The following is a 107,923-nucleotide window of genomic DNA, read 5'->3' as shown; positions in this document are numbered from 1 at the left end:
AATAATAGCTGAAATTATTAAAATGAAGTTCTAAATATTTTAAAAGTTCCATTCATGAAACAACTTACTTTCTCATTTACCAAATTAATCTTGGCCATTTTTTAAAAAACTTTATTTATTTTTAGAGAGCGAGCAAGAGAGAGAGAGAAACAGGTGGGGTTGGTGGGGAGGAGCAGAGTGATAGGGAGAGAGAATCCCAAGCAGTTTCCACACTGTCAGCACAAAGCCCAAAGCAGGGCTGGAATTCACAAGCCTTGAGACCATGACCTGAGCCGAAATCAAGAGTTGGATTCTTAATCTCCTGGGCCACCTACATGCCCCTTGGCCATTTTTAAAAACAGAAACTTGCCTTCCAGGGTGAACTCATTTAACAAAGAGAATCGGTTAAAAATTAATCTACAATGAATTTAACCAACTGTATGTACATAATTAAACTATAACTGCCTCATTTTTGTATTGAATCTAATTCAAGTTAGGGCTCATCATTATTCTGGTATAATCAACTGTTCACCTTAATCAATTACAATAATAATGTCGATAAAAATAATGGTAACTACACGAGTCACAATTTTAAAACATCAGTCTCACTATAATTTATCCCCACAGTCCATACCAGGAATCATTTCCTAGATTATATTCTAACTACATTCTGATATTGCATTAGCTGTTAAACCACAAAGCATAAACATAACTATAGTTTTCATTTATTAGAACTTCATTTACAAACCATTTGAATTAGATGCACCTGAATTCTGTTATACAGTGAACAGCGTGTTAAAAAGCAAGATTCCAGTGCGAAATTCCCCAAATTTTATAAAGATAAACCTTCCCCCCTCCCCAGAGGACTTTAAATCATTAGGGAAAGAGTTGTGAATAAGGAACAGGGAAATTAATGATCAAATGAGTTGAATGATCTCCACCTCTAAATTTCCCCTAAATTCTAGAAAAGCAGAGCGCCTACAGAAGGGAATTCATTTCAAAATCTATGAAGTTCTGAGCCCCTCTGTAGTCTGCCTGCTGCCAATTCAGGACCTAAGTTACAAAGTACATTATTCCAAAAATCCATGATGGAATTTATATTTTTAAATTATTTCCCAGAAAACATTTTCATATTAGAAGATACGATTTCAATTATATTACTAAAGAACAAAAATGGTAGGGTTCTTATAAAAAAAGTAAGCAAAATTTTGCTAAAACTGGATTCTTTTGTTCCAACTTTGTAAAACTTTCCCAGAGACTTTGCAGAGCCTTTAAACCTCAAAAACAGTAGCATGTTTTTAGCAGTGTCTAGAAATAAAAATCTAACTTATAGAAAGCAACCAGTTTTTAAAAAGCTAGAAGATACTCTAGCAACTTGCTAGGGTTTGTAACTTACCTCCCAGATAAAATCCCATTTACCTGTACATAATATTCTGATTGTTGTGGTGGTGTCAGGGACAATGGTGGTGGTGATGATGATGGTGACAACGATGATAGTGATAATTAAAATGACCTCTTAGAGTAGCTTTTAAGGTGATCAATGTTTCACAGGCTTATGTGCTACATTCAGTGTTGATTGGTTTGTTTTTATGGGCTGTGTGAAATGTACAGAACAAATATGATGAAACTTGTCTGACTAGTACTAATGACTACCATTTTTCTATGGTTTCAAGAGAGGAGTCATCCAGGGAATCACAAACTTCCTTGACTTGACTATTTAGAAAAAAATAACAGCCTAGTCTTAGATTGGTCACCTAGAAGGTACAGCCAAGAAACAGGTTTGTGGTAAAGAGGGATAATCCTAAATCTGTGTTTGACCGATCCATTATACTGGCTTCTTCTTCCACAGTTTGACATCGGCTATAACGAGGCAGAAGTTTCTGTCAAATGATTTTTCACAAGGTATCCATTTTAATATAACTAGTATTGCCATCATTCTGATGTAAATGAATTGTATTCATTATGGTTTACATTTAAATTTCCCTAATTGCCAGTGAGAATGATTCTCATTCTCATTCTGGGCTTCCTTTTCTGAGAATTCTATTCATATATCTAGCTTACTTTTCTATTGGGTTATTTACCTTGTTTTGTTTTTTTATGGATATGTGTGAGTTCTCTCTGTATACCGGATATTGCAATTCTGCATGTAAGGAGCTTGGAGGTTGCCATTCCATCCTAATAATAAGTATAAAGCTTAACAGACTTTGAAATCAGCAACTCATTTTGGATCCATAATAGAGAGGAGGACACAGAGCAAACAACTGCCCCAAATATTGGAAAGATAGAGAATACAGTGAGTCTTGACTTAACGGAGTCAAGACTCAAGAGCAGGAAACATCATGGGAACCAGGGCTGAGATAGGAAAACCTGAACTGTAACTGACAGCTGGAGTTGTTGGAGATTTGGTATGGATAACTCTGAGAGTTAAAAACGACAGAGGGGTCCAGTTACAGAGGGACCCCCACAGTATTGTGAAATTTACTTCCAGAAATTCAAACAGATTCCCACAATATATCAAAGAAAAAAATCCCTTTGGGCTTCTGGCAGGGAGAGGGAAAACAAATATTCTTAAAAGGCCTGACAGTGGGGACAACTAGTTAATCAAAACCTAACCTGTTGGGGTATTAGCAGAACCTAACTGACCTGGGAAAGGGAAATACCCAACCTCAGACCATTCTGCCTTCCTGGGAACACGGGGAAAAAAAAACTGAGAAAACACTTGTGAAGTTCATAGGGCAGAAGCATAGGCACACTAAAAGATTACACTTAATCTTCAGTCTATAGAACACTTTTCTTCTCCCTACACCTTACCACCACATCACTAAAGTTCTGTTTATAGTAGCTCATTTACCTGGTATATCATGTCCAGTTATCAGGGAAAATTTACAGGACATACCAAAAGGAAAAAACAAAACAAAACAAAACAGAAAAACCCTCAATATGAAGAGACAGAATAAGCATCAGAACCAGACATGGCAGGGATGTTGGAATTATTATACCAGGAATTTAAAACAACTATGATTAATAGTTATGGTTAAAGCTGATAGCTTTAATGGATAAAGTAGAGGGCATGCAAGAAAAGATGGGAAATGTAAGCAGAGATGGAAATACTACAAAAAAAAAAAAAAAGAAATGTTAGAGATAAAACAAAACCAAACACTAAAATAGAAATGCATAATGCCTTTGAAGGGACATAACAATCCTTAATGTATATGCCTAACTATAGTGTCAAACTACGTGAAGCAAAAAGCAATAGAACTCCAAGGAGAGATAGATGAATCCATCACCATAGTCTGACACATATACAGAAACACATCTATATCAGAAATGGACATATCCAGCAGCCAGAAAATCAGGAACAGCACAGTTGATCTTAACACCATCAATCAACTGGATATAATTGACACCTATAGACTACTTCATCCAACGATAGAATACATATTCTTCTCAAGAGCACATGGAATATTCATCAAGGGAGACCACATTCTGAACCACAAAACACACCCTGACAAATTCAAAAGAATAGAAATCATACAATGTCAGCTCTTAGACCATAATGGAATTAAACTAGAAATAGTAATAATAGAAAGGTTAACTGGAAATCCCATAATGAGGAGGTTAAATAACATACTTCTAAATAACATTGGTCAAAGAGAACTCTCAAAAGAAATTTTGAAATATTTTGGAACTAAATGAAAACAAAACCACAACATGTCAAAACTCATGTGAAGCAGTGCTTAGAAAAAATGTATAGCATTAAACTCATATACAGTTGGCCCTTGAACAAAAAGGGGCTTAGGGATGCTGATCCCATACCACCCCATGCAGTCAAAAATCTGCATATAACTTGACTCCCCCAAAACTTAACTACTAATAGCCTACTGTTGACTGGAAGCCTTACCAATAACATAAACAGTTAACACATATTTTGTATTTGTATTACATATCTTATTCTTACAATAAAGTAAGCTAGAGAAAAGAAAATATATTTAGAAAATTTTAAGTAAGAGAAAATACACTTACAGTACCGTAAAAAATCTGTAAGTGAACCTGTGCAGTTCTAACCTGTGTTGTTCAAGGATCAACTGTATTTGATTTACTTCGTCCTATTGTAAATGGTATTATTCTGTAAATTTCGTGTTATACTTGTTGCTGGCATATAGAAATACAATTGATTTTTGTATATTGAACTTCTTTCCAGAAAACTGACATTTATTTTTTCTAATTTGAACTTTCTTTTGAATATTTACCATACACCTGTATCATCAAGTCATCTGCAAATAAGAATAGAATTACTACTTCTTTTCATTGCTTATATTTTTTATTTTGTTTTGGTTCATTGGTTGACTCATTGTTTTATCCTTATGTCATAGAACTCTAGTACATTGTTGAAAAAAATGATAATAGCAGGCATCCTTCCTTTGTTCTCAGCTTCAGGGAGAGGCTTTCAGTGTTTCTGCCGGAGACCAGCTCCAGCAACCAGGGGTTCCCGAAGGAAGAACAGTGTCGGTGAAAATAAAACAAAACTAAAATTAAAAAAAAAACTAAAAATAAAAAACTAAAATAAAAATGGACACAGACAACAGCAGTGTGTTGAACTGGCTGATTTATTGTAGCAAACGTGGCATTATATTTGCTAGTGATTTCCTTGTAGCATACGTCATCTACGTTTTTCTAACATTACCTAATTTTAAAAACGTTCCTATGTGTAATCAACCTTTAAGAAATAACATGGCGATTTTCCCGTAGTGTTCCCACATACCCTTTGATTATTGATTAATTTCTTACATTATCCCATTATGCATCTGCGTTTATCTATAATTATCTATAGTCTATGAAGCATTTGCTTTGCTGTTCGCATGAAACACCTCAAGTGGAACAGTTACAGGGACATGACCTCCTAACCACTTGAAGCCAGAAGAACAATGTGTTTGCCTCAGTCCGAGGTGCCAGAAAGGGGCTGAAAAGGCCTTCGAAACCCATGCCTCATACATTCTCAGAGACACAATGCACCTAGGAACCAATGAACCATTCTGTACCTTAACCAACTAGGTTCAGTCATCATCTGGAATGCCTCCGGGGGGCCAGGTGGGGCTATGGGTTGAAGTCACCTGTGCCCAGAGATACACTCCTTAGTTGCCAGAGTGAGGCTTTCAAATCCTTATGTCTCTCCTTTACAGGCCCTCTTTGCTGGCAAATGCATGAGGCTATCCTTCCTGTAAGTAGAGGAGTCTCCATAGGGGATGGCAAGGGCTAAACGTAAGGCCGCACAATTTCTTGCGGAACCTTACTTTCTTCCCTAATGGTTCTTTTCCCAGAGGGCCTGTCGAGGACAATTCCCCAACAGACAATACCCCAGGTTGTTTTAAGGCCGAATTACCTAAAAGCGGGAGTGCAAGAAGCTTCCGTGTCTGTGGGCCGCCTTGCAGTCACCAGTCTGTCCACAGCCCGGGCTTTGCCACTCAGGCTGGGATAGCTCGGCTTCCAGCATCTCCCCCTTTTTATTTTTTTAATTTAATGGCATGAAGTTCCATTGCCAGCCCCTGGATACTACCCCTCAACAGTCTGACGATGACTGGAAGCAGAAGAAGAAGAATTATCAATCCTCCAATCAAAGCCACTTTAATCATAGTGGTAAAAAAGCTTTTATGAGAGACATAAGAGGATAAATTTTGAAAAAATGTGTTTGATATTTGTGAGGCAGAAAACTCAGCCTCAGCTTGACTAATCTCACGAATATCTTTATGTAAAGAATTTAAATCAAAATTTAAATCTGAGTGATTCCAGATACCTAGGATATGATTTTTAACTCTCTCCCAAGAATACAAAGATTCGTTAACTTTTAGGGGCATTACACAAATCCAATGAAAATCAATATGACATCTCAAGGCAAGGCGAACCTTAAAAGAGGTCTGTTCCTGACCAATCATGGGAATAGCTTCTTCTAAAGCATTAACCTTAGAGGTTAGTTTTCTATCTATAATTTCTTGTGTAGGTAAAGCCATGGATACATTTTTTGTTAATTGATCAGTAAAAGTTGCTGTGTGAATTTCTTGAGATAAGGCTATAGCAGAAAGCGAAAGGGAAGTTGCTAAATGCTATAAATGCTATAAATGCTGTAATTCCAAGAATAAGAGGAGCAACAAAGCGACAACCACGAACAAGAAGTGCATTTACATCCTGCAAAGCTTGCAAACCATAACTATCAAACCATGTAGTATTTAGAGTGACAGGAACCATTAAATATGGGGGTCGCTGAACAATCATCAGTGTTTTTACATTTGTTAAAGGGGAAACACAATTTGTAAGATTACAGCAGATACAAGATACATGATATTTGTCAGCATACTCAGAGATATTTAAGGAATTATAATCTCCGGAAATTAAAAATGCATATGGAGACTGTAAGCAAGCCTGTACCTGATATCTGCTCTGATTTTCTGGCCTGCGCAGTGTTAACCAGTTTTGTGGCAGCAATCACACGCCATATTTCAGATTGAAAATATCCTGCCTTTTTTTGTAGAAATAGTCAAGATGCTTGGTACCCATCCATTAATATGCCATCTATTAATTGGCATGCGGCGAGGGATATATTCATTTTCCAAGAGTATCTAACATTAGTTGATTCCAAGAAAAGCCTATAATCTACAGAAGAATCTGCACAACTTCTATCAATTACAGTTAAATATGTTCCAGGAATAACAATATGAATCTCCTTTTTATAAGCACAATATCTCCATTTGGGAAAGCCTATTTTAGGGTTAACAAAGGCCCATTCCTCATTAGTGTCATCCTTCTCTGGAGGAGATGCTGCACAAACAGGGAGGGCTTTCGGATAATCTTTAGGAGTAAACATTTTAGGAGAAGAGTCTCCAGGTAAAAGCAAAATTAGAGACCATAGGAGTCTTTTGTCTGCAACTGCATAATTAGGAGAATCTGTCAACAACCCCTTATAAGATGTTGGAGCACAACCATTAATGGAGGGAGCCTCGTCCTTTATAGTATTGGGGATAACAAAGCAGATAGGAACAGAACTTGAAACTCCATAAAAGGAGAAGTTTTTAGGATTAACAGCCTGTCCCAATTGAATAGGAGACTGAGTTCCTCCCATCAAAGAAGGAATGTTAGTATAAAGTGGAATAATCTCATTCTCCCAAGTTACCCATTGAAAGGAAGGAGGGTTAGGTAAATAAGCCCAATAAGAAGTACCCGGTTTGTCACATTTTGCCTGACAAGCTAAAATGGCAAGTATAGCAACAAAAAGAGTAAAAGCAGAAGGTTGAAGTCCTTGGTTGAGAACCAGTCTCTCAGCTTCATTCGTCAGTTTCTTTATTTGGCCCCATGCTGGTGGACTGCTGTCTTGAGTCGCTTGGGTCAGTCTGTGCCGTGGCATCGGGGTTGGTCTCAGCGGTTGCCAATCGTCTTGAAGGTGAAGTTCTCTCATGCGATATGTCAGTGGTCCTCCTCGGCTCTCCTCCGATAGACATCTCTTGCGTTGAGTCAATGTGTGGAAAGATGGAGGAGGTGGTGGCGGGTTGAACATGTCTAATGAGTCTGTCCGGAATCCACAAAGGAGAATCTGAATCCTGTGGGAAAACACAAGCATATCCTCTCCCACAAGTTAGTAAAACATCAGGCCCTTTCCACGTTCCTGTAAGAAGATCCTTCCATTTTACCAATGGTTTAGGAGCATCAAGATCAGGGTTCCAGTGACACTGTGGCAGAAATGCCCGCAGTATCCACATTAAAATTATTAATAACAAACATGGCATGGCTCAAAATATGAGGGGAGCTATACTTAAGCTCTCCTTCTTGCAGTTTGGTAGTTTGATGTTTTAAAGTCTGATGGGCTCTTTCTACAATAGCTTGTCCCTGAGGATTATAAGGAATTCCTGTAGTATGTTTAATGTTGAAGGTGTTGGAGAATTGCTTAAAAGCTTTTGAAGTATAGGTAGGTGCATTATCAGTTTTTAAATGAAGTGGCATACCTAAATAAGAAAAACAATAGAACAGGTGCTGAATGACATCTTTGTGGGCTTCTCCAATTCTGGCTGAGGCTAGAGTTAATGGGAGTAAGTATCTGTAGTAACATGTACATAGGAAAGTTTCCCAAAGCTGGAAATGTGAGTTACATCCATCTGCCATGAATCATTAGGTCGTAGGCCTCAGGGATTAACTCCCACAGATTGTGCACTGACATGCATAGGACAAGTAGGACAATCTCTTACTATCTGTCTAGCAGCTTCTCTGGTAATCTGAAATTGATATCGTAAGGCAGCAGCATTTTGATGATGAATTTTATGAGCTCTCTGAGCATCCTCTATTGCTGTCCCTAGAATAAACTTTGTGTACTTATCAGCCAATACATTTCCCTCATGTAAGGGCCCTGTCAAATTACTGTGAGCCCTGATGTGACCTATGTAAAAAGGATCTCTTCTTTCATGAATCAAATTTTGTAATTCCAATAAGTATCTAGAAATAGTAGTTTTATTAATAGCTATTGTAGCAGTTTCTATATGGGGAAAGAGCTTAACCACATATTGAGAATCTGTATAAAGATTAAAACTTTGTTCAGTTAGTGTGGAAAAAACAAACAGGATTGCCATTATTTCTACCTTTTGACCTGAAGTTTCCTGAGTCTCTTGTATGTGTGGGTGATAGTCAATAATAGCCACAGCTTTTCCATTGGATGAACCATCAGTAAATACCAGAGATGCATTAGGAATAGGAGATGATTTACATTTCTCTAGAAATATAACAGGAGGAAGGAATATAGGATTTTTTGGCAAATGAAACAGTATTTCGCCTCTAAAATCACTCAGAGCTATTTGCCAATTTCATTGGATTCTATTAAATCTTGTAATTGGTTTTTGTTATAAGGAATAATATTATGAACATCCCTACCAAAGATCTCCATGCTTCTTCTTCTGTCCTTAGTTATTAAGCTGGCAGTCAAATCAATGTATGCTGTTAATATTTTCTTTCCAGTAGCTGGCATATGTAACCATTCAAGTGACCCCTCCTGCCATAGGCAGCCTGTTGGAGTATATATTGTGGCCAGAATTATTAGAGACCAAGGTAAATTATAGTTGATTCACCTTAAAATCTACTTATTAATGGCTTATTCTACCATATTTAAGGCTTCAGAGGCCTCAGGAGTTAAAGTTCTTTTAAAGGATTAGAGTCTCCCTGTAATAAATCAAATAATGGTTTTAAATCGGCAGTGGGAATCTTAAAAAATGGCCTAATCCAATTAATATCTCCTAATTGTTTTTGGAAATCATTTAAAGTTTGTAAATTGTCCTTTCTAAGTTGCAAAAATTGAGGTGAAACTGTATGTGTGTTTAATATCCGTCCCAAGTATGTATGGATTTTTCTGGTGCCACCTTTAACCCATGAGACGACAGGGTGGAGGTGGTTTTAATGAACACTTCTTGTAAAAGTGTCTGGTCCAGATGAGCGATTAATATGTCATCCATATAATGGACCAAATAAAGGTCAGGATAAAGGTCTCTTATTTCTGTTAAAGCTTGATCAACGTATTTTTGACATAAGGTAGGACTGTTTTTCATACCCTGTGGCAACACCCTCCATTGATATCTTTGATAAGGCTGCTTAAGATTATCTGATGGCAGACTGAAAGCAAAGTGCTTGCTTAAAGGAATGGTGGACTTAAAGGACTTAAGGACTTAAAGGAATGGTGAAGAAAACAATCCTGCAGATCAATAACAATTATGTTATGAGTGGAGGGTACTGCCACAGGAGAAGGGTTGCCTGGTTGAAGAGAACCCATATCCTCCATAGTAGCATTTACTGCCCTTAAGTCTTGTAATAATCTCCATTTTCCTGATTTTTTTTTTAATGACAAAAATAGGTGTGTTCCATGGACTATTGGAGGGTTCTATATGCCCTGCTTCTAACTGTTGCTGTATTAACTCTTTTGCTGCCTGTAACTTTTCTAAGGGTAGAGACCGTTGTTCCACCCAAACTGGATTGTCATTTATCCAATTAATGGGATCAGCAGCTCTTTCAGCAATGGCCTCCGTTAAAAATTTTGATATCCAAGTCCCTGTCTTTTAACATTAGATATTGTCTGTATAGGTTCTTTAATGTCCTGATTGTGTTTTCCCAGTCCTTTATCTGGATCAAAATGCATCTGTAGCATCTGTGCAGGCACCTTGTCATCTGGACTATAGCAGCATCCCCATGTGGGATAATAGGTCCCGTCCCCATAGCATTATAGGGATAGTGGGAATTACATAAGGACAAAAAACTCCAGATTGACCCTCCTCGTTAGCCCATGGCAAAATTTGTGTGCTTTTAGCAATAGAAGGAGCTCTTCCTATACCTATAAGTCCTACAGGAGCAGCTTTAGTGGGCCACTCAGAAGGCCAATCATTTCCTGCAATACAAGACACATCTGCGCCTGTATCGAGCAAACCTGTAATTTTTTCCCCTTGAATTAATAATTCCTTAAGAGGTCGCAAAGCTGTGACCTCTTGGATCCAAAAAACCAAATCACTAGACCCAAATCACTTTGGACCTTATCTTGTTGAGAGGCTACTTTTCCTGTCTCATGGTAAGGCAATAATAATAATTGTGCTATTCTTTGTCCTTTCTCTATTTGAACAGTTCTTGTTGGAGGAGAAACGAGTACCTGGAGTTCTCCAGTGTAATCTGAATCAATCACTCCTGGAATAATTGACAGCCCTTGTAAGGCCATAGAGCTTTGACCCCAAATGATTCCCACTATGCCTTTGGGCAAAGGTCCTTTTACTCCGGTGAGTATGGGGTAACAGCCACATCTGGTGTTAATATTGTTGAGGTAGAGGAACGTAGGTCCAGTCCTGCGCTCCCTGGAGTGACTTTGAAGAGTTCTAAGACGGGACAAAAGGAATGAACGGGTTCAGGGAAGATACCCCACTTATTGTCTGGGCCTGGGGCAGGCCCCTCTGCCCGTTTCCCGAATTCCCTTGATTAAAATCTAACTCTTTGTTAGGGTTCAGAGGAGTGCCATCCTTATGAAACATGGACCTACAATATTTGGCCCAGTGAAATCCCTTCTGGCAGCAAAGGCAAAGTGCCTGAGGAAGGCGAGTATTTACATTTTGTCCGGACACTTGAGAAACAAATCTATTCTGGGGACATTGCCGACTAAAATGCCCTGGTTGCTTACATGTAAAGCAATTTACATTAATACCCTTTAAAGGTTGTTTACCATTTTTATTAGACAATCCTTGCATGAATTGAGAATAAGTTTCTCCTTTCAGGGCTGAAGCAATAGCTACTCCCTGTATAAAAGCAGGACTGACATCTGCACATTGTTTGACATAATTGGTTAAAGAGCCAGTTTTTCGTATAGACCGCAGCAAAGACTGACAAGTATTGGAATTTTCAAATGCAAGCTGCTTTACCAAAATGTTGGCTGCTTCCTCATCTGTTATAACTCTTTTTACTGCCACCATTAGGTGAGAGACAAAATCCTCAAAAGGCTCCTCTGCCCTTTGTTTAACATTCCCTAATGCTGTTGCTTTTTCAGTGGTGACTGGCAAGGCCTTCCAAGCATTGACTGCACAGGAATTTACTTATGCAAGAACATCCTTGTCTAAACATACATCTGACACCAGGCAGTATTATACTCTCCTCTTCCTAGCAACATGTCTAAAGTCATAGGGCATCCTTGGACTTCCTTTTTATAGAAACCTGCCTCTTAGCCAATTCCTCATATTCTGCCCTCCATAACAAGTAATTACCTCCAGACAAACAGGCCTTGGCCACTTGCATCCAATCATAAGGTGCCATCCATCGGTTAGACAGTGTATCCAAAAGAGTTAATGTATAAGGAGCAAGAGGACCATAGTCCTGACATGCAGCCTTTAATTCCTTGAGTATTTTATATGGCAGAGGTTCCCAGAGATCTCCTCATCAAATTCGCCTCCATACATGACAGGAAAACATTGAGCAAATTCAATATCCCCTGCCTGTTCTGCCTGTCTTAGCGCAGCCAAAAAGCCTGAAGTTCTATGGACCTTCTGTTGTGCCAAGGTCATTGGAAGAGGGGGACGAGGTGGCAAACGTCTAAACAATTTATCACAATGTAAAGGACTAGGGGGAGCCTGAAAAGGTGTAGGAGGCTCTTTATTATTTAGTGGAGCTGCACAAACCCCTATAGGGCTTCCCTCATCATGATATTTGGCTGCAGCATCCTCCAAATCTTGTTCCTCCTCAGGTGTAAGCTTATCGTCATCAGGCAGGGCCGAAGCCAGCATTGCCTGAGACTTAGCAGGAGAAAGCAAAGGAGTACCTTCCCCTAAAGAAAAATTCTCCCATTGGGGGAGTTTTTCAACCTCTTGCCGAGGTTCTAAAACATCTTTAATTAAATTCCAAAGAGCAAAGGCATCTACAGTTACCTTTTCTGGTCCATGGAGAGTATAATACTCCCTAAGCTGATCTCCTACTCTATTCCATGTCTGTAAGTTTACTGTATCTTCTTCAGGAAACCGTGGACAGCATTCCTGAATAAAATGTAAAAATTTAGCCAACTGGCTATTAGTAACTTTAATTTTTCTTTTTCCAAGCATATGCGGTAATACTTCAATAGTCTTCTTTCTTTAGACTTAATATGGCCCATAACTTCTCAAATTTTTGTTCTGACTATCCACCCTTCACTTACCTGTCTACGTCTGCAGGGGTCTGCAGCACCCCAGGTGGAGTCCTAGCCCTCCCGAGTGCTCCTATCTGATTACCTTTGGGTCCTGTTTGGGGGCCATTTGCTGGAGATGAGCTCCAGCAACCAGGGGTTCCCGAAGGAAGAACAGCGTCAGTGAAAATAAAACAAAACTAAAATTAAAAAAACTAAAATAAAAAACGAAGAAGAACAGCGTCAGTGAAAATAAAACAAAACTAAAATTAAAAAAACTAAAAATAAAAAACTAAAATAAAAACCTAAAACTAAAATAAAAATGGACACAGACAACAGCAGTGTGTTGAACTGGCTGATTTATTGTAGCAAACGTGGCATTATATTTGCTAGTGATTTCCTTGTAGCATACGTCATCTACGTTTTTCTAACATTACCTAATTAAAAAATTTTTTTTTCAACGTTTATTTATTTTTGCGACAGAGAGAGACAGAGCATGAACGGGGGGGGGGGCAGAGAGAGAGGCAGACACAGAATCGGAAACAGGCTCCAGGCTCTGAGCCATCAGCCCAGAGCCCGACGTGGGGCTCGAACTCACGGACCACGAGATCGTGACCTGGCTGAAGTCGGACGCTTAACCGACTGCGCCACCCAGGCGCCCCAAACATTACCTAATTTTAAAAAACGTTCCTATGTGTAATCAACCTTTAAGAAATAACGTGGCGATTTTCCCGTAGTGTTCCCACATACCCTTTGATTATTGATTAATTTCTTACATTATCCCATTATGCATCTGCATTTATCTATAATTATCTATAGTCTATGAAGCATTTGCTTTGCTGTTCGCATGAAACACCTCAAGTGGAACAGTTACAGGGACATGACCTCCTAACCACTTGAAGCCAGAAGAACAATGTGTTTGCCTCGGTCTGAGGTGCCCGAAAGGGGCTGAAGAAGCCCTAGAAACCCATGCCTCATACATTCTCAGAGAGACAATGCACCTAGGAACCAATGAACCATTCTGTACCTTAACCGACTAGGTTCAGTCATCATCTGGAATGCCTCCGGGGGGCCAGGTGGGGCTATGGGTTGAAGTCACCTGTGCCCAGAGATACACTCCTTAGTTGCCAGAGTGAGGCTTTCAAATCCTTATGTCTCTCCTTTACAGGCCCTCTTTGCTAGCAAATGCATGAGGCTATCCTTCCTGTAAGTAGAGGAGTCTCCATAGGGGATGGCAAGGGCTAAACATAAGGCTACACAATTTCTTGCGGAACCTTATTTTCTTTCCTAATGCTTCTTTTCCCAGGGGGCCATTCCCCAACAGACAATACCCCAGGTAGTTTTAAGGCCAAATTACTAAAAGCGGGAGTGCAAGAAGCTTCCGTGTCTGTGGGCCGCCTTGCAGTCACCAGTCTGTCCACAGCCCGGGCCCTGCCACTCAGGCTGGGATAGCTCAGCTTCCAGCATGTTTCACCATTCAGTAGGATGTTTGCTCTCACTATATCAGATTAAGGAAGTTATCTTCTGTTTTTAGTTTGAGATGTTTTATATTAAATGAATTTCAAATTTGATCAAATGTGTTTTTTTGCATAATTGAGATAATGATACTTCTTTTCTACCTGTGTTTGATCAATGTTGTAAGTCACATTGACTGATATTTACATGTTAAACCGACTTCGTATTTCTGGAATAACTTCAACTTGATTGCAATTTTTTTTTTTTTAATTTTTTTTTTTTCAACGTTTTTATTTTATTTTTGGGACAGAGAGAGACAGAGCATGAACGGGGGAGGGGCAGAGAGAGAGGGAGACACAGAATCGGAAACAGGCTCCAGGCTCTGGGCCATCAGCTCAGAGCCTGACGGGGCTCAAACTCCCGGACCGCGAGATCGTGACCTGGCTGAAGTCGGACGCTTAACCGACTGCGCCACCCAGGCGCCCCAACTTGATTGCAATTTATTATACATTTTGGGTATCACTGGGTTTCATACACTATTTTGTTCAGGATTTTTGCATTCATGCTTCTGAGAGAGAATGGCACAATTTTCCTATCTTTTAATGTCATTGTTAAGTTTGTAATCAAAGTTATGTTGGCCTTATAAAACAAGTTGGGAAATATCTATTTTATTGCAAATAAATTTAAAAATTTATATGAAGTAAACAAATTCCTACAAAAGAAACTTAGGGTGTCAAAACTGACATAATCACCACTATAAGAATTGTTACCTGCCCTTTGAAGTATATCACATTTTGGACTTTGCATAATCTTGAAATAAACTTTCCGTTTTACCAACTCACTGAGATTCAGTAATTTATCTCTTGAAACAGCTAATAGAAATATCATCTATAACAAATATAAATGCTGTATATATTTACTGTCAATTTATATTTTTAAAACAAAACTTAAACATTTGAAAGTATTTATATTAGATATAACTCTTTTCACATGCATCTCTTCTTGCTTTTGATTTGCTTCTAGTATTAGAAATAGAAACTGTGGTTCTCCACCACTGGACAGTGTTGCTGCTGAAACAAGACAAATCTTTCTTCCATTTTGAACAAAGCCTAAACTTTCAGTACTCATGCCATTTTTCTCCTCTTAGCCCCATAATCACAGAAGTCCTGTCAGTTATAAAGAAAAAGTACATACGTTATAGTTGTGGTCTTATTGAATCATCATTCTTTAAATGGATGATTTACAGAGGCGCCTGGGTGGCTCAGTCGGTTAAGTGGCCGACTTCGGCTCAGGTCATGATCTCGCGGTCCGTGAGTTTGAGCCCCGAGTCGGGCTCTGTGCTGACAGCTCAGAGCCTGGAGCCTGTTTCAGATTCTGTGTCTCCCTCTCTCTGACCCTCCCCCGTTCATGCTCTGTCTCTCTGTCTCAAAAATAAATAAACGTTAAAAAAATTTTTTTAAATGAGTGATTTACAGAATGTACCTTTGTTCCAAGGACACTCCCACAGACATCATGTTCTAGCTTCAATGCAGCCATGAAGTCTCAATGTCAACTTGGATAAGAATTATTCAAATGCTTTTCAGCCACTGGAATTATCCACCCCATGACAGCACTTCCTCTTCCTGGGTTTATATTTTCCCCCAAAGTTTTATCCTGGTATTTGCATCTATATATTTATTTTCAAAATCCTTCAAAACTATCTTAAAACTTATTACAAAACCTTCCAGAAAAACTTTGGCCCATATTAATTTCATTTTTTCTGATAAAATTTCATGTACTTCATAGCAACTAATTATTACTTACTATTCTATTTGTTCCATGTTTATTTCCCCAAGTAGATGACAAAATCCTGAAGTATAGGGTTTATGACTTATACTAATTTTCTATACATTCCAGATTCTTAATAAACACTTATGAGTTGTCTAATTCTTACAACGTGGAACAGGAAGCAAGCACCTCTTCTCTTTTCTTTCTATTGCTTGTTTATTCCTACATAGTATTTGGTTCTTCTTACCACTATTTTCTTCTGTATTTGCAGTAATATTTTGGGTTAGCTTAGATAGCGAACTAACAGAGACCTTTTTAATTACAGCTAAATTGAAGCTCAGTAAAGCCCCTATGACCCAGCTGTAGGAAATTGTTTATATTTATCAAACTCATAAGACATATTTATCTGACCAAGATGTCATTTAGTTAACTTAGAATGGGAGCTACCCTATTCCCTGTGTATAAAATCCGTAACTAGGAAATTAGCTTCATATTCTCAAGGAAACTGTACAACCTAGACAATAGGCCTGTTACTTAATAAGCAATGTATACGCATCAAAACCAAATATTCTGATGCTTGACTGCCTACTTCCTGTAAGTCCTCTAGAGTTAAACGTAATTTCATGCTCATTGGTAATTCTAATTGCTAAAAATACAACTTGATATATAATCTGTTCCTCCAGAGGAAAATTAAAGGGGGATTGACATGCCTTGCCAGCATGAAGTGAAGCCCAACATTAGTAAAAAGATTATGAGACCAAATTGCTGTTCAATGAGTTTCAGTCTTCTTGTAAGATGAATTACTAATAGTACTTACAAGAGAAACTGTGGCAGTGTTATAACTAGTGTCTGTGGAATTTTGATATATCATAAAATGAGAGAAATACAAGAACAGAGATAATACAATTTATTTTTTACATGAGTAAAGTTTGATATTTAAAATCATGAGTCTGACACCAATTTTAGGTCAAAAAATCCAGAATAAATTATTAAAAGTATGGCTTGGGCAAATCTAAAAAATTGGAAACAATTGTTACTTGAAGCCTGTGTGTTGTCAGATTCACCTTATATCCCCTTTAGATTAGAAGATTAGGGCAGTGTGGTGATCAAGATGGACGAGTAGCATGGAAACCCTCAGCTTGTCTTGTGCCTGAAACGCAGCTAGATGAGCACCAAACCATTTTTGCATATCTTGGAAATTGATCCGAGGATTAACACAACAATCTGCATAACTTGAGCCACAGAACTCAGAAGATACATGGTGCAGAGAAGTGAACAGGTGGAGAGGAAAGCCAGGAGGGTAAGGAAATGTTTCTGCAGAGAAAGGACAGAGGGGGAGAGTTGCAGGAAAAACACTCGCCTGAAAGTAGCTGGAGAGGAAAGAGAAAGAGTGAAAGCACTTGCAGGGGACTGAACAAGAAATCTCTCCCCCAATCACTGATGGGAAGAAAGGAGAGGGTTTCAATACCATCAGGATTCTATAAACAGTGGAGCACAGAGTCTGAAGTTCCAGAGCCAGTGCCTGGCAGTGCTCTGATGAGAAAGTAGGGTGAATCCCAGGGAGCAGGCAACAGGGGTCTGAGTGGTTCCGCTTGCCACCATGGGGAGAAGTGGTTCCCCCTGCTTGGAGTTCATCTGGTTAGAGGCCATATGGCCTCCCCACAGGTAAAGGTCCCAGTGGACCCCAGAGAACAGCCATGTTTGCTGATATTGGGACAGAAACATCGGAGTGTGGTTGAAATCTGGCACCAGCTGTGTGTTGTGATTTGCCATAATCTCTGAACCTCTGCCACTATACAACTTTACCAACATTTTCTGGGGCAAGCTAGCACCCTGCCTTTGCTCAGCAAGACCCTCCCCTAGAGAGTCAGCACAGGTCCAGGCCACAGGAGTCTCTGAAGTATGGGGTTTTGAAACACAACTCCATCATAGATAGAACTCTGGAGGGAGGTGCCACCTGCCAGGCTCACAGCTTGGACACAGACAGGGTATAGGCAGGGAGTGGATGGAGGCGTGAGACCAAAGGAGGGGAAGGGTAGTGGGGGAGTGATTGAGGGTCATGAGAGCACAAAGTTCCATACCAGAGATTGGAGAGCTGGGTGAAACCAACCCCACCTCTCCTGCGCACCCACATGCATGCACAAGCACATGCTCACCACACCGATCCCCCCAGTAAGCTAAGCAGGGCAACTTAATGTAGAACAGAGCGTTACACCCAGCCCCACCCAACTGTGCCCTCCAAGCACATCCCCTAAAGAACAGCACAAGTCCCTCCACCTGCTTAGTGTATGGACTATAGAGTGCTTCATAGTTTAGTTCTAGGGGAAACTGGATGTAACTTCATTTGGGTTTCATTCTGTTTTCTGGTTCATTTCTAGTTTTTTTGTTTTGTTTTGTTTTGTTTTTGTTTTGTTTTGGTTCCAATTTTGTTAAATTGGTTTCTTTTCTTTTTTTTTCCTTTTTTTTGTCTTGGATACAGAAAGAGAAAATTTTGATTTTTCTTTTCTTGTTTTTAATTTGTAATTTAAATTTAAAAATTTGTTCACTTTTTAATTTTTTAAGTTTTTATTCTATTTCAGTTTCTTTATTTCGTTATTTCATTTATTCTATTTTATTATATAAAATCTTTCTTAATTTTTAATTCTTCTCCAAACACATCTTCATGTTCTAACTGGAACCTGACAACTCCAGCATAAAGATTTCTTTGTCACCATTTAAGGTGGTGGCTATTCTTTCTCTCCTACCCCTTTTACCATGTCCATATAGGTAGAAAGGATATTTCCTTGTTCCTCATTGCCAATTCCAACAGTGTCCCTCCCTGCTCCCCAAAATCAAATTGTATGCTACAATTGCATGGGATATATTTTGGATTCCTATGGAAGGTATGGTAGGCTGAATAGTGGCCACCAATAGATATCAGGTCCTAATCCATGGAACCTAGAAATGTTCCTTATCAAGAAAAAGTGTATTTGTAGATGTAAGTTAAGGACCCTGACATGGGGAGATCATCCTTGATAAGTTAAGGGGACTGTGAATCTAACTGCAAGTGTTCTTATAAGAGAGAGGCAGAGGGAAATTGGACACACAGAAGAGGAGAAAGGCATGTGAAGATGGAGACAGAGATGTGACCACAAACCAAGGTGTGTGGTAGCCACAAGAAACTAGAAAAAAAAGGGAGTGGATTCTGCCCTAGAGCCTCTGAAGGAAGGCTAGTGTGGCTTTTAGCATTAAGAGTGAGGGACAAAGGCCTGAAATAAAACTGAGATATAGTCAGGGACCAGATCCTGTTAGGCTGATAGGCCATGTTAAGGATTTGTTCATTCTGAAAACAAGGTACTGTTATTGGCTATTTTAAAGTGGGAATGATCCAATCAATTTTGTGTTTTAGAGAGATCACCTTGCCTAGAGAAGGGCTGTTGTGTGGAAGCCAGTAAGAGAGGATGTAGAGAACTGTGTTACAAGTATTTATAGAAGTCCAGGTTGGTCACTTGGTCATGAGGGCACAGCCCTCATGAATGGTATTAATGCCTTTTATAAAAGAGACATTGAAGACCTCCCTTGTCCCTTCTACCATGTGATGACATAATGAGAAGATCGCAGTCATTGAACCAGCAAGAAAGTTCCCACCAGGTACCAAATCTGCTGGCACCTTGATCTTGGGCTCCCTAGCCCCCAGAGCTGTGAGAAATAAATATCTATTGTTACAGACTATCCAGTCTATGATATTTTGGTATAGCAGCCCAAAGGGTCTGCAACAATTGGCCAATGAGTGAGGAGGAAGTTGTTTTAAAAGCCCTAGTATCTTTGCTTCAATCTAGGACATGTCAGAGAAGCCAGGACATGTCTAAAGGGATATGTCAGCTTCAGAACTCTGTGTGGCATTGATTGAAACCTTGTTGCAACTTCTCCCTCTTCCCAGTACTGTATCTCACTGTCTTAGAGACACTATTTCAGTGAGCAGTGTCCAATAAACACATATACATAAATCTCTGTCAGAGAGTCTGTTTTCTGGGAACTTATGAGACAGAATCTCTAGCTTTTAAAAGAATTTAACTTATTTATATTTTATATAATTACGTGTTTAAGGTTGTTTCTGCCAATTTTATGGTTTTGCTATGCTTAATTTGCTTTAATTATTTCTGCTTTATAATGGATTGAGCATATTTATCTTTTATCATTTCTTAGGTAGTTTAGAAATTACACCTTATTTCAGGGCACCTGAGTGGCTTAGTTCGTTAAGTGTCTGACTTCAGGTTATGATCTCACCATTCGTGAGTTTAAGCCCCTCGTCGAGCTCTGTGCTGACAGCTCAGAGCTTGGAGTCTGCTTTGGATTCTGTGTCTTCCTCTCTCTGCTCCTCCCCCACTCATGCTCACTCTCTCTGTCTCTCTCTCTCTCTCTCTTAAAAATAAATAAACATTAAAAATTTTTTTTCAATTACATCTTATTTTCAATTTATGTAATGATAGCCTTCTAGGTTTCTAGCAAAAATTTAAACATATTTTTGTATCATTCTCTAGACTGAGTAGTATCTATCAGGAAGAATTTTGGCACCCTTTGTCAACTAAAATAATATGAGATTTTAATTTCAGAATTGTTTTTTGTTTGCATGTTATACAAGAAAATTATTGCAAGTTAACCAAGTCTTCCTGGTACCTTTTAATAATCTCTCTTTCTTGATCCAAGGTAGTTTTTGTAGTGTTCATTAAAAACAACAAAAATCTATTATTTTTTTTACCACTTGAATGCCAAATTTTGAGCTCTACTCACACCAAGGTAATTTACAAGGTAAATGTAAATAAAAATAAAATGATAAAATAATAAAAAAAGAATGTAGAAAACTTTATACATTCTTCAATGTAAAAGACTTGCTAAGCAAAACACAAAGCCTAAAAATGATAAAGGAAGGGGTGCCTGGGTGGCTTCATTGGTTAAGCATCTAACTCTTGATTTTGGCTGAGGTCATCATCTCATGGTTCATAAGATAGAGCCCCCAAGTTTGTGAGATCAAGACCCACGTTGTCAGTGTAGAACCTGCTTGGAATTCTCTCTCTCCTCTCTCTGTCCCTCCCCCACTCACTCATGCTCTCTCTCACTTTCTCTCTCTGTCTCTCTCTCAAAATAAATAAATAAACATTTAAAAAAAGTGTCAAACTGAGTTTGACAACCTAGAAAATGCAATATGGTAAATTTAAAAAGTTAAAAGAGAAGTGACAGACTGGGAAAAAAAGACTTACTGCATATGTAAAAGAAAAAGGATACTTCTATAATATATAAAGAGACCCAGAACATCAGTATGAAGCCAGGCAAATAACCCAGTAGAAAAAAACAAAAACAAACAGTAAGCACTATAAACAGACAATTCACAGAAGCACATTGAACAGTAAATCTTTGGGGAATTATTTTGCCTTAATTGAGTTGAAAAAGCTTAACAATTAATGAAGTGCAAATTAGAACAATTAGGAGATTTTTTTATTTATCAGATGGGGTATTGAAAATGTCAGGTTGAAGAGGATGCAAGGAAAGTAGTATTATCATGCATTTTTAGGTTGTTAAAATTTATCTACTAGATCATTTACAGTATATATCAAAACCCAGCAGTAAAATTTCTAGGTATCAATCCTACATAATATGTTCAAATATCCATAAAAAAATGTATTACAAGTATCGTGGCAGAGACTAATAGCTACCCAGGAAATTGGTTTTGTTTTTTCTAGCTGCGTGCTTTCCAGCCACTGTTGTACTTAGGTATGAATGTGTGACCGATCCACTCTCCAGTGGTATGGGAGTGGAACTGTTGTGTACTCCACTTGTGTAGGGCTTTTAGGAAAAGCAAGTGTGACTCCTCCATGATCACTTTCTTGCTCTGCAGACTAAATACAAAGAATGAAGTGTCCCTAATGGATGGTAGAGCTCCATGGTGGAAGCATCCTGGGTCCCTGAAACACTGGAGAAGACCAGTAGATTATCTGGACCACCTGCCTTGGATAATCATGTGAGCAAGAAATAAAATTCTATTATGCTTGAGCTATTATGCATTTTTGCTCTGCATGTTATAACAGTTTTGTGTTACCTGACAAATACAAGTATGTTCCCTGCAGTGTTCTCTTAATTAGAGGAAACGAGAAAGAGCTAAAGTGCCCATCAATATAGAAGTGGTTAAATAAATTACAGTAATCTAAACTAATGTTTCAGCAGATAAAAGAATGAAATTGCTGAAAGCTGAAATTTTCATGTTGGATATCTAACCTTATTGATCATTGATTAACAAATTATTTTTAAAGTGCCGTTTTTAATAAGAATGAAAAAGAGATAAAGCAATTGTCAAGAAAATACATAATGAAACATTTTTTTTTTATATATGAAATTTATTGACAAATTGGTTTCCATTCAACACCCAGTGCTCATCCCAAAAGGTGCCCTCCTCAATACCCATCACCCCCCCCCCCCCCCCCCCCCCCCCCCCACCAACCCTCAGTTTGTTCTCAGTTTTTCACAGTCTCTTATGCTTTGGCTCTCTCCCACTCTAACGTCCTTTTTTTTTTTTTTTTCCTTCCCCTCCCCCATGGGTTCCTGTTAAGTTTCTCAGGATCCACATAAGAGTGAAACCATATGGTATCTGTCTTTCTCTGTATGGCTTATTTCACTTAGCATCACACTCTCCAGTTCCATCCACGTTGCTACAAAAGGCCATATTTCATTTTTTCTCATTGCCACGTAGTATTCCATTGTGTATATAAACCACAATTTCTTTATCCATTCATCAGTTGATGGACATTTAGGCTCTTTCCATAATTTGGCTATTGTTGAGAGTGCTGCTATGAACATTGGGGTACAAGTGCCCCTATGCATCAGTACTCCTGTATCCCTTGGGTAAATTCCTAGCAGTGCTATTGCTGGGTCATAGGGTAGGTCTATTTTTAATTTTCTGAGGAACCTCCACACTGCTTTCCAGAGCGGCTGCACCAATTTGCATTCCCACCAACAGTGCAAGAGGGTTCCCGTTTCTCCACATCCTCTCCAGCATCTATAGTCTCCTGATTTGCTCATTTTGGCCACTCTGACTGGCGTGAGGTGATACCTGAGTGTGGTTTTGATTTGTATTTCCCTGATAAGGAGCGACGCTGAACATCTTTTCATGTGCCTGTTGGCCATCTGGATGTCTTCTTTAGAGAAGTGTCTATTCATGTTTTCTGCCCATTTCTTCACTGGGTTATTTGTTTTTCGGGTGTGGAGTTTGGTGAGCTCTTTATAGATTTTAGATACTAGCCCTTTGTCCGATATGTCATTTGCAAATATCTTTTCCCATTCCGTTGGTTGCCTTTTAGTTTTGTTGGTTGTTTCCTTTGCTGTGCAGAAGCTTTTTATCTTCATAAGGTCCCAGTAATTCACTTTTGCTTTTAATTCCCTTGCCTTTGGAGATGTGTCGAGTAAGAGATTGCTACGGCTGAGGTCAGAGAGGTCTTTTCCTGCTTTCTCCTCTAAGGTTCTGATGGTTTCCTGTCTCACATTTAGGTCCTTTATCCATTTTGAGTTTATTTTTGTAAATGGTGTGAGAAAGTGGTCTAGTTTCAACCTTCTGCATGTTGCTGTCCAGTTCTCCCAGCACCATTTGTTAAAGAGGCTGTCTTTTTTCCATTGGATGTTCTTTCCTGCTTTGTCAAAGATGAGTTGGCCATACGTTTGTGGGTCTAGTTCTGGGGTTTCTATTCTATTCCATTGGTCTGTGTGTCTGTTTTTGTGCCAATACCATGCTGTCTTGATGATGACAGCTTTGTAGTAGAGGCTAAAGTCTGGGATTGTGATGCCTCCTGCTTTGGTCTTCTTCTTCAAAATTCCTTTGGCTATTCGGGGCCTTTTGTGGTTCCATATGAATTTTAGGATTGCTTGTTCTAGTTTCGAGAAGAATGCTGGTGCAATTTTGATTGGGATTGCATTGAATGTGTAGATAGCTTTGGGTAGTATTGACATTTGGACAATATTTATTTTTCCAATCCATGAGCAGGGAATGTCTTTCCATTTCTTTAAATCTTCTTCAATTACCTTCATAAGCTTTCTATAGTTTTCAGCATACAGATCCTTTACATCTTTGGTTAGATTTATTCCTAGGTATTTTATGCTTCTTGGTGCAATTGTGAATGGGATCAGTTTCTTTATTTGTCTTTCTGTTGCTTCATTGTTAGTGTATAAGAATGCAACTGATTTCTGTACATTGATTTTGTATCCTGCAACTTTGCTGAATTCATGTATCAGTTCTAGCAGACTTTTGGTGGAGTCTATCGGATTTTCCATGTATAATATCATGTCATCTGCAAAAAGCGAAAGCTTGACTTCATCTTTGCCAATTTTGAGGCCTTTGATTTCCTTTTGTTGTCTGATTGCTGATGCTAGCACTTCCAGCACTATGTTAAACAACAGCGGTGAGAGTGGGCATCCCTGTCGTGTTCCTGATCAGGGAAAAAGCTCTCAGTTTTTCCCCATTGAGGATGATGTTAGCTGTGGGCTTTTCATAAATGGCTTTTATGATCTTTAAGTATGTTCCTTCTATCCCGACTTTCTCAAGGGTTTTTATTAAGAAAGGGTGCTGGATTTTGTCAAAGGCCTTTTCTGCATCGATTGACAGGATCATATGGTTCTTCTCTTTTTTTTTGTTAATGTGATGTATCACGTTGATTGATTTGCGAATGTTGAACCAGCCCTGCATCCCAGGAATGAATCCCACTTGATCATGGTGAATAATTCTTTTTATATGCTGTTGAATTCGATTTGCTAGTATCTTATTGAGAATTTTTGCATCCATATTCATCAGGGATATTGGCCTGTAGTTCTCTTTTTTTGACTGGGTCTCTGTCTGGTTTAGGAATCAAAGTAATACTGGCTTCATAGAATGAGTCTGGAAGTTTTCCTTCCCTTTCTATTTCTTGGAATAGCTTGAGAAGGATAGGTATTATCTCTGCTTTAAACGTCTGGTAGAACTCCCCTGGGAAGCCATCTGGTCCTGGACTCTTATTTGTTGGGAGATTTTTGATAACCGATTCAATTTCTTCGCTGGTTATGGGTCTGTTCAAGCTTTCTCTTTCCTCCTGATTGAGTTTTGGAAGAGTGTGGGTGTTCAGGAATTTGTCCATTTCTTCCAGGTTGTCCAATTTGTTGGCATATAATTTTTCATAGTATTCCCTGATAATTGTTTGTATCTCTGAGGGATTGGTTGTAATCATTCCATTTTCATTCATGATTTTATCTATTTGGGTCATCTCCCTTTTCTCTTTGAGAAGCCTGGCTAGAGGTTTGTCAATTTTGTTTATTTTTTCAAAAAACCAACTCTTGGTTTCGTTGATCTGCTCTACAGTTTTTTTAGATTCTATATTGTTTATTTCTGCTCTGATCTTTATTATTTCTCTTCTTCTGCTGGGTTTAGGCTGCCTTTGCTGTTCTGCTTCTATTTCCTTTAGGTGTGCTGTTAGATTTTGTATTTGGGATTTTTCTTGTTTCTTGAGATAGGCCTGGATTGCAATGTATTTTCCTCTCAGGACTGCCTTCGCTGCGTCCCAAAGCGTTTGGATTGTTGTATTTTCATTTTCGTTTGTTTCCATATATTTTTTGATTTCTTCTCTAATTGCCTGGTTGACCCACTCATTCGTTAGTAGGGTGTTCTTTAACCTCCATGCTTTTGGAGGTTTTCCAGACTTTTTCCTGTGGTTGATTTCAAGCTTCATAGCATTGTGGTCTGAAAGTATGCATGGTATAATTTCAATTCTTGTAAACTTATGAAGGGCTGTTTTGTGACCCAGTATATGATCTATCTTGGAGAATGTTCCATGTGCACTCGAGAAGAAAGTATATTCTGTTGCTTTGGGATGCAGAGTTCTAAATATATCTGTCAAGTCCATCTGATGCAATGTCTCATTCAGGGCCCTTGTTTCTTTATTGACCGTGTGTCTAGATGATCTATCCATTTCTGTAAGTGGGGTGTTAAAGTCCCCAGCAATTACCACATTCTTATCAATAAGGTTGCTTCTGTTTATGAGTAATTGTTTTATATATTTGGGGGCTCCGGTATTCGGCACATAGACATTTATAATTGTTAGCTCTTCCTGATGGATAGACCCTGTAACTATTATATAATGTCCTTCTTCATCTCTTGTTACAGCCTTTAATTTAAAGTCTAGTTTGTCTGATATAAGTATGGCTACTCCAGCTTTCTTTTGGCTTCCAGTAGCATGATAAATAGTTCTCCATCCCCTCACTCTGAATCTAAAGGTGTCCTCAGGTCTAAAATGAGTCTCTTGTAGACAGCAAATAGATGGGTCTTGTTTTTTTATCCATTCTGATACCCTATGTCTTTTGGTTGGCGCATTTAATCCATTTATATTCAGTGTTATTATAGAAAGATACGGGTTTAGAGTCATTGTGATGTCTGTATGTTTTATGCTTGTAGTGATGTCTCTGGTACTTTGTCTCACAGGGTCCCCCTTAGGATCTCTTGTAGGGCTGGTTTAGTGGTGACAAATTCCTTCAGTTTTTGTTTGTTTGGGAAGACCTTTATCTCTCCTTCTATTCTAAATGACAGACTTGCTGGATAAAGGATTCTCGGCTGCATATTTTTGCTGTCTAGCACCCTGAAAATCTCGTGCCAATTCTTTCTGGCCTGCCAAGTTTCAAAAGAGAGATCAGTCACGAGTCTTATAGGTCTCCCTTTATATGTGAGGGCACGTTTACCCCTTGCTGCTTTCAGAATTTTCTCTTTATCCTTGTATTTTGCCAGTTTCACAATGATATGTCGTGCAGAAGATCGATTCAAGTTACGTCTGAAGGGAGTTCTCTGTGCCTCTTGGATTTCAATGCCTTTTTCCTTCCCCAGTTCAGGGAAGTTCTCAGCTATTATTTCTTCAAGTACCCCTTCAGCACCTTTCCCTCTCTCTTCCTCCTCTGGGATACCAATTATGCGTATATTATTTCTTTTTAGTGTATCACTTAGTTCTCTAATTTTCCCCTCATACTCCTGGATTTTTTTATCTCTCTTTTTCTCAGCTTCCTCTTTTTCCATAACTTTATCTTCTAGTTCACCTATTCTCTCCTCTGCCTCTTCCATCCGAGCCGTGGTGGTTTGCATTTTGTTTTGCATTTCCTTTAAAGCGTTTTTCAGCTCCTCGTGACTGTTCCTTAGTCCCTTGATCTCTGTAGCAAGAGATTCTCTGCTGTCCTGTATGCTGTTTTCCAGCCCAGCGATTAATTTTATGACTATGATTCTAAATTCACTTTCTGTTATATTATTTAAATCCTTTTTGATCAGCTCATTAGCTGTTGTTATTTCCTGGAGATTCTTCTGAGGGGAATTCTTCCGCTTGGTCATTTTGGATAGTCCCTGGTGTGGTGAGGGCCTGCAGGGCACTTCCCCTGTGCTGTGGTGTATAACTGGAGTTGGTGGGCGGGGCTGCAGTCCGACCTGATGTCTGCCCCCAGCCCACCGCTGGGGCCACAGTCAGACTGGTGTGTGCCTTCTCTTCCCCTCTCCTAGGGGCGGGATTCACTGTGGGGTGGCGTGGCCCGTCTGGGCTACTTGCACACTGCCAGGCTTGTGATGCTGGGGATCTGGCGTATTAGCTGGTGTGGGAAGGCAAGGTGCACGGCGGCAGGGGGGGCAGGCTTAGCTCGCTTCTCCTTAGGTGATCCACTTCAGGAAGGGCCCTGTGGCAGCCGGAGGGAGTCAGATCCGCTGCCGGAGGTTTGGCTCCGCAGAAGCACAGAGTTGGGTGTTTGCGCGGAGCGAGCAATTTCCCTGGCCGGAACCAGTTCCCTTTGGGATTTTGGCTGGGGGATGGGCGGGGGAGATGGCGCTGGCGAGCGCCTTTGTTCCCCGCCAAACTGAGCTCTGTCATCCGGGGGCTCCGCAGCTCACCCTCCCTTTGTCCTCCAGCCTTCCCGCTTTCCGAGCAGAGCTGTTAACTTATGACCTCCCAGACGCTAAGTCGCACTTGCTGTCGGAACACAGTCCGTCAGGCCCCTCCGCTTTTGCAAGCCGGACTCGGGGGCTCTGCTTGGCTGGCGAGCCGCCCCTCCGCCCCGGCTCCCTCCCGCCAGTCCGTGGAGCGTACACCGCCTCGCCGCCCTTCCTACCCTCTTCCGTGGGCCTCTCGTCTGCACTTGGGTCCGGTGACTCCGTTCTGCTAATCCTCTGGCGGTTTTCTGGGTTATTTAGGCAGGTGTAGGTGGAATCTAAGTGATCAGCAGGACGCGCGGTGAGCCCAGCGTCCTCCTACGCCGCCATCTTCCCAGAATTGAAACATTATTTTTAAGAGTTATTTTAATTCTTACTTACCACCATCTCTTGGCCATTACAAAGCAAACATCACACAGATAACCTATTGATCCTCACTGAAGGTCCGTTATACCTATTGTAAGCCAATCTTCTGCATTAGATCTTTAAAAAACTAGCCACACGGGACACCTGGGTGGCTCCGTTGGTTAAGCATTCGACTTCAGCTCAGGTCATGATCTCGCAGTTCATGAATTGGAGCCCTGCACCTGGCTCTGCGCTGAGAGTGTGGAGCCTGCTTGGGATTCTCTCTCTCTCCCTCTCTCTTTGCCCCTCTCCCACTTGTGCTTTCTCTTTCTCAAAATAAATAAATAAACTTAAAATAATAAAAATAAATAAAAATAAAAAACTGCCACACAATTTTCATCTACTCAAGAAAAACCATCCCTTCATTCGGGAAAGATGATAACAACAAAGGCCTAAAAGACACTGTGCCAATTATTTTATTTTTTTTAAATTATAGCAATTACTAGTCTATTTCTTAACCTAAGTTACATAAGAAAACTAGATAAGCCTTTTGCCAGCTTTATGATCCAGGAATGTCTTTCTCAAAGACCTGAGAAGCTTATCTTTGAGATGTAAATACCATAAGAGATGACACCCCCATCTGCCAGTTTCTCTGGGAAGGTAGGAGCCTAACTTGGGTGGTACCTTGCTCCTATTTGCAAAACAAGCTCCTGTCACAATGGTATGCAAAGTTTCACTTTTCTCCGGATAAAGCCAATTAGCTAACACAGATGGTCACCCCAATTACAAGGTAAAGTTAGGATGAACCATGTTTGACAAACTGAATTCCAGAATCTGCTTCTTATTGTCAAGCCCTAGTATCCTTCTCTCCATTTTCTACCAGTGCTGTCTTCTCTGCCCAATTTTTAGGCAGCAGTTTTACCCTCCTCCATACTCCCTTCAGATACGAGTTTCACAATACATTTTTATAGATAGATGCTGCTGGAAACACCACATCTCAGCAAATAATATATTTCCTATTTAAATTCTGGAAGTTTTGGGTACATTATTCCCATGTTTAGTATGGTTTAGAAACCTAAGAAATAGAAATTAAATCAGAAAAATAAGTAAATACCTAAAATACTAGGAGAAGAGGGAACTGCATTTATGGATGTTATGTGGTCTTTTAGCATCTACTATAAAATAGCTTCTGTGTTTCTTCTCAAATGGCTTCTTTTTGCAGGAAGAAACCTGAACATCAGTAATATCTATTCATTTACACTTCCAGAAGTGCTAGAACTAGCGAGAGAAATATTCTAGTGCTGATAAAGGCATCATTGCCGTGCTAGCTTTCTGCTACAAGTTGTTTCTTTGAAGATGTTGAGTGAATTTCTTGAATGTCACAAAATGTAATTATTAAAGTCTATATGCTTACATAAAAAGCTATTAATTACAATAATAGTTCTATTATTAATATAATGCCTATTGTATTAGGATATATGACTGGCACTGCAAAGTTTCTAAGTGGCCGGTAGGTACACAGGAGGACAATGCAGCAGAGGCGGTGGTAATGTAGAATTTGTGCACCAAAGGAGGTTAGATGTATGTTTGCATAGTAGATTATGTAAGACTGGGGAAAAAAATGAGAAGGTACAAACATTTTGGTGCTGTGCTAACTGGAGTCAATACAGTTTTTTGTGTGTGAGCTATTTGCTTCCCCACCTCTAGAGGCTGGGTTGCTGCAGGACTGATTTTACTGCCTTGAAGACCTTTTACAACGTTTGTGGCTATTGGGGTTCTACCCTGTATCTTGTTCCCATTCTCTCTTGCATGATGTAGCTACCAGATAGGGTGACAATTTATATCAAGAAAAAAAAAAAAAAAGACAGGTAACCTATGTGTTCCTCCAGGTAATGCATGCATGTTTTAATAGTAAAATATAAGAACTAATATTAGTGAGTCATTCTTTTAAAAAAAAATCAGTTTGAAAGACAATTGAGGAAGATTTTTCAAAACCTCTTCAGTATACCACATTGATTTCTGCCAAATTTGCTTTTAATCCTATGTTCATCAAAGAGTGATCCATTAGCAAATGTTTGTTTAAAATACAGATTCTAGGCTCTCCCAACCCAACTGTATATGCATGTAGGGATGGAACCCAAGATAAATTGTTGACAAATATCCCTGGTAAGTTTATAGACACCAAAGTCTGAGAAACATTGCTCTAAGAATATTCATATTAGTTATAACAAAAAGAAACCCTAGGAGCTAAAGAAGTTACTGTATTTCCTTTAAAATTTTAACGAGTTTTAATCCCGAAAGGATGAGACCAGTAGTTTTAGGCATGTACTGAAAGTATTAAAAGAAATTATTAGTATACCCTTCAGCACTCAACTGCCAGTTTTTTTTAATAACTCAAATAAGACCTTAGGTTACTAATAATACTGTAGTAATGTTAATTTCCTGTTCTTGATAATTGTACTATGGTTAATGTTTGCATGAGACATGGTGGGGCGAGTAATATAAGGGAACATTGTTTACTATTTTTGCAACTTTCTAGAAGTCAAAAATTAATTTGAAATAAAATGTTTTTTTAAGCCACTAAATCTTTTGAATAATCCTTAATAAATGTCACTGCAGAAATAATAAAATAAGCCCAGTATTTTGAACTACTATGGCTGTATTGTCAACCTTAAAAATAAAATGGCTGGTTATTTTAACAGCAAAATGAGTTCATCAGGAAATAGTAGAGGAACTGCATTTGGGGACAAGCAAACTATGGTACACATTGGGCAAGTCTAAAGAGAAAAAAGGAAGGCTTTGCTAGGTTCTACCATATCTAGTTCAGTGTGTAATTAACTATGATAATAGTTCTCTTCCTAGAGCAAGTCCTCCTTCTAAATTTTTAGGCAGTTGAGGGGGGAAGTAAAGAGCTCTTCCTGAATCTAATGGGTTTTAACTGCTTTTTAATTCAAAATAATCATCATGACAATGTGGCCCGTCTTGTGGCCACCTGCCACATGTTTCTTTTTACTTTTTTAAGTGTGTCCACTAGAAAATTAAAATACATGTGTAGCTTACATTATATTTCTGTTAGAAAGCACTGATCTAGAGATGGCAATCACTTTTATTATTTTGGCTTATTTTTGGCTTATTTGATTTTTATCTTTTTAGATCCACGACTATGATATAAATTAATAGCCCAGACCTTAAGACCAATGCCTTTATAACAAAACTATTATATTTATGTATATGAATATTTACATACATAAATACATGGGAGCAGTGAGAGCAGCAAGTCAATGGTTAATCTGATCAACAGTAACTTTAGGGCACAGAATAGTTAGGCCTTACACAGGAGGACAGCCATAGTTTTTAGTCTTGAGAACTAAAATGGGAGGGAAGGCATATGACAGTTATGTAGGTGAACTATTTCTGACTTAGAAAAGGCAAATTCTTTTGTCATTGAATTTCCAATTTCTCCTAACCTCTCCCTTTTACCATAAATCTCTTGGGCACTCTTTATTTCTTCTTGGTCTCACCTCAATTCCAAATGCAAATATGGCAAATAGTTCTGCATAGACTTCAGACATCACTTCACCTCAAGCATTGTAAGACTTCTTTAGAAACTTCTTTAGAAACTTCAGCATGGGAGCAATGGGAGTCAGATCAACCCTGACATTTGCACAACCTGGAAGCGCAAACAGGTAATTCACCATGGGGCAGCTCTCAATCAGTGAGGGGAAATGTTCCTTCTTTATTTTCTCAGATGGATAATTCTGAGAAGCATTCCATACAGCCCTTCAGAAATCCCTGTGGGATGGAGAACCATTCCCCCAGCGGTTCCAACTCAATCACATAGCCAAGTCTTGGTTTTCCCCTTGCTATTTCCTCCCAACACCTCCACCCCGCCGTTCGTAGGATCACTTCCAGGAGACTATCTGCATGGAAGCCATTGTTTCAGCTTCTGCTTTCAGGAGAACTAAAGCTAAGATCATAGAGTCAATCAGAGCAACAGGTTGGAGCCTTAACTTCAAAAGACCCCTTCCAAGTCCATGCTCATGGTAGGGAGCCTCTAAAATGGCCCCCCCCATAGTGTCAACCTCCTGGAATCACCCTTCTATGACACACAAGGGTCACAACCACCCTTGTGCAATCTCCTCCCCTGAGGATGGACAGGATTTACTGACTCACTTCTACCAAATTAAATGCTGCAGGATGTTGCTTCCAAGATTAGATTAGGTCACTTCCAAGGATACAAAAAGACTGTGGCTTCTGTCTTGGGCACTGTACTGTGTTGAGTATTGTCCCCCAACTGGAACTTCAGAATGTGACCTTATTTGGAAAAATAATCTTTGCAGATGTAATTAAAATGAGATTATACTGGATTATACTCAGTGTGTGTGTGTGCATGCGTGTGCATTTGTGTATTTGTGTGTGTGTGTGTGTGTGTGTGTGTGTGTGTAGTGTCAGGTAGAAATGATTGCTATAAAGATATGTAAGGTATGGTAAAAAGGCAAATGAGAGACAGAAGCAATTATACAAGATACAATGGTCAAAGTAGGCTTCTCTGAGGATCAACATCTGAGCAGAGACTTGAATGAAAAGAGAATGGGGAAAATCACATGACTATTTAGGGAAATAGCTTCCCAGGTAGAAAAGCAGCAAAAATGAAAGTGTGGAGGCAGAAGAATTCATGAAATGCTTTAGAGAGTGTGCACAGTGGGGGAGAGTCAAAGAGAGAGGGAGACACAGGCCTTGGAATTTTGGAGATTCAGAGAATGGAAAAAGTAGCAAATGATATTCTTTTCAAAGGGGAACGGAAGATAAATTTACAAATAATTGACAAGTGAGCTTGAGTTTAGGCAAAATTCTAGAGAATATTATACTAGAAATTCTAGATGTGGGATGTGAAAGAAAGAGAGAAGTCAAGAGTTTTAGGGCCTGAACAACTGGAAGAATGGCATTGACTGAGGTGGGGAAGACAGTGGGTACAACATGTTTGGAGACAAGACACATTGTGTTTGAAATGATTATTAGAGGGACACATGGATGACTCAGTCAGTTAGGCACCCAACTTCAGCTCAGATCATGATCTCACAGCTCGTGAGTTTGAGCCCCACGTCAGGATCTGTGCTGACAGCTTGGAGCTGGAGCCTGCTTCAGAGTCTGTGTCTCCTCTCTCTCTGCCCCTTCCCTACTCATTCTCTGTCTCTCAAAAATAAATAAACATTAAAAAGAATTTTTTTAAAGAAATGGTTACTATACATCTTAATGGAGATACCAGTAATGGAGATACCAATAGACCATTGGACATAGGAGTTTGGATTTGAGAAGAGAGGTCTGAGCCAGAGATAAAAATCTGGAAATGTCATCATATAGATGGTATTTAAAACATGAGACTGAATGAGATCACCAAGGAAGAATAATAAGGTCTTAGCCCTGGTGTAAGCTAACATTAGGAGCGCAAGGACAAGGGTGGCAACCAGAAAATGAGACTACCTGTGAGTACAAAGTCTGAGAGTAGCAGGAAATCAGGAATATGTAGTGACCTGAAAGAAAAGAAGAGGATCTAACAAGGAGGAGGCAGGGATTAACTGTGCCAAATGCGATTGATGAGACATGTAAGATGAGAACTCACCATTAGATTTAGCAACATGGAGACTATTAGTGCCCTTGTGAAGAGCAGTTTTAGAGAAATTACGAAGCCAAAATTTGATTGAAATGTGCTTAAGGAATAACAGAAGCAGAGGTTATAGGAGGTAGTAACAGGTAGTAAATATAGAGTGATTTTTTCAAAAGCTTTCCTGCAAAGTCTTGGAGCTGCAACGGGTAGAAAAAGTTGAGTTGAGATCATTTGGGGTGTGTGTGTGTGTGTGTGTGTGTGTGTGTGTGTTTTAAGATTGAGAAAATAACAAAAGAAAATTTGATGTAGGAGAGGGAGGGAGGAGTTGCTGGAGCGAATTACCTACGTAAGTGAGAGAAGATGGGATCTAGTGTATAGGTGGGGGGATTGGCTTTCAATCAGAGCACCTGGGGCAACAGGCAGGAAAGCCAAGTGTGCAGAAGCAGCCGCTGACACGCGAATAGAGGTGGTGGAGGGTTTCTTCAGAATGCTTCGATTTTCAGTGAAGGAGGTGAGAAGCAAGATCATCAGTGGAGAATGGGATGCAGAAGGAGGTGATAGGGGAGTTGAGGAGAGGAAGAGGTATGAAACAGAAATCTGGGAGAACGGGAAGGTGAACAGTGAAGTATCATATGATGTTGGGGAAGCACTGAGAGTGCACTGGAGATTTGTGACCATGCATTTGAAGTCAGACCTGTCAGAGTGTTTTTGTATTTTTCTCCAAACATGTTCAATGGCACACTATAGGAAAAGAGTAGGTGGAGATCTGGATTTTATCAGGGTTGTGGTAAAAAGCAAATGTCATAGGGTGGTGAAGCAAGAATGAAAAGCAGGAGTCAAAGGTATGTGCAGGGCAGTGATTATAGTGATTGACACTGTTATTTATTTAAACTGGCTACAGCTGTGCCAAAGAAGTATTGATTAATGGATCAGTGTCGAGTAAGGCACATCTAATTACATGTCACAGGCCTCTCTGTCTTCCACCCCACCTTGAGAGTTGTACAATAAAAACATTACTAGAACAAAAAACTCATAGAGTCAGGGTTATAAAAATTAATACCAACACAGATATAAGATATATCCTTGTACTTGAATCCACTCCACAAATACAGTATAGAAATTGATACAGATTCATCAGAAAACCATCAAAGACATTATGTATCAGGAAATAAACAGGCACAAGGATAAGATTATCACATAATCCATGTCTTTTAGTCTGTATTTGTATACCATGTGGGAGAGTACAGAGAGCAAGATTATATATCAAGCAATATGAGATACTTGGAGGTACTATGGTAAAGTCCAGAATTATAAAAATTATGGCATAATGCATTCATGAAGGCAACACTGTTAATTTTTTTCTCCCCAAAGTAATTCCTTTTTTAAAATTTCTCATGTATTCCTATTTGCTTTCTTTTATTACTGTCTTCAATCTTTATTTCATAAATCTTATTGAGTATGTGCCATAAATATTATACTTTCCTATGAACTATAAAGGTTATAAAAATGAAACGGCCATGGTCCCCACCTGAGAGAGCTTATGGTCTAGTTGTTGTATCAGATCTATTCAACACATCTCTAAAAAAACATAGGGAGGGGTGCCTGGATGGCTCAGTCATTTGAGCATCCAACTCTTGATTTCAGCTCAGGTCATGATCTCAGGGTCATGAGATCAAGCCCTGTGTCAGGCTCTGTGATGCCAGCACAGAGCCTGCTTGGGATTCTCTCTCTCTCTCTCTCTCTCTCTCTGCCCCTCCCCTGCTTATTCTCTCTCTCTGAAAATAAATAAACTTTAAAAACAGTTTTATAAAACATGGGGAGACAGTGTAGGTACAGAGAGGTTTAAAAAATGTAAGAAACCAGATGAAAGAATATAACAGTTTCTTTAAAAACTAAGCATGTGCTTACCATATGACGATTAATGCCCTCTAGGGTATTAGTCCCATAAGAATGAATGTTCACACAAAACCTACACACCGACACACAAATGTTATAGTTGCTTTATTCATGATAGTCAAAAATTGTACACACTTCAAATGCCCTTCAGTGAGTGAATGGTTAAACAAATTGTGGTACATCCATACCATAGAATGCTACTCAGTAATAAAAGAATGAACTATTGACACACATAACTTGGATTGATGCCAATGGAAGTATGCTGAGTGAAAAAGCTAACCTCTAAAGGTTTCATAGAGTATGATTCCATTACCATTCTTGAATTGACAAAATCATAAACATATAGGAAAGATTAATGGTTACCAGGAGTTAAAGACTGAGGACAGGGATAGGCAAGGAGCCAGGTGGCTATGGGTAGTTTGAGGGATCCTTGAGATCAAACTATGCTGTACCTCATCTGTGGTGGGATTACATAAATCTACACATGATAAAATTACAGAATTAAACACATACATACCCACATAACTGCATGCTTTTAAAACTGGTGAAATCTGAATAAGGTTGATGGATTGATGGATTGTCTCAATGTTGACTTCTTGGCTGTGATATTATATTATAGCTAAGCAAGATGTTTACCATTGTGGGAAACTAGGTAAATGATACACATGATCTCTCTGTTTTATATTTTACAACTATATGTGAATCTATGATTATCTGGGAAAATCTTAAAGTGTTTTTTTTAGATGGTAAGGAATTTCAGAAAAGAGGATGTTATATTCACTTGAGGGAGTCAAGAAAGACTTCCAGGAGGAGTCCTAACTAAACAAGAAATTGGCCTACTCTATTATTCTAATTATCTAATTATCTAATGATCAAGTACCAATTGTTTAAAACAAGATTGCCGTTTAATTAAAGTAATAATTATAATAGCTACCATTTCTTGAGCACCCACTATGTGCCAGAACTCTGCTAAGCACTTTCAAATGTTATCTCATTGTAGTCTCTACAATCGATCATTTGAGGTAATATTATTATCCCTGTCTTATAAGGGAGTATATTGAGGTTTAGCGTGTTTAATCACCTGGCTTAAATCACAGTTAATGTAAAATCTGGATTACTTCTTAAAGTCAATGTGTAAACAATAATAAAGCTATGTTTTCTGCATAATATAAAAATAAAGCAACACATTGAAAGACTATGACATACAAAGCACTTTACTAGGTACTGTGGGAAGAGAGATAAAAGATATAAAAGGAACTGCATACTGCTTATACAATTAATAAATGTTATTCCAGTCATAACTTAACTTTCTCCAATGACATAGTTAAAATAGACATGTTCAAAAATGCTGAAACCCTCCACATGTTATCTTTTTTCAAAAGAAGTTATTTTAAAATATGACCTATCGTATTATCTATTTCTCTGTGCACATAAAGTTTGAACTACTGCTCATATTTTCACTGTGACCCAACCTCTGTTTCTCAAATCTTTTGTAAAAGATAGTATCAAAGGTATTTCTCTGAGGACTATGATGCCATTGTGAAATTAAACTCCTAAAATTTCTCCTTAATTTAAATCTCTTCAAGTTGGCTTGCAGAAGAAATTCCTCACATCACATGTTATAAATTTTTAGTTTGGAAACTCGCCTCCAGAAATCTGGAAAATATTGACCATGATGTCAATTTATGTGTACTTATTTTTAAATGCCTTCAAAGAGAGGAATTGTATTCTTTTGCTTTTATAAAAAAAAAATCCCTAACACAGAATTTCTACTACAGTTTTTACACTTGAAGATCCAGACATCTTTTTCTATCTTCCCACAGCTTACAGGTGCCATCTAGAGGCCCAACTACAGAAGATACTGAAACAGGGGGTCAATTTTGAATAGAACACTGAGAGTAATTTAGTTTGAAATGTACTTAAATCTTTGTTTAAAATTCATCACTTGCCTCAATTTTATTTTTTTTCAGAATATTAAATGAAACAAAAATAATTTGTGCAAAATATCAAACACGTCCATTCACGTCAGTTTTCATCTTACTTTAGCCAAGTGCCTAAATTTTACCAGTTCATATGCCAATATTATTCAGGTCAATAAAAGTCAAATTTTTCCTACTGATTGTGGTTTTCAAAGTGGTTATGGCCCAATACAGAATTTGGTGAATAGCTATATATGAGCAGGTAAGGGTAATGAAACTTTAGTGAAATCTCACCATTAACATGGCATGAGTTCTAACTTCATGATGGCCTAGATCACTTGCATGTTATGTCTCTCACAGCTTAGTAAATTACCAAAAATAAAATTATGAAAATGGCTGATATTTGGCTTTCCGTCTTCAGTTTTGTATGTAAGCAGTTAGCAATTCTGTGCCATACTAGACACAGCAGGGAGGATATCTTCTGATCCAAGCCCAGGGAAGTGCTCAGGCCACGGGCTGGTAAAGCAGGTAGCAGGCAAAGATGTGTAATCATCTCCAAATGGAGGTCTCACTTCCATTTGCATGACTACAACTATACATTAACACCTGGACCTTATTCCCTTCCAGGCTTGTAGCTGGAAAAGCTTTAATCACAAGCACACAAGCCCTTGGTGATAGTTCCTTTTCGTTAAATACTAATTCTCTCTTCATTCTCGTCTAGTCAACCACAAAAAAATCTTAATACGTAAGGTAGACTGGTCGTTCTTAAATGAATTTTTCATAACCTCAGATTTTTAAAGCATTTGCAATACATTGAGTAGTGATATTTTCCCATCTTCCCCTTCTTCATGGGACTATCAATAATATCAAGTAAATGGATGATGTTTTCATTATAATATATTGATACTTTCAGTAGTGCAAGACTAAATAAATATTATTTGCTTTAACTTAGAACAAGTACATTATATAGAATCTGTATAATTATTGTAGGTCACAGGAAAACAGAATTGTCCCCACACTTATCACTGTAGATGTTAGCTAGAAATGAAAATAAAACTATATCTTGGTTTCTCTGTACTTCCTTAATTCCCATTCTTTCTCCATCATTAAGTGTTTTGTATTCTGCTTTCTGTTTGCTTGACCTGTCATAATGAATATTATCATTTTCCTCATTCCTTAAAGGAAAAAGAAATTCCTAATACGTTTTTGTACATAAAAATATAGTTCTTTCCTTTTTACATTTCCTTTGACCCTTTGTTCTGCACCTTGAAAGCAGAGATCTGAGATGAGAGAAGTTGGAAAAATGAAAGAAGGAATTGCTTCCAATTATGTATATATATATATATATATGCATAATATGCATAAGAAATTTACATCAACAAGCCAAAATTTTGATGAAAAAGCTTCTAGAAAACAAATGAACGCAAATTGGGACAGAATCTATCTGACAGAAGCAGGACGTTCAGTGGAGTGGAGTGGAGCAGAGGTAGGAAGGAAATATGTGCATCAAGCAAACAGGTTAGTTAGATGGGTCATATCCAAGTGACCTGCAAGACTTCTGCAATTCTGTATCTTTGAGAATGGCCTATACACAAAAATGTGTTCCATTCTACTAGATTTTTCTCTCTTAGATACCAGTTTTGGAATGGATCCAGTCTCGGAAAGCAGTCACTCTAGTATAAACACCAGGCTTGTTAGGTTGTCCACATTCATCTCCCCAGCTCACTATTCCAGCAAGATACCAGATATCTCTAGCATCTGGACTAACCAGGGGTCCTCCAGAGTCACCCTACAGGAGAAGAGAGAGATTGGTAACTAATAATTCAGTTCATTATGGCAGTTTTTGTTATTTTTCTAATTTGAATTTAATGAAAGGGAAGTTTTCAAATATCAGTGTGCTCAGATGCAGAAGTGATACCCTGTGTCAGTAATTCACATAAGGGAGGAGATCCACTACCTGAAACATTAGCTTAGATTCAGAGGTGGGTACACTGAGATTCAAGGAGACATCTCTTTGGAGAAGAGTACCCTTATCTGGTACATCTGAGACTATAATTCCTCATATTCTTTATCAGTGTGACATAGCTCCCAAAAGAAGGGTGGAGAGTCTATTACTGATAAAAAGGACAGACACTAGAGTCAGACACCTGGGTTTAAATCTCAAGTCTGGCTCTTCCAGCCGGCTAAGACCTTTAATTTATATATTTGTAATGCTCCTAATAATACCTACCTCTGATGATAATTTGAAGATTAGATAAAACAGTAAATATAAAGTGCTTAGCATAGAGCCTGGCATAAAATAGAACTTAGTAAATACATATTTAAAACCACAAATTCCGATTGTTTATGCCTTGTAAACTCCCGAGGGCTGTTTCTTTATATAGCTCAGAAAAACAAGGTACAGGCTGATCTTGCCTCAAAATCATGGGGTCTTTAGTACTGACCACCCATTAGATGTTCAGCACTCTATGGAGCTCTGAATTAACATATTATCTAATTCACTCATGTTAATTCTGGCAACAAACATGGAGCAAGATTTCATTTTCTCCATATTAACAATGAGGAAATCAAAACTTGGAGAAATTAGTAATTTGCCTGATGGCACATGTATTCAGTGGCAGAATTGAATTTGAATCCAGAGTGCTCTAACTCAGACATTTGGCTTTTCCCCTCTGCATTATACTAACTTCTTTGTGCATTTTCTTTTGTTCATGTAAACATGTTAACTAATGCTAATAGTAACTGAATTTCGAATAACGTGTTTGTAATTTTAAATCAATTCACCAATAAGTGTTGATGTATAGCCTCGTAGGTGGTAGGAGATACAAAAAGAGTGTAAGTACAGGTAGCATCCAAATAAATCATTTTGATAATTAAAACCCAAGCCTATATGAAGGCAGAGCAGATTAGGATGCAGAAATAGACATTACAGAGACAACAAATTTAAATCTGCTTAAGAGACGGGAAAAAATGAGTCTGAGAATAAAGCAATTAATGGAAAAATCAGAATAGCTAACAGATTACAAGATGCATCAGGTGATGTCCACCAGCAATTATCAAAAACGGAAAGATAGTCTGTCCTACTGAAACTAATTAGTTCACACTTATCAGGGAATTATGTCATTATAAGATGGAAGTTGTGATGGTTTATATGTGTTTTGTCTTAGGCATGGATGCCCAGAACAATGGGAGTAAAATTATGCCATCTAGAAAAAGAGAAAAAGCGCTCAACTGAGCTGTTTGCACAGGTAGAAGTCTTTGGGGCTCTATTTTTAAAAAATATTTAAAGGTGTCTGTGCCCTATCCGGAAGCGATGGACAAATTCCTAGAAACATATAAACTACCAAAACTGAAACAGGAAGAAATAGAAAATTTGAGCAGACCATAACCAGTAAGGAAATCGAATTAGTAATCAAAAATCTGCGAAAAAATAAGAGTCCAGGGCCAGATGGCTTTCCAGGGGAATTCTACCAAATATTTAAGGAAGAGTTAACACCTATTCTCTTGAAGCTGTTCCAAAAAATAGAAATGGAAGGAAAACTTCCAAACTCTTTCTATGAAGCCAGCATTACCTTGATTCCAAAACCAGACAAAGGCCCTACTAAAAAGGAGAACCATAGACCAATTATTCTGATGAACATGGATGCAAAAACCCTCAAAAAGATATTAGCCAACCAGATCCAACAATACATTTAAAAAATTATTCACCACGACCAAGTGGAATTTATACCTGGGATGCAGGGCCAGTTCAATACCTGCAAAAAATCAATGTGATTCATCACATCAATAAAAGAAAGGACAAGAACCACATGATGCTCTCAATAGATGCAGAGAAAGCATTTAACAAATACAGCATCCTTTCTTGATAGAAACCTCAAGAAAGAAGGGATAGAAGGATCATACCTCGAGATCATAAAAGCCATATATGAAAGACCTAACGCTAATATCATTATCCAATGGGGAAAAACTGAGAGCTTTCCCCCTAAGGTCAGGAACCAGACAGGGATGTCCACTCTCGCCACTTGTTATTCAAGATACTACTGAAGTCTTAGCCTCAGCAATAAGACACACAAAGAAATAAAAGGCATCCAAATCGGCCAGGAGGAGGTCAACCTTTCACTCTTTGCAGATGACATGATACTCTATATGGAAAACCCAAAAAATTCCACCAAAAAAACTGCTGGAAACCAATCAATGAATTCAGCAAAATCACAGGATATAAAATCAATGCACAGAAATCGATTGTTTCCTATATACCAACAATGAAGCAACAGAAAGAGAATCAAGGATCGATCCCATTTACAATTGCACCAAAAACTGCAAATACCTAGGAATAAATCTAACCAAAGAGGTGAAAAATCTATACACTGAAATCTATAGAAGCTGATGAAAGAAATTGAAGAAGACATAAAAAAATGGAAAAATATTCTATGCTCCTGGATAGGAACAAATACTATTTAAATGTTGATACAACCCAAAGCAATCTACATATTCAATGCAATACTATCAAAATAACTCAAGCATTCAGAGCTAGAACAAACAATCCTAAAATTGTGTGGAACTAGAAAAGACCCTGAATAGCCAAAGCAATCCTGAAAAGAAAACCAAAGCAGGAGGCATCACAATCCCAGACTTCAAGCTGTATTACAAAGCTGTAATCATCAAGAGAGTATGGTACTGGCACAAAAACAGACACTCAGATCAATGGAACAGAATAGAGAACCCAGAAATGGAACCACAATGTATGGCCACTAATATTTGACAAAGAAGGAAAGAATATCCAGTGGAATAAAGACAGTCTCCTCCAGCAAGTGGTGCTGGGAAAACTGGACAGCAACATGCAGAAGAATGAACCTGGACCACTTTCTTACACTATACACAAAAATAAACTCAAAATGGATGAAAGACCTCAATGTACGACAGGAAGCCATCAAAATCCTTGAGGAGAAAGCAGGCAAAAACCTTTTGACCTTGGCCGCAGCAACTTCTTCCTCAACACATCTCCGGAGGCAAGGGAAACGAAAGCAAAAATGAACTACTGGGACCTCATCAAAATAAAAACCTTCTGCACAGCGAAGGAAACAATCAACAAAACTAAAGGTAACTGGACAGAATGGGAGATTGATATTTGCAAAAGACATATCAGATAAAGGCATAGATCCAAATCTATAAAGAACTTCTTCAACTCACACCCAAAAAATAAATAATCCAGTGAAGAAATGGGCAAAAGACATGAATAGACACTTCTCCAAAGAAGACATCCAGATGGCCAACAGACACATGAAAAATGCTCAACATCACTCATCATCAGGGAAATACAAATCAAACCACATGGAGATATACCACCTTACAACTGTCAGAATGGCTAACATCAACAACTCAGGCAACAACAGATGTTTTGCGGGGATACAGAGAAAGAGGATCTCTTTGGCACTGCTGGTGGGAATGCAAACTGGTGCAGCCACTCTGGTTCCTTAAAAAACTAAAAATAAAATAAATAAAATAAAATAAAAACTAAAAATAGAACTACTCTATGACCCAGCAATTGCACTACTAGGTATTTATCCAAGGGATACAGGAATGCTGTTTGAAGGGGCACATGCACACCAATGTTTATAGCAGCACTATCAACAATAGCCAAAGTATAGAAAGAGCCCAAATATCCATCAATGAATGAATTGATAAAGAAGATATGGTATATATATATACAGTGGAGTATTACTCAGCAATAAAAAAAAATGAAATCTTGCCATTTGCAACTATTTGGATGGAACTAGAGGGTATTATGCTAAGCGAAATTAGTCAGTCAAAGACAAATATCATATGACTTCAGTCATATGAGGAATTTAAGATACAAAACAGATGAACATAGGGGAAGGAAAGCAAAACTAATATAAAAACAGGGAGGAGGACAAAACATAAGAGATTCTTAAATATAGAGAACAAACAGAGGGTTGCTGGAGGGAATTGGGAGGGGGGTGCTAAATGGGTAAGGGGCATTAAGGAATCTACTCCTGAAATCATTGTTGCACTATATGCTAACTAACTTGGATGTAAATTTATAAAATACATAAATAAATAAATAAATAAATAAACAAACAATATCAAAGGGATACATGTTCCCCTAATAGCAGCATTATCTATAACAGCCAAGTTATGGAACAACCCAAATGTCCTTGATTGATGAATGGATAAAGAAGATGAATGGATAAAGAAGATGCAGTGTATATATATATATATATATATATATATATATATACACATATATATGTATACACATATATATACATATTATATACATATAATATACATATGTTATATATATAATGTATATATAATGGAATATTACTCGGTCATAAAAGAATGAAATCTTGCCGTTTATAATGACTTGGATGGAGCTAGAGAGTATTATGCTAAGTAAAATAAATTGGAGAAAGATAAATACCATATGATTTCACTCAGATGTGGAGTTTAAGAAACAAAGCAAACAAAACAAAACACTCACACTCTGTCTGTCTCCCTCTCTCAAAATAAACATTAAAAATTTAAAACAAAACAAAACAAATGAGCAGAGGGAAAAAAAGAGACAGGAAGCAAACCAAGAAGCAGACCTCTTAACTATAGAGAACAAACTGATGGTTACCAGAAGGGAGGTGGGGGGGGGTGGTTAAATAGGTGATGGTGACTAAGGAGTTCACTTGTAGTGATGAGCACCAGGTGTGATATGGAACTGTTGAATCACTATATTCTACACTGGAAACTAAAATTGCACTGTATGCTAACCAACTGGAATTTAAATGAAAACGATAAAAAAGAAAGTGATAGAGAAGTAAGTGTTACTATAAAGGAGATCTTTGTGGTGATGGAATATCTCTAGCTGGAGTGATGGTTACATAATATACAACACATGTAAAAAATATGCCATAGAACTAGAAGCACACATTGCACCAATGTCAATTTCCTAGATTCTATATTGTATTATAGGATGTGAGATGCAATGTTTGGGGAAAACGAGGTGAAGAATACATGAGACCCCTCTGTAAACCTTCTGCAAATTATAATGATTTCAAAATAAAGATGAACAAAAAATTACACAGCATACTACTGGTCAAACCACGTACCTGGCATGCATCTCTTTTTCCTTTCAAGGAGCCAGGCATAACATTCTAGGAGTTATGGCACCATTGTAAGATTGGGTTCGTTACAGGTTTAGTGTCTATGAGATCCACCTGTACTTGCCGAAGATGATTTTGACCACTACCTAAAGGACAAAAAAATTCTTTATATTTGTAGATATACATATATTCTATAAACCTTGAGAAAATCTTTCATAATTGTTGGATAAGATGGCAATTTAGGATATGTATTTTTTCAGGTACAGTAATATTGGGGAAAGAATGATTTCCTTACTACTTTAAATGAAAAGTTAGATACTTATGAGAGAGCATCATGTTGTTTAAGTGACTTCTGTTCCATTGTGAAACTTAGAATGTAATTTCAGTAGGGAGAATGGTGGCTATACGATTCTCTCATCTTCACAATTGAGTATATAATGATTCCTAATCTCCTATGCAGTTAAATCCCTAGTAAAAACTTCAGACATATTTACTATTTCAGACACCTCACCAAGCACCATGACTACAGTAGTAGTGAGGCACTTGATAGTAACCTAAAGCAATGAAGGAATCTTTGTGTCTTATAAAAGACCTAATTTACAAACAGGGCCTGACTTACCCAGGTTCACAGGACCAATGCACCAGCATATTTTGGCATAATAACATTCCATTCTTTAAAAGGCTTAGAATACCAAACTGGGTTACTATGGTTTGATTTCAGATGCTCACCATCATTTTCCAGTGCTCCAAATCCTGTCACAAACATCTCATCCCCTGGTTGGAACTCATGAGATGCATCAGGAAGACAAATCCTATGTACTGCATTTGTGTAGGGGACCGGGCTAGAAAGCTCTGCAACTGAAATATCATAGTCATGTGATGGATACTTGTATTTTTCATGGACAAATATCCTTCGAAGGCCTTGCTTCATCTTTGGAGTCTTTATTGTTACTCCAAAGGAAGCAGTCCATCTGGTTGGGTCCTTATACCTGAGGAAAAAATATGAACAGCAAATTCCACTTTATTATGCTACCAATGTAAGGACTTATATTACACATTTTAGGCTGCTGGTGTCAACATAAGTTTTCTTGTTAAAATTACAGTTTCTGGGGCTCCTGGGTGTCTCAGTCGGTTAAGCGTCTGACTTCGGCTCAGGTCATGATCTCATGGCTCATGGGTTCACCCCCCACGTCAGGCTCTGTGCTGACAGCTCAGAGCCTGGAGCCTGCTTTGGATTCTGTGTCTCCCTCTCTCTCTCTCTGCCCTTCCCCTGCTTGCTCTCTCTCTCTCTCTCTCTCTCTCTCAAAATTAAGTAAAACCTTTAAAAAAATAAAATAAATTACAGTTTCTATGTATAAAAATAAACTCTTTCCAATCTGAGAATCTGGCTCAGGAGTAAGGTGAGGTGGAAATGCCACAGTGGTGTGGTTTTTAGGAAATACATGCCACTCTGCACTGAATCGCTTACTCCAGATCCTAGAGCCTTTTGACATTTCTAGGAATCAGTGACTCCAGGAGACATACAGAAAGCATATTTTTGTACAGATGCAGGAACAAATGTATTCTATGTACCATGCTCCTACTCACAAACATACACATTTCTCTGAAACTGAAAAGGCTACACATAAATTAACAAAACATTACTATCCTATATACATAGGCATTTTGCATTAGGTTAAAAGGTCTTCATTCCTTGGAATACTTCAGTTGTATAATTTGTTACTACCAAATGTCTTCATATTAATTATTTCTTGCCATGTAGAATTCTCCTTTGAGGTCAAATCTGCAATCCACCCAGCCCCCATTCCTGATAGATACACAGCAGAGAGCTAAGGCTCTTTGACATCAGGCTCAAGTCCAAAGATGACTTTAAAATTTCTTTAAAACACCGGCTTGCTTTGACAAATTATTATTTCTTTATCAGTGGATAATTTATCTACATGTATTTTGATGCCATTTCCAATTCCCGACCATTAAACCTCTCACTAAGGTTTTAGGAGTCTTCCACTCTTTGTGATGTGTATGTTACCTCCATATTAAACTCATCTCTTTCACCGGGGTGCCTGGGTGGCTCAGGCGGTTGAGCGCCCGACTTCGGCTCCGGTCATGATCTCACGGTTCGTGAGTTTTGAGCCCGCTACACCCCTCCCCTGCCCCAATCAGGCTCTGTGCTGGCGGCTGGAAGCCTGGAGCCTGTTTCAGATTCTGTGTCTCCCTCTCTCCCTGCCCCTCCCTCACTCGCACTCGGTCTCTATCTCTCTCAAAAATAAACATTACAGGAAAAAAAAAATCTAAACTCATCTCTTTCAAACTTCGCAAGGTATTTCCTTCCTGCCAAGCCCGAGTGCATGAGTGCACTTTGCTTACCCCCAGTCATTCACAAGTTTCAAGACTTACGTTCTAAAGCAGTGAGCGGCAACTCACAAGCCACGTGCTATTAATTAAAGTTGCTCCACAGCGATGCATCCCATCCCACTGCAGGCTAGCTTGCCACGGCCATTCTCCCTCCTCTACAGGTGTCCCACCAACGATCCTGAGACTCTGTCTTGAAGTTTTATTCCTTCGTGTCCCACAGCCTGCCAAAGAGAGACAATGCCTTACTTAGCAGTTGCTTCTAAGTATCAAATTGCGTTACTATCTCAATTTTTTTTCATACTTTGTGCTCCAATAGTACCAAACATTTTCTCTTGTCCTTACTTTTCCTTAAACTATAGTGGTTCATTAATTTAACATCTATTCATCTTGTAGATTAAGTCATTCATTACCTCCTCTAGGATGCCTTCTCTAACAATTCCTCTGCCCCCAAACTGGATTAGTTATGGCTTTTTTCATACTTATATCATCATCATCATTTTCTCTCTCTCTCTCTGTGTATATACATATATATGTATATATGTCTGTTTATATATACATGTATATATGCTAGTATAGTTACCAGTACTAATTATATATAATTATATATCATATATACACTAATTATATATATTATTTACATATAAGCATTGTTTATAACAGGGTTTATTATATATGCTATTATATATAGATACACTAATAATATATACACCAATTTTATACATATACATATATAATATTATATATGTGTATATATATATTGTTTATAACAGGGTTTCTCAGCCTTGGCTGTATTGACATTTTTGAGATGCATAATTCTTCACTGTATCCTGTATATGATCCTGTATATGATCGAATGTTCAGAAGAATCCTTGGCCTATACATATTAGATGCCAGTAGCATCCCCCCCACAACCATGATAACCAAAGTCACACAGTGGGTCATGATCCCATGGGGGTCAAAATTTCTCTTGCTTGAGACCCATTGCTTCAGAATTATGTGTTCATGCATTAATCTCATACATCTAGTCTCACTAGAGTAAAAGCTGCTTTACGCAGGTATTATATCTCATCCATTTTATATTTCTATTGCTTAATACATCACTAGCACAATAAATATCGGTGGCAAGAATACATGCCATTTACGTAACAGGATTATTCTTTGGTCTCCATGTTTAATCAAGCTCTGAATTAACTGTATTCTAAGCTGGTGAGTAGCACATTTTCCTTCCATCATTTAGAAAAATATATTATGTACTAACTCCATAATTATCCAAATGTATCCTCTAAATCATGGTGGAGTAATCTGCTGTAGGTGAAGGGAAATACTAGGCCTAGAGTCAGTACTTTAAAATATAGGTAGGAGTGCCTGGGTGGCTCAGTCAGTTAAGCGTCCAACTCTGGATTTCAGCTCAGGTCACGATCTCACAATTTGACAGTTCAACCCCACGCTGGCTCTGCGCTGACAGCATGGAGCCTGCTTGGGATTCTCTCTCTCTATCTCTCTCTTCTCCTCCTCTCTCTCTCTCTCTCCCTCCCTCCCTCTTTGCCCCTTCCTCTGCTCATACTCCTCTCTCTCCCTCAAAATAAATAAACTTAAAAAAATAATAAATAAAATATGGGTAAGATACTATCTGAGCCTTCAGTAATTTTATCAATATATACCCAACCCCATAGTTGCCTGATATTTCCATAGTATGGGATTAAACAATCATCATGAAGGGGCACCTGGGTGTCTCAGTCAGTTGGGCATCCGATTTTCGGCTCAGGTCATGATCTCAAAGTCCGTGGGTTCAAGCCCCACATTGGGCTCTGTGCTGACAGCTCAGATCCTGGAGCCTGCTTCAGATTCTGTCTCCCCCTCTCTCTGCCCCTCCCATGCTCATTGCTCTGTCTCTCTCTGTCTCTCAATAATAAATAAATGTTAAATTTTTTTAAAAAAAATCATCAAGATTTTGTTTAGAGTAACATGAGCTTCTGCCGTATAGCTGAAAAAATGCCAACATGCCGTTACTTTTATATAATCTTTAGAAAATGTTTGTAAGAGTATTATTATAGATATCTGCCAGCCAGAACACTGAGTCTTTTTTCCCCTTTCTTTAACAAGTGTTACAACTCATTTCCACTATACCTGTGCCACAGACACCCATATATCCACTCCAAAGTCTCTCCAATTTTTTTTTCATTATTTAGTATAAAATGTGCTTCAACAATAAGATAAAGCACCATTGAGCTGTGCACAGATCAATCAAAACTTTATTCGGACCCTATACATATCACACAAAGTAAGCCTAAATGATCCAGTGTTAAATTCAAGTAAGGCAATTTTAATAAATATGTTACACTTACAACTGTTCAGAAAGTTGTCTGTTTCTGTCTTGTTGATTTCTGAAATACACAGAAATGGTAATAGAACAGGGCCAGCATATCAGGATTTCATAATGCCTCTTGAGTACTTTAAATAGGAAAGGCTGGTTAAGTCCGTTATAAGACAGAAACCTCGAGATTGTAAAAAAAAAAAAAAAAAAAAAAAAGCAACACAGTTCGTTATATATGTAGAGCAGGCTGTTCATTACCCTGGAGGAAAAGGGAGATCTGAACAAGCGTTTTTAAACTTTAGTCTGAATGAAACTCACAGAGAGAGCGTCTTTATACTGTCAGTTCCTGTTCCTCTTCCCAGGAATTCTGATTCAGTAGTTTTATGATGAAAACCCAGGAATCTGAGTTTCATACCAGAAATAAGATGCAGTATTTCCCCCTTTTGTGGAAATACTTTTCTAAACCATGGTATTAATTCCCTAAATGCAATGATATTTTTATTGGACCATTATTTCAGATTTTTTCCCCACTAAACTCACAGGCATAGTCCCATTTGTATAACATTTTTGAATGGCAGGTCCATAAATCCATCCTCACTCTCACTTAAAAAGAATGTATCTCTCTAATTTTTCTTTCTGCTGAAATTTGCAAAAACAATTTGCCCTCTTTTCAACTTTAGCGCATGGCTCCTTAGCTTATTTATTTCTCAACATCAGGTTCTAACCCCTATGCAAGCATTAAGCCAACCAACAGATACATAAAACTCCACACAGTTAAATGTCCTGATTCAGTAGATTTCCAATGATCCAAAACTCTTCTCTTTGAACATGGCAGAATCAGTGTTCTAAATACAAAAATGTTAATGTTAATTTTTCTTTTAGTCTTTAATAGTATTTATATGCCAGAGATCTATATTCTAGAAAGCTTCTTTCTGACTTTCTCCATTCTGGCTATTTTGGGGGGAAATGGCTCAAATAAAGAAGTGACTATTCTCTGTAGATATTAAATATCATCACCTCTTATCTCCTTGTTTCAAATAACTGTTCTTCTCTAGCTCAGACTTTTCCTAGAGAAAGTTCTGGCTTTGATCTTGATACTACTTTAAGGGCCATCTTAATGGATGTGTATCTACATTGGGCTCTGCACTGAGCATGACTGTGCACTTGGTTTAATGCTCACTGTCTTGAAATTCTCAATATTTTTTATTTTATAATTTGTGCTTTAAAGTGAAGTCTGGGGGCCCAACAGGCACATGAAAAGAATGTTCAGCGGTCGCTCCTTATCAGGGAAATTACAAATTAAAACCACACCTCAGGTATCACCTCACGCCAGTCAGAGTGGCCAAAATGAACAAATCAGGAGACTATAGATGCTGGAGAGGATGTGGAGAGAACGGGAACCCTCTTGCACTGTTGGTGGGAATGCAAATTGGTGCAGCCGCTCTGGAAAGCAGTGTGAGATTCCTCAGAAAATTAAAAATAGACCTACCCTATGACCCAGCAATAGCACTGCTAGGAATTTATCCAAGGGATAACAGGAGTACTGATGCATAGGGGCACTTGTACCCCAATGTTCATAGCAGCACTCTCAACAATAGCCAAATTATGGAAAGAGCCTAAATGTCTATCAACTGATGAATGGGATAAAGAAAATTGTGGTTTATATACACAATGGAATACTACGTGGCAATGAGAAAAAATGAATATGGCTTTTGTAGCAACGTGGATGGAACTGGAGAGTGTGATGCTAAGTGAAATAAGCCATACAGAGAAAGACAGATACCATATGGTTTCACTCTTATGTGGATCCTGAGAAACTTAACAGGAACCCATTGGGGAGGGGAAGGAAAAAAAAAAAAAAAAAAGGACGTTAGAGTAGGAGAGAGCCAAAGCATAAGAGACTGTTAAAACTGAGAACAAACTGAGGGTTGATGGGGGGTGGGAGGGAGGGGAGGGTGGGTGATGGGTATTGAGTAGGGCACCTTTGGGATGAGCACTGGGTGTTGAATGGAAACCAATTTGTCAATAAATTCATATATAAATAAATAAATAAATAAATAAATAATAAATAAATAAATAAAGTGAAGTCTGGGGGAGCCTGGGTGGCTTAGGCAGTTAAGTCTCCACTCTTGGTTTTGGCCCAGGTTATGAAGTCACCCTTTGTGAGATAGAGCCCCGCACTGGGCTCTGCACTGACAGCACACAGCCTGCTTGGGATTCTCTCTCTCTCCCTCCCTCTGCCCCTCCCCATCTCTCAAAATAATGAATAAACTTAAAAATAAAATAAATAAAGTGAAGTCTGAAGAGCAATTGGGGTATGACATGCACAGAGGAGATAACACACAATATATGTGTCCATGGGCTCCTGGCGCCCATTTGCATATGTCATTTGTGATACCCAATGAACTCAGAATTCCAGTGGATCCACAACATTCAGCAAACTCAAAGCGAGTACAAATAAAGTGTGTGATGCTTACCATTAAGGAAACAGGACGCAGTGACAGTCCAGGAGATCATGTTTTCTGTTTGAAGCAGGACTTGCTCAGAACACAGAAGAAAGCAATAGCATTCTACTAGACACAAACCACCCAAGGGCCCTATTATATCCTTTCTTGCTCCCATTACTTTTTTATATTAGCCAACAGCTTCTGCTGAAAATAATGACATACAATGACTTTTCAGGTCCTTTCTTACTTAAGCTGAAGGTAGAGAACATTGGTAAAATGTGCACATATCAACAAGGGAAAAAAAAAAACTGTGAAGCTTGTCTTGTATAGTTTTTTCTATCGATCTGATTACAGCCAAATTCATGCATGTGTGAAATACTGTTGTATAATTTTCATAATTCCACATACTTAAATGCTTTTACATTTGCATTTGAAATGATATGTTACAAACATGAAGAGGAACGATACATCTCATGCTAGTAATTTAAAATTTTAATTTTTTCACATAGAATGGCAAATAATTATTAGCAATTATTAGCAAATAATTAGCAAATAAAAAATACCATGAACGAGTCAAGAGAGACTGTAGAAGAAAGAAATCTTATATATTAATACTCGTAGTGGTAAGTTTTTGTTGCTTTTTGAAAAGAGTCCAGCATTTGGCACTAGGCCCCATAAATTATGTAGCTGTCCTAACTACCCAAGTCTTTCTTCCTAAGCAAACAGGGTAGGTGACCATTAGGCCATGCTGCTAGTTAGGTCTATCAGCTTTTATGTTAGCACATTATGTTCATACTTTCTACTTGTTTCCCTCTTCTCTATTTTCTAGTGCTGCCATGTTCAATACTGTGTCCACTAGCCACATGTGCCTAGTAGCTCTTGAAATGTGGCTAGTCTAAACCGAAATATGCTATAAATAACAAAATATGCACTAGATTTCAAAGCCTTAGTACAAAAAAAAATATAAAATATCTCATGAAATAATTTTTTCTATTGACTACTTGTTGAAATAATAATACTTTGATATAGTGGGTTAAATATCAAACTATTTTAAATGAAGTTCACATGTTTACTATTGCTTTTTTAATGTGGATACTAGAAAATTTAAGATCATAGGGTTGGCCCACGTGGTATTTCTATGACTAGCATTGTTCTATAGCACACAACTCTTAACCAAACATTTATTTCCACTGAGGATCTACTATATTTTCTTCCTTTCTGGTAATGAGGACATACTCCTGCTTATTTCATTCCCCTATCCTCCACACAAAAAGCTCAGACTTTTTAAATTAGTTTGTAAAATATATAAAAAATAATATAAATAATTATAATTTTTCATTGGTAAATGGTCTAAGGAAAGAAGCTATAACAAGGTATATCAATGCAACTTGAAGGCAAATGTGTGAATGGCATGAACCTTTCCAACATCATATTCTCCGAACATAAAATGGAAGCAACAAGAAGAAGAATGCACAAAGCCACTTTTCCATGTATAATGGATGCTAGAGCTGAGATGTAAGTCCAATACAGAGAAAGAACACAGACCCGGGGTTAATGAGAGATGTGCATAGGAGACATAAGTTTAAGGGTAGTATTAAAATTAAAAATACTTTATTAGGACCAATTAGTCCCAAATAAAGTTCTATTGATGGCAAGACTCCATAATAAAGGATATCCAAAACAATTTTTAAAAGTCAGTGCCTAAGAGGGCACTTGTTGGGATGAGCACTGGGTGTTATATTTAAGTGATTAATCACTAAATTCTATTCCTGAAATCATATGTTACCTAACTTGGATTTTAAATAAATAAATAATAAATAAAAATAAATAAATAAATAAAATAAAATCAGTGCCTAAGACCAAAACTAACATGGAGCTGTTCTATGTAAGAAAATTAAGCTAAATAACAGAAAGAAACTTACTTTTAATTTCAACTGATTCAGGATCTAATTTAGGGGGTCCTACAGCATCATGCAGCTTTTCAGTTAGAACACGTTGAATAATTTTATTGATGGCTTCAGGATCCTCAGTAGAGCGAAATCTAAAAATCAGCAACATATGAGCCAACACTCCATGTTCCTCTGGACTGTGGATCAAAAAGAAAAACAGAAAAAAATGGTTTTAAAGATAAAGTTCAAAATTAGATTTGTGGTAATATCACAATCTATTTTTTCTTTATCATCCATTTGAAACACACACAAAACAAATCCATAATGTAATTTAAAAGATCCAATTTGTTTCATTCTATATTCCTATTGTTTTCCACATATAAAACTTCCAACTTATCCTCCCTGATAGTAAGATAGTATGCTCATGGTGTCCCTTAACACCAAAATATCTAGTTATTAATATAAAAAGATACCCTCTTGTCAACCATTTAATACTATTAAATATACCATATGATCAATGTGAAATCAACTCTGTGTTTGGCCTCCAGGTTTAATTCCCAGTGGCTTAAATCCAGTGAAATCTCCTAAGCAACTTCATGCTTTCCTAAACAACTTCTAATCCTAGGGATATTAGAAAGCTTGACCAAATTGTTGTTACTTCATGTGATTATATTTTCAAAATAGAGCATTAATTAGCCTTAGTGTTGTTTGGATGAATTACTTCCTGGAATCATCCTTGACTTCTCTTTCTCATTTTCTGTCAGCTACTCTACCTCCTTTTTTTCATATAATCAGTTCTCAAAGAATTTTACTCCCCACTATACAGTGTATTGACTTCTCATATAAACTGTAAATGGGAATGTAAATTAGAACCTTATTTTTAGAGGTCAGTTTTGTTTATCAATTATACATTTGATGATCCATTTATCTGATACAGCACTCTCTTCAAATAAACTTTTGTGTGTGCAAAGAGATTTATACAAATGTTTATCATAACCTTGTTTTTTTCAACGTTTTTTTTTTTTTTATTTATTTTTGGGACAGAGAGAGACAGAGCATGAACGGGGGGGAGGGGCAGAGAGAGAGGGAGACACAGAATCGGAAACAGGCTCCAGGCTCCGAGCCATCAGCCCAGAGCCCGACGCGGGGCTGGAACTCACGGACCGCGAGATCGTGACCTGGCTGAAGTCGGACGCTTTAACCGACTGCGCCACCCAGGCGCCCCATAACCTTGTTTTTAAATCAGAAAAAAATATGTAACAACCCAAGTGTCCATCACAAGGGCATTGGCTAAATCAACCCTGACACATACTTGTAGTGAAATACCACACAACCAATTGTTAAGAAACTATGTTACTTCTGCAAATGGAATTATTAGAGAGGGAGTTTTTGCCTTCTATTTTATGTGATATTGTGTTATTTGAATTTTATATATTTATATTGTTTTTGTAATCTGAAAAAACAAATAGGACTTTAATGAGTATATTGTTATGTATCTCACCCCTTTCACTGACTAAGCAACACCGTACAACAATTATTCTTTATTCCTTCTCTTAAACTATTCCTATACTGGTTGACTAATAGAAACAAAAACAAACAAAACTGTCTCTCTACCCCAGCTATTCAATTTATCTCTCACCTTATCACAACAAACCTTCTTGAAAGGGTAAATTACACTGTGCCTCATATTTACTTCCTTGCAATCTACTTCCTCCCTTTCCATCCCACTGAGTCTTTTCTGTACACTAAATGACTTCCTCATTGGCATATCCAGTTAATTATTTCTGGTCATATTACTTGGTCTCTCAGGAGTATTTGCCAATGCTGACCATTCCATGCTTGAAACTTTTTGTCTTTTGTATCAGTGGTGCCTTTCTCATGATATCTCTTTTTCTTTCTCCTTCCCTATTTCCTTGGCTCCTATTTTTTCCCCATCTCCTTAAGTATTATTTTCTTCAGGCTTTCTTCATCATCATTTTTTTCCTTGCATTACCCTTTTTCTGAAAAATTCTGGTTACATCCACACTCTCTAGTACTTTGATTGAGAATGGGCAAAGGCATATCTTCAACTCAGCTCCCTTTTCCTCCCCCGAGTGAGACTCGTATTTCAGGCTCATGTCCCTAGTATCTCAGCTTAAAATCTGTAAGATTAACTTCATCTTTTGTACAAACTTGCATTTCTTCCCACTGATTGCAGAAAAAATACTAATGAGTAAGAAGGTTACTAAGATGAAGAGGTAAACAAATTGGAAAGTGATTTGGAAGGTAGAACTGGAAGAACATGGTTATTCATAAAATGTGAGGGGCCCAGGAAATGGAGGAGTGTAGGATGATGTCCAGGTTTCCCATTAGTGTCAGTGGGTTTCACTTGAGTTAGAGAATTTTCTGTGGAACCTACATGTGGAGATGTGCATGGGCAGGCAGATAGCTCTAGAAATCAGAAAAACAGTTTAGATTGGAAATAGAAATTTGGATTTCGATAGTATGAAGTCATGTGGGTGCATGAAGTCCCCTTGAGAGAGTGAAAATTTAAGGATTGGAGAAGTAGATACAGATCCAAGAAAGAATAGTATTTCAAATCCCAGGGAATACAGACTTCTCAGAAGAAAGTGGTCAAAGTAACACCTCATTTAGAGATGTTTAGACATTTAGAGATGTCAGCTAAATGATAGACTGAGAGGTAACTTGCAGTTTTTGTCATTGAAATGATACTGGAAACAGCTCTCATTCTGTTTTTTAAAAATACAAATAATTTTTATTAAGACAATATATTATTTAAGATACTTATATAGTATTTTGCTTAAAATGTTGTGCTCTGAACTTCTATTTATTGATGGTAGATGATCAGATCTGGAATTTTCTTAAATAAATATTTGGAGCAGAAAGAGACAGAGATGAAAAAAGTAAACAAAATTCATAAAGAGGAGAATGAAGAGGGTAAGACAAACCTCATCTACTATGCTATTTTATAGAGGGAAAAATTGGTTATTAAACTAAGGTATATGGCTTAGGTCCCTATTTTTGTAATTAGATTCCCAAAGAACAATTCAATAATATAGCCACCAATAATACTCGTCCCTTACCTCACCTTGCAAATGCTTTCTTATGGATTTAGAGAATGAGTAAAGCAAATTATAATCCGTGCCTTAGAACAGTTGTCAAATGAATATTGGTTTAATTGAATTATATAATATCATTAATATTTCCAATAGTATTTATTACTAGCCAAGTTAACAGCTTTAGTTTTAAATTATATTCAGAAGTCAGCATTTTAGATTTACATACCTGAACCTGATAATGTGAGGCTTGACAAACTCTCCCCTCAATGGAGATTTATGAAATGCATTTTTTACCTGTTCCAAAGATATTCAACATACATCAGCAAGAATAATTTTCTACAAGTCAATTTAAAGCTCTATGGAAAATTTAAAAACAAAACAAAGCAAAACAAGAAACATTAATCAACATTTCACAATTCACTCAACTTGAAGAATCTCAAAGAATCTTTTCTGGTATTCTACTCAGTAATTTCAACTGAACTCTGCCTTAGGAGTTATCTGGGAACCACAGTAGCTGGCCAAGAATGACATCTGCTGTGTACACTCAGAAAGAGACTAAAAAGGAATAAACACACTGTTTTATGAAAAGAAAGAGTAAATATTCATACCCTGAGATACAGACTTCTACCGTAGGTAAACAAAGGAAATTGAATAGTTCCGCCAACTGATGGTTGGATCATAGATGTGGGTGTATGACAGTGTCATGTGGTTCTTAAACCTTGTGAAGAAGTTACCAAATATCCTGGCATTATCTGCACCCACTTCAGTACTCAAAATGCTCTTAGAAAGGCCCATGTGAACTAGGATACTTAGCCTAATATGTTCTGTAAGGTTTACTTTAATAAGATACCAGAATGTATCTTGTGGAGATATTTGTTACTATAATTAAGAATTCTATCCAACTTGGAGCTCCTGGGTGGCTCAGTCGGTTAAGCGTCTGACTTCATCTCAGGTCATGATCACATGGTCCGTGAGTTTGAGCCCCGCGTGGGGCTATGTGCTGACTGCTCGGAGTCTGGAGCTTGCTTCCAATTCTATGTCTCCCTCTCCCTCTCTGCCCCTCTCCAGCTCGTGCTCTGTCTCTGTCTCTGTCTCTCTCTCTCTCGGTCTCAAACATAAATAAAAACATTTAAAAAAAATTTTTTTTAAAGAATTCTAGCCAAATTAAAATTTTAAATTAGAAGTCAAGGTAAACATGTCAAGTATTTCTTGGTTTCAAGTGTGTGAATATTAACCAAACACAGTTACTACAAGCTAGTGATTGACTGACAGGAACAATGAGCCTTTTTATTCTTTCATATCTTTTGCTGACTCCTCTTTGTGCCCAAGAGCAGTTACTTCAATTATAAGACAGATCAGCATAGTACAAGTGAGTCCTCTAATGACAACATTCACTTGGATATTTTTATTTAAGGGCTTATATTTAATCAAATAATTTAAAAATTGTTATTAATTTTAAGAGTGTTCAAGAGTCCTATCTATATTCCTTCATACGTAAATCATTTTGGATCTTATAAAATTTCTTTTAGTGAATGTCAAAAAACAAGGCAAATAGTTGCATCTTTTTTGACCTTTTTAGTTCCATTTTCTTTTCTTTATTTTATATATATACATATATATGTGTATATATATATATATATATAGTCTTAGAAGAGAGTATATTCATATACAGTCTATATATATGTGTATATGTATATATATAATATAGTTTTAGAAGAGAGTATATTCAGATATTTTCCTGATTTGTTGTTTATAAGTACAAATTCAACCAGGATTTGACCCCCTCCTTACAAATGTATTTAAATCCTCAGGCTTCTAGTCTATTAGGCAGTTTCTATGCACATAACTGCCATTATGTTCTCACTCAGGATATTGGATATGGAAGACAATTTTAAAATTATCTAGTCTAATACCTTAATTTTCACATAAGAAAATTTGTCCAGAATGAAAATTGGTAACAGGTGGTTCTAAAACTAAGTGTCCCAACTTCTAGTTTAGGGTATTTTCCATCACATCATATGCCACAAATTACCTCATACACTGTCAGGAAAAGTCCAAATTATTCTCTAAGTAATCTGATAATGATTCGAATCATCACACAGACTGTTGCTCTCTTGGCCTAAACTGATAATTTTTCCACTTTTTAAAATATTTGATTCATCTCTGAGGATGAATGTTGATGTCTTAAAGGTAGAGATGAGTATCCATGTATTTCCTATAGACTCATATACCAAAAACCAGCCCAAGGTCAGATATTTTTGAATACCAAAATACCATTCAAGTATGTGTCTGAATAGTTTCAGTCTCATGGTCTTTTGCTCAAGGTGTCTTCTATAGGATACAACAGTCATATTTTGGGTCACCCTCACATTCCCAAAATTCCTGGACTCCACTCATCAAGATTGTAGCACTAGCTATTGAAGAGCAAGTAGGAGGGACATGAAGGAAGTCTACAGTTCACTTGCCTCAGCCCTGCAAGGTGTGCTCTCCAAGTCATGTACTGTCAGTTTGTTTTATATCTTTCAGGCAGGGCTGCTTCCCATTTTTCAAAGATACACAAGATCAGTTGAATGGATGTTTTGGAAGCTAGGTACCAAAACTTATGATATAAAGTGATTGCAAATGCCTAGAAATGGAGAAAAAAGTGCTTACCATTGATTCAATTTTCTGGCTCATTTCAGTGAAATTTTTAGAAGCCTCTTTTCCAAAGTCATCATATAGTTTGTTACTTGTAAATGACAATGTGCTATAGTAATTGTAGGTCTTCCTTTGGTCTATGAGGAGAGAGGGAAAAAAACCCATAATACTTTTAATTAGATGTGTGTAAAACATCATTATTTCCCTGTTTAGACCAGAAAGAGTGTCCTACCCCAGGTCGTCATCTCCATTATCTTGCCCTGAGCTTCCTGGTTATCTCAGAATAAAAAACAACACTCATCATCATAAGATTTAGAGTGTAAAAGCCATAAGAAATGCTTGGTGTTCCTGCGGGCTGATTAGTCATTTGTTACCCATTCCTGAATTAGCCACGAGAGGCAGCAAGTTACACCATCAGAACGTACAAACAAGAATGGACTCAGCAGTCAGCGAAAGATAAACATCATATGATTTCACTCATATGTGGAATTTAAGAAATGAAACAGATAAACAGAGGGGAAGGGAAGGAAAAATAAGATAAAAACAGAGAGGGAGGCAAACCATTTGAGACTTTTAAATACAGAGAAAAAACTGAGGGTTGCTACAGGGGTGTTGAGTGGGGAATGGGCGAAATGGGTGATGGGCATTAAGGAGGGACCTTGTGGGAATGAGAATTGGGTGTTATATATAAGTGATGAATCACTAAATTCTACTCCTGAAACCATCATTACACTATAAGTTAACTTACTTGGATTTAAATTTTTTTAAGAAGTGTCAAAATAAAATGGACTCAGAAGTTTCCAAAGAGTAAACTTATTTTTTTTTTGTTTTTTTTTGTTGTTGTTTTTTTGTTTTTGTTTTTTTTTGAGACAGAGAGACAGAGCATGAACGGGGCAGGGGCAGAGAGAGAGGGAGACACAGAATCGGAAGCAGGCTCCAGGCTCTGAGCCATCAGCCCAGAGGCCTACGCGGGGCTCGAACTCACGGACCACGAGATCGTGACCTGAGCTGAAGTCAGACGCTTAACCGACTGAGCCACCCGGGCGCCCCTAGTAAACTTACTATTATATTCCAGAAGTAGATTTCTTCCAATTCAGGAAACTACATATCAATTCTGGCCACAGGGACCATAGTGTAAGAAAATGTTTTGGGGCTAAAGAAGGAGATAAGGGTAGAGATGAAAATGCTTGGAGTTCAGGTAGAGAGCTAGAGCTGCCATCTGACATAACCTTCCAGGGACACTTAATTTCACCTGACTCCCTTCTCACTCCACTTATTTTCTCCCACCAGCCATAAGGAGTGTCCTGTTTCCTTAGCCATTGTCTACACTTTCTTCATCCGGTTTAAGCAGCCCTCATTTTGGGCCTGCTGAAAATTAACGCAGTATTCATCTACCCTTCTATACCTGAAGCAAGCATGGGACCTTAAGAAGATTCATTATTTCAACAAATATTAATTCTTCTATGAAAGACTCTGTGTTGAGTATTAGGAATATAATGGTGATCAAGACAGTTGTGTGTGGTTATTGTAGGAGAATGGAGTGTGCCTTACGCAATCTCAATTTCTTTCCTCTTCTCTCTTGCTTCTCATTCTTTTCCTCTTCACTTGAACCCCAGAGGAAAGGGAAACTAACATTAGTTTACTATAATCTCCATGGGAAGGCAGTATGTCCACATTTAACAGGTAAAGACTACAGTCTCTGAAATGTAAGGAAATTGCCCAACTCTAACATGACATAGCCAGAAAAGACAGAACTGGATTTCAAGTCAAGCTCTAATTCTCATAACACAAACTTTCTTTACATACCACTTTTTGGGTGGGAAAAACCAAACCCACTCACTGAAGCTGTATAAGAAGTCTCTCATACATAAGAGTTTTGGGAAAAAACTACTGGTAAATTTCAAAAGAATATCCGAGCCATCCAGAGGATTTGGTTGGGTTGGCAAGGCTAGGGAATGGCTAAGGAATGGTCAGTGATGCAAAAGATGTTGGATGGCAGCCTGAAATGTTAGGACCTCCTGGAAATGAGCCACCAAAGTGAGGTGCTAGGGAGGTTTTGCCTTGTTCCCTCTTTCCTTACCTCCCTTTCACTGAACGGTCTTGCCCTGAAAGGCCAGAATGACCTGAAATCCAGGAAGTTCCCCGGAAATACACATAATCCCAAAGAAGCTTTTTAATTTATTGAAATACTGAACATTGGGTCTAAATTGGGCATAATAATCCTCATTTCTAATAAGCTCCCATGTAATACTACTGGTGGGGTACCTATCCCCTCACTGAAAAGTAGAGATAACTGACTTATACATATTATTCTTATTCTGTTTTAAATTATTTGATTGACTTTTTGAAACTGCCATTTGTATAAGCCAAATATGCTCAAATATGACAACTTCATATGTTTCACCCAAATGAACAACTTATCTGTAGTCAATATTTTACTTTGTTGGAGAGACTCAAATAGGTCACCAAGAGTCAAAATATATTCCCAGTTGCCAAAATTATATGGCATGTGTAGTTGTTGGGAAATATTATTGAGGAATATTAACAGAAAAGTAAGAAAAATAAGGATGAACACTAGTTTGCTGATAATTTTCTAACAAGTTCCTGAATCTGTAACCTATAAGGATATTGCTCATAAGAGAGTCACCTCCTGTCAGACAATTTACAAAAGGGCAAAAAGGCAGACCTAAAGGCCCCTGGATAGAAGCCGCCCACACAATTCTATGCTGTCCTGGACTTTTTGCCAAAATGATGTTTTTTTCAAGGTGAATTACTTCCATCCTAACCTGTCTGTTTCCGTAACTATTTGGTTTAGTTGGTTATCTAGGTGTGCCAACTCCTCAATGCTCATGTGCTATATCCACTCTGTTCTTTGTTTATATCTCCAAACAGAGGGCGGGTCATACATGTAAGACAGTAACACATATCACAACAATCACTATTTATTCAGATGTGCTGTGTGGGCAGTGGAAGTTGAGTGTTCCATATTACCATACTGATCATCCAGACAATAGGATCCAGGAACAAGTTACTGGAAAAACCTTGCCAGGTTTTCATTTTATGCATGTGAGTAAGATTTGTAAGCCTTATAATGCATGGCTTAGAAAAAGCAAAGGAGAAATAGTAAGAAACATTTTCTCTCACTTCAGTAATGAAACCTCTAGCATTACTAGGAATTCCTTGTGAAGTCAGACAAACCAAAGTATGCCCCCATGAAGATATCATACATATGATTTACTAATCTTTTTTTAAGTTTATTTATTTTGAGAGAGACAGAGACAGCATGAGCAGGAGAGGGGCAGAGAGAGAAAGGGAGAGAGAGAATCCCAAGCAGGCTCTGCATTGTCAGCACAGCCCAATCCGGGACTCAAACTCACGAGCCGTAAGATCATGACCTGAGCTGAAACCAAGAGTCAGACACTTGACAGACTGAGCCACCTAGATACCCCTCACTAATCTTTATCATACAGTGCTAGGCATCTGTAGAGAGAAATAATGATGTTTATAATATAATGAGACTCAATATATTCATAACAGAACTATAGAATTAAGTTATTTTAGCCATTCTTTTTTTTTTTAATTAAAAACATGCTCCAGGGGCGCCTGGGTGGCGCAGTCGGTTAAGCATCCGACTTCAGCCAGGTCACGATCTCGCGGTCTGTGAGTTCGAGCCCCGCGTCGGGCTCTGGGCTGATGGCTCAGAGCCTGGAGCCTGTTTCCGATTCTGTGTCTCCCTCTCTCTCTGCCCCTCCCCTGTTGATGCTCTGTCTCTCTCTGTCCCAAAAATAAATAAACGTTTGGGGCGCCTGGGTGGCTCAGTCGGTTGAGCGTCCGACTTCAGCTCAGGTCACGATCTCGCGGTCCGTGAGTTCGAGCCCCGCGTTGGGCTCTGGGCTGATGGCTCGGAGCCTGGAGCCGGCTTCCGATTCTGTGTCTCCCTCTCTCTCTGCCCCTCCCCCGTTCATGCTCTGTCTCTCTCTGTCTCAAAAATAAAAATAAAACGTAAAAAAAAAAAAAAATTTTTTTTTTAAAAAAATAAATAAATAAATAAACGTTGAAAAAAAAATTAAAAAAAAAAAAAAACATGCTCCAGAGAAATCATCAAAATATAGATACTCCAAATTTAAAGATTTGTGTGTGGGCAAATTCTACCAAAACAAGTATTTACTTTAAATATTTTTACTTTAAACTACCCAGAAATGGTCCACCTTGCTTTAGAAATTGAGATTGGATTTGAGATTAGAATTGAGATTATGTCTGCTAGTGGAAGTAGATAACCAATTTACTGATCATACTGTCTCTTTATAGGAAAGCAACTTGTGCAAATTTGCAATTAAATTTGAATCAAGTGATTAGCTTCTTTGGTTACAGTGTCTTGACATCAAAGAATTAGTCACTAAGGGAGATATTAAGCCAATAGGTCATAGTGGAGTCAAGTAATTACAACCCCAAGCAAAGTAGAGGGAAACTTCAGAAGGGTTGTTATAGAAGAATAGTCCTAAAGCACCCTGGGGACCTTTCTAATAACATAGCACACTCATGGTTCATCTAGACGTGAGACACCTGACTACCAGAGTGAACCTCTTTATAATTAACCTTCTCAGCATATCCTATCCTCTTTAATCACATGTAATATATTCCGAGATTAGATTTAAAATAACAGAAATGGGCACTTATTCAACAATATATCATTATGAGCATTTTTCTATCTTACTCGTAAAGAATAGAGCCTACTTCTCTCTGATCCTTGATTATGTAATTAATTTATTGGGCTCTCAGGATTTCAATAAGTTGGAATAATTTTAAATCAAGGTGATTGTCCTATGTCTTCAAACAACTCAACACAGTGGACTCTAACTCTCCTATGGTCTTCCTATTTAATATTTGATTATCGCTTATTAACGAATATTAAAACTAGCATGCTATTCCCAGCAGGAAGCATTGCTACATCAAAGATAGATGAAAGAATCCTTCTTGGCTTGTGAGGATTAAGTAAGAGACAGGTAGGTAAAGAATTCTTTGTACCAGCTATGCAAATAAGTTGTGGGCATGAATGAATAGGCCTGAGGCAAATCAAAACTGGAATGCACAAGAGGAAATATTTGGGGGTAAATCACATGATGCCAGGGCAGCCCATACTTACTGTATCTCACATAATGAACAGTAAGTCCAATGCACACTGCCAGGACAATCAGGGATATAAAGGTGATGAGGCCAATAGCCCAGGGCTCCAAACAAGTTCTCTTTCTGGCCCTCACCACAGCTCGCCTGAGAAAGAAAGCAAATAAATGGGTTATATCACAGTATGTGCCACATGTATTCCTTAGTTAAAGCAGACATTTCTGGGGAATTCAGGACACTCAGGTGGTAGAGTACTGTTCTGGTTTAGCGCACACCCTGGTCCCAGGCTGCTGAAGCTAATCCCGGCCTCTGGTTGCCTGACCTTAGGCAAGTAATTTGACATCTCTGTGCCTGTTTCCTCATCCATAACGTGAAGATGATAATGACAGTACGTATCTCATTGGATTTTTAAATTTTTTTTAAACTTTTATTTATTTTTGAGACAGAGAGAGACAGAGCATGAATGGGGGAGGGGCAGAGAGAGAGGGAGACACAGAATCGGAAGCAGGCTCCAGGCTCTGTGCCATCAGCCCAGATCCCGACGCGGGGCTCGAACTCACAGGCCGCGAGATCGTGACCTGAGCTGAAGTCGGACGCTTAACCGACTGAGCCACCCAGACGCCCCTCATTGGATTTTTGTAAGGATTATATGAATTACTATATGTAAAGTGCCTACCACAGTGCCTGGCATGTAGAAAGTGCTGTGTAAGTGTTAGTTATGATTTACAGAGCTGGCTAGGTTCAAAATACTGAGTTAGGCACTGTAGAGGTTATAAAAATGTTTAAAGCCTATTTCTACCACTCTAGAATCTTAAATAGTCCATGAAACGCATTACAGCTTGATCTATACTATTCCAGATAGAATTTCTAATTCTATTCTCCTTCAGTTTTTCTAATTTGTCTCCAAACAAACTTTGAGGATACACATAAAAGATACCCAGAACTCTCTTCCAAAGAACCTGTTTGACTCCAAATTTCAGTAACACTGCAGGAAATCCCTTCTGTGTAAGATTCCCTCAAGCTCTCCCATTTGTTCTTTCTTCAAAAGCATGTTACTGAAAAATGTTTGTCAACCAGGTTTTTGTTTAATTATCACAGTTGCTGTTCCCTTGTGCTATAATAGTTGCTAAGCAAACTCAAAAGTTGGAGAAAATAAAATAATAAGTCAGAGTTGCTGTTATTTTAAATAAGGATTCTGTTATTTTATCAACGTTTATTTATTTTTGAGACAGAGAGAGACAGAGCATGAACGGGGGAGGGGCAGAGAGAGAGGGAGACACAGAATCGGAAACAGGCTCCAGGCTCTGAGCCATCAGCCCAGAGCCCGACGCGGGGCTTGAACTCACGGACCGCGAGATCGTGACCTGGCTGAAGTCGGACGCTTAACCGACTGCGCCACCCAGGCGCCCCAAGGATTCTGTTATTTTAAATGTCTTGAGATACTGGTAGAATCATTGGCACGTATGCTTGTCTCCAGAGCACTGTCTGGTACATGAGGACTGGTGAGAAAGTGTGGTGCTATCCTGGAGGAACACAGGAAGTTCAACCAAAATAAGGAGGACTCTGAGTCACCTCTTTCCTTAGTAGCTATGCAACTTGGAAAAATCATTTAAACTCTGAACTAAGTTGCCCATTCATTGATAAGGGACAGGATAGCCATTCTGTCTAAAGCACATGATTGATTGCAGAATCCTGCATGAGGTCATGAATGTGAAAACTTCTTGCAAACTGGAAAGCATTTTGCAATAAATAATTTTTGCTTACAGGAATCAAGGGGACTCTGTTTCCAGTTATGTAGGACGAGGAAGTGATATCATTTTGGTCCCTATCATACCTCATCATACCCTGGCTCTGTCTCGATGTTTTATTCTGTGGGAACACTGTCGCAGAAGTCAATACTATCATCATTGAGATATGATTCTGAAAACACAGAGATATAGGGAAAGACTCCAGAGACTCTGTTTGGTCTCCTCCCTTGTTCCTGTGATTTTCCTATGGGATTATAGCCAAGGAAACTTCACCTTCCTCTCCCCCGTCTCTTCAATCTTCAGTCCTCCCTTGAGTGATATTCCAAACACCTGATCCTAGAATGGCAATTACTGCAATATAAAAGACTGCTCCACGAGGAGGTTATTATTTTTTATGTGCAAATGTGCCTAAGAACCTAAAAACTGATCCCTGCTCCTTCATCTCTGAATGCTTGCTATTCACCTGTTGCAGAAGAAAGGAGATGGATATAGCAGACGTAAGCAAAACTTTGGGGGGAATGTGGGGAGGGAAGGGCTTCTCAACTAATATCAAAACATGCCAGATGAAGAATATGAATTTGTAATTGTTGGAAATGTGCTGTAATTATCAAAAATATATTATCACTATGTAGAGTTGTGAAATATGGCAGAAATTCTAATTGTTCTATGATAACTTTTAATCAAGACAGCAAAGTAAAACAATGCAGCTGTTAAATTGATGGGGTAAATCTAGAAGTATTAACATTCAAATAGTCAATGATATATTTTAATGAAAAAATGTTGCAGAAATATATGCATTCTGTGTTCCAGTTTTTAAATAATGAAACTACATGTGTGCATAGCAAAATGTAGAGAAAGAGACACAAAATTACTAATAGCAAGAAGTGGAATAGCAGAAATATGAGAGACTTTCATTTTATTTACTTTTTGTGTTATGATGCATTCATTTTTTAAAAACCACAAACATAATAGCTTTTGAATTAAACAAAAGAGAGAGAGAGATTTTTAAAAAGGTAAGAAAAAATTAACAAGGAAGATTATACCTGTCTTTTTATGGATTTCCCATCACTATTGTGCCCAAGGTACTGTCCTAACCCCCACGATTCACAACAATTTTGGTGATGCTCTGTCTTTGGTAATTTGAAGGGACAACAGGGACAGCATGGGACAAAGAGAAAAGGGAATCTACCAAAAACACTTTGAATAAACAATTAAGAGAGTCTGATTCTGAGTCCTGCCACCAATTTATTTATTGTATAATCTTGTACCAATAGATTCTCTTATTCTCTCTCTTATTTTCTTCAGGTCAAAACCAGAGATAATAATTTCAGACCCCACCTAACATGATGAGCTATATAGAGATTAAAATGGTAAAAAATTTTTTATTACTCTGGGTTCACAAGTAGAAAACAGTCAGCAAGGACTGTTATTAGTATCGTTATTTTCATTATTAATAATAATGGTAATGACCACATTGCTGAGATGTTAGTCATCTGAAACATTATCTCTTCTCTTCCCAGTCTATATGGCATTGTTTTTCAAACTGATTCACCCTGTTTCTTAATTACTTTTTTTGTTGCTCTCTCAGAAAGAGATCCAATACTGAATTATTCCTAATTACATGTGGTTGAAGTATGCTCAAAAAAAATAGGTAAAATGGAGGAATAAAGTGCCTATCAATAGACACTTAATGTAATTAACCCCTCTTGTACAGAAATCCTGTCCAACGATTGTTGTGGCCTGTTGAAACTTTTCTGAACCTTTTCATGTAAAATCACACCTTCAGACAGACTAGATAAATTCTAATAGTTTCAGTGGCATCAAATTTCCTTTTTTCTGTGATTTTTCTTTTCGGTTTGAGGATATGTGTGATTAGATAATGAATATAGCAAGTGAATACAGCAAATAAAATATGGGTACATTTTTAGAAGCCTAAAATGGCCAAAAGATAAGTAATATGTCCAGAGTTGTATTATCATTATCATTTCCTAATGTGTCAATTTAGAATGGTACTAAAAAAGAAAAGCAGAGATAACAACAAAAAGGCAAGGGCAAAAAAAAAAAAAAAAAAAAAAGACACTAAGGCAAATAAACCTCATGGCAAGCACTGGAGTAAGTCAGGGCTCACAGTGCTTCAAAGGAAAGTTTATCAGCACAAGCCCGCACATCACACCACCATCATAGACTGATTAACAGTGGATCTCAAACTCTTTGCTTATTCTCTGTAACGGTAACCAGCACTGATATTCCTAGTCTGCGTGTTTCACCAGACCAGTCCAGCTGAGATGTTTTGAATGAACATGTGCACAGTATCTGTAAAGCTGATGGTTCCAAAGCATTATTATCAACTACTTCAACTACAGGTCAGCAAACTCTTCTGTCAAAGTTCAGATAGAAACTATTTTAGGCTTCCTGGGCCACACATTTTCTGTTGCAACTACTCAGCTCTGCCCTTGTAGGCCCAAAACAGCCATGGACAATATACATAAACAAATGAGCATGGCTGTGTTCCGATAAAACTTTATTTCTGTACACTGAAATTTGAATTTCATATAATTTTCATTTGTCATGGCTTTTGATTTGTTTTCAACCACGAAAGTATAAAAATTATTCTTAGCTCAAGCACTGTACAAAAACAGGTGGTGGGCCAGATTTGGCTCTTGGGCCATAGTTTACTGATGGTTGACTTAAGCAATAACCTACAAGTCAATGCAAATTGTGTTGGGAAGCTATAATAATCTTTTCATTTTCCAGTCTCATCTGCATGGCAAATTTAATGTAGTCTGTCTGCAATCCCATTGTCACTGACCTTATTCTGGAATTCTCATTAAAATTTTTCCTGTAGCTTAACAAGTTTTCTTTTCTGTCCTCCCAATCTCTGGATCACTCTCCATTTCAGTAAGCTATCTTTCTAGAAGTGATATAGCCAGTTGAGACTACTAGAAACCCAAACTGACATTCCCCCTTTTCCCCATGAGCTTTCAGGCTCTTCGCCTTTGTTTCTGCTGCCTCCTAGGTGGAGTAACAGAGTTTAAGCTCTGCTTGCATCAAAAGCTCATGTGTATTTAAGAGCCAGTTCAAAAAGTCCCCTTAGTTAGGTCTATCCCCTGCCCTGCCCCCCCCAAGCATCAGAGCATCACGTTGAAGTATGTATTCTGAACTCCTTGAGGATAGGGACTGAGCCTTACTTATATCTACATTCTCTGACTTAGATATATTCACAGAGGGAAATGAATTAAAATGACTAAACCAAATTAAACTGAATGTTTGTCAACACCATAGTGTAGGTTTTAATTTCTCTCAAAGCACTTCTAGTCTGCCTTAGCCTTGGAAAAGAACTTGGCATATTACACACAGGAAAGACAGGTCAGAAGTTGTGAAGAATAATTCATTAAGTAAACCTGATTTCCATAAAACACTTTAATGATCAAGCTTTGGGTTAATATTTCTATTTCACCTGAAAACTATGATTTTCCAACTGTGATTTGATCTATCCACTGTAAAGTGTGATCATAGTACAGAAAGTGATAAATGCAAAGGAGGGACATTAATTTCAGGAAACATGTTATCTGGGGCTATTAAGGTCTGTATATTACAATATCAAAAGAAAAGCATGAAGAAAGATACCACATAAAGTAACAACCTGGTACCTTATGACATTGCTAATCCCCTAAGTCAGCACTTAGGATTTCAAATATCAAGTAATAACTATTTTATTCAATTTTTATTACATTTTGGCACTTGTTTATTTCTTTAGCTTATTGAGTTGTGCCTGCTTGTTCTATCTACACAAATACCTCAGGTGCTTTCTCCTCTGTGGAAAACTCATACCAGTAGGCATTGGAGAGATCTTTAATCTTTCTTATACTTTGTAGAATGAGACTCTAAAAATATACAGGGTGGAATTAACATTTGTATATGTGTGCATGGATCATATATTTTCATTGCTGTTTTTTTTTAAAGAAATACAAATTACTTCTTATAAAATTGCAAATAACATATTTCTGTACTGTCAACTGTTACACAAATTTATAAAGTGTCTAATAACATCAGTCAGGCCTTTGGACTGAATTATGTGTGCATTCTCAAGAATGATAACTATGAAAATTCACATAGAGAAGTTACAATTACAACAAGGTGGTAGTCTAATTACCAAAAACCTTTTCCATTTTCTCCTTACAGCTAAGATAAATGGTAGAAGCTCATTGTTTTTATTATAAATGTTTTTATTTATATTCCATCTTGTTCTAGATTGGCTTAAGGTAACTTAAAAGGACATTAGTATAGATATAGATATATAGATATAGATATAATATAGTATATATGGTATTAAATTAAATTTAGAGATGCGAAGGGCACCTGGGTGGCTCAGTCAGTTAAGTGTCTGACTTTGGCTCAGGTCATGATCTCACAGTTTGTGAGGTTGAGCCCCACGTAAGGCTCTCTAATGTCAGTGTAGAGCCTGCTTAGATCTTCTGTCCCCCTCTCTCTCTGCCCTTTCTCCTCCACTCTCTCAAATATAGCATTTTTTAAAAGTTTTAAATTAGAGGGGCACCTGGGTGGCGCAGTCGATTAAGCGTCCGACTTCAGCCAGGTCACGATCTCGCGGTCCGTGAGTTCGAGCCCCGCGTCGGGCTCTGGGCTGATGGCTCAGAGCCTGGAGCCTGTTTCCGATTCTGTGTCTCCCTCTCTCTCTCTGCCCCTCCCCCGTCATGCTCTGTCTCTCTCTGTCCCAAAAAATAAGTTTAAATTTAAATTTAGAGAGAATTTAAATTCTCTGCAAGGAGAAAACAAAACATGAGTGAAAACATAAAATGGGAGTAATACTAAAACTATGTAATTCCTATTTAGACATTTCCTTAAGTCCGGCCACAAAATTTGTAGCTTACCAGCAACCAACTCAAAAACAAAAGTAAACAAACAGAGCAAACAAGCCAACCATGTTCAGATACATTCTTCATGGCAACCATAAAATAAATCTGATCAATTATTCAGTAGCAACGCCACATTTTTCTCACAAAAAAAAAAAAAAAACATATATAATGTAATAGTTCTATTCTCCACAATATTCCTAGCATTGAAACAAAAATTAGTTTTGTAACACTCTTAGCGTTTCCTTCATTATTGGCAGGTGACACCAATTACTACCTACTAAAAGCAATATGATGGGGTAGGGAGGGGAGCAGTATAAAATCATTCATACCAAGCTCTACAACAATTTTTAACATATCTGACAGCACTTCCTTGATTATTACTGAAATGACTCCGTAATGGGATTTCACATTGTAAAATATCTAAATATTATTGAAATTGTAGGCACAAAAACATAGTATTACTTAGTACAGTAATAAATACAGTACTTAGTACAGTAGGAAGTTTTAAATAGATATTGTGAATAAACATTGTTGATGGAAAAAACCCTACACTCATTAACTGTTAACTTAGCCAAAACCCATAGCTTAACCATTCCTATATTTAACCAACCATAAACTCAAGTAATAATATCTTTTCTGGCACCTAATTTAAATGGAAGTTGTGAAAATCACACATGTGATCATTAGACTTTGTTAAATACACATATTATATTAGTGGCAAGTATTAGTGGCAACTCAACAGGAAGGAATGTCTCTGATCTCCATTGTGTGATCATCAAGGTATTTATTAAGTTCCCAGACAGATATGGTGCAGCACAGGAAACTACAAACTAAAATTCAGGTTGACACTTAGCTTGACCTCTAGAAATATATAATCATAGGTAGATGTGGTGAAACAGAACTTAAAGATATTATTAAGAAATTAGGTATGGGTTTATAGACTTATAAATTGAGCTATCTTAATCTTTAATTCCGCAGATATATTTGCTTTCTTTTCCTCAAACTCTTTCCACTTCAAGATATTAAATTGGCACGATCTGAGTAAGGAACTTGAAAAGCCAGTTTCCCACAGAAATGTCGACAAGGGATGCCACTGCAACTAGTCGTGGGAATTGTACGCACTTAAAAGTGTAAAGAAAATAGGAATTCACAGGAAGTGGTGAGTATGTGGGCGGCAGGTCTTATTAGAAGAAAAATAGTTGAGAAACCTCAGTTTGGGGCTGCTCTGAGGCTAATATATAAACTTTCAGAAACTGTTTGTAACGTTAGATATCTTCCTACCAAATCTTTCTCATAACTTGCTTAGATGCCTCCTATGAGAGTTGGCATGATATAGTAGAAAATAGCTCTGAACTATAAAACCAGTGACCTGCATCTTAGTCCTGAGGGTTCTACTTAAGGATTAAGTCCTTTCTGGGGCGCTTGGGTGCTCAGTCAGGATAGCCTCCGACTTTAGCTCAGGTGGTGATCTTGTGATTCGTGAGTTCAAGCCCCGTATGGGGCTCTGTGCTGACAACTCAGAACCTAGAGCCTGCTTCAGATTCTGTGTCTCCCCGCTCTCTCTGCCCCTCCCCGCTAGTGTTCCGTCTCTCAAAAAAATACGTTAAAAAAATTTTAAGGATGAAGTCCTTCATCTGAGCCTGAAGTTTCTCAGCTGAAAAACCTGAGAGCATATGCAACATCACACAAATTCCAGCATCCCTTAATCTCCAACTTGCACCATTGTTGCACGTGCTCTCATTTTCTTCATTTGTTAAAAAAAACAATGGGGACTTTAACTGATCTAAATGCTCTTTAATTTCCAGCAAAGTTAGTGTTCCATGTCTCACATGACTTAAAAATGCTTAATATTTTTGTAATAAAAATTCAGCATTTATCAAACAAGTAGCTTTAACATAATTTTCTCTGGTTGCCACATGCCAGATAACTGGAACAAAGTAAGGGATTACAAGTAAGGGACTGCAAGTGATCCAAGTTTTGTAAGAGGAAGTCATAAAATGTCTTTACTGCTTGCCTCCTAAGCCAGTTTAAAAATCCCTAGACCCATGACATTTCATTTTACATAAAACAGTAAAGGCCCTTAAAATTGGAACATATCCATTGAAACACATGCTAAGACTCTATGGTGTCTTCCAGGTTGCTGTTTTCCTGCAAACACTGTTAGCCACAATCGAAGAATCCCTCCAGTAGTCTAGAAACTCCTGTTATAATATCTGAATTCATTTGTCAATGAAGGACAATTGGAAAATTACTGATTCTGTTAATATTTATATTATTCTTCCAGATGTGAGATTTCTTGATTAATGAATCCCCTGCCCCAGTTGTTGACCTGTAATATATGAAAGTGTTGGGTCTTAACTCTTGAATGGAACACAGAATTTATAAAATTGATCATTATATAATTACATTAATAATACCCTAACATATTGGCATTTAATGATAATAATGAAATATGCTCAGATCCTGTTAGAATAAGGTAGAACTTGCTGTGCAAATCAATACCATAAAATTATAAAGGCAGTGTTTTTTTATCCAAAAGAATAAAATATTTTCAGTTACCAACACCCACGGCTTTAATTCATATCTATATGCTGATGGCTACCAAATCCATAACTGCAGCTCAGATCACTTTGCTAACTTCAGACCCATATGTCTACTGCCTGCTGTCATCACATAGAGGATACACTTACCATCGTTCAAACTTAACATGTCTGTAGTAGATACTTGTAAATGTATATCCCAAATATTTTCTTCTTATTAATAGAATTTTTGATATTTGGTTAAGCACGTGGCCATCTGGAAAATAGAATAGTGTCCCTTGTCCATAGGAGTCACCGTGTGAGTAAGTTCTGACTAATGAGTCTCTATTCCAGTGGGTGGAATCCTGATGTGCATTTCATAGCTAGAATGCATATGTGCTAGTTGGAGCTCAGGCAATCATATTGGACCGTGATTTAGAGGATGTATATTCATTGCTAGTGGGACAGCACAACAGCAGGAGCCTAAATTCCTGATTACTTTGTTAATCTCCTCCCAGGTTTACCTGTTTGCCTCCAGACTTGTTTATATTAATTCCCTTTTATATAAACCTCTGTTACCCTAAATTTCTTGTCACTCCTACATAGAGAAATCCAATGCTATTAAAATATGCAAAACAGATTAATTGCAATCAAGGTAAATTGCCACTTTTATGTAATTATCTTTGTGAAAAGAGAACATCAAGAAATATATTACTAACTTTTTAATAGTTTCTGTATATGGAAAATATGATAAAATACTTTTAGTTAATATTCTCTAGCAGCTGATTTTAAGATACTCTTGATTATGCTCTATGACTTTAAACAAAGGACTTCCATTTCCGTGTCTGGGCTTTGGCATCAAACTCATTGGCATCCATGAGTTTGGATTTAGTCCTGGCTCTGCCTCTCACTAGCTAAGTGGCTCTGAAATTACTCACTCTCTCTAAGTCTACATGTCCCCACCTATAAATGGGGCTAATGATAGGACCTAAGTATAGGGTTCTTCTGAGGGTTAAACAAAATAACACCTATAGAGCAATTGCCATCAGACCAGGCACATAATAAAGGTTCAACAACTGTTGGCTCTTGTCATTATTTCCACCATAATAATGAGAAATTAATTTGTTTTCAAAGTGGGCTGAAAAATCCCTCAAGTTGCCTCATGCATGCCTAAGGGGATAAGAAAACAAAGCGAGTAAGGCTCCCAAGCCTTAGTGCCACTTCACCCACAGCAACTCTGCTCCATGTATCAGGAGTTTTCTTAGGCCTCATGTGTAAAAAGAAATTCAACTGATGAATTAAACTCCAGCTCTACCAATCACTTACTCAGAGATTTGGAAGTCTCGGTCTTCCTAATCTTTGGTTTCCCTACCTGTAAATTCACGGTACTATTAAAATTATCTACCTTACAGGGTAGTTGATAAGTACCAAATAAGAAAATATATGGTGGAATCATCTATATGTATTTTTTCCTGCTATATGTACCCTCTCTGAATTTTGCTAAATGCAACCTGACAAGCTTTTAAAGTGAACAACTAATTTTTAAAAGGTCATATATTTCTGTACATATCCAAATGGAAATAATAATAATAACAGTAGTATTTCCTAGATAATGTAGACACCTGTGTTAATTTAACTCTTCTACTTGACAATATTGGATTCAGTTTACAGGTGAACAGGAAAAACAGATCCTCTCTCTACTATTGACTGACTCACCCATTCCTGTAACCACATGCAAATTACCTAATCTTTGAACATTGAATCCCCTACTTTATAGAACACAGATAGCAATGCTGCCTGTCTACCAGGAGGAAAACTAAGAAGACTACCCATTGAATAATAACACTGTTGCTTATAATTATAGCTTTTGACACAATGGGACAGTTAAATCATCCTTGCTGTAGAACCATTGTGGTAGATACAGGAGACGGGAGGATGGTACAACATTGTGGTTAATAGCATAGGTTTAGAGTGAGATAGACCTAGGTTAACTCCCAGTTCTGCCATGTGTTACCTCTGAGCAAATAATGTTACCAACTGAGCCTCAATTTCTTCACCTATAAAATGGGTATAATAATATAATCATAGGTTGTTATAAAGATTAAATACTCATGATATTTTAAAACGGTAGTTGGCACATAGGATATGTAAAACAAATGATGGCAATTATTATTTTGTTCTTCGCTGACTCACAGGTTGACTTGAAACAAAGTGCTAAATTCTTCTGTATCTCCTTTTGCAGCTTCAAAAAAGAGACATCACCTGACATCTTCAGACAAAAGATTGCAGGAGAGAATTTAGTGATGATGTATGGTACTTCTGATTTCCCTAGCTTAGTTCTATTATTTCAGAGCTACTATTCTAAAAGTCTCACAAATTGCCCAACCACACAGGCCATGTAAGTAAGTGGGAGAAGTTCGGGCTTGCAGATTCTGGCATAACTTGATATCTCTGCAACCCATTTTTTTTTTCTCAACCTCTTAATACTTTCCTATTCTCTAATCCACTCATTTCAAATGTATTAAATTATGCTTGCAGTTGTGAGGGCATTCTTCCTAATTCTCACCCACCGTCTTTGATGAGAATATGCCCAAAGGAGTGTGCTTTATGAAGTTCTTCATGCAGTTCCTCTAAATCCTAATGCTGACAAAGCCATGGAAAGCAGCCAGAGCACCCATTTCACCACCTTCTGTCTTAGAAGACCTGCTCCACAGCTACCCAACTCACCCCATTCTCGATTACTAAAGCCATCAGGCATACTTATAAAGCTCAATGCTGATACTGAAGCACACGATGTTGCTTTTTTTCTTGAATGTTTCTATTTATTCCCTCTTTGTATTGAAACAATGGCATATTTTTGGAGGAAAGCTGACAACAATGAAAAAAATAACAAAGGTCCATTGAGACAGTTATAGTTACAACAGACAGGTGACTTCTTTCCATGATATGCCGCTCGAATTGAACTTGATTTTCATGCAATAGCAAATGTTGTAATCCTTTTTAGAAAACATGATGATGTGATTGAGGTATTATACTCTCAGTCACTGCTCACCTTTGAAACAGTGTGGAAAAGTTAGGTCACATTTTCATCTTGTTTAGTACAAAGATAGTTTTAAGAAAATTAAATAAGGGCAGTCCATGCATTCTTTAAAATGTTTCTAAAAATGTACCAATGAAAGTAAAATACATGCCACCACCTTTCCTCCTTCAGCATTTGTGTACATTATTTCATATCAATCTGTATACGATCTGTTTCTTTGCCTAGGACATTGTATAGCTATATATGCCTACACATACATGCACATTTTCTCCAGATCTGTATATGTGTGTGTGTGCATGTTTTCCCTTTCTCTATTAGAATGCAAACTTTCCAAAGACTTCTTTTAGCTCCCCGCACATGATAGACAATGTGTTATGGCAGTAACAGCATAGACTTTAGAGCCAAGAAGGCCAAGATCAGATTCTTATCTGTTTCAATATTGACTAACCCTGGACAATCTGAGCCACACTTATTTCAACTCTTAAAGGAGCAATCACAATAAGTTGGGGAGAGGGGGAAGTTGTGTGGTTTTTTTGTTGTTGTTGTTTGTTTTTCTTTCGAGAGAGAGACAGAGAGAGAGACAGAGAGAGACAGAGAGAGAGACAGAGACAGAGTGCAAGTGGGGAGGGATAGAGACAGAGGAGACACAGAATCCGAAGCAGGCTCCAGGCTCTGAGCTGTCAGCACATAGCCCCATGCAGGGTTCAAATCCACGAACTGGGAGATCATGATCTGAGCCAAAGTCAGACGCTCAACAAACTGAGCCACCCAGGTGCCACTCAATAAGTGTTTCTCAAGGTATTTCCAGAATTAAATAAGATAGTATTTTAGAAAATGTACAATACATAATAGGTGCTCAACAGATAGTTTTCTTTCTTCAGGATCCCATAGCAACTCTGGGCCTAAACCTCAATTTGGTGACCTTTCAGTATCACTATCTCTGAATTGATTTGGGTTAGAGGGTGGGGAAGGGGGATATGCTTGATTGGTTTTACGTTAAGGTTTCCCTCTAAACAAACATATTTTTGATCCATATTAAGACCCTCCCTGTTGGACACAAACTACCCAAATCATGTTTGTATCCACCCTTCAGTTCCCCTTACCTTCTGAAATTATCCTCTCTTCCTTAATCATCATCACTACATTGCATAAATGAGTACTCTTCTCCCTTGGAGGGAAAAGTGACTAGGGAGAGATTACCTCCCATTATGATATAATTATACCAATTTAAATAAAACAAAAGGCTACAGCTCTCTTAAAAGCTGACCTATTTCATTTGTGCTTTAATTCCATTCCACCTTACAAGTTCCTTTCTTTTTTATAGCTTTACACTATAATCAGTACTTCTCAAACTTTAGAGTGAATAAGAGTTACCTGGTGTAACTTTTAAAAAATGTGATTCCCATGCCTCAACCAGAGATTGATGAGAATTTCTAGGATGAGAATTGGGCTTTTCTATTTTTAATAAGCCCCCATTGAATCTAATGGAAAGGGTCCATGGGCCACACACAAACTGAGAGGTAGTTCTCACCCTACTGAGTAGAAACTAAAGTTGTCCATTTTTTTAATTTGAATATTACTCATTTCGCCTTTGTGCATCTAAATTTGTGTAGATACTGTCTATAAATTCAGTCTGTTTATCTTTCATTCTTATCAGTGGTTGCGGATAACTACAGTTAGCATATATCCCATCAAAAATAAATATATTTAATAAATATATTCTTCTCTTCCCAATCTCTTCCCTATGAACTTATTCCTAGTAAATTTTTCTTTAACCTTCTGCTCTGTGTGTGTGTGTTTATAAAATCCATGGGTTATTCTCTTCGTGCTCAAAGGATAGTATAAAATAAGAATTTGGGGGAAACGGTAGCGTTTGAAAAATAATATTTACCTGGTCCAAATTTCTTTTTACTTTTAAATTCTAAAATAGTGGTTCTCATTTAGAACAGGTGCAGTGAAGGAGGGGGCTCTCAGAAATTTGGCTAATGAGGAAGGAATGTGACATTTGATAAAACCCTCCAGTGTTTCTTATATGTTTGCCCAGCTATGAACCAATGTCCTTAGAAAGAACGTATTTCAATTACACCTCTTTTTCAAAGCCTTCCTGTTGGTGCAAATGTGCATAGTAAATTTAGTCCCTTTCCACTCTAGCCCATTCTCTTAACATCTCCTAGGCTGACAAACATAGATATGCTCCCCTTTTTTTACAGTTTTAGATCAGGGAGGAGTTTTTTGTTTGTTTATTTTGTTTTTCCCTGAGAGATATCTTCCCTCTGCTCTGAAGTAGGACCAAAAAATAGGTACATCTTTTCCTTCAAATTAGAGACTCTACTCAGAAAAATGCATTCCAATACCCCCATGTTATAGCTCCTCTACACAATTTCTAGACTCACTTATATCTAGCATAGACAAAGTCTGAAATCTATTTAGTACCTTAAGTTTGATAGAGATTATATGTTTAAATAAAAGCACTCTTTTTTACAGTAATATTCTTAAAGATAATGTAGTAAAAAGTGTAGGACAGAAGAATCATCATGGATTATAGGGAAGTACTTGCAAAAGGTAGGGAGCCTTGAAGTCTGACTAAATTTATGTCTGTAGCTCTTAGTTGCTTCATCAATGTGTATAGAAGAGTATTAAACTTTTCATAAGTATGTGGAGCTTTCTATCAATGACAGAGACTGAGTGTTTGCCCCTATTAAGATTCTACTGGAAGTTTTTCCGAACTGTTTCCTTCTCAAAGTAGAATCAAAAAAAAAAAAAAAAAAAAAAAAAAAAAATGACATGCCAATATATCACTTAGAGAAAATAAAATCTTAATCTGAAGATAAAATTATTTTTCAGAGTCCAAACTAGTACATAGAAACTTTGTTACTGTTTAGTTTCTAACTTTGAATGAAAACAACTTCAAAATAATTATGATTTATCTGTTAGAGAAGTGATTGTGGCCAGGTATATCACTGGATTTATTTTTTAAATCCAAGTCTAATAATTTGATCAGACTGTCTCCTTAAATTATTTTTTTTCCTTTCAAAACATCTATAATTTTGAAATTTAAATTATTTACTTCTAGAAATGAATGTAATTTTGAACTGCATGATTTCAGATTTATTTTTTCTCACGTATACCTTTGAAAATAAGAATACTTTCTCAATAACACAAAGCCCAAGCTAAGAACACATTCTATTCTTGAAACTAACTAACCAGTTAACTAAAAGACAGCTGTCAAACTCCATCTACATTTATCATTTATTGAATCCATCTGAAAATATATACAAAAATATTTGGGGATGAAGCCTTACATCCCAGGGAACACTAATGCAGAAAGAAGAGAAATGTATTTCTTGACATAATTTTATGTTAAAATCAAAAATATTTTCTTAAACAAATAATAAATTAGAGATCTACACATTCTGTGGTGTGGTTTATGCCATTTTGAACTACAAGTTAATTTAAGACAAAGAAAAAAGGAACTCACCGATACATCGCTGACCAGCAGGGAAGAGCCCTGTGGAGACCGAGGTCTGCAATCAAGTGTGTGCATCCAGGCTATATCAGCAATTTCATGGGCTGGATTGAGGTGAAGAAAGAAGTCACTAATGATGTAAATAGAACCAGTCTGACGGGTCTTGGCAAGTGTAGTGGGGACTGTTTGTATGGGGAGCAGGACTAAGTCAATTTTATAGGGAGCATGAGAACATAAATAATTTATAAGCACTTTCTAAGAGTGGAAACTTAAAAGTTATTGCCTTAAGATCACAATAGCTTAAAAGTGTTAACGTGCACCAGGAGTTTTGTAAAGTTCAGAAGTTTAAATCTGGAAGAAATTTTAAATCATATTGCTCAGCCTCCTCATGTTTTCAGTGAAGAATCATTTAATTAAGTTAAATGATTTGGTCAAAATCACATTGTTTATGACCCACCAACCCAGGAGTAACAGCTATATTTTTTAATTTATCTAACATGCTTTCCACTCTACCATGCATATAATGAAAATTCTCCTTTGATATTGACTGTAAGTCATCTGTTGAAAATATAGTAGAGATTAAAAAAGTATTAATAATTTAAAATTATGTGGCATCATTCTTCTAGAAAAACCAAGTAGTTTGTAGATATTCACCCCCAATTGAGATAGTATATGTCTTTCATTATACTGGAGAAAGGCATATCAGCCAACACAGTCATGACTGTCTTACTTCTACAAAGGAAGTGATGTATGTAAAAAATGTGTTTTCATACATGTATATACAAATATCTGTGTATTTGTGTCAGGTATAATCTTTAAATTGCCTTCCCTAATCCCCATAAATGACATTAGGTGTATCTCATCTGTACTTTCATGGTATCATAGCACTTACTGTATTGAGCTAGAATTTTTTGTTTTCTTGTATCTCAACTCCACTAGGCTGAATTCTTAACAGACAGTAACCCCGTTCTTAACATGTATGGGATCTCAAAAATATGCATGGAAAGAGGACAGAAAGGAAAGAGGAAGAGGGTATGTGTGACCAGTCCTAAAAATCACCATACAGAAGGCAGATTGGTACTGTTTAATATTACCAAACATCCATTTAGCCACTGGCTTATCTAAACAGATGCAGAAATTGGGATCCATAGTAAGGCTACCAAGAACTGGAGTCATTCTCTAGCAATAACCCAAGAAACCTCTATGTTGGGGCAAACTGTTCTAGGGACTAGAAAGACCATCATATCTACCCTTTTTATTCAGCCCAGTAGATCACTTAACACTGAAGAATAGCATGTATATTTACTTGAAGTTATAGTATCAGGTTTTTGTCTACTCACTTGAAAGTACAATTTAGCCAAAAATAAAGAGGCAACAATAATGAAGTAAAAACTTCCAGGTTATGAGGTTAAGTTGTCCTATTACACAGCCTTTAAAAAGTGAAATCCTCATTAATAAAATGTTAATACTGGCTTAATAATGCTATATTCTATTTTATTTCATATTTTGTGAAAATATTGACTATACTCTTGCTTTCAAAAGAAAAAAGTTTCCTCTCTAGTATAACTTTGGGCCAAGACCAGGTCAGACTCATTTTAACAGAATCTCATGACTTTTTTCTTTACTAAAATCCAGATTCCAACTCAAATTCTTTATAAAGTCCAATGGTCGTGTAAACTTAGGGTTATGTACATCTAAAGATGTAGATGCAAAAAATAAGAGGGCTTCATGATTTTTTAAAAACCCATGGATAAATCCTAGAATTATAGAAAACCAGAGATTAAGGATATGTGAATAGAGGATGAGTGGTTATCAACCAAAAGATAATTCTAAGTATGCCCTTCCTGTATTAATGACTTTCATTCAGTCTACTCAGAGAGCATTTGTATATGTCATCAAATTTCATGATACTGCTTATACTTCAGTAGACATTTGAAGAATGACAGAGAAAGATGGAGGAATAAAACATTAGACTAAATTATCTACCAAATAGAGCTTTTCGTGTATTTAGGCATTTCCTTAACAGTTATTCTTAGAGGTAGGGTACAAAAGCAAAGTCAATCATTTGTAAGTTAATTGATATCTAAGAGGGTGGAAAAAGGATTTTAGAGCAAAAGTTTGTCTTTTATTCAAATATTTATTTTCTCCATTGCTGTTTTCCTAAAATCATAAATTTTATTTTATTTTGTGATCCTTTGGCCCTAAACTGTGGCATAAAGAAGATGTATTCAATGAGTTACCCTCCTTTTCATGACTGAGATCAGAGCAGTCTGTCTTCCCTGTGTCCTTCTGTGCCAGGTGGAGGCAGAGTCAAGATGAAATATATTTGTCGACTTGAGTCTCTTGGAAACCCACAATAGATATGTTACATTGCATAACTAGTAAAATAATAACTTGAACCACAGGTATTTTTACCAGCCAACAAACTTTTCCGTAGTCCTTCCTATACTTAGCAATGTCATAGCAATGAGGCATCTAATAGCCATAAGCATGAGTATGCTGAAGAAGTATAGTGCCAGCGTGGCTAGTCATGGATGATTTTTATCACTGTTTAAATATCCCCTAGCTTGAGTCAAGTTCTTTAATGCTGATAATATATGGATGTTTATGCATAATAATATAATTAATTTATGGAAGCCCTCAAAATTATACCTAGGTTACATCTCTGTAATGCTAAAGCAATCCTTTTATTGGTCAACTTATTGGGTTAGCATTACAGATTGACTAATGTTAAACCCGTGAATGAGCTAGTTATCAGAATACACACAGCTATTGTCAGTTGTGTTTCCATTTCCTCCTATCATGTATTGTTTTGAAGCTACTCATGCACCTTAATTTGTTCAAGCTGAGAAAACAAAGACCATCAATATAATTAACCTTTGGACTCTATCGCAGTAAGGAGATCATGTAAAAATGCTGCTGGATCACCGACTCTCCTTTTTTCTGTCTTACTTTCTTAACCAAAATGTGATTTGTTTTTCATTAACCTATCTGTACCTGTCTGTGAAACCCTTCCTTTTTTGCCTCTAAGACTTTCCTATCGAGTGTCACTATGTGATGGTTGTTTCTCAGCCTGTCTCATCCACTACTTTTTCAACAGAGAAAACTCCATCAGCTAGCCCAGGGTTGGCTTTTAACCCAGTATCGCACTTCGTGGGGTTCCTGGCATTAAAGCAGCCACACACAAATGGCCAGAGATGGAATCGTTTGCCAAAGAAATTTCTGGTCCTTCCCTTTGCATTACCTGTATCAGGGAAGAATCCTTATCTCTAGCTTGGTTTCTGCATGTTTTTTGAGGTGTTTGAGGAAGGGGAAGGACAAGAAACCTGTCATGTAGTTAGGTAGGCAAGAAATCTTGTTAATCTAGATTATTTTATTATCAGTCTTTTGTTTGAGAGGTGCTTACCCAGAGGATTTTTTTAAAGTTTAGTTTCACAAAAACTTTTTCTCCCTTAAATTATTTTTGGGATAATATTTAAAGTGAGACATGTTTTTTATTCCTGTAAAATACATAGAGAATATAACATTCCAGTGTACACAAAGAAGGCAAATTCTTTCAAATAAAAAGTATTATAAAATGAAAAAATAAATTCCTCCATGAGATGTTCTGCATCTGGTACAACTATCTTCATGATGCTAGGAATAATTTTTCTGGGTATTGATGTGAGGTTTTACTAAGCTTTACAATGCCTAATGATGCTTATAGTAAAAATAAGACATGAGTTTTTATAATTAATACACAATAACAAGCAAAAACAATCTTTTCATTGTTTAATTTGTTAGAATATACAATACAGATTAGTTAGTGTTGTTACACTAGTGAATGAATGAAGATTTTTGGACCCATTTTCTTTTAAAACAATTTTTTGCAATTAGTCTTTGAAAAACATTTTTAAGGTTAATTGATTTCATGTTAGGAGATCAGCTTTCAGTCTTCTAAACAAACCCTTTCTGGGATATGAAGCAAACCCTTCCTGGGATATGAATCTCTACAAGTAGACATTCCCCCAAACATACAATAAATTGATAAAATAGGGATAAAATTCAAGAAAAAAGTACAAACGCACGTATGTCTATATATCGTTTGACATACTTGCTCTGATAGAGATGAAAATGGCTCTGAACATCCTGGCAACAGGGAAAACAAAGGAAACTTAGAAAGTTTTACAATTCTCATCTTTGGAAGAAAAAAAGCACATCCAGAGAGATTTTTTTCTGCCACTAAGTTGATGAAGACATTCCCCAGAGAGGGGCTATACTGAGCAATGCATTGAATAATACCAGCAATATTTTTACCCAAAAACAGAAGAGAATTTTTTATAGCTGTTTTTAATAATAAATTCAAAGAAGACTGAGAACATAACTTTGAAGTTAAGGTTGGTGACAGATTTGTATAGGAAATATATTTATGAGGGTATACTCATAAATGAGGGTATACTTCCACTGGTCTAGCTTGACCCAAGGGTAAAACTCAAAGTCCCTAGATTAGAGGTACCCATGTTCCTTAGACGAATTTCTGAAATATAATTTCTCTTGGAAGACTTTTGGTCTTTTTTTTTTTTTTTAGTTTATTTATTCACTTTGAGAGAAAGAAAGAGCATGTGAGTAGGGGAGGGGGAGAGAGAGAAGCAGAGGGAGAATCCCAAACAGGCTCCAAGCTGTCAGTGCAGAGCCTGTCTCAGGGCTCCATCTTACTGTCGCTGATTGAGGGAAGTTCACATTTACTTTGTTAAACCAAAAAGACAGTTGACAGAATCAATGCTTTATCAAAACTGAGGAGCTGGATGAAAATTTACATTTCAATGTTTTAAAAATTCCACAAGATTATGATTTTAGATTAGTGCATTTGCCTCCTTAGTAGATCCTGCGTGCTTTGTATTATTATGTTTTATTGCTTGGTTACGTCTCAACAGGAGCATAAATGCTAAATCGTTTTATTTTTATTCTAGTGAAAGCTTCCAACCATGATGGATTGAATCTCCTTTTCATAACTCTTCATAAAATCTTGGCATATGTGATCATTTTCTACTAATTTCAGTTGCTAGAATTTTTGTCTAGTATAAAATTTCAACTGTGAATCTAATATAAATAAGTTTGCCTTCTTTTTCCCCTCAACATAAGCTTAAACTGTGACGCTGGCTGCTTGGAGTAGAGAAGTTGGAAGATCTGGCTCCTCTCTCCTCATTACTTAGTTCCTCTAGTTTTGGGGTCAGAGGGGGAGATAGAGGTAAGAAATCTTACATAATCAGGCCTGTTGGTGGGGGACAGTGTCCCAGGTCTTTCTCTGGTTCAGTCCAGTTTGTCTATGGCTATTAGATTCTACAATTGAGAGCTCTGTACTGGTGATGTGCTTGTTTTTCTTTGGATGATGTTCAGCTTTTCTCTAGCTCTCTCAGCTATTGAGGAATCCCTCAGAGAGAATCGGTCATGTCCATTCTGGGCTCTGACACCAGTTCTACCCCTAATTCCTTCTCTAGCTAGAGTTTCCCTTCACTTAGAAGCTATCCTGCCCTTTTCCTTTCCTTCATGCTGCTCTGCATATAGCTATGGCAACCATTGATAACCACCTTTTGAACCTTCAAAAACCACAGAATAACAGCCTTAGGTAGAGGAGGCTATTTATTCCCTGTCAGGAACAAATTCTGGACCACAGTCCTTTCCTACCCTGTTAGTGTGAGCTACTCCAGTGAACTCTTATTCAAATCTGAAGACTAGAAGTGAGCAGCTATGTTTGGTTCACAAGTGGCTCCCCAACTTCAGTGGCAAGTTCTTAAATTCTCCAAGAAGACTCTCACCACACAACTCTGCCATAGAAGCTCCAGGAAGACTTGTGTGTTCAATAGCTTATCATCCATCCAGCTGAGGAAAGAGAAGCCAATCTCCCCACTTGCACACATGTGGACACACATGTGATCTTTACATGTGATTCTCTCAATGTGCTTTTATCATTGAGCTTCAGGAAGAGAAAGAGGAATAACCTTTTCCTATGAATACTGTGGTGTCCAAGAGTTTGTTGACTTTCACCACTCTTTTCCCTAGTTTCCTCTTTATACATGTTGAGAGTTGAGTGCTGGGTACTGTTAGGAAAACAAGTTATTTCATCCCACAGTGTGTCTACTCTTGGTGAGGGATGGGGTCTGGCCCCAATTTTTGGTATCTCTTTGCAGTTTCTCATAGGAAGGGTGGGACTTAGTTCTTCTTTTCAGTTATGAACAAGAGAAAAACTCCTTCTATTCAATATCCTAAAGTCTTTCTTACAAACTTATCTAATGGTAGGGACACCTGGGTGGCTTAGTTGCTTAAAATGTCCAGTTCAGCTCAGGTCATGATCTCATGGTTCATGGGTTCAAGCCCTATGTTGGGCTCTGTGTTGACAGCTCAGAGTCTGGAGCCTGCTTCAGATTCTGTGTCTCCCTCTTTCTCAGCTCCTCCCCCACTCATGCTCTGTCTCTCTGTCTCTCAAAAATAAATAAACATAAAAAATTAAAAAAGACATATCTTATTGCGGTCCCTAATTTCCATAATATTTTATATTTCTTGGAGTACTTTTTAAATCAGTTCCATCATTTCTACTGATCCATTGAAGGTATCTACTATTAATCCAAAATTATTTGGCTACTCCCACCTTATCTCCAAATGCTACATGTCACTCCTTCTGTTTGCTCTTGACCCCGGAATTTAGTTCTGCCTCATTGTCTTTACACTGGCTGTTCTCACTTCCTAGAATTCTCATTGATTTTCCCAGAACTTACACTATCACTTCACTCTTGTCTATGCTCAAATATTATGTCCTCCAGGGAGTCCTGACAATTCTATTTAAAACAGTCTGTGCCACTAATATCTCCCATCTGTCTCCATCCTGTTAGCCTGCCATCTTTTTCTTCAAAATATTTATTAATAGTTAAAATCATTTACAGTTTCTTCCATTAGGATGAAAACCCTTAAGACTAAGATCTTTATATTGTTTTCCTTGGCTCTATCCTATGACCTAGACAGCACCTGAAACATGGCATTCAAAAATACTCATTGATTGAATTATTTACTGAGCATTTCTTTGTACCCAATCTCTTTGTGTCCCAACAGGAGACTACTGGTATAATTAGGTAGCAGGGTTTTATCTTCAAGTAAAAAATAATAACAGGTAACATTTATGAAATGTTTACCTGTGTCATATCCTCTTCAAGACACTTCATGTATATTTCAATCTTCACAACAAGCCTGTAAAGCAGGCATCATTTTTATGTCCATCTTGCAGAGAAGGGAACTATGGTACAAAGATTTATGTAATTTTTAAAAATCTTTATTGTGGTAAGAACAGTTAATGTGAAACTTACTCTTTGAACAAAATTTTGAATATACATTATTGTTGACTATAGGTACAATATCGCAGAGCAGATCTCTAGGTTATTCAACTTGTGTGTAACTGAAACTTTATGCCCATTGATTAGTAACTCCCTGTTTCTCCCCTCAGTCCCTGGAAGCCACCATTCTCTTTGAATCTATGGATTTGGCTATTTTAGATACCTCATATAATTGGAATCATGTAATATTTATCCTTCTGTGACTGCTTATTTCACTTAGCATAATGTTCTCAGGGTCCATCCGTGTTGTCACATATTTCAGACTTCCCTCCTTTTTTAAGGCTAAATCGCATTTCAATATGTTGATATACTATAGTTTCTCTTTTTTAAGCTAAATTTAAAACACATTCATCAGGAAACATATTACACCATAACCTTTAAAAATATGAATACTTATTTCATCTCAGCAAAAGGGGTGGTATTAGTATAACCTCTTTAATTTTTTTAAAGTTTTTAATGTGTAAAAAAATTTTGAGTATGGTTGACATATAACATTACATTAGTTTCCAAGGTACAACCTGGTGATTCAGAAACTCTGTATATTATTCTATGCTCACCACAAATGTAGCTACCATCTGTCACCATGCAACACTATTACAACATCATTGACTATATTCTCAATGTGTACCTTTTATTCCTATGACTTATTCATTCCATAACTGGAAGCCTGCATCTCCTACTGCCCTTCATTGATTTTTCCCATCCTCCCAACCCCTTTTCCTCTGGCAACCATGAGTTTGTTCTCTGTATTTATAGGTCTGATTCTGCTTTTTATTTGCTTATTCATTTGTTTTGTTTTTTAGATTCTCCATGTGAGTGGAATCATATGGTATTTGTCTTTCTCACTCTGACTTCTTTCACTCAGCATAATGCCCTCTAGGTCCATCCACATTGTCATAAATGGCAAGATCTCATTCTTTTTTTATGGCTGCATAGTATTCATGTGTGAGTGTGTGTACCAATCTTTCTTATCCATTTATCTATAGATAAACACTTACATTGCTCCCATATCTTAACTATTGTAAATAATGCCACAATAAACATAGCATGCACATATATTTTCTAACTGGTGTTTCATTTTCTTTTGGTAAATACCCAATAGTAGAATTATTAGATGATATACTATTTCTATTTTTAATTTTTGAAGGCATCTTTATACTATTTTCCACAGTGGCTGCACCAATTTACATTCGTACCAACAATGCACAAGAGTTCCTTTTTCTCTACATATTTGCAAACACTTGTTATTTCTTATGTTTTTCATTCTAGCCATTTTGACAGGTATAAGGTGATGTCTCATTTGGTTTTGATTTGTATTTCTCTAATGACCAGTGATGTTGAGCATCTTTCCATGTGTCTGTTGGCCATCTGTATGTCTTCTTTGGAGAACTATCTGTTCAGGTCCTCACCCATTTTTTACTTAAATTATTATTATTATTATTATTATTATTATTGGTGTTGAGATGTGTAAGTTCTTTATATATTTTGGATACAAACCCTTTCTCAGATATATCATTTGCAAATATCTTCTCCCATTCAGTAGATTGCCTTTTTGTTTTGTTGATGGTTTCCTTTACTGTGCAAAATCTTCTTATATAGATGTAATCTCAATAGTTGAATTTTGCTTTTGTTTCCCTTCCTTGGGAGACATATCTAGAGAACAGTTGCTACTGCCAATGTCAGAGAAATTACTGCCTGTGTTCTCTTCTAGGATTTTTATGGTTTTAGATTTCACATTTAGGTCTTTAACCCAATTAGAGTCTATTTTTGTGTGTAGTGTAGGAAATTGGTCTAGTTTCATTCTTTTGCATGTAGCTGTCTAGTTTTCCCAATGCCATTTGTTGAAGAGACTGTCTTTTCCTCATTGTATATTTTTATGTCTTTGTCAGAGATTAATTGACCATATATATGTGGTTTTATTTATGAGCTCTCTATTCTGTTTCATTGACCTGTGTGTCTGTTTCTGTGCCACTACCATCTTTTTTTTTTTTTTTTTTGATTAGTATAGCTTTGCAGTGTATTTTGAAATCTGGAATTTAAACCTCCGGCTTTGTTCCTCTTTCTCAAAAATGTTTTGGCTATTTGGGGTATTTTGTAGTTCTATAGAAATTTTAGTATTATTTGTTCTAGTTCTGTGAAAAATGCTGTTTTTATATACCACATTTTCTTTGCCCAGTCATCTGTTCGTGGACATTTAATTCGTTTCTATGTCTTAGCTATTGTGAATAATGCTGTAATGAAATAGGAGTACTAATATCACTTCAAACTCCTAATTTTAATTCTTGGGGATAAATACCCAGAAATGTGATTGCTGGATCATGTGGTAGTTCTATTTTTAATTTTTTGAGGAAACTCCATACTATTTTCCATAGTAGCTACACCATTTTGCATTCCCACCAACAGCGTGCAAGAGTTTCCTTTTTTCACATTCTCACCAATATTTTTTGTTGGTTTGTTTGTTTTGTTTTGTTTTGTTTTTAATGATAACCATCCTGACAGGCTTGAGGTGATATCTCATTCTGGTTTTGATTTGCATTTCCCTGATATTGGTATAGAATTTTTTTTTTTTTTGGTGGGGGGGGGAAGCATTTGTATATCTTCTTTGGAGAAATGTCTATTTAAATTCTTAGCCCATTTAAAAAATCAGGTTATTAGTGTTTTTGCTAGAGTTGTAGGAGTTCTTTATATATTTTGAAGATTAACCCTATATCAGATAAGTGGTTTGCAAATATTTTCTCCTATTTCATAAGCTGCCTTTTGACTCTAGTGATGATTTCTTTTGCTGGGCAGAAGTTTTTAGTTTGGGTATCCCCACTTGTTTATTGTTTATTTGGTTGTTTTTTTGTTTTGGTTTTGATTTTGTTTTTTATATTTTTATTTATTCATTTTGAGAGAGAAAAGGAAAGAGACATGGACAGAATCCTAAGCAGCCTCCGTGCTGCGAGTGCAAAACCTGATGAGGGACTTGATCTCACTAATGGTGAGATCATGACCTGAGCCTAAATCAAGAGTGGGACGCTTAACCGACTGAGCCTCCAGGTGCCCCTTTTTCATTTTTGTTTTGCCAGGACTTAAATAACTCAACCTAGGTGACACACTGGTAAGTGTCCAAGCTGGGATTTGAGCCCAATCAGTCTAGTTCTAGGTTATAGGCTGGGTTGTTAGCTACCATACTTTAATAGTGCATTTTTAACTTCTAGATTGGTGGTTTTCCAGCATTAAAGTATTTTTGATAAGTAATTAAACTCAAGACCTGAAAGACTGCCCCTTTTGAATCTATAAGGCTAACCAGAAAAAGAATATATGTAAATTATCTAAATTATCTGTGGGAAGGCAATCACTACCCAACATCCAGTCAAAGATACAATGTCTTAGTTGGTTTCTTTTTTAAACTTACCTACTTGTATTTTTATGTAATGCCTCATTCTAAAAAAAGAGATAGGACTGAATATTTAACAATATTAATTATTTGGTGGATGATAATATAAAAGACTTTTTTTAATTTTTATTTTTGAGAAAGAGAGATAGAATGCAAGTGGGGGAGGTGCAGAGAGGGAGACACAAAATTCAAAGCAGGCACCAGGCCCTGAGCTGTCAGCACAAACCCATGAGCCGTGAGATCATGACCTGAGCCAAAGTCAGACACCCAACCACTGAGCCACTCAGGAGCCCCTGACATTTCTAATACCAGAAGTGTACAGGTTAAAGGAGGTTAAGTGGTGCTAAATTAATCAAAATTGGACTGCAGAACCTAGCGATGCCTGAATAAGTTCTAGCAAGTTGTGTTTGGCACAATGCCTCTGGGAGTTACAAAATTATCTTGTTCATAATGAATGGAAAGGCTAACTGTTATTGCAGTCTCTTTTAAGGAAATAATTTTGTTTTTATTCATCTTTTATTCTTCAAAGCATCTAGCATAATGCCTAGAACAGCAGACTCACCCAAAAGTATTTACAGAATGACCAGAAATATTATCATAAAATATGTTGTTCTACTTGTTTAAAACCTGACCTAAGATGAACAACTCTTTTGATTTCCTTTTAATGTCACAAACAAGGCTATTTTGATCTCTGGAAGCCACAACTTCCTGTTACCAACCCAAATCCTAATATACTACAGTAATATGTTTTTCTACCTATTAGTGACTCTTAGTTTGTTTGGGCCTAATAAAGTTAAAACAAAACACACAAATGATAATGAGACCCTGCCCTATGTGTAGAATTTCTGAAAGTATGGGATGTAAATTATTAAAACTGGAACCCCCAAACAGGCTGTCAGAATGGATGTGCCATTTTTTTCATGGTCTGAAAATATTTCAAGGAGAGTATCCAGTGTCAAGAGTCAACTTATAGTATTTTTGTGTCTGATATATACCTGAAATGGAAAAGAAAGGAGGGCTAAAGTTGGAAAATAAAAGTCTAAACATCAAACAGTCTTTTGCCTAAGTAATTTGAGGTGCAGGGCTATACATCCATAGAGGGCCTGGAAAGGGTAGGCACAGGCCTTTCTTCATCTGTTTTCTCCTTCAGTTTTATTACCCAGCCCTGATCCACTGTGTGTGGATGAGGCCTATCCCTCTCTCTCCACCTTAAAGGAGCTCACCATTGATTGGGAATGATTGTTGTTGAATTACTCAGTAGGAAATGAGTCTCACATCATATTCACCCAATCAAGACAATTTCAGAACAAATGCCAATGTCACCACCAATACCTCATTCTTGTATTGAGAAACAAGAAAGAGAAAATAAACCTAAAATTTCTGGATCCTGAGATAGTATAGACTTTTAATGATAAAGTGATCAAAATAATCAGTAGACTATGAAAATAAAATAAAATTTGAATATATTTAATCCATATATTTGTTAAAATATCTATTGTATCTAAGTGCTATACTGAGTTCTGAGGTTAGAGGTGGAATGACCAATTGCTTTCCACTGACAGGAAGACATAGCAGGAGAGGTAAATGAAGATGCTCCATGTGTGGTATGGAAACAAGGGCTAAGGGAAGGGAGACAATGGAGCAATTGATTCTGTTTGGCAGAGATTTTACAGAAAGCCAAAAACTCACAAATAATGAAGATTTCACCAGGATAACAAAGAAAGTTCATGAGCAAAAGTACTGAGACTTGGATAAAATACACACTACAGTTATAACTGTATAACTGAACTACAGTTCACCCAAAAAAAGGCTCAATCTGAAAGAAATACAATTTTTTTTTCCTAATCCACACCCCTAAGTGATCAAACTCTTTGTGCCAGTCCCTTCTTGTTGGTTCAGCGTAATCAGTAACCCTGGAAATAAGTTCCCATATTGAATTCTTTTTTTACAATCCCTTTACTTCTCAGAAAACATTTTGCATGGTTGTATAAGACTAAGTTTTCTTTCAAATATAGAAAATTACCACCTAGCCACTCCCTTCCTTGTCTTTCCTGTCATTATACTACATTGCATTCTTGGAAGACATTCCTGAGCCACTTAAGGGACCCTGCTCTGTGCTTCATAGGACGCAGTACTTCACATAATGTTGTACTTCTTAGCCCACTTTGTAACTGTCTGTACATCCGTGTCCCCATGACAGTGTAGGCTCCTTAAAGACAGGATTGTGTTTAACCACAGTATTCCCAAGGCCTGCCCAAGTGCTGGACCCATAGGTGGCACTCAACAAAAATCTATTAAATGAATGAGTGTTGCATTGTTTGGGGTTTATGGCCCCAACATCCTCTTGTGGGGTACTGGATCAGGCCTGGCCAGGACAGGAGTCAATAGGGCTGGCAACTGAGGATTACTTCCCAGGAAAGGACACACTAACTGAGGAGGTCTGTGGTAGAAAAACCAAGAGGACTAAATTCAAGCCAAAGTCCTTAAAAAGATGGAGTTTCACAGTCAAGAAAACAAAAATCTAATGGCAGAATCAGAGTCTTAAATGAAAAGAAATCCTAGGCTGTGCCTCTCAAACTGAGGACCTTGTGTTCACAGGAGTATTTGTCAGGGTGCCTTGGAGGACAGGAAGCCATAAGACCAACATGGACCAACTTCCTACTATGTCAGATTTATTCAATGGTGAGTAAATTAAAACATTCTATTTCTGTTAAATATATAGAGAGTGAAATGCCAATATTCATGGATTTTACAAATAAAAATGAGATTTCAAAATAGCTCTAGCTTTCAGTGAGACACTTCATTTGTATGCCCAGGTTCCTAAAGGCATATGCTTTTCCCCCTCATATTGGGGATCCAGAAGTACAAATTTCTGAGAAGCATAGGTAGGGTAAGATGCTAAACAAAACCAAACTTTCAGATACATTGGGCCCAATTCAAGAGGGATCTTGAGCAATTTACAAGAACAGTATTGGGCTATCCGTAGCTTGGTTTTTCTGATTTGCATAAAGGTGAATTGTATGAATTAGAGAAAATGTTAAATAGGTGACTAGATCCTAACTTTTTTAAACTAAAATCAAGTGTTTCTTACAAACAATTACAAGCAATCCATAAAACAAGATTTGCCACAAATTGATCATTGTTGAAACTAGGTAATAGATACTCTGAGGCTTCATTATACTATTTCCTTTATTCTTTTATTTATTTGAAAGTTCTCATACTAAAAATGTAAAGAGACTAAGGTGCTTAGTTATAAATTAATGTGCCAATAAGCAAAAGGAAGAAAATGTACAAAAAGACAATTCCATCACCCAGATACCACCATTTTGTAGTATTATTTTTCTAGACTATCTATACATAGAGATAGATAATTTTTTTAAATCTATAAGAAATATAATTTTATTGTTCAGACACTACCATATTTTAGCATTAATTTTCTAGCTACTCATAGATAGAAATTATATGAATATTTTAAAAATTGTGTTTGACTCTCCAAAGTCATTCTACCTTACTCTCCATTGAATAGCAGCACTCTGGTTTCGGAAATCGACGTTACTTAGTGTGTGAGACTGATCTAAAGAGAATCACAGTCCCTTTACCAGCAAATGATGTAATTCTAGCCAATGATATATGAGGAAACGGTTGCTAGAGACTTCTAGAAAAGTACCTCTTCCAGTATTTACAGCAAATGAAAGCCATTCTTTACTTCTCTATCTGAATATGAATGAGGAAGCAAGCAATTCTTTTTTTTTTTTTATCAGACTAACTAGATTTTATTTATTTATTTATTTTTAATGTTTACAGAAGCTTTAATCATAAGTTTTCAAAACTTGTCGGTAACCAAGATGTCTTTCTTTTTTTTTTTTATTTTATTTTTTTTTATATATATATGAAATTTATTGACAAATTGGTTTCCATACAACACCCAGTGCTCATCCCAAAAGGTGCCCTCCTCAATACCCATCACCCACCCTCCCCTCCCTCCCACCCCCCATCAACCCTCAGTTTGTTCTCAGTTTTTAACAGTCTCTTATGCTTTGGCTCTCTCCCACTCTAACCTCTTTTTTTTTTTTTCCTTCCCCTCCCCCATGGGTTCCTGTTAAGTTTCTCAGGATCCACATAAGAGTGAAACCATATGGTATCTGTCTTTCTCTGTATGGCTTATTTCACTTAGCATTACACTCTCCAGTTCCATCCACGTTGCTACAAAAGGCCAGATTTCATTTTTTCTCATTGCCACATAGTATTCCATTGTGTATATATACCACAATTTCTTTATCCATTCATCAGTTGATGGACATTTAGGCTCTTTCCATAATTCGGCTATTGTTGAGAGTGCTGCTATGAACATTGGGGTACAAGTGCCCCTATGCATCAGTACTCCTGTATCCCTTGGATAAATTCCTAGCAGTGCTATTGCTGGGTCATAGGGTAGGTCTATTTTTAATTTTCTGAGGAACCTCCACACTGCTTTCCAGAGCGGCTGCACCAATTTGCATTCCCACCAACAGTGCAAGAGGGTTCCCGTTTCTCCACATCCTCGCCAGCATCTATAGTCTCCTGATTTGTTCATTTTGGCCACTCTGACTGGCGTGAGGTGATACCTGAGTGTGGTTTTGATTTGTATTTCCCTGATAAGGAGCGACGCTGAACATCTTTTCATGTGCCTGTTGGCCATCTGGATGTCTTCTTTAGAGAAGTGTCTATTCATGTTTTCTGCCCATTTCTTCACTGGGTTATTTGTTTTTCGGGTGTGGAGTTTGGTGAGCTCTTTATAGATTTTAGATACTAGCCCTTTGTCCGATATGTCATTTGCAAATATCTTTTCCCATTCCGTTGGTTGCCTTTTCGTTTTGTTGGTTGTTTCCTTTGCTGTGCAGAAGCTTTTTATCTTCATAAGGTCCCAGTAATTCACTTTTGCTTTTAATTCCCTTGCCTTTGGGGATGTGTCGAGTAAGAAATTGCTACGGCTGAGGTCAGAGAGGTCTTTTCCTGCTTTCTCCTCTAAGGTTCTGATGGTTTCCTGTCTCACATTTAAGTCCTTTATCCATTTTGAGTTTATTTTTGTAAATGGTGTGAGAAAGTGGTCTAGTTTCAACCTTCTGCATGTTGCTGTCCAGTTCTCCCAGCACCATTTGTTAAAGAGGCTGTCTTTTTTCCATTGGATGTTCTTTCCGGCTTTGTCAAAGATGAGTTGGCCATACGTTTGTGGGTCTAGTTCTGGGGTTTCTATTCTATTCCATTGGTCTGTGTGTCTGTTTTTGTGCCAATACCATGCTGTCTTGATGATTACAGCTTTGTAGTAGAGGCTAAAGTCTGGGATTGTGATGCCTCCTGCTTTGGTCTTCTTCTTCAAAATTCCTTTGGCTATTCAGGGCCTTTTGTGGTTCCATATGAATTTTAGGATTGCTTGTTCTAATTTCGAGAAGAATGCTGGTGCAATTTTGATTGGGATTGCATTGAATGTGTAGATAGCTTTGGGTAGTATTGACATTTTGACAATATTTATTTCTCCAATCCATGAGCAGGGAATGTCTTTCCATTTCTTTAAATCTTCTTCAATTACCTTCATAAGCTTTCTATAGTTTTCAGCATACAGATCCTTTACATCTTTGGTTAGATTTATTCCTAGGTATTTTATGCTTCTTGGTGCAATTGTGAATGGGATCAGTTTCTTTATTTGTCTTTCTGTGGCTTCATTGTTAGTGTATAAGAATGCAACTGATTTCTGTACATTGATTTTGTATCCTGCAACTTTGCTGAATTCATGTATCAGTTCTAGCAGACTTTTGGTGGAGCCTGTCGGATTTTCCATGTATAATATCATGTCATCTGCAAAAAGCGAAAGCTTGACTTCATCTTTGCCAATTTGGATGCCTTTGATTTCCTTTTGTTGTCTGATTGCTGATGCTAGAACTTCCAGCACTATGTTAAACAACAGCGGTGAGAGTGGACATCCCTGTCGTGTTCCTGATCTCAGGGAAAAAGCTCTCAGTTTTTCCCCGTTGAGGATGATGTTAGCTGTGGGCTTTTCATAAATGGCTTTTATGATCTTTAAGTATGTTCCTTCTATCCCGACTTTCTCAAGGGTTTTTATTAAGAAAGGGTGCTGGATTTTGTCAAAGGCCTTTTCTGCATCGATTGACAGGATCATATGGTTCTTCTCTTTTTTTTTGTTAATGTGATGTATCACGTTGATTGATTTGCGAATGTTGAACCAGCCCTGCATCCCAGGAATGAATCCCACTTGATCATGGTGAATAATTCTTTTTATATGCTGTTGAATTCGATTTGCTAGTATCTTATTGAGAATTTTTGCATCCATATTCATCAGGGATATTGGCCTGTAGTTCTCTTTTTTTACTGGGTCTCTGTCTGGTTTAGGAATCAAAGTAATACTGGCTTCATAGAATGAGTCTGGAAGTTTTCCTTCCCTTTCTATTTCTTGGAATAGCTTGAGAAGGATAGGTATTATCTCTGCTTTAAAAGTCTGGTAGAACTCCCCTGGGAAGCCATCTGGTCCTGGACTCTTATTTGTTGGGAGATTGTTGATAACCGATTCAATTTCTTCGCTGGTTATGGGTCTGTTCAAGCTTTCTCTTTCCTCCTGATTGAGTTTTGGAAGAGTGTGGGTGTTCAGGAATTTGTCCATTTCTTCCAGGTTGTCCAATTTGTTGGCATATAATTTTTCATAGTATTCCCTGATAATTGTTTGTATCTCTGAGGGATTGGTTGTAATCATTCCATTTTCATTCATGATTTTATCTATTTGGGTCATCTCCCTTTTCTTTTTGAGAAGCCTGGCTAGAGGTTTGTCAATTTTGTTTATTTTTTCAAAAAACCAACTCTTGGTTTCGTTGATCTGCTCTACAGTTTTTTTAGATTCTATATTGTTTATTTCTGCTCTGATCTTTATTATTTCTCTTCTTCTGCTGGGTTTAGGCTGCCTTTGCTGTTCTGCTTCTATTTCCTTTAGGTGTGCTGTTAGATTTTGTATTTGGGATTTTTCTTGTTTCTTGAGATAGGCCTGGATTGCAATGTATTTTCCTCTCAGGACTGCCTTCGCTGCGTCCCAAAGCGTTTGGATTGTTGTATTTTCATTTTCGTTTGTTTCCATATATTTTTTGATTTCTTCTCTAATTGCCTGGTTGACCCACTCATTCGTTAGTAGGGTGTTCTTTAACCTCCATGCTTTTGGAGGTTTTCCAGACTTTTTCCTGTGGTTGATTTCAAGCTTCATAGCATTGTGGTCTGAAAGTATGCATGGTATAATTTCAATTCTTGTAAACTTATGAAGGGCTGTTTTGTGACCCAGTATATGATCTATCTTGGAGAATGTTCCATGTGCACTCGAGAAGAAAGTATATTCTGTTGCTTTGGGATGCAGAGTTCTAAATATATCTGTCAAGTCCATCTGATGCAATGTCTCATTCAGGGCCCTTGTTTCTTTATTGACCGTGTGTCTAGATGATCTATCCATTTCTGTAAGTGGGGTGTTAAAGTCCCCAGCAATTACCACATTCTTATCAATAAGGTTGCTTCTGTTTATGAGTAATTGTTTTATATATTTGGGGGCTCCGGTATTCGGCGCATAGACATTTATAATTGTTAGCTCTTCCTGATGGATAGACCCTGTAACTTTTATATAATGTCCTTCTTCATCTCTTGTTACAGCCTTTAATTTAAAGTCTAGTTTGTCTGATATAAGTATGGCTACTCCAGCTTTCTTTTGGCTTCCAGTAGCATGATAAATAGTTCTCCATCCCCTCACTCTGAATCTAAAGGTGTCCTCAGGTCTAAAATGAGTCTCTTGTAGACAGCAAATAGATGGGTCTTGTTTTTTTATCCATTCTGATACCCTATGTCTTTTGGTTGGCGCATTTAATCCATTTACATTCAGTGTTATTATAGAAAGATATGGGTTTAGAGTCATTGTGATGTCTGTATGTTTTATGCTTGTAGTGATGTCTCTGGTACTTTGTCTCACAGGGTCCCCCTTAGGATCTCTTGTAGGGCTGGTTTAGTGGTGACAAATTCCTTCAGTTTTTGTTTGTTTGGGAAGACCTTTATCTCTCCTTCTATTCTAAATGACAGACTTGCTGGATAAAGGATTCTCGGCTGCATATTTTTTCTGTCTAGCACCCTGAAAATCTCGTGCCAATTCTTTCTGGCCTGCCAAGTTTCAAAAGAGAGATCAGTCACGAGTCTTATAGGTCTCCCTTTATATGTGAGGGCACGTTTACCCCTTGCTGCTTTCAGAATTTTCTCTTTGTCCTTGTATTTTGCCAGTTTCACTATGATATGTCGTGCAGAAGATCGATTCAAGTTACGTCTGAAGGGAGTTCTCCGTGCCTCTTGGATTTCAATGCCTTTTTCCTTCCCCAGTTCAGGGAAGTTCTCAGCTATTATTTCTTCAAGTACCCCTTCAGCACCTTTCCCTCTCTCTTCCTCCTCTGGGATACCAATTATGCGTATATTATTTCTTTTTAGTGGATCACTTAGTTCTCTAATTTTCCCCTCATACTCCTGGATTTTTTTATCTCTCTTTTTCTCAGCTTCCTCTTTTTCCATAACTTTATCTTCTAGTTCACCTATTCTCTCCTCTGCCTCTTCCATCCGAGCCGTGGTGGTTTGCATTTTGTTTTGCATTTCCTTTAAAGCGTTTTTCAGCTCCTCGTGACTGTTCCTTAGTCCTTTGATCTCTGTAGCAAGAGATTCTCTGCTGTCCTGTATACTGTTTTCCAGCCCAGCGATTAATTTTATGACTATTATTCTAAATTCACTTTCTGTTATATTATTTAAATCCTTTTTGATCAGCTCATTAGCTGTTGGAAGCAAGCAATTCTTAACTGCACCTGGAATCTATCTCATATTTGGAGAATCAGTTGTAGGATGATGCATAATTTGGATGACAGTGCAAAGTAAAACCACCTGGTTCCTTGATAACATTATTGGGTCACTGAATCCACCAACCCTGAAATGTGTCCTACATCTGTGCTTGATGAATTGAATGAATAAATCTAATAATTTTAGCTATAAAAACAAATATATCATTTTGAAATCATTTTGAATTGGATGCTCTGTTACTTGCTGCTGGAACTATCCTGACAGCATGCAGTTTAGTCTTTTTTCTGCTTAAGGATGAATCATGAACATCTGTCTGTATCGGTAAATTCAATTCCTCAGCATCATTTTGAGTGCCTATGTAGTACTCCATTGTGTGTACTCCATTGTGTACCTGTTCCTTGCCAACATCTCCAAAGTGTATTATGCAATCTTCTTGTACTGCTAAATGCATGAGGTTCCCTAGCAGTGACTCCATTAAAGACATGGTCTCAATATCAGTATCCTTTTTGAAGGCAAACTGCCCATCTGCTGAATGGCCACTATAATAAAATAGCAGCTGTATGTTCAAAATTATTTTATCTAAGTTCAAGATTTGACACCAAGATAGCAGTTCTTTCTTGTGAATCCATGGAAAGTTTCATTTGGCATTGTCTTCGTTTCCACCTGTCATGAGCAGGCTATGAAGGCACACACACGAGTAGTGTCTTTCCACAACATCAGCTTTATTCAATCACAAAGCAAAGTCAATCACAATTATAAAGCAGGTTCAGGATTCCAAACTCAATGACCTTTTACCATGTGATTAAACTTGGTTTAATCACACAGAAAAGAACATAAGACAAACCATGCAACAAACAAGACAACAGAAGGGTGTAGGAAGTTAACAAACCAAACTAGAAGTCAGTCTATGGGTGCACAGTTGAAATAAAGACCAGGTCTGAGTCCGGATCAGCTCTCGGAATTTCCTGCTTATTATGTTCAAGCGGTGAAGGATCTCAGTTCTGTTTGGAGATCAATCCAGCAGAGTCTTCAGGCACAGTTGCTTTTTTTAAATGGTCAGACATAGAGGGGTCATGTCTGAACAGTCTGACAGTTTGCTGCAAAAATCTTTCCCTTTTAAAAAGGAGTTAAATCGGTCTTGGGCCCCCTACCAACCTCCTTTGCTTCTGCTTGTTACCAGTTCTGGGTGTCAGCTGATGCTGATCCCAGTGATATATCATAGCTGCAGTACCTTTGCTTGCATCATCACTTGACACAGTCCCTGCTTGACACAGGCTCCTGCTTGACATGAGAGACTCCATTTTGCTCTCTGCACCACGTTTCATTAAGGAAAACGTTCCTATAACCTGATACTACAGCAATTCTGCCACCTCACGCGGGATGCCATGCAAAGTTCCTCCTCGCTGAGCTCCAGGCAAAGGTAGAGTTCAGTGGCAAGATATTTGTTAGGACTGTTTTCCCAGCATATTCATGCATCATTCAGAAGTGTCAGAAAATAGTGCTCCCCAAAGAAACTCCGGCTGTTGTAGGGAAAGGTAGGTTTTGAGAAGGTCCCATTTAAGAGTTTTTAAATTTGATATGTCATGTTAACCAGCTATCCTTTGACTGGATGCAATCTTCTCAAAAAGGGCATTGTATTACCAGATTAGGATTAGGATAATCTAAAAAGAATAGATAATAATTTATTTGAGCTATAACATTCTTATCTGTTATCAAGGACCCCTAATATGGGTATAGAAAGTGTGAAAAGGGGCAATAATTTGTGTGTGAATAGTCAACTAGTCATATCAAATACTGTATCATGATTAAAAGAACATCGTTAAGCCATAACTATTGCAAATATCAGTACTCTACTAAATTTGCACTTGTGCCACTTCCCTGGTTATTTGCCTTTAATTTGAGGTGGTTTGTCAAAATCTCAAATACTCCCACTATTTTGGATTTCACGAACAGACAGGCTAATTTATGTCCTATTCATCTCCTTTGTTCTAATAAAATAATGCTGCTGAATTGGCAAGGGTCCTAATTCAGATTATTTTATGAATAGAAAATTAAATTTATTGGCATAAAATAGAACAACAGTGAATATTCACTACAATCTACTCTTTAATTGCTTAGCACATATCCAAAGACATACCTATCGCTCCAAAAATATCTTCACCAAGTACAACCCATGTGCCACCCAAAACACCCACCTCATTCCCAATGGGAATTTGTACTAAGTCCTGCCTATTCGAACTTCACAAGGTCCTGTGGTAACTGTTCTTCAAGTTCCAGCTTTCTGTACAATCTCCTTCAGTACAGTTGAGTCAGACTCATGTCAGCCATGGGTTAGATGATGAGTTTTCCTATTCTTCAATCAGGGTCCCAAGAAGAAATAGATAGCACAATTAAATAGGTTAACTTCAAGGAGGAGTATTTACAAAGGAACTATTTACTAAGGAATGGATGTGTGAATTACAAGGTAAGATGTAGGAACCTGGAGTTTTTTAGCAGTTGAGCTATGACCCCTATACCAGAAGTTACCAAAGGAGAGAGTCATGTAGAGTGATTTGGCTTGAGATGATCAGTGGCCTTCAGTGAGGGACACAGAAGGCAAACTTGCAGAGAGGAAGCCAGGAGATAAGTATCTTGACCCTATCTTCTCCCCTCCCTGTGATTCTCCTTATACCAGTTAGGCTCACTCATTGAGCTAAGGTCAATTTTTCAAACCAGAGTGCTGCTATTCAATGGAGAATAAGGAGGAATGTATTTGGAGAGTCAAACACAATTTTTAAAATATCTATCTAATCTCTATGAGTAGACTGGAAAATTAATCCTACAATATAATAGTGTCTGGGCAATGGAATTATATTTCTTATGGATTTTATAGTGCATACTCTTAACAAGAGATCACATTCTTCCATTTCTTCTCTCTAAATGAGATATTTTATTATAGTTACTCTGCCTTTGGTGTGCCTTTAATTGCCCCTCTGAATGTGCTGTTTTCCCTCTACCCTTCTTCTACCTTTCTTTACCCTACTCTTTGTCCTGGGAGGCTGACCCATATAGACACCATTAATGGATTCTTATGTCCTCTGGCCTCCAGTTGGTCTAAGCCAATGGGGAGGCACAGCAGTAGATCTGTGATGCAAAAGTTGGTTTGGGAGTATGCTGAGGACAAAAGTAGGTCTGACAAATATGTCAATATTTTAGAAACTCTGTATCAGGTATGAGGATAAGGAGCAAGTGAGAAATTAGTTAAAGGAATGAAGAAAGGACTGATGATGCAACAGGGCAGTATTCCTGAGAACCATGGGGGATCAGGTTCCAAGTAATAGACAAGCGTGCTTGAACTTGGGTTTGTATGTAAGAAAAAGATAGAAATCCCATTGAACAGGACTTTCTATAAATGCTCATGGAAGCATAATGACAGTGAGTGTTCTCTTTTATAAACCAGTCTGAGAACTGAGGACCTTTCCTTGGGCTATTTATCAAAATATTCAAAACATAGGGATGCCTGCATGGCTCAGTTGATTAAGCATCCAACTTTGGCTCAGGTCACGACCTCATGGTTCACGAGTTCAAGCCCCGCATCGAACTCTCTGCTATCAGCACAGTGCCAACTTTGGATACTCTGTCTCACGCTCTCTCTGTACCACCCCCACTCTCTCTCTCTTTCTTTCTCAAAAATAACAAACATTTTTTAAAAAACGAAAAAATATTCAAAACAAAAAAATGTAAATCCCTAAGAATTTTTTCTGAGAACTCCCTATGTATATTCTCCATATTCCATATTGTTTGTCAGTTCATGATATCAAACCTGAAAAAAAAAGTTAATTTTTCTTCCCAGTAGGAGACATTTTCTTTAAGGCATGATATACTTAAATATTTAAGATAGTCACATGATAAGTTTTTATTTTTCATTACTTTGAGAGGTTAAAAGATCTGAGTTATAGCAGGATATGTAGTTGGGTTTAAAATAATAACTATGAGGATAGGCACCATACAAATACTATTTATTTTTAAAAAATAAGCCTCTTCCGGTCAAACACATATTCAGTTAATAAAAACTCAAAATACATGTATATGCAGAGTTTATTTTTCTTTAATGTTTATTAATTTTTGAGAGAGACAGAGACAAAGACAGAGACAGAGTGAGAGCAGGTTAGGGGCAGAGAGAGAGGGAGACACAGAATCCAAAGCAGGCTCCAGGCTCTGAGCTGTCAGCACAGAGCCCAATGTGGGGCTTGAACTCACAAACTGCGAGATCATGACCTGAGCCAAATTCCAATGCTTAACTGACTGAGGCACCCAGGTGACCCATATTTCTTTCTTTCTTTCTTTTTTAATGTTTATTTATTTGTGAGAGAAAGACAGAGTGTGAGTGGGAGAGGGCAGAGAGAGAGGGAGACACAGAATTGGAAACAGGCTCCAGGCTCTGAGCTGTCAGCACAGAGCCCGACGCAGGGCTCGAACTCATGAACTGTGAGATCATGACCTGAGTCAAAGTCAGACGCTTAACCAAATGAGCCACTCAGGCGCTCCCAGAATTTATTTCTGATTTGCTTTTGATATTTAAGAACTGAGAAATAAATTTCACAAATGCAGGAGCAAATCAACAAAGTTGAACACAGCTAAGCTCTCCATGCCAAATACCTACAGTTAAGAAGAAGTGTTTTAATGAGTCCATTCTATTAATAACTTTAAAAATATTATTTTTGAAAATAAAAAAAAACTTGGCCTCTTAGGACTGTTATTTGGCATGAAGAAAACTATTCTTTCGCCTAAATCCTAATGTTTAGACATTAGGAAAAATAACAGAATAGTATTATCAAGCTGTAAATAAATAACTTAAAATCTAAATGAATGCTTCCCCCATCTCTGTTCCATAGTCATGACTAATAAGGTTAAAATTCAACTACTTTAATATATCAACCATACCCTCTTGGTTTGCTTTCATTACTTCTCTATCATCATTTAATGAAGGATTATATTTTCAAACTATAGTTTAATCTACCTATGATATATGATATATCATATGATATATCATATATCATATGATATATGATATATCATATGATATATGATTCATGTTCCATGAATAGAGATGATAATATCCAGGAGAAGGAGCTAGACTGAGAAACAATTGGTAGGATGATTAGTTGGAGTACCACAGAAGCAAGAGCCAGGCAGGTCAACCCATGCATATCTTCTTCCTCCCCATCCTGCATAAGAAATGGCAGTATCTACCTCCAGGCAAGAAAGATGAATATGGGCACTTACTGCAGAGAAATAGGGCAATGTTCTTGAGGGCTAGCGGCATAAAGAGGAATGGGGAGAATTCAAACCCAGACCAGTTATTAAGTTACCCTATCAAGTATAACTTCCTTCGCTAGATTTAGAGAGAATTTAGTAGAAGAAATATTTCAGGACAGAATCGTCTAGAATTTTCCAGAACTGCACAAGGACATGAAACCTCACAAAGAGTCAGCAGGGGCCATACAAAATTAAAAATACAGAGAAGAGATAGTGAAATCTTAGAATATAAAGTGAAAGAGGAGAATCCTGGGGCCACTTGAGAGAAAAGATAGATTCCTTACAGGACAATAAAAACAGACTTTGCATCAACATATTGCTTATAGTGAAAAAAATGAACAAAATATTGAGTGAAAAACCTTCGAGCCTGAAATTCTATAGTCAAGTTATCAAGTAAACAAACCATTTTCAGAGAAAACAATAACTGGGAATTTAATAGTCTTGTTTTCTAGTTCTGTATGAGTTTAGCTTAATGTTAAGTATCAAACAAGTTTTAACCATATTTCAGATATAATATGCAGCTGATCCTGTCCTTAGGCCCCCTGCCAATTGCCTGCTATGGATGAATGTGTTTGCTAGTTTCCCTGCAACTAATTCAATTCTTTAGAAGCTACACTCAATTTGTTCCTTTGTCACACACTTATTTTCTACCTGTTCTTCCTACTGCCTCACAAAGAATGATGTAGGGTTTTTTTTAATATTTTTTTTAATGTTTATTTATTTTTGAGAGAGAGAGAGAGAGAGAGCACGAGCAGGGGAGATGCAGATAAAGAGGGAGACACAGAATCTGAAGCAGGCTGCAGGCTCTGAGCTGTCAGCGCAGAGTCCTACTAGGGGCTCGAACTCGTGAACCACGAGATCATAACCTGAGCCAAAGTTGGAGCCTCAACTGACTGAGCCACCCAGGGGCCCCTAGAATGGCATAGGTTTTAAATTTATGTGGAGTCTCATGTCTCTGCCCTGAGTCCCATATCTCGAAAGCCCATCCTTCTACAATCCCACATATCTACCAGACTTGAGACAAGGTTTATCCCAATCCGGCTCATCCAGATACCATTTAAACCTTGTTTAGAGCAAATTAAAACTTTTAGAAACATACAAGATTATATGTTATGTTAGAGTTTGAGGCTACAATGTGTCAATAATAAAAGAAATTAAAGAGTCCTCTAGCCTCTTTAAATTTAAATCTTAGTCCTGTAATTCACTAGTTCTGTGACCCAGGACCAGTCTTGGGCCATGTAAACATGCCTACTCCTATTTTAATAAAATGAGGAAAATATCTGTTTTACCTGTTATTGGGCAAAACAAATGACACAATATATTTAAAGAGCCAAAACAATAGTAGGCTGTCAAAAGATTTGTTGAGTTTTCTCCACTTCCCCCTGTTAACAGCAGTGCAAGTTCTGCAGATAAAGAAATATAAATTCATTTAACCTTGAAAAATAATTTGAGAAATAGAAACAAAAAATTCATTTTCCAGTCCATGAATAAAGAAAAGTTAAAAATGAGTTGAATGCACCAGGTGATACTTTAATTTACCCATGTTGCTATCTGAATGCCTATTTAAAATCAAGTTATCGGGGCGCGTGGGTGGCTCAGTCGATTAAGCATCCGACTTCAGCTCGTGTCATGATCGTACATTCCGTGAGTTCGAGCTCCATGTCAGGCTCCGTGCTGACAGCTCAGAGCCTGGAGCCTGCTTCGGATTCTGTGTCCCCCTCTCTCTCTGCCCCTCCCCTGCTCATGCTCTCTGTCTCAAAAATAAATAAAAACATTAAAAAAATTAAATCAGGTTATCAAATATATGAGTATGGAAAATACGTAAAGCACTCCCAGTGTGTTTATACCACATAGTCATGTATTTGTGTAACTAAAGTATATAGCCAGATGGGCACCTGGGTGGCTCAGTTGGTTAAGCATTCTACTTCGACTCAAGTCATAATCTCCCAGTCATTGAGTTCAAGCCCCGCCTATAGCTCTTTGCTGACAGTTCAGAGCCTGGAGCCTACTTCTGATTCTGTCTCCTTCTCTCTCTCTGCCCCACCCCCACTAGTGCGCACGCGCTCTCTCTCTCTCTCTCTCTCTCTCTCCCAAAAATAAATAAGCATTTAAAAAATAGTTAAATAAATAAATAAATAAGTAAAGTATATAACCAGGAAATTTGTTAGTTTCCAATGAGAAATATTGTCAATCTAGCTAAATGGACCATAATTTTTAGTTTGGCCTGACCAGCACATTCTTTTCTGGTAGGCAAATCTACTGGAAAAATCAAACCATCAGAATATTCTCTAGTGACCATGCAATCAGAATAGACATTAGTTAGGTAATTCCAGTGTACCTTATGTGTCTTCTCCACAATGGATGTCCACCTTTTGGGTTATCCAAAAACTAGAGGTGGCCTCTCACCTTCTCCCCAGTGTGATGTTGTTTCTTACTGCTGATAGTAGACCTTGGGATTCTGCTTGTTTCTGCTTCTGTGGCTGAATTGTTCTTCCTTTAAATTTGCTTTGCCTTCAGTTGGAGTTCCTGAACTATCTAGTGGAAAGTAAACTGTAAATTTTGAAGCAGGAGAAGCTTCCAAGGAGAAAAAGTGACATGCGGTGGCATGTGTGTGGAAATTAGGTGGGCCTTTTACACTTGCAAACAAATAGCTTTCCATTATTCTTGAGGAGAGTCCTGAATGTAGAGAAGTAGTCCCCCAGCACAGAGGCCTGACATTGGGCGTAAGTGTTTTCCTCAGTATTATAAATTTGATGTCTACCAAGGCTGCCTCCACAGAGCTGAAGACACTTTCTCTTAAACCTGAAAGTTGTTGTTTTATTCCTCAAAGCTGTGTTTATAATCTCTATTCAAGGTGGTTCAGTCTCCAGGAGGGTAAGAGATGAAATTGTATTATATGTGCACTTAGAA

General features: G+C 37.5%; 1 protein-coding gene across 1 annotated transcript; it reads right to left on the bottom strand.

The window, feature by feature from the left end:
- Positions 1-39,073: 39,073 nt before the first annotated feature.
- Positions 39,074-101,016, bottom strand: TMPRSS11E (transmembrane serine protease 11E). Its single transcript, XM_030314495.1, is given in 17 exon segments — positions 39,074-39,333; positions 44,666-44,700; positions 44,703-44,737; positions 44,739-44,805; positions 45,389-45,648; positions 47,057-47,076; positions 47,078-47,235; positions 49,360-49,398; positions 51,806-51,850; positions 53,698-53,861; positions 56,950-57,017; positions 59,376-59,497; positions 64,504-64,628; positions 66,316-66,401; positions 80,141-80,331; positions 99,956-100,254; positions 100,871-101,016. Coding segments are annotated over 17 exon segments (2,022 nt in total). The 3' UTR covers positions 39,074-39,171.
- Between the last annotated feature and the right edge of the window lie 6,907 nt (positions 101,017-107,923).

This window comes from Lynx canadensis, chromosome B1 (assembly GCF_007474595.2).
Source record: "Lynx canadensis isolate LIC74 chromosome B1, mLynCan4.pri.v2, whole genome shotgun sequence".
NCBI classification, from domain to species: Eukaryota; Metazoa; Chordata; class Mammalia; order Carnivora; family Felidae; genus Lynx; species Lynx canadensis.
Note: the sequence above shows the minus strand (reverse complement) of the source record. Positions and strands in the feature narration are given on the sequence as shown.